General features: G+C 43.7%; 2 protein-coding genes and 3 long non-coding RNA genes across 8 annotated transcripts; 2 read left to right on the top strand and 3 right to left on the bottom strand.

The window, feature by feature from the left end:
- Window positions 1-2,553: 2,553 nt before the first annotated feature.
- On the bottom strand, window positions 2,554-11,093 carry LOC308474132. Its single transcript, XR_013984522.1, has 3 exons — window positions 10,695-11,093; window positions 10,028-10,204; window positions 2,554-2,947 (listed from the first exon to the last, which is right to left on the bottom strand). It is a non-coding gene; the product is annotated as an uncharacterized lncRNA (long non-coding RNA).
- On the bottom strand, window positions 6,301-9,630 carry LOC308474318. Its single transcript, XR_013984653.1, has 3 exons — window positions 9,457-9,630; window positions 7,681-7,790; window positions 6,301-6,465 (listed from the first exon to the last, which is right to left on the bottom strand). It is a non-coding gene; the product is annotated as an uncharacterized lncRNA (long non-coding RNA).
- Window positions 11,094-19,106: 8,013 nt separating the features above from the next.
- CCDC177 (coiled-coil domain containing 177) lies at window positions 19,107-23,254 on the bottom strand. The gene is made up of 2 exons (XM_080992090.1): window positions 22,939-23,254; window positions 19,107-21,839 (listed from the first exon to the last, which is right to left on the bottom strand). Exon 2 carries the CDS (start codon window positions 21,818-21,820, stop codon window positions 19,733-19,735), a length of 2,088 nt encoding a protein of 695 aa, XP_080848216.1. The 5' UTR covers window positions 21,821-21,839; window positions 22,939-23,254; the 3' UTR covers window positions 19,107-19,732.
- Window positions 23,255-23,413: 159 nt separating this feature from the next.
- LOC308473985 lies at window positions 23,414-26,586 on the top strand. Its single transcript, XR_013984431.1, has 3 exons — window positions 23,414-23,603; window positions 24,230-24,284; window positions 24,995-26,586. It is a non-coding gene; the product is annotated as an uncharacterized lncRNA (long non-coding RNA).
- A 9,763-nt stretch (window positions 26,587-36,349) lies between these two features.
- On the top strand, window positions 36,350-92,456 carry SUSD6 (sushi domain containing 6). Of its 4 annotated transcripts, none has more exons than XM_080995625.1 (6): window positions 36,350-37,076; window positions 63,336-63,527; window positions 78,932-79,129; window positions 80,409-80,547; window positions 84,038-84,462; window positions 86,185-92,456. In XM_080995625.1, the coding sequence occupies exons 2-6, from the start codon at window positions 63,407-63,409 to the stop codon at window positions 86,208-86,210; spliced, it is 909 nt and encodes a 302-aa protein (XP_080851751.1). In that variant the 5' UTR covers window positions 36,350-37,076; window positions 63,336-63,406; the 3' UTR covers window positions 86,211-92,456. The 4 variants fall into 4 exon arrangements, with proteins under 4 accessions (XP_080851751.1, XP_080851749.1, XP_080851752.1 ...); XM_080995623.1 differs by having other exon boundaries at window positions 36,351-37,076; window positions 63,332-63,527; XM_080995626.1 differs by lacking the exon at window positions 36,350-37,076 and adding an exon at window positions 56,223-56,432 and having other exon boundaries at window positions 63,332-63,527.
- Window positions 92,457-117,757: the final 25,301 nt, after the last annotated feature.

The following is a 117,757-nucleotide window of genomic DNA, read 5'->3' as shown; positions in this document are numbered from 1 at the left end:
CTTTTCCTCCCAAGAGCTCATGGTTCTTCCCCTCTACTCGTTTAATCCCCACAACAGCCCCTAAGGTAGGCAGGGACTGGTCCAGGCCCTAGTCTGACCACTTTCCCACGCTGTTTCCAGCTGTGAATTAGTAACTAATAAATAACAGGTGGAGTTGTTCCATAAGAACCAAGAAACGCAGTCACCTCAATACCTGTGAGGGATTTCCCTTCCCTTCCATTGTTTCTCACCAGTGTGAGATGTTATTTTCCCCCAAGCTCATCCTTACTTGAAATAGAACGTGTGTCCAGTCTACTAAGGTATTATACATCAGGGGGAGGGCATCTTTTTCAACCTGAGAGCTGCATTAGTGGTAGCCGGGGCCAGAGGCAAAAGTAGGAGGAGCAATAAATGCAAATTTACCTTTGTACTCTCATACGCCCCATATCCTTTTGTCTGTCTGTCCAACATTTGGGTCCTGAGCCCCAGGCCTGCTTGAATGCTGTTTGTCCCTCCTTGCTCCTCCCTCTACCCACAGCCATTCCCTCTTACGTCTCCTGGTTTGCAGTAACTGTGATTACCGCTAACCCTAATTAGAAAGCAACTGGGTTCTGGTTTGAAGGTCAGCTGTGGTCCATGATGACCCGTTTACTTAGTTTATTTATTTTATATTTATTCATTGGTTTTTGTAGGCTGCCCCTTTGTCACAATATCTCAGGGCAGTTCACAAAACACAAAGTAGTTTCAAGGTCATGCCAAAGTGCAGTTACTGTGAACAAGGAAGTGAAGGTGGGAGTTGCTGCATATAAAGTGAAGGAGGAGGAGGAGGAGTTTGGATTTGATATCCCGCTTTATCACTACCCAAAGGAGTCTCAAAGCGGTTAACATTCTCCTTTCCCTTCCTCCCCCACAACAAACACTCTGTGAACTGAGTGGGGCTGAGAGACTTCAAAGAAGTGTGACTGGCCCAAGATCACCCAGCAGCTGCATGTGGAGGAGCGGAGACGCGAACCCGGTTCACCAGATTACGAGTCTACCGCTCTTAACCACTACACCACACTGGCTCCCTACACCACACATGGTCCTGAAATCTAACCTGGACCATTAATATTTGAGACATTCTTTGTTTGGTCTGGTTTAGTTTTCAGATTACATGAATGACATGCGCACGCACACACACACCTCTATTTGGGAACTTAGGTTCTGCAACAGTTTCACCGTTTTGATTCCACTTTCCTTTGGCTTATTGCCTAATGGCAAAGGAAACCAAGTGATGTAACCGTCTCCCGAATTGCGGCACTTATGAAAAGACATGCATTCATTTTCAGTTTTAACATCTGGAATGGGGGACATGGGCAAATCATTAATAGCATCTAAGAGGGGAATAAAGAGTCATGGCTCCATGGTATAGCACAGGGGTCAGCAAACCTTTTCAGCAGGGGGCCAGTCCACTGTCCCTCAGACCTTGTGGGGGGCCGGACTAAAATTTGGAGGAGGGGAAATGAACAAATTCCTATGCCCCACAAATAACCCAGAGGTGCATTTTAAATAAAAGGACACATTCTACTCATGTAAAAATATGCTGACTCCCAGACTGTCTGCGGGCTGAATTTAGAAGTTTGCCTACCCATGGTGTAGCACATGTTTTCCCCAGGATAGGTCCAAGTAGGGCTGCCTGGAGATTCACTGCCATCTACTGAGTAAGATGGATGAAAGCCGGCTGGACTCAGCTAGATTGGTAAAGAAAAAGTGTTATATAACCCTGTGACACCAGATGGCACTGTGGAGTCCCATCTTTCCCTCCCAGATTCCCCTGTATGAGTTTGCAACGCGTTTAACTGAATCTCTTCTTTGACATGTCTAGATCCAGCCTCAGTATAAGACAACTTCCTCTGTTTCTAGAGTAAATGTGGAATTATTTAATATCAGCCCAACCAAGGTATACTCAGGAGCATAGGTTTTTACCGTACAGTGTTTATTTTGTGACAAATGAAGTAACAGTATTGTCAAGAACAGAGTGGCTCAGTTGATCCTGGTGTGATATTGCCGTATGTAAAGCTAATAATCTCACCAAGTATTTGGAAATGAATTAAAAGTTGTCTGATTTATCCATGAAAAATGGTGCTGTGTTGTTTTCGTGCAGTGTTTCCCCTAAGCTTTCCTTTCCCTAATGCTATTTTCAGATGGAAAATACAGTCATGTTGGAATTCTGGTAATCCCCCATTATTCACTTGAATACGGTATATCTGAAATTGTTGGCCCAATACACTTGGACTCCCATCTCACCTGTTGGACTTTGATGGCAAGGTAATCAGGGGTCAGCAAACTTTTTCAACTGTCCACTGTCCCTCAGACCTTGTGGTGGGCCGGACTATATTTTGAAAAAAAATATGAACAAATTCCTATGCCCCACAAATAATCCAGAGATGCATTTTAAATAAAAGTACACATTCTACTCATGTAAAAACACCAGGCAGGCCCCACAAATAACCCAGAGATGCATTTTAAATAAAAGGACACATTCTACTCATGTAAAAACACGCTGATTCCCAGACCGTCCGTGGGCCAGATTGGGCCGCATCCGGCCCATAGGCCTTAGTTTGCCTACCCATGTAATATATGAAGCAAGGTAATGCATCATTGTTAGAAAAGACCGGATCAAGACTCATTATCTGAACAGAGACCCATAACTGTGGGATTTATTTGAGCCTCGAATAAGAGACTGGCTCCAGATTTCAAGGTAGTAGAAAGTTGGATTTTTAATTTTTATTTTAGTATCTCTTCAGTTCATAGGATGGCCTAAAAGTTCCAAGGTCTGTGTCTTCATGGAGCTTCTAGTTGACCTGTGAGGCTTTTATTGGCTTGTAAGTAGGGTGTGGGTCTATCCCAAAGAAACCAGAGTCATGAACGGCAGCTCTGTAGACGGTTGACTTCTGCCTTCTGGTTCCAGATGCTTCCACGTCTTCTCCTTGGTACATAAAAGACAACAACACATGCATGTTTACAAAGCAAATGTTTAGAACATGAAGAGCTGCATAGACTGCCTTCCTAGCTGCTACAAAAGAACTAGTGGAGAAGAAGAAGCTGCCTTTAGGCCTGGGAGTCAATAGGGGAGCAATTGGCAATAAGAAAGAAGCCTTTTCCTATTCATTGTGTTTCCTTAAGAGTCTTGGCTGTGCACTTGCCACAGGGAAGAGAAGTACTGTGTGAGTGATGGCAAATGGGAATGGAGGGGTTGGGTTGCTGAATGCTTTAGAAAGCCGGGAGTTGATGGGGCAAATCAAAATATCTTTGAAAGCTGTCAGATAGAAATACCTCTGCTGGGAGCAAACAGGGTCATTTTGCCAAAGTCCTTTCAGGGGAAAAACGCATGAGATTTTAATGGTGCTGTGATGCAGCAACAGTCCAAATGAAAAGCTATACGCTGTGGTTTGTTGTAAAAATCATAGCCCAAGAACACCCTGCTGGCAATGTTACTATTGCACCTCCCTACCCAAAATAATTCATAATGAGGGCCCTAGTCACAGAACCAGATCTGGAAGGGATCCCAGTGGATCAGCCAGGCCAGCCAGGCCATGTATTTCATAGACGCTGACAGAAACACAACTAATTGTTACCTATTCTCAGCAAGATTTGTTTTTAGCATATGCCAGCGCGCAAACACATTTAAAAATGAACGTGCCTTTTAATTAGTGATTGTCACAGGATACTGGTGTTACTCCTTGCCATGTGTTTGGCAGCATAAAGTCATAAAACTAAATTGGTGCAATCCAGCATTTATTTCAGTTGGTGCCAGGACCATTTGGGAAGATCTGTAAGTATGTAACATACTAATGGCATTGGACTCTTCTTAGATCTGGACTTAATTTTGCTTTTGCTTTTACAGAGAAGTCCATCAACCTGCCCATGGAGTTACAATGAGAATAACCCCTTGGTGTCAAGGCTGCAATTCCATGCAAATGAATGTAATGCTCAAAGGCCCTTAATGAGATCTTGCAAATGGCACTTGCTGACTCCTCCACCCCAATTTTAGCCTCTTCCACCCCCTGCAGGCCTTTTATAGGGCTGTTACAAAAAGTAATGGAACTGTTCCCTGTTGTAATCTGTTTGTTGCACCGCATGCATAGGGTTCAGGCTGCAAAAGTAGCGTGAGATACTTTTGCACACTGAGGCTAGTGATATTTATGAGTCGGTGTTTTAGTGCTCTGTTGGTAGTGCTGAAAGCATCCCAGTCCTACAGGCTGCACTCTCTGTTCAGGTCATACAGTGGCCCCATTCTGTCTGTTGAAGTTCCTCTTCTTTAAGTTGAACTCTTCACTAGTCAGCTGTGACTTAATTCACTTTATGTAACCAATTATTTCAGTTACTGCTTTGAAAGGCCAGGGCATTCTGAGTCTCAGCTACTTCAGGAACTTGCGCTGGAGAGGAAAGGAAGAGACAAACTTAAGGAAATAACAAATGAAGCAATGGAGGCTGAATTTAAACTATGGTGGTCAGATAGAATCATAGAATTGTTGAGTCAAAAGGGACCCCAAGGGTCATCTAGTCCAACCCCCTGCAATGCAGGAATCTCAGCTAAAGCATCCAGGACAGATGACCATCCAACCTCTGCTTAAAAACCTCCAGTGAAGGAGAGTCCACAACCTATCAAGGGACATTGGAGGTATACCTGACCTTTTCTAGGTCCTCAAATGGCTCTGCTTTTGGTAAAGGTAAAGGGACCCCTGACAATTAAGTCCAGTTGCGAACGACTCTGGGGTTGTGGTGCTCATCTCGCTTTACAGGCCGAGGGAGCTGCCATTTGTCCACTCCGCAGACAGTTTTTCCAGGTCATAGTTGCCATCAATAATAAATATTTACCAGGTTTTTACCTTGACATTATTCCGCTGCATTACATTTTGTTGAAGTAGACCCCCTTGACTTCAATGGGGGCTTACTTCTATGAATCATCATAGCTGTCAGCTATTTTAGTATACACACCTGCCTTTGGTAAGCTTGGACAGTGTTAAGTAGTGTCTACTTGCACCACGGTGCAGTGACCTGATGCAAAGTGAAAATCAAAGTTGCTGCAATTTATTTATTTTAAAAAACCCTACACAATGCCCAGCATTCATGTCTGTGAGCTGAAAAGTCCCTTCTGATGAACTACCAGTAAACTCAAGAAGCTGCAAATTTTTGGAGAATCTTTAAGCTGCTCCCTGAGGTTTCCTACCATTCATTCGGCCTGGGTGGAAGGGACTTCAAAAAGTCTGCTAGAATTGAGTGGCAACAGAGCCCCAGAAGCTTCTCTTTGTGTGGACGTCCTACCAGCTGTTACCGTGTTTACTCATAAGAATGTGGTGGCAATGATATTGAAACATCACTTTAAAAGCTGTATGCAAAGAATGTGCATTTCTTTCAGAGATTTGTTTTCTGCTCTCGTTAATAGTTTAAAATGTATCTCTCTTGATTTTCACAAGGAAGAATGTGCCAGGCTCATTATCAGTCAGAGAGCAGAAAGACTGTGCTGTTCCTCTCACTATTCTAAATCAGGACTCCTCTTTCATTCAGCCCAGGGTTCCAAGCCTGGTAAAGGACAGAGAAGAGCTCTTGGAGGCGACGCTGGCTCCATGTTTGTCACTAGACAGACTGGTGATGTGGCCTTCGGTAAGGGGACTGGAATTTTCCAAAATAGACTGTGCTGGCTACATCATAAAAATGTGTGTCTAAAGCCTCAGAAGAATTTTGAGGAATAAAGTTACAAGTCAGAATGGATGTAAGTCAGATTTTTAAAACTGGCCTTGTCATTTTTTTGTCTCTGGACAAAAAATTATATATATATATTTGTCTCCCTCCAATATTTCTCTGATGAAAATAGAGAGGAAAAGTGAGACATTCCAGGATCATATAAAAAAAACCAGGCCAGACTCTATAAATCTGGGACTATCCCTGGTGGGTCTGCTGTACAGGGCTCTTAGCTTCCTTGCAAACCAGAGGTTCCCAAGTCCTAAAACTGTCACAGAGACTAGAATATATTCTTGCTAGTGCACATCAGTTAGCATAGAAATTAAGACATTCCTGAAACAGTAATGCAGACAAGTACAGAATTTGAATAGGCACGTCCATCTAAGGCACAATTTCAATCAGCATGGAAATGGAGGAACTTTAATCCTGGCACTACCAGCATGGTGCCTGTGGGTGCCAGGATACCCTGAGGGCTCTGCTTTTCTCTGCAGCATAGTTCCCAGAACATCCAACTAAAATGGCCTTCCTGTGCTGCTGCTTCTCCAGCTGCTTGCAGTTCCTTGTTATGTCCTTACTGCAAATGCCCACTTACGTTCTGACTGGATGGCAGCAAGCCTTGGGGTTGATTGGATTAAGAGAGATGGTCTGGCAATTACAAGATGGTAATGATCCATCCTGGTGCCTCACCACCTTGCTGGAGGGGCTATACCATACCCAGTACATATCTCCACATGGGATGGAAATGTACAAAAATCCAGCTTTCTGGAATTAGATAATCCAATAAATTAATAAAGCAACAAAGCAACAATTAGAAGACAAATGCTGCTATGTAGCCCACTTGTTACAGCATTGCCGAAACATCTCAATACACACAGCCAAACTATACAAAGTTGTTCTTGTCCCTGTGACCCTTTCCTTACCTATCGTTTGACACAATTGCGTGTCATTAGATATGATGGTATTAGATATAATTTTGTCTGAAATCAGATTTCATATTTGCTTTTAGGTGCGTTCCTTTCTTATAATTTAAAGAAGATGATATATTCACAATTTATTATTTGTTTGCATTGGGACCTGAGACTTTTTTGGCCATTCAGGTGTATCCCACTCCCCATTTTTGACATTGTTGTAACAAATCCCACCCCCACCCCCGCAACCCAGCAGAGGCTGTTGGAATGATCATTTTTAGCAGAATGCTTTTCAGTTCATGAGAGAATGTGGAATCTCTGGGGAAGTTCCTTCAGTGTGTTTTGTGTGTGTGCGCGCCTTCGTGTGTGTGTGTGTGTGTGTGTGTGTGTGTGTGTGTGTTAAAAGCACTCATTTATCCATGCATTGCTGTCTGTCATACTTAATGGGTCTCATCTGTGGCCTGGAGCTCAGCTCTCTATTTATCTCTTGTTCTCTAGAATCTTGTATTGATTCCATGCATAGATTCTCCTCCGTTGCTATTCTGTCCTCAATTTTTAGCTGTGAAGGAAACATTAGCTGGGAAAACCAAACCCCAAAGGTCATCATTACCTTGCTACTGTTTCCAGCTGTCTAGCTCTCTGAACTCTTTTTCCATGTTAAATCAATACCTTAGTATATTTAGTCCTATAACAACATTTAAGGAGCCTTAGATATATTTCCAATGTTTTTTCCCCACCTAACAGCTTGTCAGGTGGCTCCTGGTGCTACCCAACCATTGCTCTTCTGCTGTAAGCTACAAATAAAATTTGAAACGGACTTTCCACAGGTTTGTGAGCATCACATATTCTCTGTTCTGTGTGTAGATCCCACTATCTTCCATTCACACCAATGAGCATGACACAGGTGCTGTGTCATTTGAAGTTCTGTACCCAGTTCAGTGTATGCCTTCTGGTGGTGCCTTTTCATGACCTGAGCAGAATGCAACCAAAAGGACCTCTTTCTTTTTTAGCATAAAGAACATAAAAGTGAAGTGTACCTGATGTAACAGGCAGGTAAGTTGCATCTTACCTGGTGATATCAGATGCAGATATAGGTTTGTGGTCAAAGTTCCTTCTTGCTGCCTTCCTGTCTAAAGAGGCAACATACAATCTCTGGAGAAAAGCTTCTCTTCACTCCATCTGAAGATCCGAAACACAAAACTCAGCTGAATGGGGCTTTGTCAGTAAAACTATCTCAATGCCATGCCTGGAAATAGGAATGGGCATTGGGTTTCAGATTAAGGACAGGGTAAGTCCATGGTAAATTCCAAGGACACCCAATAATAGCAATATGCACTTAGAAATTGAGACATAAGGATACATACACTTTTTATTATTTTACATGTTGGGTTCTTAACTGTGGCATGGGTGTAGATGTTAACAAACATGTATAAAGTATGTTGGTTGGTTTAATTTGTATACTGTCCTATAGATTCTCGGAGCGGTTCACAAATAAAAAAAAGACAAAATGCATGATAAAAACAAACAAATAATGCCACAAAACATTTAAAAGGTCATCAGATGTCAACCAGCCAAAATGCTGTCCCATATGTGTACCTCTTGTACAATATAAAAATATAGGTCTCAGAATGGCAGAGCTTTCGGATGTGCTCCTATGCAGTCGAGGGAGAGGATCGGTCACATAGGGGTATGTGGGGGGCCAACCATGGACTTGTGATCAAAATGGGCTGCTCAGCACCAGGACACTGACTACTCCTGTAGGCCGAGGTCAGTGAACCACTTGCACCCATATATTCCTATTGATCAGACAGTTCCATAAAGTACCACTACGAATTCATATACAGTTGTCACCTCTATGCCAAGAGCTTTGTTGCTTTAATCCTTCCAAGCACAGAGTGGAGCTCTCTGATGGCAATGCCTTGTCAAATCAGGTTTTTGCTTGTTTACTTGTTTTAGTTTTGGTACGGTTCCTTTTCGTTTCAGGTGTTTGTGTTTTGTTTTTACCCTGCTTAATATTTAACTGCCAATAAGTGACATTTCTACGTTTTATGATAGCAAATTCAAACTATCCTGTCTGATGGGAGCACTAGAAAATATACTGCGGAGACTGACATCCCCAGTTAAGGCAGGATCCTGAACGTGTACTTTGTCAAAGTCATACAGGGAAGGAATCCTACTGGGGTGCCTGTTTTATGGATTGAAAGAGATGCTGGGAATTTGAGTCTGCAAGGCCAGCAGCTTTCAGCAGTATTGCATTTTACCCAACTAAGCCAAAAACAAAACAGCCTGGTATCAGGTTCTTACCAGAAAACAGCTTCTTTCTTGCATGTTCAAAGGCACAGAATATATATGTGCATGTGGCGCTAACAGTATTATAAAAATAATCATTTACACACGTGTTATGGGTGTTTATGCTGCTCTGAATTTGATTTAGAATTAATGCAAGATAATTGGATTCCAATAGAGAATTGCAAGGGAGGGGGGAGTGTTTAACAAGAACTGTGCGAATATATTTGGAAGTGAGGGATAAACTGTTGGGTTACCATAGCAACAATACCAAAGAGCACAGTTAAGCCTTAACAGTGAGGCATCAGGCTTTAGAAGAGCTGAGCACAAAGGCTGGTTTTTTGTTTTGTTTGGGGGTTGGACTTTTATGCTACAAAGGCTACAATCCCAAGCATAGTTACCTGAGAGTAAATCCCACTGGAATCAAACTGAGATGTACTCCTGAATAAACGTGGTTAGGATAAGGGTGAACGGCCACAGCAAGATTTTTTATCAAAGGAGAGGAAAATCTTAACGTTTGAAGGAAAACAGTTAAGGACATGAATTATAGAGAACTCACTAAGTCATATTCGGGGTCAGGCGTGGAAAGAGTATGTAAGGCCATCTGCTCATTCTTACTATCTTGCCAGAATATTTGAAAGCAGCTCAGGCCAGCTGCTCCCTGGGTCCTGTAGTACCCCGAGGGAGAATAAAATGAGACAAGTTTCCAGTTGTGTGGGGCAGAGAATCAGGATTTTGTATTGGTGCACTCCTGGTTCATCCCCATTCTTCCCCTCCCCTCCCCACCCACCAACCAACCAACCAACCAACCCCATAATGGCAACATTGGCTTCCTCTTCCTTCTGAGCAAAATACTTTCATTTGCTGTTGCTTGAAGTCTCACACCTCTGCTGGGAATAATACAGGCACGAATTTGTGAGAAAACAGCGTGGTGCAAGCCATCATTTGCTGGATGTGAATAATGAACATGCTGCTTTTGACCAACCCCAAATCTGCCTTAAATAATATATAATCCTTCAGCACCAGGGCTAGATCATAAATATCCAGCTAACGACTTGCAGCTAAAGCTGTGATTAATTGAATAATTGAATAAGTGAAATGCAGTCTCCTACTTTACACTCAACACTTACGTATGTCTCCTCTTGGCTCTAATTCTGACTATCCCAGTTTTCAAAGCTCCCTTTGCTTGCAAACAGCACCTGCTTTTTATAAATCTTGTGGGTGCCCATTGAACAACGGGCTTCTCTTTTTCAAGGCCTCTGCTTCTTCTACCTTTCCTCTGCTATTCCACTTCAGACCTTTTCACCCTGCCGTCAGACAAGTTATATTCTGTAACTCCTCATCAGCCCACAGAAGCCAATCCTCACACACAGCATGGGGCAAACATCTCTTTCTGCTCCTGAGTCCCAACACCCAATTATACACACCAGGAGCATAGGGGCTGCAGAAGAAGCCCCAGCTGGGATTCTGCCAATGTAGTGGAACTTCTACAGAATCCTGTATCCCTTCACCCCACAGATATAGATTTAGGGGTGTAAGAAGGCATCAGTTTCCATTCTGCCCCATATTCTTTGCAAGCACCTCTGTTTCATTTCACCTACAGTTTGGCTTCTGACAAAAACAATGTTATTTGTCTAGCCGTCCGCTCGGGTGAAAAGTTATGTACAGTTATATTATACAACACCATGCATTTCAATACAAAAGAAACACAATGTAAATTGGTAAAAAGGAACAACATAAACCATATTGTTGCACGCCACCTCAGTCTCCAAGCTGTGTGATATTCCAGACACTTACCCAGGGTTCATGTTTCTTTTGGAAATGAGGCCCAGTGGAGACTGTGGGGTCTTTATGGTATATGGCTTATTCACACATATATGCAACCCGAACCTAAGATGGAAGGGCTCACAGGAGGGTCTTGCTTCTCCCATAGACACAGCCTTGGATTACAGCAGAAATCACTCCCATAGACATAGCCTTGGATTACAGCAGAAATCAATCACATCTCTCTCACAGTCCTCTGCCTGCAGCCGGCTTCTAGCTCCTTGCTCTCTCACACAGGTCTACACTGGATTTTGTCCTAACTACCAGCCAGTTCAGTTGGGAGAGCCCACTCATTTGATTTATGGTACCAAGCCACTTCCTTAACAACCCACACTTAGGGGGCTATTGCCTCACCAAGAAGCTGCTCTGACTCTTCCAGTAATTTAATCTTTGCTGGATCCAGGAATTAGAAGGGGACTCAGGCATACAACCCAGTCTCCGTCCCCCCACTCCCCAACAATATCATTTGCGGAGATGAAAATAACAACAACAGCAAATATCAATATATAGATTGTTGGCTGGGTTGATTTTGGTTATGGGACAAATAAGTGAATATCTGGAATTTCTGCTCCCATCTCCATTTGCATCAGAATTCTCTGACATCCCTAATAGGGTTACGTCCTAAATGTCTCACTTTCTCCTGCTAGCTGGAAATAGCCACTTAACCTTTGCTCCTGTTTCCCCTCCTATTAGGAAGCCTTACTTTCTCCTTTGAGCCAGACGTATTGCTCAGTTAATAACCTCCTGCACTATTAAAAGCTCCCTCCCCCCCCCGCCGTGAAGTATTATTTCTTGGCACACACTACTAAATACACTTGGCTGCCCAAAATAGTGATGGAGATGCATGTGTGGAATGGTGTGTGCTTTCTAGGTATCACGTCAATGGAGGACGCGGAAGGCAGGAGGCTACAACCCCATTCACCCATCCCACTCTCTGCATATCCAGGGCAAGCTTCTCTTGAAGCATGAACTGCTTCCAGAAGCCGTGATGAAGCCAGAGACCACAGGACAAAGCCGCTTCCCTGATGGCGAGAGTTTAGCCTCTTGAGCATCTTCCACGTGCTGGCTGTGTTATCTGCCAGAGGCAAATCCTTAAACTCAGGATCAAGAGATAAACGCTTTGTAATTAAACTGCTGCATTAGGCAATATTTTCCATATCTTTGCTGCATGGCTTGGGTATGGCGGGTTTCCAGACTTCCACCCACCCATTCCCAGTAACCCACCAGTAAAGTCTGCTACCGTGAGATCTTCAGAAAGGGTTACATTATTAACCCTTTCAGAAATTGCCATTATCGCTTTTATTAACAGCCTGGAGGATGCTGTAGCCTAAGTGGGGCATTTCGATGGTGAGTGTATGGAGCCATATGGCACAGACATTTACGCTGTGTGAAGAAGACATAGGAGCATCAGCACCCAGCAGCATTTTTGTGTGACGTCCAAATATAGCTGATGCATGCAGTTAACGTTTGGAAAAGCGGTTCTTTTCCTCTTTTCAGAGGCTATGTGCTGCTAAATGAATGTAATTGGAGTGAAATGGAGCAAAAAGGATCAGGACTGAGGCTAAGCCCTAACCCAGGATTTTTTGAAACTTTCATTTGTTTTGTTTTTTAAATGTATTTTTACTAAATATTTTCTTGGTTTACAAAAGTATGTGCAATGTCTCTCTCTTTCTCTCTCTCTTTTTCCCCTCCAGGTAACATTTTTTACAGATCAGTTTCATTTGTTGAGACATTAGGAAGAAAAGGGAGAAAGAGGTGGAGGGGGGGAAAGGTGAGTGGGGGTGGGGTGGCGATGTTTCTATTTTACTTAATATATGTGGCGTTTTGTGTCAGCGTCGCTTCTGCAGGTTCTCTGCTATTCACTTGTGTTCCTTTGGTGGTGAGAGAGTGAAACTTTCATTTGTCAAGTTTCTGTTGGACTTCCAGCCCATCTCCCTTCAACCACATCAACTAATTGAGCCCTCCGCTGCTCCCCTAAAAGAGCTGCTCTAAAAGAACATTCCCTGGAAATTCAGGTTCTGGCCAGTGGCATAGGAAGGGAGGTGTGGTGGGTGCGGTCTGCCCCAGGTGTAATCTCTGAGGGGGTGACAAAATGGCAAAAATATGTGTTCTCAAAATAATTTTTGAAAAATTGGGCTCACTACACTTTATAAAAAAACTCCTGCACCCCCCTTCCTATGCCACTGGTAGCTAGGTGAGGCGGGGGGGCACGCGTCTCTCCTGGGGGGGGAGCGGGCGGACTGGCTGCAAGCTCCGCGCTGCTTTTTCGAGCAGTATAGGGGGAGGCTGCGAAGAGGCTCCATGCAGCGTGCCCTGCCTTGGCTCGCTCTGCCCCCATGGGCAGCTTGCCCTGCCCCCATGGGCGGCTCTCTCCGCTCCCAGCTGCAGGGCTCATGCACCGCCCCAGGCACTTGAGCGGCTAGCTACGCCACTGATTCTGGCCTCTATTTAGCTCAGCGTCCCAGTCTGTAGACACCTTTCTTCCCCAGTGCACTGCACATTTACAGGCTTCTATGAGAAGTACTTCTATGGTCATAATGAATTTCTGGCGAACATGGACACTGCGGCTTCAATCCCAAACCAGCTTCTCTTCCCACCCCAACCCTGCACCTCCACCCTCCTTCTTTGTTTAACATCCATGCTGATGAAGCATTCGGATGGACTGAAAAGTTAGCTTGCTAATTCACGACATTTTGATTGGTACATTTGGTAGATTTGATACAGAATCATTGGAAATATAGCTGGCAAATTAACTTTCAGCTATGCTTGCTAATATATCTTTCCCATTTCTCTGATTAGTTTATTTGGCAAGTTTCCTTTCTGAGAAAAGCTTATTTATTTTGCACGCAGAAAATTGGCAAATAGCACCCCAGGAGATAACATCATAATCCCTGCTGTGATATATGTGGCAGTACTTCTATGGGGAGTACCAAAGCCAGTTAGATTAGCAATTCATAGGGGGAAAACCTGAAGACCTAAGTGATTTTGAACATGGTTTTGCATACGTACAATAACAAAAATTTGGGTGGAAGGTGGCCATTTCTAAACTGTCCTAGCCTCTGTTAAGCTGCTATCCTGGTAACCAGGATGATCATTACAGCAATTTAGGGTTCATCCACCCTTCCATTTATCCCATGCCTAGAAAGAACAGATCTGAGCAGTTCCCCTCTTGCCTCACTTTTCCCCCAGTGAAAACCTGCTCTTTAGCTTTAAATCAGAGCAAACTGCAATCCACAGAGCTAAAGAGTGGTTTCTCCCAGGGGAAAGCTGCAAGACAGGAGGAAGTGTGGATAAGGGCACTTCCAGATCGTTGCTATTTTGCGGGTGAGATTCAATTACATACTAGCAAATTTAGGTTACGCAGTTAAAATGGATTTGGTGCTTGTGCACCACAAACTTGCTCTCCCCACCCTGGACGTTTAATTTACGGCATGAAACATGACTGGAAAGTGTGGCATAACAATTGTTTGGTGTGATACTGCTCACACCTCCCTGCAAACTTTGTGCTAGCCAATCTGGATGGACGCTCGATAAACAAGTCATCTGCAAGTGACCCGAGTAAAAAAATTGGAGCGCCGCTTGCAATTTCAACAAAACAGCCTTTAAAAGTTCGGATTGGTGCCGTAAGTTGTTGCAGTTTCTTCAAATGCAGAGCAGTATGTAGATTTTGAGTCGTGTCATTGACAGGGTATAAATTTGCTGATAAATCAATTATTAAAAGTGTGACCCGCAAGGGAGGCATCCGAGTGGAGCATCCAGATTCTCCCCTTCTCTCCATTTCACCATCTGCTTTGTGCAGTTGTGCCTGGCCAATGAATGCTGAAGGTTTTTGCAGTACTGAGCCTTGCATCTTTCCCTTATCTGCATCCACAGGGCATCCTTTAGTATTTGTATTCATAAAGGTTGACCACTGCTACTTACTGCTGTGGCGGAGGATAAATGCACAGGGCAAAATCCCTGAAGAAAAATGCTCATGTAGTAGGTAGAAGAACAGGCACACTAATTAGTAGCAAGTCTATACAATGATACGAAGAACGTGAGACAGAAAGGCCTTAACAACATCTCGTCACAGGGAGAGCCTAATTGATTTTTGTCTCGGTGAAAAGCACCTTCCTGTAGGCAGAATGAAGCTGTCATTATCTGTGTGTCAATATCCTAAATCAATCTTCCAAGGGCCAAACTGTTTGGCTCACATATCTGCAGGTATCTTTTCTCTAGCAATTCCTTTCGTTTTGAAGCAAAACTGGCTGCAAGTTTCAGCAGAGGGCTGGCTGGGGTGCTGGTGGTGATTACCCTCCCATGCACACAACCTACTTTTCACTCTGCAGGGAAAGATACAGGCACTTATCTCTCTTCCCACTGTGCCTTCCCCCCAGAGAAAAAGCAATTGGGGAGCAATCTTGAGTAGGAAAATATCCCAAGGGGGGGCGGGGGACAGGAGACAAGCCATTGCTCTCCTTCCTGCTGATCCTCCACTCAAGATCGCAGCCTCCTCCTCCTGCTGCTGCTTTAAATTTAAGTCAGAGAAGATGTCATGTGCTGCCTATAGTGTGCAGTTTGACCTCAAGTGTGCCACTAAGACTGCATAATAATGGGCAAGGATCCAGGAGACAGGTGGTTGGCTTCACTCGTCCAAGCAGCCTGTCCACATCCTCGGAGGTAACAGATTGGAACTGATCCCACACAACTTGACTAGACAGGACTCTAGCACTCTCCCGCCCTGGCCCTGCTCCCACGGTGGAGTCTACTTCTTCCCGAATCTGAGCGATTTTATCTGCAAAAAACTTTGCAAAATCATTGCAGGAGATCATGTGGCCCGTACTGGGCCCCGATGTCGCAGGTGGTTCCGCTAAATTGTGAACCACCTGAAAAAGTCTCCTGCTGCTGTTTTCTGCAGATGCAATAGAGGCGGTGAAGAAGGTCTTCTTCGCCGTCGCTATCGCCACTTGGTAGGCTCGACGTTGAGCTCTAACCTGTGTCCGGTCAGATTCGGAATGAGTTATCCGCCACCGGCGCTCTAGCCGTCTCAACGATTGTTTCATTGCCCTCAGATCCGTGGAAGACCACGGGGCTGTCCGGGCTTCATGCAATCGGAGAGGGCGCTTCAGAGCCAAACAGTCCCCTGGTTAACTCCACATTCCAGCGGGCCACCAGGGAATCGGCTGAAAGGCCATCAACATGGGATAAAGCATCCCCTACCACTCTCAGGAAACCATTTGGATCCATTAAGTGGCGGGGGCGGACCATCCGAATTGGTCCCACCTCCCTGCAGAGGGGATGGGTTGCAGAGAAGTCCAGTTGCACCAGGAAGTGATCTGACCATGGCACTTCTTTTGTTTCGCTTTTACTTAGTGTCAGATCACCAACATCCATAGAGGTAAACACCAGGTCCAAGGCATGTCTGCGGCTATGAGTTGGGCCAGACTTATTCAGGGACAGCCCCATGGAGGCCATGCTTTCCACGAAGTCCCGAGCGGCCCCTTGTAAGGTCGTGTCGGCATGGATGTTAAAATCCCCTAGGACGACCAAGCTAGGTGTCTCCAGGAGAACATCATTGGCATAGAGGAGCAGGGACAGGCAAGGATGTAGCACTGCCACTTATTTCACAGCAGGGATTATCTCCTGGGCTGCTATTTGCCAATTATCTGTGTGCAAAATAAATATTATTGTTGTTTTTATTATTGAATTGATATACCGCTCTATACCCGCAGGTCTCAGGGCAGTTTTCAGAATAAAATGAAAATATAAAACCATAAAATACATGATCAAAATAAAACAACAACCCAATAGCCAGCCCCACCCCACCCCACCCCCAAACCCCCACCCCACATTTTAAAAAGGTGGTTTTAAAGCTTTTCTCAGAAAGAAACTCACCAATGGGAGAAATAGGAAGGATAAATTGGCAAGCATAGCTGAGAGTTGATTTGCCATTTCCAAAGACCCTGTATCATGACCAGTTCAAATGTCATGAATTAGCAAGCTAACTTTTCAGTCCATCCAAATGCTTCATCAGCATGGATTTTAAACAAAGCAGAAGGATGGAGGTGCAGGGTTGAAGTGGAGAGAGAAGCTGGCTTGGTATTGAAATCGCAATGTCTGTGTTAGCCAGAAATTCATTTCTGTTATGTAATCTTAGAACGCGATGTGGATTGTCATGTAAAGTGCCTGGACTTTAGAATTTATCACTATACATCTAAGCTTTTTGGCTTCTCCCACTTGTCCTTAACCATATCCTATAGCCAATAAATAAATAAATAAATAATGTATGTATTCATTTACAAGTTTACACATTCTGTTACTCCCAGGTTTTATATTGTTATTATCATAGAATTGTATAATTGTAGAGCTGAAAGGGACCCTAGAGTCATCTAGTCTGACCCGCTGCAATTTAGGAAACCACAGCTAAAGAATCTCTGGCAGATCATGGCCACCCAACCTCTTAATGATACAGGTTAGATTATGCATAGCCAATGGGGTGTCCTCCAGAGGCTGTAGTCTACAACTCCCACAATCGCTAAGCACTGGCCATGCTGGCTGAAACCAACAGAAGTTGGGAGTCTAAAACATCTGAAGGACATCAGGTTAGCTACCTATGTGCTACTAGGCTGACAGGTACCTGAAACAGGGCTTTTTTGGTGGTTGCCTCAAACCTATGTAGCTCTCTCCTCCCAAAGATGTGTGGCTGCATCATTATCAGGTTGTGCTTTTTTTTTAAAAAAAAAAGAAAACTCTGAAGACCGTTCTTTTTCAATCTCATTTTATTAACTGCTGTGCTTGGATTGATTTGTACTGTTCCATTTTTAACTGGATGTTTTTATATATCATGATACTTTATTCCGGAATTTTATACACCACCTTGTGAGGGCCATTACGCCTCGAAAGGTGCTCTGAAATATTTTAATAAATAAGCAAATTAATTTTTTTTAAAAACCTACCTGGCATATATGCTCATGGTGTTGTATAATTTATGTAAAAACAGAATTGTAAAGCCAGTCCTGATGCGTCGCCAACATTTAGCAATTCTGTTCTGTTTGGGGACATTACCATTCCTATATTAGCCCCTTCCAATACTGCAGAAGATCTCGCTTGCTAAGTTAAGTTGTTACAATATTTATAACCAACCAAATAATGAACATGACAACTTATTTCTGCATAGTGCAATTTTCGGGGGGACAATCGTGCTTCCTTAAGAGACTTGTTCTACGATACTCAGAGAGAGAAATTTAGTGTTGCACTATTACGATGGTTCTGCGGGTGCAAATATTTCTGCTTGCCAGGTGAAATAATTTCCCTTTTCCTCCCCCTGCTCCCCATTCTTGGGGTTCTCCTGACCCCCCCCCCACAGTGCTAATTTGGAGGGAGATGGAGGGGGGGAGCTCCATTCTGCTAGTGGGACTCATTCTGCTGCTAACACAACTGTTTAGTTCAAAGTTGTAGAAATGTCTTAGAATCAGAGACTTGGAAGGGACCCTGAGGATCATCTAGTCCAGGCATGGCCAAACTCTGCCCTCCAGCTGTTTCAGGACTACAACCCCCATCAAACAGCTGAAGGGCCAGGTTTGGCCACCACTGATCTAGTCCAGCCCCCTGCAATTCAGGAGCTGTGCCATAAGAGGATTGAACCTGCAACCTTGGCATAATCAGCACCACACTCTAACCAACTGAGCTATCCAAGCTGATATGATCCCATGCTGAGCAGAGATATTACAAAACTCATTTGGTTACAAGATATGTCTCCATACACCATTATTAGCTTCACTTGACAAACAAATGAAATAATTTGAGTAGACCTTGTTTCATACTGTGAAGGAATTAAATTACCATCCAATATGTAGGTGGTTCATAAGCTTTCGCCTGCAGCTAGTTGCACTTGTGTATACACTTAGCTGCTATTAATGTTTTGGATAAGGGGAGATGTTACGTTCAGCATACAGCTCTCTGATCAGGCACGATACTTTCTTCTTATATTGGGCACATTAGTCAAAACAGGTTTTATCCAATAATCTAGGTATGGTACTACAGAAACGCACCTGGAATGCAACAATATAACCGAGCTTCAAGGTGGTTTTAAACACTTTTGGTGCAATTATTCCTACAGGTCAATATTTGCAGCATTTGCCTGTTCTTTCTGCTACGTTTCTTGTAAAAAGTGGGTGGCATCCATTGGTGTCTGCCCATTGATGGAAGGCATTCAGCAGCAGAATGAGGGAGGCAAGCATTTTTTGTGATTCCTACTACAGCTTCAGCTCTAGAGAAACCATGGGAGGCTGCATGAGTTGGGGGGGGGGGACTGCTGAAAATTGCCTCCCTTTCCTGTTCCACTGAGGATCCCTTTGTTCAGCAATGGACACAGCTGGATACCACCCAATAACTCTCAGCAAAAAGTTAATGAAAAGAGCTTTAAAACACCTCCCATATGTTTTTAGTTTTATTTGCACCAGAGTTTCTGCATATTGCTTAATGCCATAGATCAGGCCTAATCAGAATTTTACTTGCATTTTTTGTCTAGAAATGTCCATTACAAGCTCCAGTGTTTCCATTCCAAGAGCATGGATAAAGTGCACCATATGAGCCAAAACACTGTAAAATACACTCGTCTTTATATATTAAAGGGAGCGCAAGTCCCAGCATGCAAATGCTGCAGCCTGATCCAAAGCGAATGGCGTCCAAATTAAGTGTGAGGTGTATAAAAAAAGGAAGTAGCTGCTTGTTTGGTAATTTATGCAGGAGGAATTGAAATGGCCCGTGATTTTCTGAGGAGCTTTTACTGCAGCACTAGGTTGTAGAAAATTTATTTGTCCCTGTTTTGAGCCTTGTAAACAACATTTTCTTCAGTGGAGGGTAAGATATACCTTTTCCTCTGCAGGAATGGCAGAAACAGGTGTCTGAACAAATGCAGTTTGAAAAAGTTCTGTGAAGTAGCTGCCAAAGTTTCTGTGCTCCTCTGAAACAATAAATAAGGTTTTAAAAAAAAGGTTTTGCCACTTAACTGAAATAGAAAAAAAGACTGTTTATTTCTTAACCAGGCTGGCCTGCAATTCCGCCTCAAAGGCCATCCTGTCAAAGGTACGTATGTTCATCTCTTCCCGGACTTTTTCCCGGACATGGAACGATGCCCGAGCAACAGACCGGGCGTTTTCCAAGACATTTTTTTTCTCCTTGCAGATCTGTTCGCTCCGCTCCAGCTTCTTCTCAATGGACTGCAAGATCTCCCTGCGACGGATGTCTTCGTTCTCTTCCACCTTCCTCTTGTTCACTTTCTGCACCTTCTCCTTCTCCAGCCGGCTCTGCACCACCTTCTGGGCCTTCTGCTGCACCACTTCCTCGGCCACCTGAGCCGCATGCTGCAGCTTCCGCTCGGAAGCCCTGGCCAAGGCCTTCAAGTACTCCTTCTGCTCCCGGTCCCTCCTCTCCGCTGCCTTCTTGGCCCTCTGGCTGTGCATCTCCTCCCGCTTGGCTCTCTCCCTCAGCTCCTGGTTCCTCTTCTCCACCAGCTGCTCGTACTTCTCCTGGGCCTTGTTGAGGCTCCCTTCCACAGAAGCCCTCAGCACCGCCTTCTCCTCGGCCTCCTGCTTGGCCTTCTCCTTGAGGATGATCTCGTGCTTCCGCTTCTCAGCCTGGTTGAGCAGCCGCTTCTCCCTCTGCAGCAGCTGCTCCTTCTTCAGCTTCTTCTGGGCGGCCAAGGACAGCTTCTCTTGCAGCAGCTGCACCTCTCGCTCCATGGCCTCTTTCTTGACCTCCTCCTGAGCCTTCAGGTTGTGCTCTTGGTGGCGCTTCTTCTTCTTGTCATCCAGGAGGGCCTTCTCCTGCCTCTCCCGCCTCATCTTCTCCTGCTTCTCCAGGTGCTCCCGCCACTTCTCCTCCTGCTGCCAGCTCTGCTTCTGCTTCAGCAGGGTGGCCGCCTGCTCCTCCTGGCTCACCTTGCTGCGCCGCCTCTCCAGCCGCGACTCCCACAGCTGGTGGCACTGCAGCAAGGCCCTCTGCTTCTGCCTCTCCTCCCGCTCCCTCCTCTGCTCCGCCTGCCTCCGCTGGATGTCCCACTGCAGGTGGGCACTGTACCTCTGCTCCTTCAAGATGCTCTCCTCCTGCTGCTTGGCAATCATCAGCGCCGCGATCTTCCGGTCCCTCTCCGACACCTCCTTGAGGCCCTTCTTCCTCTTCACCTCCTTGACGATCCTCTCCACCTTCTTGGCCGTCTGGGGCGAATGGCTCAGGTCGCCCAAGCTGAAGCTGCGGCCTACTAGGGCTGTCATGGTTGCCACCGTCTTAGTCCTGGGCAGCTCCTTGGGCCACTTGTCCCGGAAACTGTCTCCGCTGTAGGAGGAGGAGGCCCCGGAGTCGGAGGAGGTTTTGGTGGAGTGGCCATCCCTCCTCTTCTGCAAGGAGTCCAGGGAGTGGCTCTTCTTGGTCCTGGCGCCCGTGGGAGCAGCAGAAGCAGCAGCAGCAGGAGGAGGCGGCGGCAAGCAGCCGGTCCTGGTCTGCCCTACTGGGGTGCAGCTGCCGCTGGTGCTTTTGAAGGCGATCCTGGGCGCCGGCGAGGAAGGCAGGCTGGCGGTGAGGAGCGGCGTGAAGAGCCTCCTCTTCTCCTCGCGGATAATCCTTTCCCTTTCCTCCCGGCACTGCTGCAGCTTCCTCTGCCGGTCCATCTCGTAGACCTCGTAGAGGCCGGCGGCCACGCGCATGGAGCGCCCGGGCGCCTCTTTGACCAGCTCGCCCAGCGAGCGCGGCAGCAGCTCCACCGGCTTGACGGCGCAGCGGGCGCACGCCTCCAGCGAGCGCGGGCTCGTGAGCACATAGCGGCTGCCCTCGGCCTCGGCGCAGTCGAAGTTGTACAGGTCCAGGTGAAGCAGCGGCGATTCCTCGCGCAGCTGCCCCGCGTCTCCGCCAGGAGGAGCCGCCGCTTCCGCCGCCGCGCCCGAGGCGGACGCCGGAGAGGCACCATCCGCCGCCGAGGAGGAGGAACTGGCTGCTGCTGCTGCTGCTGTTGCTGCCGGGGCCGGGGCCGCCGCCGCCGAGGCCTCGTCTCCACCTGCTGCTGCTGCTGCGCTGCCGGGCTCTGCGTCTTTCTCCTCGCCCGCATCCGCCACCGGATCCACCATGCCTGGCTTCCTGCAGGATCTGCGAGGGAACGAAAGCAAAAACAGAAGCAGCGAAATCAGGAGGATCAATCGTAAAAATAACCTCGCCGGGATTTAATCTGCTGCCATCGAGGGATTAGCCGGCATCTGCGTCTCCATGGCCTGGGGGGGGGGGGCTCAGTGGGAAGCAGCGGAACCCACAACCTTTCTCCACCCCCCATAGCACCCGGGCAAGATCCATCCGGGGAGACTCCCCGCACCGTGGCAGGGGTGCCAACTTGAATAAAATATTGGGGGGGGGGGCACCCCGCATAAGCGATCACAAGACATGGTGCAGAGAGGCACACTATTTGAATGGCAATGATTGGGTGTGTGTGTGTGTCAAATATTTTATTGAGGGGGCCGAAGGGACATCGGCCCCTAGGAGTTGGCTTCTATGCACCGTGGCTCTTGCCCCAGTGACTGAAAGGAGAAAGAGTGCGGAGTTTTGCGAGAAGTTGCAAAGTCGTCCTGAGTAACGGGAGATCAAGGAGTGGGGAACCTAACGGCGGTGTGTGTGTGAATGGGCGGGATCCCAACCGAAGCTCCGCCGCCCCAAACGCTTCTCCCTCCGCCCTGGGCAACGTGGGTTAGCCTCCCCCATATAATGAGATGGGAGAGAGGGGCGCTGAAGAGGTCCCCCTCCCTTCCGTCTCCCCAGCCCCCTCGCACCTGCCCTGCTGTCTATCTAGCAGCCCTGAAGTCCCACCGGAGAAAGGGGAGGGCGGGTAGGTGCGGAGACGACAGAGGGGATCAGGATCCCAAAGCGCCTCTTTCTAACGCAAGCTTGCTTTTCCTCCGGGTCCCGTGAGACAGACCTCTCCGCGGTTTCCCCGGTTCTGGACAAGCCTCCGCTTCGTCTCCCTGCCGCTGGGATGCAGCGCCGCTCCCCAGAAAACACCCTGATGGGGAACAGCCATCCTTGGGAAGCCTCGGACACTCTCCTCCAGCGACAGCGGTGAGCTGCCTGCCCCTCCCGGCGACCCTTCCATTCCCACCCCCCGCCCCATAGCAAAACGTGCATCAATCGATCAGTCCCCTCGCCGCAGACAAAAACATCTGGGGTGGGCGAAGAGGGGGAGGGGGTGCCGATCACTCACCGTTTGGGCTTTCGGGGGCTCCGCGGGCTTTCGATGATGTAGCACCAAACGGGTATTGGTGTGTGCGAGTGTGAGTGAGTGTGTCGTGTGGGGGCAGATCAGGTTACGGGCGGCAGCAGCAGCAGTGGCGGCTGCGGCGGCCTCTCCATGGCGCCCGGCAACCCCCGCGCAGAGCCTCTGCCCACGGCCGGGAGGAGGCAGCTGGCAGGTGCCTTGGGCTGCGCAACCCCTAGCATGTTGTGGCTCCTAAGCTGAAGGTGGAAGAGGACAGCGACTGCCCATCTCCGCCGCCACCGGCCTCGCTTGCGGGGCTCCTGCCTGCCTGCCTCCCTCCCTCCCTCCGCCGCCGCCGCCGCCTTCGGAGCTCCGCCTGCGAGGATGCGATGGAGCCTCCGCTGCTGCTGCTCCGCGGGAAGGAGAGACGCGCGAGGAACGCTGATCCGCGCCACTTGCCGCGAGACGGGGGACGCGGGGAGGAGGAGGAAGGAGGGGTCTGAATAAGAGAGGAGGGGATGGAGCGTACTGCGAGTTTTCTTGCCCTTGCAGTATTTCCCCATGTGCCTTTTGAATAACCCTCACGCCTGCCTCTACAGCTCAATGCGAGTGATAGCCAACAGTGGGTCTCTGAGTATGACTAAGGTTGGACGTCAGTAGGATTTTAGTAGGTAAGAACTTATACCTGAGTTTGTTTATTTCCTCCTCTCTCCCAATCTGTTTTCCTTTTGTGTCCTGTACGCAGGGACAGGGACTGTCTTATTTGTAGCCATGCACTTTGAGAACCTTTCTTGGAGAAAAGCTATTAAAATAAATAAATGTGAAAAATCCCTTTTGTGAAAACCTTCATACGTGGTATCTCCATAATCCTTACAACAGCTTTGTAAGGTTGGCCAGCAGCACTATCTCCACATTGCAGATGATGGTAGGGGTGGGGAGACCACAGCTCAGATGATGGGGCATGTAGCACGTGGACTGTATCTTTGTGGCCTGGTGCTGTGCACACTTAGAATTTGTGCAGGGAGCGGGGGGACTTGGTGATGGGGAAAAGTGAGAAAGGTCACTTTGCACACGAAGGGATTGTTGTGTGTGAAACCCCAAATACCCAATACAAAACTCAATTCAAGCAACTGGGGGTTCTAGGATAGGCCACCCCATACAATTAAGCAAGGGAAGGGGCAAACATGCTGGAATATATAACTGTTGTTCTCATGTCTCACTCCCTTTCTCCATTCTCCTACATACAGCAAGACTACATCTTGTTTGACCATATTGCTGTAACATTTGCTCCCAACAGACTCCCTCTGTTGGCAAAAGACACTCTAACCAATGTCACAACTGGATAAATACAGGTAAGCACCTCACAGCAGTGGACAACTTTGGGCTTTAAAATTTGGTGCAACACCAAAATTCAGTTCACTCCCCCTTCCCCGCCTCTTGCTTTGTTTGCCATTGTTGCTGGCAAACAACAAGGGTCCCTGCGAGACCCCTTTGGCTCTGTGCCCAGTGCAGGCTAACTGGTCGCTCTCCCCTAAATCTGCCTCTGCTCACAGCTTGAATGCACAAAACAGACAACCACTTTGCACACAGTTTCACTACAACCCCAAACGGGAGCGGGGGGAGGAGGACTATAATCACAGTTTCTCTGGTTTCTCCCCAAGCCCCAATACTGGTACAGTGGTACCTCGGGTTACATACGCTTCAGGTTACATACTCCGCTAACCCAGAAATAGTGCTTCAGGTTAAGAACTTTGCTTCAAGATGAGAACAGAAATCGTGCTCTGGCGGCGCGGCAGCAGCAGGAGGCCCCATTAGCTAAAGTAGTGCTTCAGGTTAAGAACAGTTTCAGGTTAAAAACGGACCTCCGGAACGAATTAAGTACTTAACCCGAGGTACCACTGTACTGACAGAGCACCCATTTGGTACCATTCCCTCTTCCCTCTCACCTCCTCACAACACCTTCTATGTTTCTAAGTCCAGGAACCATCTGCTCCAGCTGCTGACTATTGTTCATCGCTCTCTGTGAGTCTGTCTCTGCTCATCATAGACTGCTCTCCCCCAGGTACAGGATCCATCCCACCACTTGTTCTGTGATAACGTGAAGAGTGGCCCAGCAACAGTCACCTGGGTGCACCCAGCTGTTCCTTCAAGGAGTGGTTAACCTGCTTGCTCTGGGCAGTTTCCTCTATTCTTGCAAGGTTCGTGAGAGAAGGTGCAAAAGTTGATGGTGCTCCGAACATAAAGCAACAGTATCTCCCCTCTGATCCGACTCGCAGGCAATAAAACAGTCTGGGTTTTATTGTTACAGGATGCAGTAGAGAACATTCAATAATAACCTCAAACTGATCAGAGAAATATTGAGCATGATTTTTCCTACATACAGAGGCTGCCCTTGGCTTCATGAAGATCTGCCCTGCAACATGCCCACTCTCTGTGCTGCCAGAAACACCTGGGCAACACAAGTTTGGGCAACGCAACTTTGAGCCATTTCTTGTTCTCAACTGGATCTACATAACTACCCCATAACAAGTTCTCTGGGCAGCCTGCAAACCACATATAACAATTAAAATGCAATATGAAACAGCATTGGGAAAGCTTTGGCCCTCCAGATTTTGTTGGAAAAGAAGTCCTGACATCCCTGACCATCGGTCGTACTGCCTGGGGCTGATGGGAGCTGGAGTCCAACAACTTTTCAGGACCTTGGGTCTGATGATGGGCCCCATAACATCGCAGCCGAAAAATGTGGTTCCAATTAGGGAACTGGCCATGTGTCTCCTTGAGATGAGTGAAATGTATCTGGTTGGCCCCTGTGAGAACAGCATGCTAGACTAGATGGGCTATTGGCCTGTTCCAGCAGGCGGTTCTTGTGTTCTTATCCCCAGCTCTCTTCATTCACACATGATGAAATCCTAAGCATATTTACTATGAATAAGTCTCAGTGAGCACAGCTGCACTTTCAAGGAAACATAAGTAGGATCTGGCTGTTAGTTAAAGCAGTGGTTCCCAATTAGGGGTCCGGAGAACACACCCAGGGGGTCCGCGGCCCCATCCCTTGCCTCCCCACAACTAATTTTTTTTGTCATTTTTGCATGGTAACATCACAGATTCAATGGTCTTGTTTCAGCACTGTGCAATTTTTTTCAATATATTGACCAAACTCGCTTTTTAAATCACACTGTGATAACGATTTTGACCTGGCAATATGTGGCAATATATTGCTCCTTGCGTGAGGTAGAGCAGGGCAGCCGATTTCAAGGCACCTCCGATCTCGGCTGATAAACGCTGCTGATCTGAGCTGCCTTCCTTCAAGCTGAGGGAAAACAGAGCTGATTACCCTCACTTCAAGACACCATGGCACTACCTTCGATCTCTGAGGCTACTTCTTCCCTCATCCCCACACCTGATCTCAAATTTAAGACATCGTGATATATCGGAATATCGCAATGTATACCTGCTGATATCTGTTTTCCAACATCATGATATATCACTCAGCCCTAGTCTGTTTTTTAGTATGCCTAAAATCCTTTGCTTATTAGGGGCTACCCCACATTTTTTTCAAAAAAATTGCTTTGCACAGGTAACCACCATAGAGTTATCAAAATTTTCAAAGGTAGGGGGTCTGTGGATTGGCTTTTGAAAAATTGAGGGTCCTCAGTATTTAGCTAATTGGGAACCACGGAGTTAAAGGATAAAACAAAATTGCCTGCTGCTGATTTTGTCATTCACATGCTAAGAACAAGAGGCACATGCTGAGCTTGCCATGGGGAAGCTTCCAAAATCTAATATTTTCCTGAAATGTTAGATATTTTAAAGTCACAAGAAAGTCAATTTTGACTTGTCAGCATTTGCATAGAACAGGCTTCCTCAACTTCGGCCCTCCAGATGTTTTGAGACTACAATTCCCATCATCCCTGACCACTGGTCCTGCTAGCTAGGAATCATGGGAGTTGTAGGCCAAAAACATCTGGAGGGCCGAGGCTGAGGAAGCCTGGCATAGTATCTGTTAGCTCCAGCATGGTTTGTGTAGGACGGTTTGTGGGATCACTTACTTTAGCTGGCATGCTTGTCTGTGTGCACACGCATGCGTATACCACATCGATGCTTCATTTTCATTCCACATATCTGGGATTGCTGCCAGCATTGGAGATTGCTAGAAGAAAAGCTTTTGAACTATGATAATGTTTGGAAGAAGCCTCGGTGCCAGATGTTGAAGAGTTAATCCTGTAGAAATACAGAAATCAGCTGACCGTGGTTTAAATGAGCTGCCCTTGAAATTAGCATGCATTAAGGTTTGCATTGATGTTAATTGGAGATTTCCTCTTTCCTGGGTCCTTTCAATTGCTATATGTGGGTTAACCAGACCAAAAAAACAAAAACAGCCCCACAGCAAACCCCTGAACATAGAGCATATAGTTTATACCAACAGAAAAAAATGTTGTCTTGACACATACTTTTAAAGCGTTCTCTTCTAATTACAAGGCAAAGTAAACAAACAGAAACATCTGCCTTATTAACATAATTTCAAAAATGGCTGGAAGTGAAAGACTTTACAGTTCGAATTGAAACTGACAGTTTCTGCAGCAGTGTGTAAAATCATAGAGCGCAGAAAATATAGTTGCCATGTGAAGAAAGGAGTGTCACAGTTTAGGAGCTGGAGGGCCACACATTCCCCATTCTTGGATTAGACAACAGTAAAAGCTACTCTGAAAGCTCACGTTCAATGTTGACAGGAAGGAAGTAATTTGCAGAGCAACTCATAACTATAATTATGCTTTGAGAGAAGATAGCGCTGTTGGCTGAATGGCTACAATATCCTGGACAAACTTATCATAGGAAGGAAGGGCAAAGTACACAACCAGAAAATACAGAAATGGTATAAAAAGGGACAGACATGCCCCTGGCAACCCACAATACACCACTAGTGGCAACCCACCATAGACTCAGCTGATGATAATGCTCATATGTTGTCCATAGAGAAAGAGCCTATGAACTCAGGGTGATGAGGACACCGTCAGGGACTGGCTGAATGGTGAGGAATGGTGGGGAGCTCCAGCCCGAAGACCCCAGGGAAGCCTCAGAAGAGAAGAGCTCTGAGCTGGGAGAGTGGTAGTGGGACAATGAAGACAGAGGAGGAATGGGGGGGATGCTGAACAATAAACAGGCTTGAGTGAGAGAGAGAAGGAAAACACTGCAGACATAGAACAGGAAGCTGAGGAGGAGGTGGGGGCTGAAGCTGAGACAGATTCACAGGAGCAGGCAGGTCCTACTGTATTTAGCTCTCCTCCCCGCTTGTCTCTGAGGAGGACTCAGAGGGTGTTGCATGTTACAGAGCAGAGAGCTCAGAGGGCCCCTCTCCAGCGGAGTTTAAGACTGCTGGGAAGACACATGGGTGGGGAGGAGGCTTAGCAGGAAGTGGGAGATCCAGAACTCTAGTTCTGTGAATGTCTTTACCAGGGCCAGTCATACCCTAGCATACCCTCCAACATCCCTCCAAATAGGGATGTCCTATTCCATGATAATAATCATAATCATAATTTTACTATTTATATCCCACCCATCTGACTGGGTTGCCCAGCCACTCTGGGTGGCTTCCAACATGTATAAAAATAATAATAAAAATTACATATTAAACATTTTATAAAAACCTTTCCTATACAGGGCTGCCTTCAGGTGGCTTGGGGTCAGATAACTCCTTACTCTCCAACATTTTTCTGATGAAAATCCTACCATACCCTCCAATATTTCTCGGATGAGAATACGGACATTCTAAGGAAAAGCGGGACATTTCAGGATCAAATCAGAAATTGGGATGGCTTCTGTAAATCTGGGACTGTCCCTGCAAAATAGAGACACTTGGAGGGTCTGCCGTAAGTTTGTGTGTGTTCTATTGCCTTGAATAAAGAATTAACTTTATTATTCATCCCTGAGTCTTCATGCTGAACCAGCCCTGACAGACACCAGCACCTCAGCACATGCAACAGCCACTAGTCATGCTATGTTCTGATTGTCATGAGTTCATTGTCTGTCCCTGCATAGGCAGCTTGTGGGCATTATTGCCAGTATAGTTCCTGATTGGCTACTGCATTTTCTGCTAGGGTGTTATCCTGTTGCCCTGGTCTGAGCATGGATTGGATATAGAGGCCGTTCTACCAGTGCAGTGGTGGCATATCTCCTGTGCTGGGTTAATATGAATATAGGATTGCTCAGCCCAGCTTGCATTGTGCTTAATTCTGGAGGAAGAAACACAGATTTTACACTGAGTCAGATCCAGATAAGATTTCACATTTGGGTTTAAAGGGCGGTGCTTAGAAACTGTAAACAGGCAGATGTCATAGGGGATTTCCAATCTATAGGCAGAGGATTTAAATATTTTTCATCACTAGAGGGCACTCACTGATCAGATATTAGTTACTATATTTTTAATTTTTCAATCAACCAACTTTCAAACAATTGAACAAGGGCTGAAAGGCGAATAGGTTTGCCACCTGAAGCGCTCCAAAATAAAAAACTCATGGTGGTACCTTGAACAAATGGCATTATTGTGTGTGTCACCACATTAGTACTTTGTTAGAACGCACTGTCATTGTCATGCATTACATTAAAGTTCCTTTTGGTTGTTATGAATGGCAATACCATTCATCTAGGAGGAAAGCTCAAGAGCCAACCATAGCAATTACTTCCAAGGCTTTGAGAACACTCCCCAAGCAGTGTGCCTTTTCCCACACCGAGATCTGAAAAGGCTAAATGTTTATATTAGTCTATATTTGCTAAAAATAGAAGGTGTATTGACAAAGCGGGATTGGCATGGTTGGTAGAACTTTTGAGCAGTTGACGCCCATGAAATTGCTTCCTGGATCAGGTTAAGCAGTTGGGGGTGGGGGGAAACCTCAGATTTTAATCTGATTTCCATCTGAAACACTGACTACAACTTCAGGGATGTCTCCGAATACCAGTTTCTGGGAGGAGTGCTGTTGCATTCAATTCCTGTTTGTGGGATTCCCCGAGGCCACGGGGAGAATGGCATGCTGGATTCAATAGACCTCAGCAAGGCTCTTCTTATTTTCTCATATTCTTCTGTACATATAGCATGTGTTTTGCCTTTTGGCATTTTTTTTTATCTTGCCACTGCTTATTGAGAAGATAGGAGTGGTGAGTTACTCAGAATCCCTCAGAGCCAAAGGCTCTCTTTTGTTCCTCTGAAGGCCTTGGGGCATTGTGAAAACTTTCAGGAACCTTTTGGGTAGGGTGGGCCAGATCATGGGCCAACTTTGTCAGGTGGCCAGGACAACACACCTGCCAATCAACTGGTAAAAAGGTAAAGCTAAAGGACCCCTAGACGGTTATTGTTATTATCAAAAGCAACTATGGGGTGCAGTGCTCATATCACTTTTCAGGCCAAGGGAGTCAGCATTTGTCCACAGAGAGTTTTCTGGGTCATATGGCCAGCATGACTAAACCATTTCTGGCACAGAGGGACATCATGACGAGTGCCAGAGCACACAGAAACGCTGTTTACCTTCCCGCTGCAGCAGTACCCATTTATCTACTTGCATTAGTATGCTTTCAAACTGCTAGGTTGGCAGAACCTGGGACAGAGCAACAGGAGCTGACTCCGTCACGCAGATTCGAACTGCTGACCTTCCAATTGGCAAGCCCAAGAGGCTCAGTGGTTTAGACCACATCACCACTCACATCTTGCCAATCAACTGACATCATTATTGACAGGTTGTTCTGAATGTGAATCTTCAAGCATTCCCTCCATGACCAATTTCCCCACCCCACTGCACCTCACCGCACCCCCATGAACCTTTAAACTCTAAAATTGCTGGCCTCATTTCACAGCTTAAAGCATTGATCTCCGGCAGGTGTGTTGCGAGCCAGTACAGGGTTGTGGCCTGAGCTAAGATGGGTCAAAACAGCGGCACTACCAGCATTCAAATATATGGTGTACACACACACACACAGAGAGAGAGAGAGAGAGAGAGAGAGAGAGAGAGAGAGAGAATGGGCCCCCAAATGTATGTTTGAATTACAGTTGGGTTCCAGGTCTGAAAACATTGATGAACACTGACTTAAAGGGTCTGTTTGGGTGGGAATTTAGGCTTGGAAGATAGGAAGCTGTTTATTTTCCACAGCCAGGTCCTTTCTTCCCCATTAGGCCCCAAGCTAGAGGGAAGCAAGTGCTTGTCTGCTTCATTGCCTTCCTTCAGCCAAACTCCCAGTGCCAGCTGGCTGACAGCTTCTGCCTGTGCATCTCTCCGCTGCCATGGTTCCCTTCCTGGCAGCATGAGGGCGGCACGCACATCCAGCCGTCAGCCTTGGATGGTTTTGGATGTGAGGCAGGAGGTAGTTTTGACACCCCCGTTTTCCCTGCAAAACCTAGGGAGTCTCTACATGTGGTAGAGAGACCCCCTGCAGTCCTCTCCTCTGCATTTTTGCTTCTTGTTGCAGAACGAAGACACAAATCAAACTAAAGCATATACAGTGGTACCTTGAGTTAAGTACTTAATTCGTTCTAGAGGTCCATTCTTAACCTGAAACTGTTCTTAACCTGAAGCACCACTTTAGCTAATGGGGCCTCCTGCTGCTGCCATGCCGCTGGAGCACGATTTCTGTTCTCATCCTGAAGCAAAGTTCTCAACCCGAGGTAATATTTCTGGGTTAGTGGAGTCTGTAACCTGAAGCATATGTAACCCGAGGTACCACTGTACTGCTTACAACAGACCCTCCAAGTGTCCCTATTTTCCAGGGACGTCCCTGATTTAGAGAAGCTGCCCCGATTTCTGATTTGATTCCAGAATGTCCTACTTTTCCTTAGGATGTCCCTATTTTCATTGGAGAAATGTTGGAGGGTATGGAGTTATCTTACCCCCCAAACCGTCTGAAGGCAATCCTGTATAGCAGGGTTGTCCAATCAGTTGACCGTGATCAACAGGTCGACCCCCAGGTGATTGTGATTGCGGTGAATCACTGGCTCATTTTCCTCCACGGTGGAAAAAGAGCATCCGTGTGCATGCCATCCTGACCTGGCGTGAGTCGGTTGTTGCTAGGCCGCTGGAACCCTGGTACATTGGTGTTTAGGAAGTCCCTGCCAGCAGGCTGCCACAAGTTCACTCCATCAGGAGGCTTCTTGGATCCCCAACAGTGCCGGTCTACCCATGGCATTGGCCGTCCTTAGGCTGTTCTTGGAACAGTCCTTAGGCTGTTCTCCTGCTTCCCTGCGATGGCCCCAGTGGGCATGAAGCCGTGTCGTAGGTGAGAGCTACCGAGCGTATATTGGTTTGTGAGCGATTTATGGCGTGCCCCCCCAAAGCAGGAAAACTATGTTGCTCCCCCTTTTAAAAAAAAGCAACTTTGGCCTGCCCCCCCAAAAGCTCAACAACTTTGGATCCTCCACCCCAAAAATGGGTAGATCACTGCCAGTTTTTTTATTCCAGGAGTAGACTGCAATCTCTTGGGAGTTGGACATCCTTGATGTATAGGGAAGTGGGTTTTAAAAAAAATGTTTAATGTTTCATTATGTTTTTATATATGTTGGAAGCTGCCCAGAGTGGCTGGGACAACCCAGTGAGATGTGTGGGGTATAAATAGTAAAATTATCATTATGGAATGGGACGTCCTTATTTTCATTGGAGAAATGCTGGAGGGTATGCTACAAACAGCAAGGGAAATCTTGTGCAGCTCTTTCACCTTTTGCTTTCCTGTCTCAGTAGAAATCATCTAGTAAGTGGATAATACAGCTGTTTCCTGCCTCTGAATAGATGATGTTTATACACAGAGCATTTAGAATAGGTAATGTGTTGTTGACAGCAAGCATGTAGTCATGTCCTTGGAACAAATTCAAGCAAGCTTTCTTTTTTTATATATCGTATTTTTTGCTCTATAAGACTCACTTTTTCCCTCCCAAAAAGTAAGGGGAAATCTGTGTGCGTCTTATGGTGTGAATGCAGGCTGTGCAGCTATCCCAGAAGCCAGAACAGCAAGAGCGATTGCTGCTTTCACTGCGCAGCAATCCCTCTTGCTGTTCTGGCTTCTGAGATTCAGAATATTTTTTTTCTTGTTTTCCTCCTCCAAAAACTAGGTGCGTCTTGTGGTCTGGTGCGTCTTATAGAGCGAAAAATACGGTAATTTTTTTAAAATTAAAGATTTTATTGGTTTACAAAAGTATGTGCATTGTCTCTTTTTTCAGACAAGCAAGCTTCCTGTGTGTTACATTAGCCTTCCTTGTCATTGCTATTTATACTTCAGTCAGGAATAATAATAATAATAATAATAATAATAATAATAATAATACCCTGCCCATCTGGCTGGGTTGCCCCAGCCACTCTGGACGACATACACAACCAAAATGTTTCCTGCCATTTTGTGCATACTTATACATTGTGTGTTTTCTCCACACACACACACACACACACACTCTCACTCTCTCTCTCTCTTTTTCATTTTATTTATAAAGGCTCAGGGTGTTTTTTAAGCAGGAACCTGTGAATTTAATGCTATCCTAGAAGGTGCACAGGCTGACATTGTGTCATCAAGGCTGCTAAAAGGGCAGCACTTACAGGCAACCTGTCCTCTCCCTCCCTGGCCCCTGGTCATTTTTAGCATATGTTTTTATGTTTGCAATACACACGTGTAAAATGCAGGAAATGACTGGTTTCTAAAGGGCTGCTGAATTGCATTTGGAGTATGTTTATTATTAAGGAACAAGCAAAGTGCCTGTCAGGAAGCCAAATGGGAGGAGTCCTCTTAGCTTTCACTGAACCATATGAATCAAACTTGCACTTTGTGTGCACCTACTGTTCTTGAAAGTTTGAAATACATGAAATGCAGGTGTATGTTCTTTATGGGTATTCTTGCACAGTCTGCTTATTACAAGCAACCCTGAGTATGCTTAGTTGTTAGGATGTAAAATATTAGCCTCATGCACACCATACATTTAAAGCACTATACCACTTTAAACAGTCATAGCGTCTCCCCAATTTCCCGCCCAGAGCTGTAGTTTATTAAGGATGCTGAAGGTCCCTGGGTTCAATTCCTGGCATCTCCTGGTTGAGCTAGGAAAAACCCCTGCCTGCAACTCTGGAGAGCTGCTGGCAACCATTATAGACAAATACTGAGCCAGATGATGCAGTCGTCTGACTTTCATCTAACACTTCCCATCTTCCTTAAGAGATTGATGCAGCAGGACTTGAAAGATTTCATGGCCTTTTGGGGTATATTTGGCATGTGGTATCACATGTCTCCTTTGTGCTGTCTATGTATTTGGTTTTTCCTTGCTGTTATTTTCCATTTCTTTGGAATCGGTTCTTTTTTACACTGTCATTCTTAGCTCATTAAAAACTATGTTTTAGGAGAGACAAGAAAAGACAAAAGGAGAAAGAATGAGGATATATTAAAAAAGAAAACCTAGTTCATGCCATGTCATAATCATATGGGGCTTTCCAAATGAATAATTTTTCTCGTGGTAGGACGTGGCCAGTTACCCAATGGATTCTTGCCTGCCCATGGGGAATTTCCAGTAGACAGGGCAGGTGACACGGTCAGGCAGTAGGAACAGCGAGACACATCAGGCTCTTGACATGGTTGACTTGAAGTGCCACACTGTTGTTGACACTGTGATTCTACATCAGCTCAAACCTGATGTAATAGGAGGGATTTAAAACATTTTTTTACAGACATCCCTGAATTGACAACCGTCCCACCCATGTTGCAACACAAGATCACAGGATATGGTGTACACAGGACACTACCATGAGGGAGAATTTGCTCAGATGAAAGGCCGCTTGGCAGGGAACTACATCTCTGTAGCCTTATGTTTGCACACTTAGACTTCAGAGGAGGGATAGTCCTTGCCTTGGGACTCCAGACACAAATACCCAATATGAAACCCAAACAATTGTGGGTGCTAAGAAACAGTGTCTTGCATAGGTAAACAAAGAAAGATTTCAAAACCCAGGTATTTGCATATGAGCCAAAACATTCTTTCAGATAGCTTGGACCTAAGCTGTGTAGCTAATTTTAAATATGGTGATACCATCATAATCGCCTTGCCACTAAGGAAATTTATTTACCTTTTATTATGAACACACAGAATAATATACATAAATGTATCAAATATTACACCCCTCCCCTAATGAATACAAAACAGGCCTTCATAAAAGATACATCTTTCTGACAGTTTTTTCCCCCAGTTTCACCTTGGTTGATTTGAGCACTGGAAAAAAGAGTGTGATCAAAGTGTAATTTAACTCATGAACACACCAGATGAGCAAGAATATAGAGCAGAACCTGTGGCTTTGAGGTGGTATCCAGTGCTGGTCCTACTCAGAACAGACCGAATGAAGTTAATAGACATGACTAATTTAGGTTCATTAATTTTGAGTCTACTCTTGGGATGGACTTACGGTAATTGGATACAGCCCCAGGATGGCCAGTGGCCAGAAAAGATGGGAGCTGTAGTTTGGGAGAATCTGGAGACCACAAGTTCCTCATTCCTGGTACAAAGAATCTGTGGGCTTCTGATTCTGCAAAGGCTTGTGTACTTTCAGATTGTCAAGCCTTAAGCACTTCTTTTGAGTTTGAGATAACAGGAAAACAAAGCGGAAGAACAAATGTGTAGTCTTTCAAAACCAGTGACAAAGATATCAGATTAAAAGCTGTATGAAAAGCACCTCAGAGGGCCTCTTGCTGCACCTGTTTGGGAAATTAGTGACAAAAGCAGCAATTATTAGTGTTGGCGGTTTCTCTCACAAAAGTGTGTTTCTGGATGCTAAATAGTGTTTTATTTAGATAGGGGACTCGGAATTTTCATTTGATAAAGCGAGGGAAATAACTTATCCAGAAATTTGACTTTCTACAGCAGAAGTCCAGTCAGGCACTGGGTGAGGATGGGTTGCGAGCAAAGAATGGGGGGAAATGGACATGGAATGGATATGCAGGTTGATCCGATAAAAGGGACGAATACAAAGTGGCAAAAGAGAAAATGGAGGACAGAAAGGATAGGGCAATATTGTGGAAAGGGTGGGGTTGGCGACAGAAACCACAACTGCCAACTTGTTCTCTAGCGTATATAACATTTTGCATTCGGAAGCTTGACTCCTCTGACAACCCTGGCCCATTTAACGCTGAAGAGGAGAAATAAATAAAGCGGGGGAGGGGGAGAGAAGTCAAGTCCCCCTGCGCTCAGAGTTAAGGCACAATATGAGAAGAGACGAAAATACCCCAAAGCCACAGGGCGCAAAGTGGGCAACCTGGCACATGGGAAGAGAACGGAGCCACCCCGCTTCCTCCTGCCTGTTTCCCTTCCTCCCATATTCCCCGCCCCGGAGGAGGGAGCTGCTCCTCCTGCTCCTCCTCTCCTTCCCACAGCCGCCGAGGCCGCGCGAAGAGAGCGGGGAGGCGGCAGTCCACGTGCGGGAAGGCGCTGGCTGATCTCCCGCGTTGTTAAGGCCGGCCGGCGAGGCTCCTCCCTTTCCTTGTATTCCTCCGGTCTGGGGAGCCTCGCCCCGATCAATCCTTTCCCTCCCGCCGGGGTTCTAACTTCGACCCTGCAGGCGGCAGGAGCAGCTGCTCTGCCTCTGCCCCTTTAAACCCTCGCCGAGGGAGGGAAGGCCGCCCTGTTTTCCCCGCCTCCCTCCCCTCCCACTCGCCAGGCCCGGCGCGTGAGGCGAGCTCGCGCTAGAGCGCAGGCGGAGCAACGACCGAGAGCGGCTGTTGCTTGTGGCGGCGGCGGCGGCGGCGGCGGCGAAGAAGGAAGCGGGACTCGGCAGCGGAGTCAGAGCGAAGAAGAAGGGTCGGACTGAGGAGACGAGAGGAGGAAGGGGGGGGAAGTGCCCTCGCCTTCGCCGCCGCCCTCGCGACGTTGCCCCGGAGCTACTTTAGCCTTGGCATTTCTATCTATTTAAAACCCCTCGCTTGTTTGTTTATTTCCCCTGGCGGCCGCGAATGTTGCATTGGCCGAGCCCTGCGCCAAGAGGAGACGGGTCCCTCCCCTGCCGTAACCAGGGCCAGGCAGACGAGGGCACGCGGGCCTTGCAGCGGCAGCGGCAGCGGCGGCAGCCCAGCCTCTCAGTGCCTTGGAGCGAAGAGGAGGAGGTAGAAGAAGAAGAAGGGGCCGCCTTCTTCCCGGAACCAGCCGCGGCTGGGTGAGCGAGCCGCTGCCGGGAAAGGGGGTGGGGAGGGGAGGGCGGGCGAGGAAAGTGTGGGGTGTGGGGAGGGGGCTGGCGGTGGGGCTGAAGGCGCGTCCTTCTCTCCACCCCTCCCCACCTCCTTTGGTTCTTTGTTAGCCAAGCGCGGAAGGCAGGCAGGCATGGGGGGGGGGGCTGTCAAGAGTTCCTGGGCTTTCCCCTTTCCAGACACGCACACCTGCTCTGCGGAGCCCGGGGGGTGGGTGGGGTGGGGGGCGGCTTCTGGAAAATAATAAAAGAGCCGCCGAGTACAGACGGCGACGGTTTGGGTGGATTTGGGGCAAAAGGGCGGAGGGCGAAGATGCTTGAGCCCTGTTTTCTGCGGGAGCATCTGTGGATGGAGACTGACAGCCACTCTCTTCGTCTCTCTCTCCCCCCCCCCCCGAAAAAAATTCCTGCAGAGGATTAGATTCCCAAGGGTGACGGTGGGGGGAGAAATCCTGGGAAGAAATCCCATCATCGCCTGGGAAACTTGTCAGGACAAAGCTGTGGTGGAGATGCCAGAACGCTCAAAGTTGCTGGAGGATGGGCTAGTTGCAGCAGTTTTTGGTGATCTGTGACCCTCTTTTAACTCACACAAACATTCAGCGACCCTATTGTTATTATTATTTTACCTTTTGTTTCTGCAGTCATTGCACTGCTGTGCTAACCTGTCTTAGTCCAGGCTATGTCCCAAACCACTAGTTGAAGACCAGTGGGGAACATGGATTCTCAAATGCAGATGTGCCTGTCCTGTGTCTGCATTGGGGGCAGCTACTAAAGAGAATTCTGGGGCTTGATGATATAACGGAACACAATCTTTATTTATGCCATGTCTCTGAAACCTCCTTTTAGCGGGTGGTGTGGGTGGTGAAATGACTCTTAGGCTCTGGTAATGTCTAGTTTCTTTGTGTCTGAATCTGTACTTTGGGCGCTGCTCTACGAATGCTGAATTTCCTGGGGAAAGTTGTGTGGCTGTAAGTAACTACCTCACTCTTTTAAAAAAGAGGAATAGGGGAAGAAAGAAGACTTTTAACAAAATAATAAAAATTTGTATCTCTTTAGAAATTTGTGCTATTTTACAAAAGCCTTTTGGGCTTTAGAAGATGAAATATTGCACTCATATGCTTATCTCTGTTTTAAAATAAGTGGTGAGGTGTAATAAGAAAATAGTTGTGCCTATGAATAAGAATAAAAGTCCATTATTGGATTTAAGAGAGAGTGAATGCATTGCTTTCCAGTAATGTGCTCCTCTTCCACGAAACTTTACGTAAGAATTGCTAATCGTATATACGGTAATCGTGGCTGGTGTGCTGATCCTGTTTGAGCCTAATGTTAGTTGCTAGGATGTATTCTATAATTAACTTAAAGTAGAAAAAACCAGCACAGCCTTCTGCTGACAAAAGGTCTTCTCATGTATTACCGTAGTTCTCCTTTCCTATAAAATGTATATGCAAGACCAGCTTGAGTGGTACATTGACACTTTCTATTGAATATTTCATTCAAAGTGGTGGTTTCCCCCTGAATATTAGCATATTAGTGCTGAGGAGCTGAATTTTTATACAAGGCCTCTGTCTGGTTTAAATTTTGTTCAATATTTGGACATACTTTTTTAAAAAAAATCTTTATATTAAAGGGTGGGGGATTGATGAGATTCTCAGTTTTTAATTGTTGTCCTATGCTGAAGAATTGCATCATAGAGTTGACATTCACTTTTCGGGTACATGTGTGTGAATGTACACCTGTCCATGTTAGGTCTGCCCCCCATTGGCTTTGTAGAATTTTGTAAGCTCTGCTACTATACAGATAATACAAACAATTGAATCTATTTAGTACATAGCTTTTTTTGTTTACTAAATTCCGTGTTTCAGTATCAGTATACCTATACTTATTTGTTATTTGAAATAACATTTTTATTCTAGGCCTGTAAGCAAGAGTCACCACTCTAGTATCAAAAGTCCAGGGACTGAAAAAAGCAAAAATGGTTGAGATATGTTGGTCTTTAGATTCTTCCTGAATGGCTATACTCAACTTACAGTACACGGTAATTTAAAATGTAATAGTGTCTGATGAGCAGAGCTCCACACATTTGGATCCCCAAATTTCCAAGCCTTAGCTAACCAAAAACGTTTTGAAACTGCTAGGATTTTCTTTGTGTGCTGTACAATCATAACCTCCTGCTCCTTTCCCCAGCTCATAGTGTAGAAGTAGGGAAGGGATCAGTTTTCCCTTCAACCATAGCTGCCTTCTCCACCTTGGAGCTAGAGAGTGGAGTGAAGATCTTCCCTGAATTCGGCTGCATTTCTGAGGCACTCTGGTGTCCCGAAAGTATAGTGCATCCACAGGAAAAATCACTCCCCCATCTGACAGGTTCAGAGGAAGACACCAGCTGATGGTCTCATCAGAAAGTGTGGTAGACGAATTTGTGGGTCCCTGCTGAGGAGTAATTTAAGAGACACTAGTTTGGCAAGCTTCAGTTCTTAGGAAATGTGGGGTTTTTTTTAAAGTTTTTGAATGTCATCACAATTTATTGTAACCTTGTGTCATACATTTGTCTGAACTGGGAAGGAAGTGAAGATGTTGAAATGTCTTGATGATGCTTGAAGTTGTTTGTATCTCAAGTACTGCCAATTTATTTTATTGTGCTTTCTTTATGTTCCTGTAAATGCTATTGTGTACCAAGACTTCACTTGGCAGGCTCTCTTCTAGCATGGTAGATATTTAGGGTTTTTCTTTCTTTCTTTTTTTAAATGAAGTGAGTTTCTTAAGGAAAGTGAAGAAGTGTTTTTAACAAAAGAGAATGTTGTTTTCCTAATACAAGTTAAGATTTTTCTAAACTCTGCTCAGGGTTGTTGAAATAGTCTTGGAACTATAGTATCGAAAGCCTGATGCTTGGGTGCGGAAGCAGGAGGAGGATGCCACTTTGTCTCCTTCTGTAATAAAATGTACTTGCCTGTCCCAGAACTACGGCAAGAGAGAAACGGAAATGCTCGCATAGGCCTAAGAAATTTTTCAGACAGGGTACTGTCCCCACCAGAGAATGACAAAACAGTGTTGTGAGTGATGTTCTTTTTTGAATGCTAAACATTGAAGCCCATTTATGTGGATTTATGGACAATGTGTGGATAACTTATACCTGGCAACTAGGGCTACAGTGGCACATCCACCCCCCACCCACCCCCGTACTACTTCACAACATATAAAAACAGCAGTTCCCTTTCAAGCTATGCCTGCACATGAAATTCAAGAGATGGTAGCAACTGAAATTTCTTAAATTCTTCTTACCTTTACCTTAAAAACAGAGTATATTTTCCCTTTTTTGTTAACTAATGGTTTGGCTTCGTTTATACAAGTTTGTGTAAAATAACATGGATATTTGTATTTAGCGTTATCTGAATTATTGGCTAGGACTTACGCTTGCAGGAACAAAAGAGAGCGTACTTTGCAGTCATACTTGGGGCATCCTCTTGGTTGGCTTCACTACATGGGAACTGCTGCAAACTGTGCAGCTTCTTCCCATGCCACTTGCATAATATAAGAAGTCTAGACTTGAACTGCAGTGTTCTTGCTCCCACTCTACAAAGATAACATCCGGAGGAGCCCTCTGACTCAGTGAATGTAATTTGATTGACTTACAAAATCAAACATGCATTGGATTAAATTACATGCCCACAGTGCCATATAGGTAACTGGGCAGTTTTCTCTCTCTTGCAGGTAGCAGCAGCAAGTGCAAAGCAGCAGCTCCATAAGTGGCCTCTGTAGCAAGAGCTGGAGCCTGCTTAGTCTGTGTGCCTGTCTGCAAGGAGGAAAACCTATGTCATTGCATATGTTTTATTTACAATGTCTTCTGGGGAACTTTGATCCTTAGAATCTTATGAGGGGTTTTCAGTGAGAAATCAGAAAGAGCAAAGAAACTTAGAAGATAGCTACCTAGCATTCCTTCTCTTCACAAACAGTGAGTACAGTCATACTTCGGGTTGAGCGTTTTCAGGTTGCACTCTGCGGCGACCTGGAAGTAATGGAACCCGTTACTTCCGGGTTTCGCTGCTTGCACATGCGCAGACGCTCAAAATGACGTCGTGCGCGGAAGCGGTGAATCGCGACCCATGCAGACGCGGGTTGCGTTCGCTTCAGGATGCGTACAGGGCTCCGGAACGGTTCCCGTTCGCATCCAAAGGTACCACAGTAGTTGAAGGAGTGTTGGGTGTGTCCTGAGTCACATTATGTTCGGGGGGGGCAAGAGTGAAGCCCAACAGGGCTGGTGCATGCCTCATATGAATGGTACCCAAGAACATGTTCCAGAATCCTTTGCATAGTACAGTGGTTTTTGATTGGCAGTTGAAAGTTATGAAAACCAGTTTTCCCCCTCATAAATAACTGAGTTGTCAGGGCTAAGTTTGGTTTAATTTTCAGTTTGTGGTTAAGGCTCAGAAATACATTTGTTGTCAGGTAAGCTAAACTCTATTGCATGTGTGCCGTTGTTGTTGTTGTTGTTTATGAATCACCCTTCCTTTAGTATCACCCCAGGCAGTGTCCAACAAATGATAATAAAATTACTTTAATGAGTAAAGCAACTAGAGAACTAAAATAATATGGTCAGGCTTGTGGCTGGGTTAGTATTATTAGTAGTAGTAGAATTTATTAAATTTGTATACTGACCTTCATCCATAGATCTCAGGGTGGTTCACAGCATAAAAATACAAGATAAAAACACAACATGCATAATAAAAACAATTCAAAGATACAGTATAATATGCAATAAAAGTCCTTATGTATTGAGCACAGTCAGCATAAAGACCCACAAATATGAAAATTACTTGTTGTGTACTCCAAAGCATAAAAAGAACAATGGACAATGAACAATAACACAGTTAGGACAATAATACTTTGGAACAAACAGTTATAGATATATTTTGACAATTACCAGTAAGTCTTTTTCAAATTTGTCCCAATCAATCCTAAGTGTGGGTGCCAGGGGAGCCTCTCTAAGAAGACATTGTACAGCTAGGGTGCCACCACTGAAAAGTCTTATTATTGATACTATTACGATTAATAAGGGGCTTTCCATTCAAAAGTGACCCAGGCACAATATAAACACTAAAACCAATTATAGCAAACAACCAATAAAAACTTCAATCGGATTGCTGCCTGCTGGATCTCGTTTGGTGGAACACCTGAAAAAGGTCCTTGATGTCCTTAATGTGGCAGGTGTTACGTGAAAGGAGACTATTGTTCAGATAACATGTCTGCAACCTTTTAGGGCTTTAAAAGCTTAATATTGGAACTTTGAGTTGGGCCCAGAACAATACTTGAAGCTAGTGCAAAAGAAAGAAAGAGCGGGATGGAGGGAAGCAAGCAAGTACTGGTGTATTATGGTCATAAGGTCCAGTCCTAGTTGACCATCTTATTTTGGATCAACTGAAATTTCTGCAAGGTTTTCAAAGACTCCCCCATGTATTGTGTGTTTCAGTAACAGAAAGAAGAGGTTACCAGAGCATGAATCACTGCAGCTGCTTCCCTGTGCTGTTGCTGTTCTAGCTACCCAATGACTTTGATGTTAAAATTGCTCAAGGCTTTGGCTTCTAATCTAGACAGTATTAAGTAAACTGCAGAAGAAAAAAATGTTTTCTTTCCATTACCTTTTCCAAGTGCTTCTAGTGAAGCAATTAAAAGGAAGAAACATGTATAAACCCCAGCAAAGGTTAAGAATGGCCCGCATACAAATCTGATCAGACTAAAAAATTAGCCCCCTTTACTTAAGCTACGCTTTCAAGACTGATTTGACATCTGCTTTACTACCGGGGAGCATACAAAAAAAGTGACAAAATGTTTCCTAATTTGTTAGCAGGTCAGGGATTGTTATGAGTTAGATTAGACATGAGAAAGTTGAAGTAAGGAGTGTTGGTTGTGCTTTTGTGCACTTTCCAGTTTCCTTGAATATCCCTTGTTTTCTAGTAGTATAATGATATCAGAACATTTATGAGTGCCAATACTCTGCTTCGTTAATTCATTAGATCCAGGGCTGAAAAAATCCCAGGCGCCTAACATTTAAGTATCAGCATTAACTCTTTCACTTGGATGTTCTCCATACTGAGATGAGGACTGACATTTGCAGGGGGTGGGGGCACTGGTGGAGATCACAATGCTTCTGCTGCAGTGGTTTAATGATTTGCATTAATTACTATTTTAAGGTGATTTCACTGTGTTGGGGGAAGTTTCAAAGAAGTGGTAAACATGGGTGTGATTATTTGGCAGTGACTATGGAGAACACTGCCCTTTTGAAGTCTATAACATTTAATTTGATATCAAGATGCTTGCCACCTGACAATGTATTCTTTTGTTATTGTCAGTTTTTGGAGAGAGGAAGGAAAATGTCACTGTTACTACATTGAGTTTTTTAAAATTATTGATGAAGATCTGTGCACAAATCAAATGGAATATAGTCATAGTGACTACAGTTCCAACTTAGAAACTATACTGAATGTCTAATTCTTCCTGATGTGAATTCATATCAAAAAATAGAAGGACGGCATTTAACTTTCAACATTGATTGCAGCACAAAGAGAGAGTGCAAACAGGAAACTTGTTCTGTAGTGAAGTTTGCAAACAGGAAATTTTCACAGAACAAACATAGCTCAAGTATAACCTAAGAGAGATAATAAAAAATGTTTTTCTGTAATGTCATGATATTTTTTACCAAGTATTACTTGTAATTCCTCATGCCAAATTTTATTGAATTTTTTGTGGTATTTGCCCTGCTTTTACTGGAAAGGGGCAGAGGAGTGCTTCTCTTTCCTTATTTGAATTGAGTCAGTTCAGCATTCACCAACAGAGAGCTAGGGATGAGGGACAAAACTGAACAATGGAAGAATGTCAATTGCAATACCTACATTAATATCACATTGGGACCTTAAAGGTTCACAAAAATGGAAGATTGGAGTAGGAGGCAGATATACTCTAAAATCAGATGTACATATTGAGATCCATCTTCACTGAAGAAAGGATCGTTTTGTCTCCTGTCACTTAAATACCTGCAAGGAATTAGCAGTCTTGGAAACAACCCAACCTTCCTTTAAATCTGCTTCACACACCCAGAGTGGAATGTAGTGGTATTCTTTCTTGGCAGTCTGAAGCTACTTCAATGTTTCTGTTGTTTTAGCTTTATTGTAATGCTTCAGTAGCTAATGAAGCACAAGAGGAAGCAAAATCGGTTTCTACAAATACTCAAGCATGAAAATTCTGTTGTTTAACTCTCTGCCTGTACCGCTTTTTAAACTGATGAATGATACACAGGCTGAAAGCTATTTTAATATATAGAAAATCCTCTTTTCAAAACTTATTAATCAGTGTGGTGCAACTTTTTTTCCTTAGTAACTAATGTATACTTACAGATATTGTATGTGTCTTGGATGTCTGATTCTAAATACAATTATCTAAAACTAAGCTAGCATTAGAAAAATCAGGAAGCTTGATGGCTGAATTGGAATTTTGAACCTGTGTTTGCAACATTCAGCCTTGGACTTCTGGCACTGCACTGGATCTTGGGAACAGTGAAATTGTACAGGAGACCTAAAATAATTATGCAACTGGCTACTGACGATCCATGGGGCTTTTGCCTGGAATACTGAAACACAGCTCAGTGCATATGATTACAATATATAAAGACAAACTGGACACATAACTCTGAAACTTTGGTGCCTCTAGCATGCTGCAGCATGTAACCATGAAGAATGTGTGTAAGGTGATAGAACAAAACAAAGGCAACTTCCTCCTTTCTTTTTCCTAGCCATAAAGAACAGCAATGTGGCTGTTCAGATTTATTTGTTATCTTTCACTAGCCTTAGTTCTTTTGGCACATTCAAGATAGTTCTTTGGACAGTGGATGGCCACAGAAGGGATTTAGAAGTTCCTGCTGTGGTTGAATGACAAAAATCAGTGAGGACAGAGAAACCTGCAGGCAAAAAGTGTAATGAGGAAAATGTTAATTACAAGGTTTTGGTTTTCAAGTTAGTTCCCTAAAGCAAATCTCTTGGGGGCCAACTACACAGATGCATAAAACAGAGCTGTGATTCTGAAAAGCAGCTTCAGAAGAAAGCAAAGTGGCAGGGAAGGAGGTACATAATCCTCTTCCTACTTGCTGTTTCTTGGCTTCACATGGCACCCCAAGCATTTTCTCCCCTACATGGGGGTCCAGATGCATGAATCCTGCTTAAAACGAAGAAAGAAGATAAACTTGAGCAGCGAGAGGTGATATTTCAAAGGAAGTCTGAGATTCCCTTTAAGCATTGCTTTTATGATAGCTGTTTCACATTTTGAGTATTATTAGCAAGCATATTCTATATGCTATGTGTACCTTTCAGAGTTTACCATAGCAGATATGGAGTAAGTTATTTTCTCATTATGTGTATTACGGAGGGAATCTGGGCTGTGTTTTCCAAGCTTGCTTGTGGGGTGTAAGGGAGGATGAATTTGTCTTGGGCATTACTGGGAACATTGCTCACAATTTCAGTAGACAGATGAGTACTCAGTTTTCTTGTAAAGTGTGAAGTTTGTAAGTTGTTGAGCTAATGGAAAGCAAAAGGAGCACAGTGGCTTGAAGTACAAAGGTGGATGTAGGGATTAATGTGTGCATGTTATCCTACTGCTAATGCAATGTAATGAGCTGCTTGACACACAAATGTAATCTTTGGTCATATTGGTGGAATATGGATGTGACTGCAGGTGAATGAGCAGTTTAGAAGCAGAGGAGCTGGCTAATTTCCCATCTGCTGTCTGTGCTAATATTTCTATTATCTGAATCTGCGTTGAGATTTGCTGTTACTCATTGTATTTGAAATCCAACACATTGCTTCAGCTAAAATTCACTCCTGTCTTTGTGAAATGGTCGTGCAAGAATTTTATTTTAAATGAAGCACAACGTGAAAGGCTGATGTAGATTATATTTAAGACTGCTTCTGTTAGTTCACAATATAATAAATGCAAGAGCAAAGATTGGAGGGAGTTAAGCAGTAATAATTTGTGTTTGTTTCCTGAGTGTCTAATGGTATTTCAGTATGTGCATTTGGTTACTTGTTCCTGAATAATTTGGTCAGGGTGCCTCTTCCTGTGCTATGTTTGTAAGTGAGCTTGTGTACCCTGGAAAGGTTTCCTAATATGGTTCAGCCAACAAAGCTAGCTTATGGTGAGGAGGTGGGAACTTAAGAGCAATGCTAAAAAGAGCATGTTAACTCACATTTATTTTCATCTTGTCCTTGTCTGACACCTCACTAGTTCCTGTTTGTTACTCTGTTGTTAATCACAGAAGACCATTGCATTTAATATTGATTAATTGTAGACTACATTTTACAGCCTTCACCTCAGATAATCAACTTGGGTGGTGATTAACAAATGCCTATACTAGGGGTCAGCAAACTTTTACAGCAAGGGGCTATAACATTGAGTTACAGCCCCTTGTCCCTCAGACCTTGTGGGGCGACTGGACTATATGGGGGGGGGGGGGAGAACGAATTCCTATGCCCCACAAATAACCCAGAGATGCATTTTAAATAAAGGCACACAATCTACTCATGTAAAAACACCAGGCAGGCCCCACAAATAGCCCAGAGATGCATTTTAAATAAAAGGACACATTCTACTCATGTAAAAACATGCTGATTCCTGGACCGTCCACGGGCTGGATTTAGAAGGCAATTGGGCCAGATCCGGCCCCTGGGCCTTGGTTTGCCTACCCAGGGCCTATACTAAGAGAAGTCATTGTTCCTGATCACAGAAACTAAGAGTATTCTAGGTATAGCGATGAATTATCTTTTCAGATGTCAACTGGGAATTATGCAGCATGCCGCTACTAGTAAATTAATGTCCTTGAATCCAGGTGTTTCAGTGTAAGCGTCTCAATGTTACTGTATGCTTTTATAATTTGAAACTGTTCTTTTACTTGCCTTTTCTGTATATAATTATGAGGTAGGCTTAAATAAGAAACAATAGGCGGAGACATGTGGGGAGGAAGACTTCTTCACCAGAAATCCTATGGCATAAAAGCCTGAATTCTTCAGGTAGAAATAATAGTCTGAATTTTTTTGGGGGGGAGGAAGAGACTATATATGATCTTTCAGATGATGCTCTTACACATTCTGTAGTCACATTCAGTAGTGTGTTATTTGTCAGTCTTCTGTAACCACATCTGCTTAAATTAGAAAATGACAGACTTTATTTTAGGGCAAAATCTGTTACTCTTCTTAAATGTATAGGCCTTTTGTTTTTCTTGGCACTATAAGATGCTTTAAGATAAAAGTGCTGATGCAGGCTGTGGATAAGAAATGGCCAGGGCTGCTTTTGAGGCAAGGCAATGTTTTAATATGGGCTGCTTTTAAATAGTGTGCTTTTAAGCCTCGGTATTTGCAGTTTTTGAAGTGGCTTCTCAGCATTGAAATGGTTCTGTATTGCACAGGCTACCAGTTTGATAAAAATATAGTCCCAAATTAGTTAAAATAAAGCCCCTCCCTCCTTGCAACATTACTTTTGTTTTTGGAGTGTGTTTGTTTAATTAATGTAAAGAATGGGCAATTGGGAATGGAGAAATGGTGTGTGTGGGAGAGAGAGAGAGAGAGAGAGAGAGAGAAAGAAACCCTTTCCTTACCTGTTGTTTTCTGCTTTAAATTACTCAATCCCCCATCCCCACTTTCTGGAGTTATAGAGACATGTTGAAGAACAAGCATCCATTTGGAAATTTGTGGGAGGATACTTTGAATGGGAGGCTGTTCAACCTTCCTTGCCGAAAGGTGTAAAACATTTTTCTGGGAAACCCTTAATTTTGTAGCTGTAACACAAGGGCAGTAAAAACTGACTCTGTAAACTTCAATCATCATTTTCTTTTAGACATTATCATTGTGTAGGAATAAAAATTTCAAACTTCTAAGAGGTAGCATAAGAATTTCAAGCGACTGGAATTTTTCCAGTTTACTTTTCATGCACTGTTCCATAATTTTGCAGTAGATGCCAGGCAGCGGAATAGGAGAAGGCTGAGTGCAGAATATAGGCTGTGAGCCGTGCTTTCAGTTCAGTTAGAAGCTTGAGAATCCAAACTGTGAAAAAGAAAAGTATTGCCGATAAATTTCTGCAAACGCATAGGTCAGGGGATTAAAAAGGGGGCAGGGGGGGGAAAGAAAACAAGAGTATGGGTTCCATTGATCAGAAACTAGGACCTTCTCACTCTGTAGCAGTGTTAGAAATTCCCCAAGTTCCAGGCACGTTTTGCAGCTGGTGTGAGATCTCTGGATACCAGGTTGGCAACTGATATCTCCACCTGGCTGCCCCCCCAGCTTTTTAAAGCCAGTATACAGAAAGCTTATTTGTTGTATTTATATCCCACCTTTTTCTTCAAGGAGCCCCCCCCCCCCCAGTTAATCCCTACAATGACCTTGTGAGGTAGACTTAAGAGGCTGTTACTGGCCCAGGCTCACCCAATGAGCTTCATGACTGAGTGGGAATTTGAACCATGATTTCCCAGGTCCTAATCCAACACACTAACCACTACACCACACTGCCTTCCTAGAGTATGTCTGTTACGGGGCAGCTATATAATTTAAGTAGGTAAATAAATGTGAGGAAAGCAAAATGTCACTTAGAGAAGGATCTGAAATATTTTCCTTGAAGCTTGAATTTGTCTTATTCTGGATTGTTTTATTTGATGTTTTAATGTGCTGTAAACTGCTTTGAGAATTTTTTTTCTTTAAATATAAAGCAGTGTAGAAATGAAAATAATAATGAATTCCACTGCAAAAAAAAACCCCCACCTCTGTTGTGTGCCTAGAAATTCTGTTGTGGCAACTGTAACCTAGGTTTAAGGTGCCACTTGGCAATTAGCTTATATATCTGAGTTTCTAACACTGCTCTGCAGACTTGTGTAACTTGTTTAGGGATTTCAAATGATACTCTTAGAAGCATTCTGTAAAAGTGTCCCATCCTGTTCTATCCTAGTCCCGAACAAATCCCCAAATTTGCAGGAATTATGTTAATAACCTCTCTCTCACACACCCAAATATCTGTGTAGTTCCCATATTTGGAGTTTCTGGCCATTCAGTGCTTTACATTAAGTGTAGACTTCTAGATTCAATTGTATCATGTTTAGGCCCAATTTTCTTCTTTGTTTGTGATTTAGGAGGCCTGCCGTCCTTGAAAAGCTGAGTTTGACTGAGGTGTGTAAGCCAGGAGTCTAATTTTTCTGTTCATAAAAACTGTATATGTAACAACAGGATCTTAAACATAACAGTAGTTTCATTTTTGCTTGAATTGAGTTTTTGCATTCACCATTTCCACTTCTTGTTTGTGATAGTTGACTCAGCATTTAAATCTTTATTGGGTTAGTTTTGATCTCTGGCCAACTCTGTTGGTTAATTTGATTTAACTGTTTTGTGTAGCAAACTGTAACAATTCAGCACTGTTGAGTTTGATTTCTCCTTCTCAGTGAAATATCTTAAAATTTGAACTTTTGGCAGTTTGTCTTGTGTTGCTGAATCATTTTTTAAAACCACTGCAGAAGGAGGGACAAATAGACTCTTTTGTTTATATTTAAAGGATTAAAATGCTGCATTCAAGCCAGGCCCACAACCTTAGTTGGCATCTGTCTGTCTCAGGAGACAATGGAGGAGGGCGTCATTGGAGGTAAAGTCAAACTGTTGAAGAGTTACAGTGCCTGTTGTGTTGTTGGACCTCAACACTTTTCATCTATCCTCTCTAAAGACCCAGATTGTCCTATGTCAGCTCGCTCGTTCCTCCCATTCCTTCAAGGAGTAGCACTTCTCTCCCTGTCTGTGCGACATAAATTCCCCACCTGGAATCTGCATACTGTCTTATCATCTCTATAATGTCCTCCTTTTGAGCTACTCAAGTTGGTCCCTCCTACTATCCTTTAAAGTCCTGTGCCTCATAGTCACTACCTCCACCAGAGGCATTTCAGAACCAAATTCATTGTCAGTTGAGAGACATCGTTGTGTTTTCCACAGAGAGAGATAGTAATTCCTTCCAAAGGTACTTTCATAATTCCACTGCTAACAAGACCTGATTCTTCCATCATTCTGCCATTTTCTGGTACATCTGTCAGAAAAGGCAGGGCACTCCCTTGATGTTCGTTGAGAAGTGAAGGTATACATTCATCGTACACGGTTCATACAACAGACCAGCTTGCTCTTCAGCTCCTTTCATCCTCTCCTGAGGAGGAAAAGAGTTGAATTCACTACTCTAGCTGGATGGCAGAAACAATGCATTTTGTTGGCTTGTGTTTCTCTTAACCTGCCTCCACCTACTTGACTAGGACAGCAGCACTCTTGCAGCCTTCTCCCTAAATGCCCATCTACAAACAAGAGTTTTGCAGAGTGGTCACATGGTCAGCATCTTCCACATTCCTTTAGCATTACAAAACTGACACTTTGGCTTCAGCTTCAGCTGCCTTTGGAAGGAGGGTGTTGCAGCATCTTCTTCCATTCACTGTTTGTCCCTCCCTTCATGGGTCTGTAGGCTTTTGTACATCCCAATCTGGCCGCATTTGTTTCTGTGAAAGGTTTTTCTGGATCCCATAAAAGCTACTGCCAGAGCCCACCCAGGCTGTCAGCAGCTGTTTATTCCATTGCACCTCATCACTTGTCTCCCCCTTCCCCCAATAGTTCCTCCATCATACTTCTCTACCTTTCCTACCAGAGTCTCAGTGAATTTTAAAGGCAACCTTTCTGTTAAAGCTGTCTTCCATGCTATACTGCTACCGAATCTCCTTGCTTTCTGGCTTGTTATTTAAAAACTGAAGAAGGAAGGGGAGGGGAGGAGCTGTAACAGCAACTTCCTGTTTGAATTCTTTATTTTTTGCAAGCTTGCGTTGTTACCTACTGACCGCTTGGTGGTGCCTATCCTAAATCCCAATCTGGCAACAGTTTTTACAGGATCCAGAAATACCTTTCATAGTAAGTATAATGGATTTGCTTTTTCCCTTGAAGAAATATGCAGAATCCTGGTAGTTGCGTGAATTGGGCTAGGCAATCTCCCTGCATTCTAGAGAGGAAAGGCAAGAAACTGTTCTGAAAGGTCGAGTCAATGGCCCTCCATGGTTTTCCATGGGCCCTCAAAATATGAAGAGATAGGAGGCAAAGGTGGATCTGGTGAGCTGATTAGAAGGTAGATAATAATCCCAGGGGCATATGTGTGCTGTGCTACAGGAGACCTCTGATTTCTGTTGCTGTCTCTCTCTGGGTGCAGCTGCTATAGAGTAACCTTTGCTAGCCCCCTCTGCCTTGCATGTGTATGTAGAGGTGTTCTAACATAATCTTGTATTGTTTTGCTGAACTGAAAACTCAAATTGGTGTGACTGAAATTTGTTGATTGTTGTCCCTTTTGATTTGCAAGCTGTCAGTTGCCAGGTTTTCTCTTCCACAGCTACCTGTATAGCCCTATGCTCCTCAGCATCCTGTAGCTAATACATCATGTTTTTAACCTAAGGGCATGATGTCCAGCTGCACCATGATGATGTTTTTGGACAATCCCTTCAAAGCAGTGCCCTTATCATGCCCTTATCATGTCAGGGTTTGCAGAAAGCAGAAATGTCTTATAAGAAACAGATGAGTGGTGATCATGATCTGCTGGTATTTTATTACAGCTCAGTGGACACTTGAGACTGCCTTGGCCTTATCCACTTAGTGCTTCCTTGACTAGCAATGATCTTTGTGATAGATTCCCTTTTCTCCCTTCTTCCTTCCAAAGTGGAAAATCTATATGTCCTTGGGTACAGGGCACAATACTTCCTTGCCAGCTTTGTTGTCTGGCTCAAGTAACAAGGCATTCCATATTCATGTTGCTGTGCTACTTTTTCCTAGACATCAGTTAACTGAGTGGTTTCAAGTTGGCCTTCTCAAAAGCACGAATATTTTTTTCCTGAGGGTGCTTGGTTTATGTGTACTGTTCTCTTAAAAGTCTGGCCATTGGGTGGATGTGACTGTAAGGAATGAATGCCTCTGTTGTCTTCTAGAACATAAAGGCTACTACTGTCAGTAACAATCTGAAGATTCATGGAGATTGTTGGGTTTATAGCATTAGTCCCTTTCTCTCTGGCCCTTAGTATTCATTTCTGCTTCAATTAATGGTATATTCAGAAAGAAGTTACACTCTTGCTTAGTTCCCAACCCACTGTTTATTTTAGAATATAATGTTGAAGACAATTCATTGGATAGTTCATACACTGATACTATCAAAAACAGTGCCATTTCTAGGTCTGGAAGAGACTGGTTCACTTTAAACTATTGGTGCAGATGCACGTGTATGAGACTAGTGGTGGACTTTCTGGTTTTAGACCTGGTTGCCCAGTGTCTTTAGTTTTGTATGGGCCATTTGCAGAAGAGTAAATTGTTTAAAAGGCATGCCAATAGCAGGTGAATCAAGATTTGGAGAATCTCAAAGAATCTGATACTGGCACTATCAATCAACTTTTATTGTATATAACCAAAGGCCTTTACAATGGATGACAGAGAATTAAATGAAACTTTAATCTAAAATCATGTACATAACCTGTAGCAGTTTACAACATAAAAGGAATTTACCACATTAAGACTTAAGATGGGAGTGCATTCACATAGCTGGAACAGAGCTTCTTGGCTGCCAGCGCAAATTTGACTACCTGGTATGTAATATATAGATGTTTATCTGCTAGATGTTCAGCTGTCACTTCCTGTATGGATCAACCTGGAAGCCAATTAAGAATTGGTGATATAAATTTTCCTCTGGGCGTTGTATACAGGGGAACAAGTCAGCAGGTAGTGTGTGGTGTCTTCTACCTGATTGTATCCATTTGCGATCCGTATGGGGAATTCCCCGGTATCTCCCCTCTAAATATGCCAAGGGCATGTGTTGAAATCTTAGTTCTACAAAGACCCTGCATAGTTGTGGGAAGGTCAGAGTCTCAAGGTAATGGGGCCTTGATTGGTCTTAATTTGGGGGTACCAAGTAGAGTAGCATGGAGCAAAGATGGATACTCTGTCTTGGTTGGCATCCTGATCAAAAATCCAATTTCTAAGGTCATGTGGGCTAAGTAATTCTCTATTTGGATAAGCCCTAAGCTTATCTTGGCACTATTGTGCCCAGCCCCTGTCCTTAGTTGCTCTAACCAGCAGAGCTTAGTAAGAGTATGATCTTCAAAGGCATTTAGCCTGCACCAGTATCTCAGATAGGCTAGATCAATTCTGGCTGCTAGCGAGGGAAGGCCCAACTCGGCTCTGAGGTGGCTGCCAGTGTCCCACACGGAAACCCCAAAATCTGCCTCATAAATTTGTTTTGTAGGACCTCTATTCCAGATTTGACATGAGTTCCCCATATCTTAGCCCCATAGAGCATTTGTCCAATGATTTTAGAGACAAGTATCTTAATAGCTGGATTGATTAACTGTCTGCCCTTTGAATGGAAGAACGTATATCTGCCCAGTAGAATGGTCAGTATTAGCTCAATTGCTTCCAGATGGGGTTTCCATGATGACTTCTTATCAATAAGTAATCCTAGATATTTAAATCTGGGTACATTCAGCCCCCATCCTGCTAGATTTAATAATCCAGGGGGTACAAAGCTCAAGGGGGCATATGGTTACATGCAAAGTTTCAAAGTTGCCGCTTTTAAAGGTTGACATTCTGACTGGCTCTCCCCTTGCTTGCTGTCTCAATAATCAACCCTTTAAAAAAAGCATTTAAAAATATTTTATGTATGGGTTCCACTGAAGTTTTGTTTAAAGTAAAGGGTTCCACCACTGCAAAAAGTTTGAGAACCTCTGTCTTGGATCATAGCTCACTTGCTGCTGCTGACATTGATTGATTCCCATCTAACGTAAGTTCAGCTATTTTAGCCTGGGTCCATCCCATTGTAAAATGGCAAAAAGGGATTAACTACATTTTTAATGTGTTTGCTGCAGGTCTACATTAGTAAGAAAGAGGTTGCTTTTCCCAAGCAAGCTGTATTTAGTAATGGGTCCATTTTTTAAAATGCAGCTGTTTAAAGTGCAGGCTTCAGGGGTGGTCTGGTGTTCCAAATTTGGATGCAAAACACTGCAAACTCAAATCATTGAACTCTACTGCACAGCTGCTAGATTTCTGAATTTCTGTAGGAGCCACAGTCTGATTTGAAAGAGGAAAAATAGCTTTGTTTTTCTTGAGTCATCTCTCTAGCTTATTCTGAATAACTGCATGGCATCTAATTGTGCTGGTGAAGCAGATGATAAGCTTCCAGTCTGTCCTGAAGGTTTGCATGAGTGGTTTAAAAAAAGGATAGAGAAGGGTATTATAGTTAGTAGTAACAAGAGAGCCTGTGAAGCCAATCTCAAAAATTTATGGGCCCTTAGCATACTTTAAGGGCCCCCAAGGAATGTTGGTAATGAACTGCAAACTGATTGGCCCTGTGTGCCATCAATCAATCCAACAAGTTAAAAAGCTTGTAAAGAGGCTAAATGCACTTGCCACAACTGCAGTAAAGCTCACAGTTTCTGGCATAGTAGATGAAAGGCAAGGTGGTGGGTGGGAGAGAAGAGCTCATTGCATACACAAAGATGGACTTTATTGGGTGGTGGGACATCAGATACAGTGTTATAAACTGGGATAGAAAAGCTAGGAACCAAATGGCTCCTGGGATCTGGGTTGTGGGTGCCAAAACATAATGTCTAATCGCCATTTAGTCGGCAACAGTTTTTATTTATTATTTTGATGCGCATGAACTAATATGCAATTCACATAAGTGACTCATTGCTAATATGTGTGTTTTTAAAAAAATTGTTAATACTTTTTTAATTTGATGTTTACAATAAAAATATTGGTACCATACTTCAATTTTCAAAACACTCTACTCTTTATTGTTAAACTCCTTAACATACTGTCTGTCCTTAACATATACTTTGAGGCTTCAAAGACATAAAAAGGTAAAGGTAAAGGGACCCCTGAACGTTAGGTCTGGTTGTGGATGACTCTGGGGTTGTGCACTCATCTCACTTTACTGGCCGAGGGAGCCAGCGTACAGCTTCTGGGTCATGTGGCCAGCATGACTAAGCCGCTTCTGGCAAACCAGAGCAGCGCATGGAAACGCCATTTACCTCCCCGTCGGAGCGGTACCTATTTATCTACTTGCACTTTGACATGCTTTCGAACTGCTAGGTTGGCAGGAGCAGGGACTGAGCAACAGGAGCTCACCCTGTCGCGGGGATTCGAACCGCCGACCTTCTGATCGGCAAGCCCTAGGCTTTGTGGTTTAGACCACAGCACCACCCGCATCAAAGCACATACATTTCAGCAAGCACATACATTTCAGCAATTCTTGAGTGTCAGCCAGGTGCAAAAAATGGCACCCAGACCTTTTGAGGAGCTCGCAAATGGAGAATATTTAGGTGCGAAATGCGCCTGGTGCCATGCTAATTTTGAACCCTGAGCATATATGCTTCTCCCTTTGGAAGACCTTCCTTCTTCGCAAAGGACAAGAACTCAAAATTCTTGTTGTTACTCCCTAAAGAGTGGACTAGTTTGGAATATACATTGTCACATGAAAATGGTGGGTTTATTTCTTCATTTTAGCAAATGGGGAAAATCTTGGATGTTTCAAATTCTGCCCAAGTTTGGTAACACTTTCTGCTCTGAACTGTTCTCTTGACCTCTTAAAGAATTTGCAACTGTGGAAAGAGTTGCTTCCTGGCTGGGTCTGGCCAGTCAATCCCATACTTGTTTGCCAAAGGTGGAGCCAACAGAATGAGTCTGCCTTTATAGAGAAAAGTATTTTTAGATACCACAGTCTTGGTTCTGAGCAGCATTTCTCATTTCTGACAGCTACTTCGCATACTTTCAGACACCATGACGTCATATGGTCAGCGTGAGTTGAGGAAAGAACTGATTTTTTAAATTTCTAAATAAAAGATGGGGTTTGTGTTTGCTCTAAATGAGTTAAGGCAGGCTCTCAGTATTCTGTATCTGATACAGGCCATATGGCATTTCTAGTGAAACCAACAGATGTTTCTCTCACTGTGTCCTTTTCCTCGGCTGCTGCCTGATCTCTTCTTTTGTTCCCACATGTCCTGTCTGCAGAGGGCCGTCAGCAGTAACGCAGGCAGCAATTGTTGCTGTGTGTCAAGTTATTGGTGTGGATTTTATAATACAAAAATTCATGGACAAAGGAGCTGCTCACCATGTAGAAATAAAGCCTGTCTTTTCAAAGAGTTCAGTAACTGGATCCTGGCTTCTCGGTCATCATCTTTACTGAATATCCTCTCCTTTGTGTTGTGCCTGCTGCTGTTCAGAGCCAATTTAATATAAAGCTGAATTTGCTCAGTGGCTTGCATTTGTGGTGAGTGAGCCTACCCTCTATACAGCTTTTCACTGCTTTTGTTTCTGTTTGTGTGTGTGTGTGTGTGTGTGAGAGAGAGAGAGAGAGAGAGAGAGAGAGAGAGAAGAAGAAGAAGAAGAATCTATGTAAGAATAAATTGTGTGGGTTTTTTCTGCCAGTCCCACTGACTGACTTGTATGTACTGAAGAGGTGCTGTTGGGTTCCTGTTCTAAGTGTAGAAGAAAAAAGCTTGGCATACAATAGGCTGTTCTGAAGAAGTATTTGCAGATATCCATATATATGGAGCAACTTCTCCCACAACTAACACAGAGGGAATAAATCATAGAGGCTAAGAGAGCCATTGTTCTCAGAAATGGGTTTCTTGAATAGCTGTTACGTTCTTAAGCTGATTATGTACTAACTGAAATTCATACAATATTTAAACTGTTGTGAACAAAGGGAACTCTAGACATTTTTAGATGCTTGCAAATTCACATACCATGTGTTGCATTTGGACGTACCATATCAAATATTTGGTTTTAGTTTCTGTCATTTTCGCAGGGCAAAACAGTATCCTTCAATGTTGTCATCTGCCCCTATACTGTAATAGAGGCGGGCTGCAATTACCTCCCTGCATAGATTCTCACATGTAGAAAATTAACATTTCCCCCCCCCAAAAAAAAAGTGTGCTCAAAGCTTCCTAGAAATAAACACAACAGCAAATAGGGTAAAATAGCAATGTGGTGCTGAGCCCCAAAGACTGAGCAGATGCTGGAAACTGAGACTTGTAACATTTTGGGGAACTTGTATCCTTCTCCAAAACTTTCCCCACCCACAGGTAGTTAAAACAGAGTATTAATGTTTATTTGCTCTTGAATGCCAGTTTACTGAAACATCTATAATTTGCAGCATTATATTATATTTAAATGGTTAGCTTTGTTGTGGACTTCCTTTGTTTTGATGCAACTACCAACTTCATTATTTTATTTATATGCACAGAGTTTCTGCTTCTTGGCTCACAGCGCTTTAATACACAGTGTAACTGCTGCATTTGACCAATAAGACGTCATTATGTAAAAAGCCTAGTAATTATAGTATTGGGCACAATTCTGTGGGTACAAATAAATCAATATAAGGAGTAGTCATACAGGAATTTCAGAGAATCAACAAAGTATCTTCATTCAATAAGCGTAGAATACTACCCTTTTTGGCCTGGATGGTTCATTTGGAAAACTAAAACTGCTGTGGGCAGCACAAGATAATAAGAAAAACTGGTGATGCTGAGACCTCCAAAGAACAATAGGCAAACCACGTGCACACACCAAATCAAAAAAGCAGATACCATCAATTCCAAAGCAGGCAATCTCCCACCAGCAAAACATCCCCCCAAAGTCAAAGAACATCATTTTAAAAATTAATAAGCGAAAGGTGGGTACTCTTGGCAGGTACCATTGGCAGGTGCTATGGAGGGTGTCTGAGGGTGCCATGGGCCCCGCATCTGCATCATTAAGAACCCCAGCTACAGATTGTTCACATAAATTAACAGAATGATACAGTCAGATGCACAGTTTGCATCTATTGGTATCTCAAGGACCATGTAGTTGGTTTGAATCAAGGGGCGTACATGCTCATAGTCCGGACTTCAGTTTCACATCAGATCACTTGATGAGAGGGAAATCAATGGGGAGGAATTCAGTGCCATGCTCCTCTGATTAGTTTATTTCAATGATTAAAACTGATTATCCATGGCAAACAAAAGTTACTCTTTAAAATTTATACTTGTTGGTACACTGGTTCTCAGATTGTCACTTCTTTATTCCTCTTCCTTGTTCCAGGGTCCCCTTTCCTTCCCAAGAAAAGCAATTTGTAAACTCAGGATTTTTCTCTTAGACACAGAAAAATGATATTTTGGCCCCAATTCCCCTTGCTCAGCAAATTAGTGGAAGTCAACGCAAGGGCTTCCACTAGTGCCCCTGCCCCACACCACCACCAAATCCACTCTGGATGGCCAGGAAAACCCCCAGAACAATGCACAGAGGGAGGATAAGGAAGCTTATTCTTTCTGGCAAGCAGGGACAAAATAAAGGACAAAAGCTACAATTATAATAGCTCCCCCAGAAAAGGTGTCAATTGAACACACTGTCATATATTTGATTGTTTTCCGGATGCTTGGTATGTATGAAAATAGGGTATTTCTTAGCTTGCATCCTTTTGCTTGGACTGTTTTATTGGGGCCAGGAGGTTTCCTGATATTTTATAGAGAAGAACATTTGGGTGTTTGAGTTAGTGGTGCGTACTTCTCTCTCTGTGTGTGTGTTTGTTCTTTCCCATTCCTGTTAATAGCTAAACTCAGGTTTGTTTCAAGCTAGTTTTCTGCTGTGGTTTATAAGTATCTATGTGTTCATTCAGAAATCTTCCACCCACTGACATGGCAATTACATTTCCCACAGAATGTTGTCTGCAGGGGTTTCCTTTATAAAATCTGTATAATGTGATCCTTTTAAGCAGATGAAGGGCGGGGAATCCAGCATAAAATTGTTGAGTTTTCCTTTCAAATGTAGATTAGAGGCCTTGTTAAAGATGGGCTTTTACCTTTTGAACTTGGTCTCCTGCTGCTCTCCTCTTCCTCCCCTTTTATGGCCTGTGCCCCTCTTGGCTTTAGAGTGACAAAAAACCCTTGGTGCACACATGTTTGGCCAGAGCTTCATATCTATTGAAACTGATTTTTTTTTTTTTTTTTTGGTTGGGGCAACCCTTTATTTCCAAGCAGGGGAAAAATTTTTTAGCAGCAATTCCCATGGGACCACATAGGCCACCAAGCCCATCAGTCCACGCAGTGCACAGAAGTCTGACTGTCCATCCAAGCACAGAATGTTGAAATCTCTTGCACCAAGGAAGGGAATGGCTGGCAGGCCACTTGCCGCTGAATGATTCAAGAGGGGCTGTGGCCAGGAAAGACCACACAAGTCAGAGAAGCCTTACTAAAAAAGGGTGCTTCCTGGTAGGTGCTTAGATTTTGGGAAGCAGTCCGCTTTTGTAGATAAATTGTTGACAAATTCAAAATGCATTATGTTGGAGAATTAGTGCAAGCAAAGAAGTTATCCAGTAGTGAGAGTGACCAGTCATTATGTGGAATCCAGTTGCTGAGCACTTTACAAGCTTCTGACACCTTGGGTTGAGAGAGGTGAAGAATGAAAGAGAAAAAACAGGAGTATCAGCCCTTTAGGTCAAAGGCAATTAAATACAGGCAATTAAATACAGCCTATCTTGTGACTTGTTGATCAAAGGTAGGCTTCCACCCTAGCTTTTGAAATCAGCCCAGGTAGAATTTGCCTTCAAGCTGCTGCTGAGATTTATGCAGCTGGTGGCTGAATGTTTGACACTTGAGATTGTTCCCAGCAGCTTTTTCAAACCTAGACCTGCTTTGACTCTGTTCAGCAGAATTTTATTGCCTGTAGGTAGGAAGCGTGTGAGCCTTAAATTTAATTTGAATAGACCCTTTTCTTTCCCTCTCCCCCTTAAAAATACAGCCTAGGCAAACATTATCCAGCAAAGTAAAGGTGCTTTTGTAAACAATTTATCTCTGTATAATTCTGATGAGTGTGCATCTACCAGGGTTATTTACTATCAAAAACTGAGATACATTATTGAGTAAGAAGGAAAATTTGAGTAACAATAGCTGCTTAAGGAGACATGCTCACATGAATTTGAGAGTAGAAAGCTTCAGTATTTTCAAACAAAGGAATGTGTTGATCTCTTGCTACTTCAAAAGGCAATGATGGAATGACTGGAGTGGTCTGTGGATTAATTCACAAAGGCAGCAGCTTCAAAGTAAGTTTTCCTGGCTGCATATTAAGAGAGAACAACAATAAAAGCTTCGAATAGTGCCTGTCTTATGTGTATTGGTTTGATAGGAGATAAATATTAAAATACTTAGAACCTGAAACTCCTGGGACTAGGAAACATCTCCCCATAAACAACCCACCCTAGCTGCTTGGTTTTTGTTGCTTAGTGACCTTTAGAGGATCAGGGTAAGGGTTGGGAATTGTCCGCAAGAGGTGTAGACCTAGACATAGCATTAAAGTGTCATGTGCCTAGTGCTTCATAGGACTAGGAAATAGATGTGCTTCTGTTCCATTGTTAGTGTTTTGGGTGTGTAAAGGCTTTCACCTTCCTTAAGCTATTCATCCTTGCAGCAGCCAATAGTCACACTTGTCCCCACTTAATGGTTGATGAATGCTGGCTGAGTTGAGATGTTTAAGCAGACCCTTTTACATTGGTTCTCTTTCATTTTCTCATTTCCCCTGTAACTTCTTCCAGTGGTTTTGAGGTACTGCCCTCTGTAGGAGCTCTGTGCCGGAGGATTTTTTTTAAAAAAAAAACTGTGAGAGGAGAGATATAGCTACAGTGGTACCTCGGTTTACAAACTTAATCCGTTCCGGAAGTCTGTTCTTAAACTGAAACTGTTCTTAAACCGAAGCGCGCTTTCCCTAATGAGGCCTCCCGCCGCCGATGCCCTTCCACCATTCAGCTTCCGTTCTTAGACCAATGTAAAGTTTGCAAACCGGGACACTACTTCCAGTTTTGCGGAGTTTGTAAACCAAATAGTTCATAAACAGGGCTGTTCTTAAACCGAGGTACCACTGTATTTCAAAGGCATTTCTTAAATTATCCACATAATTTAAAGAGTTAACAATTAAAACTATAAGTTCTGAAACAACTGTGTTCTCAAAAAGCTTTGAACTTAACTTAAAACCACAATAAAATAAAATAATAAAATAAAATAAACCACAAAAAAGCAGATAGAATTTTTGCAGACTAGACTTTAAACCAGTCTTTCTCCTATTGGTTTACAAAGAGATTTTTTAAAAAGACTTTCCCCCTTGAGATTACTGGGGTTTTTTTATCCTGTTTGGGATGAGTTCTTTTTAAATTAATCCAAAGTTTGGTATTAATTTTATTAAAATATTTATTGAATGCCCTCCTGGACAAATAAGGGTTGCCAACCTTTTTAGCCCCAGGGAGACATTTGCGTTTTTGATCAAGTACCATGGACACCAACCTCTCTGGTCGCTTCCCTCCTCCACCAAGACAGAAAAAGAGAGTGTGTGCATACAAACACAAACTTTGCTTTTCCAAGGGATCTAGGTAAAAGTCAGATACAATGCAATAAATATGAGCCTGGAAATGTGTGTCATTCTTCCAAATTCAGTTAACGTAAGAGTTTGAGTGCTGTGTGAAGCCTTTTCTGACATGGAAATGAATACTATAGTCTTTGGAATTATTGTTTGCATACAGTGACTAAACTGTAAATACAGTAGTACCTCAGGTTAAGTACTTAATTCATTCTTGAGGTCTGTTCTTAACCTGAAACTGTTCTTAACCTGAAGCACCACTTTAGCTAATGGGGCCTCCTGCTGCCGCCGCGCCGCCAGAGCACAATTTCTGTTCTCATCCTGAAGCAAAGTTCTTAACCTGAAGCACTATTTCTGGGTTAGCGGAGTCTGTAACCTGAAGCGTATGTAACCTGAAGCGTATGTAACCCGAGGTACCACTGTATCTGTGTACAGAATTCTCACAAATGCCTAAGATCTGGGAGGTTCTTCTTGACTGGAATCTTGGAGTTTGGCTTATGTGAGCTGCTGAGATGAATAAATGAGAAGTCAGTTGGAAAAGGAGCCCTTTTGGGAGGGAACTTCAAAAGGTGGAGGCGTGCTATATTTTTTATTACAGTTGTTTATACTGCTCCCCCCCTTTCAGGATATAAATTCTGCCAATATGACTCACAAGTAACTTTTCAGTTACATATTTCACCCCGTGAACTTGGGGTGGGAGAATCAAGTACTTCAGCTCCAGCCGATAACTTGGTTTAATTGGCAAATAGTGTTGATTTGAAGGCCATGAGATCACTGGTACTGAATAGCAAAGGTGTGTGTTCTTCTTCCTCCCACTCGGATGAATAAATAGCATAGGTTTAGTTGTTCCTGTATGCAAGTGCATGTTCATTGAAGGGTTTCATAGAATCAGAGAATTGTCGAGTTGGAAGGGACCCCGAGAGTCATCTTGTCCAACCCCCTGCAGTGCAGATACGGTATTTTGAAATCCAGTTCCAGGAAATTTTTGTACTGATTTGGGATTGAATGTTTGAGAGTTATAACAGCTGTAAACTGCGTTTGAATACATTATTAACCCCCTGAAGCTACTTGCCAGAGGACAGGTTTTTGTTTATTCATTTGGCTTCCGTTCTGAATATAGAAGGTGACATACACCATTGGCTTGAATCTAATAGTCCACAGGTAGGAATGATGTCACTTCCCTGCATTTAAATAGCTGCACTCTTTTGTAATTCAGAGGTCTGACATTTCTGCTTAGCAGCTTGTTTTTCTCGCTGGCTTCCACTTATACGGCAGTTCCTTTCAGGTAGTGTATATATTCTGACTATTTTTCTCCCTTGGGGGTTTGGTTTCTGTCTCCTTCCAGGTGGCTAATGAAGGATTTTGGTTTATTTATCGTAGCTGTCTAGTCTGACTGTCATTTCTGTGTGAGTGGTTCCTTTTAAAGACCGATGCCTCTGTCTAGTAAAACTGGTTTACCTGAGGTCTCTTGAGTGATATCATCAGATGAGGCAGTTTGCCAGGCGGCTTGTATCTTTAAAACAAAAACAAGTCACCCTCGTAACATATATCATCTTCCTTAACAACAGTCAAGAAAGGTGTCCCTTTTCTATAGACTCCAGGCATCTTTATATTTCCTGGATTTTTTCAAAAGGCTTCTTGAATTTTGTTTCATACACAGACACACACCCATATGGAAGTCAATTTAGTCAGGAGTGTATTTATTTGGAGATGTCTAATATTCTTTTTCCATTTTAGAAGTTTAGCTGACCTCTCTCTCTCTCTCTCTCCTCCCCCTTTTTGTAGGTAGAATTGACCTCTGCCAAGAAAACATTAAACGTTGGAGGGGGGAAATAATCAAAAGCAGTTGGCGTCTAAAAGATGTGCCATGGAATGGTATCAACAACGAGCACCACCACATCGCTGCTTACCTTGATCAGTCATGGGATATTTTTTCCATTGGCTCTCTTCAGTACACTCACGGTGGAAGGACTGGACTCATGTAAGTAAAGCTCTCCCTACTTAACTTTTGTTAGGTTTCTAGCTCTCTCTGCGATGGCTCAAAGCAAGTAACAATAAATGCATTAAAAAATGGCCTCTTGTCACTTAAAAATTCAGAAACAGAACAGAGAACAAAAATGGCTTAAGGCAGCTTCCTTATCCTTTAAGGATCTTGGTAGGAGCTAGGTAGGGGGTTAGATTGCCTCCAGTGCATGCTTGTGAATGAAGTGGAGATTCTAATCACACCACATGAAGTATGGAACTGATACACAGAGAACTATTTTGACTGGTTAGTGCAGATACAATCTTGTGAGAGTTGCATTAGTTACGTCCTGTTGTCTAAATGACAGGTTACTCTATATATTAAAAGGCAGCTTGTGGTTTTCTCCATTGTACGTTTTAGTTTAACCATGAGTTAAAACCTAGAACTGACTTGTGTAGATAGAACCAGTGGACTGCAGTTATGTGGTGCAGTGGTTAGAGTGTCAGACTAGGACCTGGGGGACCCCACGCAGCATAAACAAAGCTCACTGGGTGACCTTAGGCCAGTCACTGCCTCTCAGGCTAACCTACCCCACAGGGTTGTTGTGGGGATTAATTGAGGACAGGGGAGAATCATGTAGACCACCTTGAGTCCTTGGAGAAAAACGGTGGGGAATAAAAATAATAAATAATAATTGTGGAGAGGTAACACCTGCCCTCCCCTGCCTTGGATAGCACTGTGCACTGAAACCCCTCTTTGAAGGAGCAAAGCAAATTTTATTATAGGAAATACATGTTAGACAGGAAATATTCTATTTCTCGCCATGTCTCTGGGGGACAATTTCTTATATGAATTGCTAACATTCAGTAAAGGTAATCACTGTTGTTGAGGACACTGGCTTGGTCTTTATTTTGAGTTTACACCCCTTTATTCTAGCTCCCATTGAGAAGGGAACCCTGATAGGGCAAGTGCATCTATGCAATATACAGTACTTGTAATAAAAACTTAGCAAAATATTAAGTATGGTTCTGGAGGGCAGAAGAGAGGTTGGAACAGAGAGACTCACTAGCTGCTGTCCAGGTGTGGCAGAATGGGCAATATTAGTCTCTCCCCCTCTCCCCGGTGTGGATGGTCAGGTAGATTATGGCTGAATTATAAGTTTTAGAAGACATTTGAAGGCAGCCCTGTTTAGGGAAGCTTTTAATGTTTAATAGACTATTGTATTTTAATATTTTTTGGAAGCCGCCCAGAGTGGCTGGGGAAGCCCAGCTAGATGGGTGGGGTATGATAGATAAATAAATAGATAGATAGATAGATTATAAAAACTAGAGAATGGGGAAGGCCTGTTTTTAAAATGCATGCATCCTTATTTTTGAATTCTCCATAGCTTCTTTGGCCATAAGCCTATGGGATGCTTGATTGTAATGTCTCATTCCTGAAACTCTCAATTATTTTCTGAAATATCTGTTTATTTTCAATACTTGTAATGGCAACTCATCTGACTATAGATATGGAATTTAAGATACTTTTTAGAGCTCTTCAGTGTAGTTTTCCAATTGTGTCTGAGAAAGTTGCTTGAAGCAGCTGTAGCTTGCATTGGTTCAAAGGTTTGTGCCTTGTGTTAGAAATGGGCTGCTTGTCTCCTACAGTACATCACATTCTTTCCTTTCTTTGGAGTTTGAAATGGGTAAAGAGATTGTATCATACAAGCAGGTGGCTGGACCACAGCATTTAAAAGTATTTGTGGGGAAGAAAGGTTTTAGTTTAGGAGTATTCCTTGACACACTAGAGCAGGCATAGGCAAACTTGGCCCTTCAGATGTTTTGGGACTACAGCTCCCACCATCCCTGACCACTGGTCCTGTTAGCTAGGGATGATGGGAGTTGTAGTCCCAAAACATCTGGAGGGCCAAGTTTGCCTAAACCTGCACTAGAGCCTTCTCCTTAAGGATGTGACTGTTTCCAGATACAGCTATTTTGTGTTAGTTGGAAGTTAACTGATAGCTTCAGGGAGAGGTGGAAGACTGTAGACATGCAACAAAGTTCACCGGCAGCAGAGTTAGGTCTTTTGTGTACTGTAACCTAAAGTCCGCTAAGGATTTGATATATTGATAAGGACCCAGTTCTGCTTTCAGTAGGCATACCTGCCTATTTTTGAGCAGTTTAGTCCTCTGCTTGCTTTCTGGGATTCCTTGCTATTTAGACATTTATACAAAAGAATGCAAAGGTCATAACATGAGTGCACTTGGTAGTGGAAAAGGTAAAGTTCCTTAATTGCCTTCATTCCTAAAATTTGATGCTGATGCAAAGGGATGGGGAAATGCTAAAAGTTTGACAGCAGATGTCCCCCAGATGAAGCTGACACACATCAATTTAAATTATTCCTACCCCACACTGAGTATACTCCTCTGTGAGGGCTAAAGTCTCATAAAGCAGGCATGAATATTGTAAAAGAATTTCCTCTAATTTTACCATCCATGTAAAGCAGATGTAGCTCCTGAAGAGAGGGGCAAACTACATAATATGTGAGGAAATAGAAATCTATGTACTGGTTAGTTGCCTATAGCACTAAATTAATTTTGAGATAGCCAAGTGAAGGTGTACAGTGATACTGACAGATTTTTATAAGAAATGAAGTAAGCATAATGGAACAGAATCTGAAGCATATGGAATATATATCTTGAATGACAATATTAACTTTAATTGTATGTAACGGTCCTAAATGATGTGCAGCTAGATTCAAAGCTTAGGATTTCAGATATTGCCAAAAGATCCCCATGGCCCATTTCTTGGCAGCAGTATCCAGCAAAAAATAAAGGTGACATGAGAAATTTTAATTTAATCTGCTTCTGGCTAACTCTACCACTTACTAGAATTTCAGAACTTATCAAGACCACTGTTGTGATAAGGGAAACTGATTTGTTTGAATATGATTTGGAAGATGACTAATAGTTCTTACTTTCTTAGTAGAACGTTTAAGTGACTATGTGTCCTTTAAATGGGTAAGAGAAAGGTAGAGGTCCTTGTTCAGGAGAGCCAGACAAAGGTGTAAACAGACCTTGGAAGTGTAACTGAGCACTTCACGTGAGCACTTCTAACGTTGCACATTTTAGGGATAGTCACCACACCAAACCACTTTATAAATCACAACTTTTGACAAGACTCGGTTGTAGGTAAGATTTTCTGTATGCAAAAGGTCCTGGGTTCAGTCTTTAGTAATCTCCAGTTTAAAAGGATCAGGTAGAAGTTTGTGTGAAAGCCCTCTGTCAGGGTCTAGGATAGCTGCTGCCAGGCAAACTAGACAATCCTTTGCTATATGCGCAAGCAGCCTGACCTGGCATAAGGCAGCTTACTAATAATTTTAGGCCCTCGCTCTGACCCAGGAGATCTTTGCATGCATGAGTTCTGGTGCAGTTTCCAGCTCAGTTGTAAGGATTTCACTATCAACTGCTGTCGGGAGCAGCCCTGTTGCACATCTTTGGTGCAGGCATGGAGGTGCCACTAGATGAGGGTGGTTGTTGTGCTCTAGCAGCTTTGAGTGCTTATCATGGTGTGGAAGGGGCCCTGCATTGAGCTGACATCCATTCAGTAGAGAGCACACTGGTTTAAACTGCTGGTGCTATCAAACCTTATTCCTGCTGAACCGTAGCAAGCAAATCACTGACTTTGTGCTTGTAATAGTATATTCATTCAGAATGCTGATCTGTTCTCGTAACAGCAAGCGTTGACATGTTCCAGTGTCTGCTGTTTAATTAATACAGAGTTGTTCAGAGAAAGGGCTGTGGGGGAAAGCTTTGGTAAGAACTTGAGGTATTTCTTCTCCAACTCTTACTTCCCAAGTTTCTTGTTGGAAGCATTTTCCATTGTGTATGACCACTTTCTTTTCCATTGTTCTAGTGGGGTATTTCATGACACCACATTTAGGTTTATGTAGGACTTCTTTCTAGAAAAAGAGGTGTCGGAACTTGTTAACCTTCTTGGAGAGGGAGCACCCAAATTTCAACTTTCACCACCCACCTCTGCCACCGCAATCGCTCTGCCACCTCCCGCCTCTGCAGCGCAACAAAGAGATGCCGGAACTCAGTTCCCATGAGTTCTGGCTGGGGAAAAAAACTTTTCCTTGAAGGCTTGTCCATGCATTCATGCTACAATGTATAGTACCCAGTAATTTTAAAACATGGGCAATTTTTGAGTTACTCAAAGTGCAAGCCATTGGATTTCCTTATGTTTCTCTGTTAAAAAATGGATGCACATTTACATGCAAAAGGATTTCTAAACACTTAAATGGTTCAAAAGATCCCATGTCCCACAGATGAAACAGAATTGGAATGTAATCCTTCAGATTTTGTGTTTCTCCAAAACCTAGGATATAGTCCTCTGCTCAGAAAAAGTACCAAAATAAAATTTAAACACATGTTTTAAAAAGAAATGCATTTAGAAATGCACATATTTTGATAAAATAAATACTTAAAAATGAATTTTCATTCAGATATTTTTCACAGATTAATACCAGAAACAGGATGGGGCAGAATTATTTAATTTGCCAGATTTCTATACTGCTCAATCAAAAATAATAAAAAAAATAAACTCCAAGTGGTTTGCATAAAAATGAACTATTTTACAAACATATGATATTGATACAGACTGGAAATGGACTGATCTGTCCATCCCTACCGAGCAGCTTATATGATCCCAATATGTGAATATGACCTTGCATTTGCATTTCTGTCTGTTAGTTCATCCAGCTGAGGATTTGTGGATGCTTCCTTGGTTTGGAATTGCAGATGGCTGAATGTTCTGCTTGGTAAATTCGTCTCTTACATTTTGGGAAAGAAAAAGCACAGTGTCTCAGCTGTCTTTTGGGAGACTGCATTGGACATTTATGATGCTTTGTTTTTGAAGTCAATATTTTGTCAAGTTGTGACGATCTTTTATTGACTTGAGCAAATAAAATTCATTCTTGCATATGGATCGTTGGAAGAAACAGCACTTTCCCAGATATGTCTGTGTGATATACATAATGAATACTTATAGATAGAGGAAATTTGGCTAATTTGGTTTTTCTGCACATTTTAGACAGTTGATTCTTTATAAAATGGGATGACTTTTGTAGTGTCTTGAATTACCCACACAAAACATGCATTTTATAAAGATGTTCAGAACCAGCAAAGCTTGAAATACCCCCCAAAACTCCCAACCCTATCTCATAAACTTTAGCCATAAAAAATATAATATCGGCCAGAGCTATGAAAGGTGCCTATGCATTGACAATGAGAATGTACACACTTGTACAGGACTGCAGACATACGCTTTAGTCAGTAGATAGGAGTTCTGAGGAACATTTAGACAAAGGGAAACTAGCTTACTGATTGCAGGAGGAAAGCTTGTTGGTTGTTGCCATCCATCTGTTTCAGGAGACAATGGAGGAGTGCACCTTTAGGGATGAAGTCAAACCGTTGGGAGAGTTACAGGGCCTGCCTGCCATAGCTATAGAGACCAATATGGGAGAGGCATGTTTTTTGCAGCTGGGGCAGATGAAGGCATCTGGTTGTGCTGCTGCAGATGCACCATGGCATTTCTTCTCTCTGCACTCATCCCAGTGGTCATTACTTCTCTAGTCACTGCTGTAGATACACAACCTGTCTCCAGGCACTATGGTTTTCTGTAAGTGATCCCCACACAGCAGGGTTGATGTTCTTAGTCTTCATGTCTTGTTTGCAGACAAGTACACACAGTTTTCAGTTGAGCTGAAGGTATAGGAAAGCACGAGGGAGAAGAATATGCCAAAGAGAGTTGGGGTGAGCACACAGCGCTGTTTCACACTGCTTTTAATAGGGAAGTTGTCTGAGCATGAGCCATCACACTGGGTGGTGCTGAGCATGTTCTCGTGGAATTGCATAGTAATCTTGTGGAGCTTAGGTGGGCATCCTGTCTTGTTGATCACTATATAGTCCTTTTTGGCAAAATACTAATATTAATTCTATTACTAATACTAATATTACTACTAATAATAATAAATGGCTTACCTCCAGGCAAAAGTGAATGGATTTTAGGCGTGGGCACAGCAAAGAAGAGACAAAACTTGGAGCAGCTCAAGAGCAATGTTGACATCATTAGTGTGGGATGGCATGGCATAGAATGGTGTATTGTCATTCCTTCCAGGAGCTGAGAACAGTATTAGCTTTACAACAGCCCTGAGGAATGATGTGCGTGGGCTAGGCTGAGCAATTGGCATGCTCCAGGCAAGGGTGATCTTTGCAGGCAAGTGGGAATTTGAACTTGAAATTCCCACATCCATACATTCCTGCCAGTTGGCCACCTGGCTGGTAAACACTTCACATGGCAAGTCTCTCTATGGTTCATAACCATGCCTCCCTTGGAATGCTTGGAATACAAATTCTTTGTACGTTGGGGAATTAATGGCCACACACACTGGCATGGGTCCATTGTGTGCCTGCAGATCCGTATTTCCTTCTTGAAATATTACTGTACTCATCAGTGGGCCTAGTATGATGAAGCTTGTCTGTCATTTAAGGTTAGAATTGTCCCATTCTGGCATACACGTTATATATGAAGCTGAACAAGATGGTAATTCTTAACACACTTTCACACAAATGCACTATTGAAATAATCCCAACAGGTTGGTTACCATGTACTGCTAGCAGTTTCTATTTAACACTTTACCTGAATGTTTTATTCCCTCTTTACCTCCCCGCCCCCTTGCTGTGGCAGTTTGTGCAAGGTGATAAAATGGTTTCTTTATATGAATCTTCAGCTTACTGCTTCTGCTTTTGGCAAGATGTCTTAAAAACAATCATCTCTAAATCCAGCCAGGGAACAAGCAGTGGAATGGAAACAACTTTTGAACACTGGAATATTCATTCACTGGATACAGTAGCTTGATCAGCAGTGTACGCCGCCAGTTAATGTGTTTTTTCACCTGTTTAAATGTTAGCCTAGTTTCCACTTGACTGAAGGCTCAGCTTGAAGCTCTGTGTGTGGTCTGCTTAGAGACTCATTGAAATCCCTACAAATTGGAGGTGGGAAAACAGCAACATATGAAGAGTTCTTGCTTCATGTCAATGTAAATATTATCTTCCGGTAGTCCTGGGTTGGTTGGTGACAGTTCTGCCTATTGCAGGTTTTCGGGTGGTCAGCTAAAATTCTAACTTGCCTTGTATGTAAATAATTCCGTCCATTTGAAAATGTGGTTCCTGTTTATGTTTGGTCAGGGAAAAGGTTACAACCTGAAGCATGTCTTCTCTGAAATTTCTCTAATGTAAGAATTCATGGCTTTGGGATATGCAAAAAATAATAATCATATTCTTCTGTCCTACATTTTGAAGGAAGGAAAATGGCAATGAGTACTTTCATGATGTTTCACACGCAACTGCATCCTAAGCTTCATCTTGATTTGAGAGTAGACTTTTGAAGAACAATTCGTGATGTAGTGGTTTGAGCGAAATTCTCATTTCAAATGTTGCCTCCACTGAATGTAAAGTAGCTTTAGGCAAGTTGTAAGCATGGCTGAGAATGAAGCTTCACACTGCAGACGGTTGGCACACTTATTCCTCATTTCACTGTTCCCCATTACTTGTTACCAAAACTTTATTTATCTGGACCACAGCTGTCAAATATTCCACAGAGGAGGGGAATAGCTATTGAGAGTGGGAGTTTAGGTAGCTTACAATAGACCCTGATTAAACCATCTGTAAAAGGGCACAGCCAGAACGGCTTGTCACCCAGGCTCTGCCACTTGTCTTCTGGTGCTGTGCTTGTAATAATATTAGCATTTCAAAAGGGGAATTACCATAACCCCCAGGTTCTAAGAGGTAGATGGTTTGCCTCCTAATTGAAAAGCTGCTTTGTAGCTATTCTACTCCTGATTGACATGCATAGCAGATAATAAAAGTGAGACTTGGAGAGGCTTTAAAAGTGAAGGTTGTCACAAACCTTAACATTTCAAGGGTCTACAAATGGCACTACTTCTATCCTTTTTAACGGGTCTGAGGGATTTTAACAGTAGTTCATGTAACTACAGGAATGATCTGCTATAGAGGATCATTGGAGAGACTGAGAAAAACTAATCATAATCACAGTGTTCTAAAGAATATTAAGTGTGCTCTTCCTTTGCCTTTATTTTCTATTATTTGGATTATATTTATAATACACTGAAATAATGGATGTTTTCTATATATTAAAAAAAAATCTAAAAACTTCACAACGAAGTCTTTAGCTTTCATGACAATACTTGGTACTGTTAAGAGCACCATTAAATAGAAGAAGAGTTTCCAATAACTATTTTAAAGGAGATTCAGGTAGAGCATAAGGTCACAACTTTCGAGGAGTTGGAGATGGTGTTTATAAGTGGTCCATGTTTCACAAGCGTACAGTAAGGTTGTAGTACAATACACCATGATGATCTCATGCCCAGAAACCTATGTCCCCACTGTGGAAGGACGTGTGGATCCAGAATGGGCCTCCACAGTCACATACGGACTCACTGTTAAGACAGTGTTCATGGAAGACACTTGGCTACGAGTGATCACCGAAGACGAAGAAGAAGAAGGTCACAACTATTAAAATAGACCTGTTCTTAAGAATTGGGCTTTCATTAAGAGTAACAAACTCTTCTCCCTTAGATTGGCTTGCATTTATCTTGCTTTCAGACAAATTCCAGATGTACATGGATGTTAAGATTTATTTGCATATTCCATGTTATCTAAACACTTGCTCAAATTGATGGATTCTAAGGATGCTATAATAAACTCGCTTATAAAAATTATAAAATGATCCAGTAATAAAGTGTTCCCAAATAATAAACACAAAATAAGCCAAATGTTAAATGTAGTTTAATACAATAAAATACTCCTAGCATTAATTTTTTAATTACTCCTAATTAAAGATTCCTAATCTGTAAAAAGGGGCTCGGACCATTCTAGCATTGCATAGTGTTGGGATACCACCAAGAAGTCCCTTCTGTGTATTTAAGGAAGCCACTGCTACCTCATTTCAAAAGAGCAATTATAAATAATAAATTCTCTATTTTAGTAGTCTGGATTCATATGGAGAAATGGGAATTTCCTGTGCTCACAGGTTTTATGAGGAGAAGAAGGAACCCCAGTCTCTAGCTATGTTTAGTTTGGACTGACTTAAACCACCTTTCCAAAATATCTGAGCTACAGTACACAGCAGACCATAGCATTATTTCCAACACTTATAAAGAAACTTCCCCAGAGTCATACCAGTGAATCTGAGTCACTCTGTTGTGCTCTGGTTTTTTTCAAATGGGTTGGTTTAATTGTGTATATCCTGTGCTCTGACACATGGGGGGGTCAGAAAAGTAGGTTCTGAGAGGTGTGCAATTTGTAAGGCCTTTGCTAATGTACATATGTTGTACACATGCATGGACAAAGAATGGTAGAGCTTCTATTTCCTGTGATCTCCATGATTCATGTAGGTTTGACTAAACTTTCATGTGGCATTGATTTTTAGGAGCCTAAAATAACTAGCACAGAGAACCACACATAGTCAAATGCACTTTTTATTTTAAAGCAATTTTCTATAGCTCTTGTGGATGTAGAGGGAGGATGAAATATGAACTGCATCTGTTTAATAAACCAAAGAGATTCAAACATGGTCAAATGAACTCTGAAAACCTAATGCTCAAGAATTTTTTCCATTGGAGAAGATGGATTTCTATGGATGTTTATGGCTAGTTAGAGCAAACCAGGATCAATAAAACCATGGCTTCGGATCTTGGCTTTTGTTCTCAAATGGTAGTTTTAAACAATTTACAGTTCAGTGTGTGCAAGGTGATCTACCAGGTTGTGTACACTGTTATATTGCAAGATGCAGCAGTTTTGGCATGTTTCATCATGTAATGGAATAGGTTAAGCTCTGGAGTTCATAGGACTGGTCTTGGGACATGAACCTTGAAAACCTCTGCGTTTCTATTGTGCCAATAGTCTATGGGATCCCTTAATGAATAAATATGATCTAAAATTGCTCCTGTGGAATCCTGAGAATCTGAGGTATGATTTAAGTTAGAAAAGCACCCAGTTCTTATGCCTGCAAAGAGCAGCATAAAATAAAGTGTGAAGAAGTTCACTGAATCTTAAATAAGAATGCTCTAAGTCAGATATCTATTGATTGGGGAAACTATGATTTAATTTGATGGATCTGAGAGTTCAACAGTGCTTTGCATCATAAGGAATCCATTCAAAGCTCTGTCATGACTAAAACTTCAGTATAACCATTACTCATAAATGTCAGAAGTTACACAAAGGTTGTATAAACCTTCCATTTCTACAGTGTCTCAGCATCGATCTGGTTTCTTAAAGTTCGTTTCTTGTGTCATCTTGAGAAATGGAACACAATATGCTTTGTCTTTTTGTTCAGTGGCTTAGCTCACTTTGGGGACAGGTTTCAGGGGGAAATCACAGATTTTGAGGAAGATTTTCTGATGTTAGTGTTGCATAAATTGGTAATATACAGTGGTACCTCAGGTTAAGAACTTAATTCGTTCTGGAGGTCCGTTCTTAACCTGAAACTGTTCTTAACCTGAAGCACCACTTTAGCTAATGCCACCGCCGCACAATTTCTGTTCTCATCCTGAAGCAAAGTTCTTAACCTGAGATACTATTTCTGGGTTAGCGGAGTCTGTAACCTGAAGCGTATGTAACCTGAAGCATCTGTAACCCAAGGTACCACTGTACCTTAAAATGATTTCAAAGTGGAAGGCGGGCGTGGGGGTTCTGTGCAGTCTGTTATTGGGAATGTACCTGCATCCAGCCATAGAGCATTTGGGAAATTTTTGAAACCCCCATCCCCAGGTTGAGTTGGCGTCGAACACATGGGGCAAGAAGGTTGAACCAGTGCTATTTTGTTCAGTTTATTTCTGACTGGCATCTAGCAGAACCAGAAAGTGGCCTCTCTTTAAGAACTCTCTGAGGGGTTTTCCCCCTGAGAACTTTCTTCTTTGCACTTTCACTCTATTTTGGTGAGTAGAGCACTTTCCGAGAATTGTTACACTCTACTGTTGCAGCAAAACCCCTGAATATGACTGTCATAAACTTGGCCTCATTTGTCTTCGTGAAGGTTGTTGAGACCTGCAAACGTTGCCCAAGGCTTACAGAGAAAGCTAGGGAACCACAGGTGCAACAGTTCCCATCCATTAATGTGCAAATGTGCTTTGAAAGCTATTTGACATAATATTTCAGGGTGTGCACCCTTTATTCGCCTCTCTGTCTGAGGGATCCCATGTCTATTGGGGCTCCACCTGTGACTCATCACTTCATTCTGTTCTTTCAGCTGTCTCCATGGAGAAATTCCATATCTCCTCCAGCTTCTCCACTGAGCTTATTCTCCTTCTGCTACCTCATCAACTTATTAGATCACAACTTCATTGTAATCATCAGCATTTAAATCTCTCACTTCTGAGTCTTCAGTTTCAGAGATTGTGATATCCACTCCAACTTTCTTCAAGACCCCTTCAGTAGCTCGAGTCTTTGTTTGCCTTATTAAAGGTAAAGTAAAGGGACCCCTGACCATTAGGTCCAGTCGTGACCGACTCTGGGGTTCCAGCGCTCATCTCGCTTTATTGGCTGAGGGAGCCGGCGTACAACTTCTGGGTCATGTGGCCAGCATGACTAAGCCGCTTCTGGCGAACCAGAGCAGCGCACGGAAATGCCGTTTACCTTCCCGCCGGAGCGGTACCTATTTATCTACTTACACTTTGACGTGCTTTCGAACTGCTAGGTTGGCAGGAGCAGGGACTGAGCAATGGGAGCTCACCCCATCGCGGGGATTCGAACTGCCAACCTTCTGATCAGCAAGCCCTAGGCTCTGTGGTGTAACCCACAGTGCTACCCGCGTCCCTTTGCCTTATTAAGAGAACCATTAAAACATTTGGCTACCTATCGCTTCTGGTTAGAGTTCTATTTTAGTGATGCTTATCTTGCCTTGTGGGTGATTGAAATTGAAGCCTTCATACTATCTGTTAGTGACTTTTCAGCTTGTGTTTGACTTGGAACACTGAAGCTTTTAGGTGTCCTAGTAGTGGACACAAATGTATTAATTGTGACAGAAGTACTTGGAGAGCCAGCAGACACTTAGTATACAGACTGCATACAATGTTGGTTTTGTTGTTGGTTTTGTTCTGTTGAAGTAAAGCAGATTAATGATAAATGGCCTTTGTTTGCTTGCTTCTGGAATGCTGTAATGAATTATGCTAACCCTGGGAATGGATTGTCTTTTTCTATGCAATTTCCCCCTGTTACATTTGTTGCTGTTTTTGTTAGAAATATATTACAAATTAGAATATAGATTTGACAAGTTTAGTGTCACAAAAATAAAGTACACCTTTTCCCCAGTGAAATGTCTGGAAAACTATGAAATATGTGTGTTTTTGAAGGTCTGTCAACATAAGCAAACACACTCTAAATCCAGTTCATAAGTAATACTTTTGCTGGTGTGTAATATTTTTAAAGCCCAATTTTATATTAACACAGAAACCAAATTAAGGCAGCTTATGGGATACAAATAGTTACTATGTTCCATAATCATTGGCTAAGATTTGATACACCATTATTTGACTCTTTAAATTTCTCAAAGCATTCTTAGGAACATGGCCTACTGATGAGATGGTTTTAACTGCACAGTTAGAGCACGCTACAGGACATAGGGCAGGATTAACCAAATGAGTCCCATCAGCATGAACCCTCAAAATTGGCTTGGGGAGGTGTCCAGAGAACCCCCAGAACAGTGTGCAGAGGGGGGATCATTCCATCTGGGAAGCGCAAATGCTTTTGCGAATGGAGCATTTGTCATGGCACGGCATTAAAGTCCAACTAATATTTTTAATAGAAAGCTGTACTCTGGCAGGTTTCCTCCCTGGTTTGCTAATCATGGTAGAGGGTTAATGAGGATGCGGTATTTCTAGTGTTGCCGCATGTTAATTAAGAATTCAACTCTGCTGCTTGTGAATCACCAGCTGGTGACTGCATTGGTATAAGACTGTAATTAGTCTTTATTTCTCTTTTGGGGATCTTTTATTAAAAAGCTTTGGGGAAGTCTGAAATGACTGGGCATATTTTACACTGTATAAGTGTTTGTGTCTAATTACATAAATGCACAGCTATGATTACACAGACAAATCCCTTCTCTTGAGCGTGCTCTCATTTATCAACATTAGCTTACAAAAGTAGACTCTTCTTCAAAATACAGGCTTGACAGGGAAACAGTAATTTCCCAATAATGATTTGATATGAAGAAACCAGGAGCAACAAACGTTGAAGTTTTTTCTGCTGTGAATTCAGTAAAGTTCATAGTGAAATAAACAATTGGGTGGGAGTAAGAAGTACACTAAAATGTTCATTTTAAAAATCTTGTACTGTGTTCCTATTGCATTATACATTACATCTTACGTGGTATAGAGACAGGTTTTTTAACAGCCATCAACATAGTCTGAGCTTGATGTCAGCTGCAACCCCCAACTATTGTGGCAGATTTTGAGAGAAGCTCCTTCTGGAACCTGCCCTTTTCTTGACATAACCATCTGCTCTCATGCTGAAGATGCCTGATCTTCAACACCTCAAAGACAAAAAATGAAGATGTCTAGTCAGTAAAAGTCCATATTGTTCAAGGTCTGGGCTGTTGAACTTGCATTCCTGTGCTGAACTTCAGCTTCAGCTAACATTTTACATATTGTGGGAAATGAAACGAGAGCTCACTAATTTATAACAGATGCTTTTGAACACGGCGTGGCACCATCTATTTTCTACACCCCAGTACCAAGTTACCTTGATGAGCACATTTACAAGGGAAATAATGAGAAAAGCCGAGACAGAAGACCAGTGCATGTATCTTTTATTTATTTGAGGCTGTTGTTTCTGCATTTCTGGAAGAGTGAAAGATCTGACACTCATAAAGTAATCTATTCATGAATAATTATTGCATGTTTTTATAGACCTAGTCCCGCCCCCGTCCCGCCCCCACTGCCGAAAGTAATCAGTAGTGCAATTGTACCATTGTGTGAATGGATTATCCACAGTCAGAGTCATCAGTGCTTCTGAATACCAGTTGCTGGAAGCCACAGGAAGAGACAGTGCTCTTGTTTGGCTCCTGCTTGCGGGTTTCCCACAGGTATCTGGTCGACCACTGAGAACAGGAAGCTGGACTAGATGGGCCATTGGCCTGATCCAGCAGGCTTTTTTGTTCTTATCCCAGTGCTTTTCTAAGTTAAATTGTTTTTCCAAGTCCTTAAACTGAAAAGTTGTAATTGGAACAAATTATTTGATTTGATTTATTATATCTCTATGCCGCTTTTCATTCAAATGAATCCCAAAACCGTTTGCAAACAATAAATAAAAATAACATGACGGAACATAATAGAACCTCACAAATAGTGCATAATTTGTTGTTGCTGGCATCCATCTGTCTCGGGAGACAATGGAGGAGTGCACTTTTGGGGCTGAAGTCAAAAGAACATAATGGAACATCACAAATGCATCATACATAATATAGGATAATTAACAAATAATCAGTAAAACAGTTACAATTTGTAAAACACTGTTAACAAAACAACTAAAAAAAAGCTAAAAATCACCATTAAAGCAAAAGGCATATTATATGATTAGCAATACAACAATACAACATTTATCATACATAAAACAAAATAAACAACATCAGTTCATACATACTCTCTCCACACCCTCATGACTCATATTCTTTCACTCTATACAGCTCATTAAAATACACAGTCTTATAATGCCCGTGGCAGCAACTCACTTGGGCTGAAGGTGGGGCAGCACAGGTGAGACCAACCACCCTCTGATGGCAAACAGGTCTCTCTCCCTCGCCCCTCCCCTTCTCCTCACAGTTCTTCTTCTGGAAACAGTTCCCTTATGAAGGCTCCTACGGCTGGGGTGGGAGGGGGGCGGGTGAGGCAAGGCAGGTGGAAAAAGCCATTACCTGCTGGCCAACACAGAGTCTTTCTCCCCTCACATTGGAATTAAAATAGGTTGAGATTATGGCTGTGATGATCAGAAGCAACCGAAGGACCTTTAGGGATGCCGCCTGGCTTTTCAGCTGCCAACCTAGAAGCAACAGAATATGGTGCCTGTGGCAGTGGCAGAGTGCTAGTGGAGGAGTTGAGGTGCTCAGTCAGCTCAGTCAGCATCCATTGCATATGTTCCTCTCATCTGCCATGAGCAAAAAACGGACCCTGATTATTATGCAGCATTTTTCATTAACAGTTGAAATTCAGAAAATATTTGTGCTATATGTCTCAGTAGCACTTATAAGAATTAAGCTGGTAGAGGGAGGGCATCCGGTTTATTTCCTGTTGTTTCCTGCTTCTTTTCTTGCTCTCTCCCCTTGTTCAGTTTGTTATCATAACTGCTCTTTCCCCTCCCTTTTCAGTCTGTCCACAGCCACCCGAGCCTGAGAATGGAGGCTACATATGCCACCCGTCACCCTGCAAAGAGCCATTGACATCTGACAGTGTCATAGAGTATTTATGTGAGGAAGGCTATCTGCTGAAGGGAGACTACAAATATTTGACTTGCAAGAATGGAAAGTGGAACCCAGACATGGAAGTTACCTGTAGGCTCAGTCAAGGTCAGTAATGCTTCACTGTGAATATACTCACTCTCATTTTGTTGAATGCCTTTCAAGTACTAGCACATAAATCAGCGCCTGTCTAGACCTCAGAAAATGCATTGGGTTAACCTTATTATCTAAGGTCACATTGCCACTGCAAACTTGTAATCATGTCTTTCCTGAAGTGTAAGTTGCTGTGTGAGAGACAGTTCTGCCAAAAATCTCTAGCCCATTCCTACCCAAATTCACGACATTCTCACACACCAGTTTTGGTTGGTAAAAAGGTTTCATGCATAACTCTGAATGATTCCCCTTGATCTTCTTTTAAAATAGCAAGCTTATGGTTTAAGAGCAGCCCTGTAGAGGTTGTTTGATTTCAGATCCCATCAGCTTCAGTGAACCTGGTCAAGTTGAGGGAGAGGGGTCTAATTTGGACACTGCTTGATTGTACCCTGCTGCAGCACAGAATGTTCTCTCTGCCTAGTCCTGCCTGTCTCAAAAAGAAAAGAACTTTCCCAAAGTAACTTGACAGTTGTGTCTTGCAAGGTTTTTACCAGTTGGATAGGAATTCCTTTCCCATGACAGAAAGCCAAGAAGTCTGCAGGAAAATGTTTGTCATTTAATTGACCATGAGGTATTGGAGCAGAGAGAGAGAGAGAGAGAGAGAGAGGAGTGTGTGTAATTGAATAAAATGTTGTGGAAAGGAGAAATTCCCTGCAAGCTGGATGATGTGCTGAAAATCATGCATGTTTTTAAAGATTGTTGGGGTGAGTGGAGGAAGGATTGGTGCTTTCTGCACAACAGGAAGACAGGCTATTAAACAGATAAGATGAAGCAGTCTCACAGTTCACCAGTATGCTCGATGAGATGTTGACTTAGTCATCCAGACATAAATAAGGAGAAAATTTCAACTCCTTGTTCCCTTGATATAAAATGCAATTTAGATGAGAGGTAGGGGTAGGTGGGTGCTAGCTAGTAGGGTTAGCTTGCATTCATGTAACCAAATAGCCTTAACACTTGAAAGGGGCACTGGCTTTCAAATGGTTAAGGTAGCTTGGGAATTGTGTTGGAGTAAGTGTCACTTGACAACCCAATGAATGCATTTGGGACAGGTCTCTCCCCAGGACAATTCCACATGGTATTGACTTGAGGACAAAGCTGGCCTTGTGAAGACCAGAGCACCCTTATAATCCTACTTTCTATCCTAGCCCAGTTTATTAGGACTCATTTGGTGGTGGGAAACAGCTGCTTCATAAGAAGAAACCATTAAAAAACAACTTTTTCTTTTGCTCTACAGATAAAGGTTCACCTCCAAGTGTAGGAGTGCCCACCCTGTCCATAGTGGCTTCCACAGCAAGCTCTGTAGCTCTCATCCTCCTCTTAGTTGTGTTGTTTGTTTTGCTGCAGCCAAAGCTGAAGTCCTTTCATCACAGCAGGTGAGCTTCTGGGAGTTGGTGGAGATGACCTGTAACTAGAGGGCAGATGTTTGTGCATGCAGATGCTTAGAGAAGAGAAATGGTGTCTCTCTCGTTGCTGCTGTTGTCCTGCCTACAACCATGCTTATTGCCTGCTCCTTTTTTATTATTCTTTTTGTGTTATTTTCACTCTTGTGGATTTCTTCTCTAGGTTGAGTTCTAGTAGGCAGAGTATCTGCATTCTTTGGCAAAAAGTTGCTATCAGGCTGCTGATCCTCCTGCAAGTCTGCACAACTAAGACTGATCACTAAGCTTAATGCAGTCTAGCAGCTCCATGTTGCGACCTGCAAAGGCTTGATAAGCCTCTTGTTCTTATTGCCTCCAGGGGATTGTAGAAAAGGGGGCGGGGGCTGTGAAGACTGCATTGGGCTTGATGGTTCTCAAGTTGTGCAGGCCTCTAATGACGCAGTCTCATAAGCTGTAGAGAAGATTTAGCCTTGGTAGTTCCTTGGGAAGCATTCCTTAGGCCCAGCTTTTACTGATGATTTTTGGCAGAGGTCCAAAACAGCCTGCTAAAAGCTGTGGCTGCCAAGATCCTACAATTTCCCTTGCTGGTTTGGCCACTCCATGGCCCAAAGAGCCTTCTTACCCTTACCTGCAGGAAAAGGGAGAGTGGGGGGCTTGCAGACTTGACCTTTGTGCAGCTGAGGTGCTCTTGGCACTTCAGTTACACAGTAGCTAAACAACCCCTATCCAGCCTCCCACTTTTGGAGCTGTGGGGAGGGATTGCAGTGCAACTATGTCCACCACCATAGTTCAAAGGTTGGGGGCTGCTCATGCTCACCTGATGGTGGCGTTGCACTTGCTGAGTGGAAGCTTTGCTTTGGTCTTCACTTAGAGGGATAGGGGAGGGCTTAGTATAGAGGGTTAGTGAGCCTTCCAAGTCTCTGCTGCAGAGGCTGTTAAATGGCAGCAGTTAAGTAGCTATTGCTGTAATACAGGCATTAGTATGTGGGTTCTGGGTCATATAGAATCATAGAATTGTACAGTCAGAAGGGACTCTGAGGATCATCTAGTCCAACCCCCTGCAATGCAGGAATATGCAGTTGCACCATACAGGGATTGAACTTGCAACCTTGACATTATCAGCACCATGCTCCAACCAACTGAACTATCCAGGCTTATTCACACAGAGCATATTTTGCAGCGAGGTAGAAGAAAGGGACTTTCCATCTTACTAGTTTTTATATTGGAGCAAACAGCGAGCTTCACAGATGCAGAATGAGGCATAATTTTCCTTTCTAAGCCCAGTATCTGAAGTAGCAGGAGGCTTGGTGGTTGGGGAGAGAAAGTCTGCCTCTTAACAAGATAATGAACTCAGGGCAGCAATCACACAACACAGAAATTATTCATTGAGGAGAGCGCCAGAAACATCTGTGGTGCTCTTTTGCAATGTATGTAGGCGATGAGGCCCACAGTAACAGGCACTGCTTTGTTGCTTCATGGCTAATTTCTGCGGCAGTCCTGTCTGCTGTTCTGCTTTTACACTCTCCAATTTTGCATGGAAACAGATCTGAAGCTTAGTCTCAAACCATATAGACATGTTGTCTTTCCTATACCACTCTCTTGGATAATGGACACCCCCTTCCCCCAAAAGAAGAAAACATATGTGCATTCTTTTTTAAGGTGTGTTGTTCTTTGCAGCAGCAGCTGTGAAATGGAACACCCATTTTAGGGGGCGGGCAAACAGAGACCAATAATACGTGTCCATTTCACAGTTGTAAAACTGAGCAAAAGCCTATTTCACAGTAGGGAGAGTGGTGATGTTAGTTGTTTCTCTATTAAAGGTAAAGTGTAAAGGGACCCCTGACCATTAGGTCCAGTTGCGGACGACTCTGGGGTTGCGGCACTCATCTCCCTTTACTGGCCAAGAGAGCCCGTGTACAGCTTCCGGGTCATGTGGCCAGCATGACTAAGCCACTTCTGGCAAACCAGAGCAGTGCACGGAAACGCCGTTTACCTTCCCGCCGGAGCGGTACCTATTTATCTACTTGCACTTTGACGTGCTTTTGAACTGCTAGGTCGGCAGGAGCAGGGACCGAGCAATGGGAGCTCACCCTGTCATGGGGATTTGAAATGCCGACCTACCAATCGGCAAACCCTAGGCTCAGTGGTTTAGACCGCAGTGCAACTCGCGTCCCTGCTGCTATCAATTCCATTGTCTCAGAAGCTGAAACTCTTGCTTGAATTGGACATTCGAAATCTTACTCAGTTCTGGAGACTTGATGAGGGTTTGTTAAAACAAACACACACATATGTGGTGGGAGGAACCCCAGACATTTCCCTGGAAATGCTGAGAATTTCCCCTCCTGCTATGTTCTGACACATGCTGTTCTTAGTCACATTATTCCCAGTCAGTCCAGCTGTTCTTAACCTGGATATAGGGTTCAGTGCCGAAGCATTCCTGGTTGAGGAGTCTCATTGAGCAGTTAATTCTCCTGACAGACAACTTTTGCTGCTGTGTAGACCATTTCTCTGGCTTCGGAGGCAGAGAGCTGTTCCACAGAAGCCCAGCAATATTGCGATACCAGCCCAGGAAGTTAAATGCCATAATTTTTTTTTATCAGGGCGCAGATTCCAGAGCTGTGGCTCCTCTCCTTGATTATGGGGTTATGGTATAAGGTGTTTGCTAATAGTTAATAAATTCACCTCAGTTTTCTGTCTGTTGCTTAACACTCATATGATACCGTTTGCTGATGAGGTGTATTGTCCCACCATGTCCCACCACTCTTCAGCAGCTTCTATAGTAATTTGTGTCCAATATTTCATGTGTGTGAGTCTTAGTCCCCCCTCCCTCAGTGTATAACTTACAGAGTTAGTATCGCCCAGTGCTCAGTTATGAACTGGGAGTGTCCAAGTTCAAATCTCAGTTCAGCCATGAACACACAGGGTGGTCTTAACATTGTTCCTTAGTCTCTTCCCTGCCCATCTGCAATGCACAGAGGGATGGTCATATTGCCTGCCTTACATGCTTGTAAGGGCTGAGGTGTAAAGAGCTTAGAAACCTTAAGTGTATTTCCTTTTTCAACCCAAAAGGGAAGCATGGAGTTTGGCTGCCACATGGCTGGTGTGCCCTGGGTGCCATGACAGGCTAGGAAGCTCCTTGTTTCCTTTTCCTGCTCCAGCATTCCAGTTGCTAAATTGTCCCCAGCTTTCCTCCCAGGCTAGGAGCTGGGATGGGGATTAGATTGCCAAACAGTTGCTGGGATGAACCCTGCTCACCCACCCCCTGCACCTCCAAGGCCAGGAATCATGCTTCTTGCTTGCCATTGCCAGTGAAAGTGTTGAAGTCCAGTTATGCTGGCTGATTTCAAGTATAAAGTGTAATGAAACAGCATGTCAAGAAGAACTGAATCTAGGAGTTCTGCAGATACAGTATTGCACAAATGCTTTTGTATTCTTGGGCATCACAGACCATAATGTGGATTCTTTCTCTAAAATTCTAATGCAGGCGTGATCAAGGTGTTTCTGGGGACCAGGTTTCCATCGTGGTGGATGGAGTCCAGGTGGCACTGCCATCCTATGAAGAAGCTGTCTATGGCAGTGCTGGGAACTGCATACCTCCTTCGGATTCACGGGTACAGATTGTCCTTTCAGAGGGAGCTGGGCAAAGTGGAGCGAGGGAGATGCAGCAGCCACCAGACCAAGTGGGTCACAACTGCTTTGCTGGGGAGGATGAAATCCCTGGACGTTCTGGACTGTGTGAAGCTAGCAGCTCTCACCACTCGGAGGCTGTTCTAGTTCATCAGGCGACCACCTCCTCTTGGGTTGCTGGTGCATCTTGTAGCAGACCTGGGCACAAAGAAGCTCCAGACTCAGAAAGCAGTGATGTACAAAGCCTTCTATCACTTGCTTCCTCAGAGGAGTACACGGATGGTAAGCAAACTGAAAAATAAGTCTTTCACCTAAACTCCTGCTAATTGGAATTTTAAAAGTTCATATATCCTAGTGTTTCCAAAGTGCCTTTCACCTTACAGTGGAACATTTACAAGGAGAAATACTTTATTAAAAGTACTAGGATCCTCCTCCCTTCTCTTCCCCCTTTCTCCAACGCACAATCCCTAACAGCGTTCTGGTATAAGTCATTCAGTAATGGACTGAGTAATGATGTTGCTTCTGGTGTGGATCTACAATGGTGGCTATTCATTGGACATAAAAACTGGCAATCACAATTGTACTGCACATTCTGGGGGGGGGGGAACCCCCTGCACATTACAGTTTTTTTCTTTGTGAGTGGAAAGAAGTGGATCATAGCTGCTAACTAGCAGCACCTAGACTGGTGTCTGGGAGTGGCCGCTGGGACCATTTAACCCCGGTCCTAAAGGATCTTCATTGCAGAGGCAGAGCTAGCTGGTCTGGCACCTGGAGTGGCATGCACCGGGGGGGGGGCTAGTGTCCCGGGGGTGAGGCAAGCGTCCCAGGGGGACACTGCCCACGGTGAGCATCCCGGGGGGTGCGCCGCCCACCGCAAGCATCCCGGGGGGCGGGGCAGCAATGCTACGCCCCCTCAGGGATGACACCCGGGGCGGGCTGCACCCATCTTGCTCTGCCTCTGCTTCATTGGTTCCCAGTGTGTTTCCAAGCACAATTCAAAGTGTTGGTGCTGACCTTTAAAGTCTTAAACAGCCTCGGCCCAGTATACCTGAAGGAGCATCTCCTTCCTCATCATTCAGCCTGGACACTGAGGTCCACCTCCGAGGGTCTTCTGCTAGTTTCTTCACTGTGAGAAGCGAGGTTACAGGGAACCAGGCAAGAGGGCCTTCTCGGTAGCGGAGCCCTCCCTGTGGAATGCCCTCCCATCAGATGTCAAGGAAATAAACAACTATCTGACTTTTAGAAGATATCTGAAGGCAGCCCTGTATCAGGAAGTTTTTAATGTTTGATGTTTTAGTATGTTCTGATGTATGCTGTGAGCTGCCCAGAGTGGCTGGGAAAACCCAGCCAGATTTGTGGGGTATAAATAATAACTTTAAATAAATAAATAAATATCAAAAACTTGTGCCCACCAGATAGCCTTCTATGAGACCCAATTTTTGCTTCCCATCACAAATAAAATTGTCCGTGTTTGAAACAAGCCAAGAACAACAACAAAAGCACATCCTTATCTTGTAATCTGAATAAACTCTACCAAATTAGTAAAGTGTTCTAAATGTGCATAATTAGTTCCAGCTGCTGAACTCCGGACTTTGTATTTTCATGTGGATGACAGAAAGTGCAGGATGTTGTGTGTGGAGGGGAAGAGAGAAGTTGATCCTTTCTGCTGTGATTATTTTGCAGTCCTTTGACACCTGCTGAAGAAAGCAGCTTTAGTCAGTAAGCCTTAGTCTCTCATCCCAAGAAAATCCTCAATAGTTAAGAGACTTTGGGGCTTTGCTAGGGGAAAGTCCTTGAAGAAGCATGACTGACAAGGGTTTTAAAGGGTGGCTCATTTTTATAGAAGCTTGACATGGTCAAATAAGAACTTGATAAACGGAAAGGGCTTTATGGACAGCCGAGACTTATATCAAGACTGTGCTGTGTGGTATTTCAGATATGGAACGTAAACACAAAAGATTGTTTAACTTGTCTTTTTTTCTCTCTTCCTCTCTCCCAATCCAGATATTCCATTGTTGAAAGAAGCATGAGGCTTGCTGCGTTTGTCTAGCCTTTTCTCTCCATTTTCCTTCTTCCGGGATGGTGAGCACTCCTCGCAGACTTTCCCCACCTTCATGCGCTGTGCCCTGAATACCTCCAGACACATACCCCATAGCTGAAGATCCAAAGGATGCCGCCAGGATGCCTCCTCGATGCATCAGTGGGGTGTACAGGGTGCCAGCTATTCCTCCCCACATTTTATCTACATTAAGGGGGGGCTTCAGTGACATCAGTGGACTTAAGCTCCTCATACCTCTCCCCTACCCCACCAAATGTTTGAGTGTGGTCCCTGGAGAGCTGCTATTTACTTGTGCCTTGCTCCTTCTCACACTGGCTTGTTGCAGCTTCTCGTGGGCTTTACTAGCTTCTGGATTTCTGCTCAGAAAGCAGGGCCAAAAAACAACAACTAAGCTTGCTTTTCTGGGTGCAAAGAGTTTCCTTCCATTTATTCACTGTCTTATGAAGGCAAGTCAGAACACCTCTGGATGGGCTGTGAGGAGGGGTGGGTCAGAGTCCAGTTGTAGTGACATACACATACTGTTGCCCTCAACATAGACTACTTAACGTAGCTGCACTTGAACTTGGGCAGTGTTGGCTATGTTAAAGGCCACTGCAACTTGCCGACCTTTTTTCTTTTTTCTTTTAAAGAAAAACAAGATCATTAATGGCAAGCTTAGGCGGCCACTTGCTTTTCTTTGTTTCCCAAAGAGAGGGAGAAAGCGAACACTTGCTGGGGTGAAATGTCTGTACCTCTGCAAGCTTCCATTTAAACAAAACAAAACTGTCCCGCCCTCTATCTTGGTTCATCAAAGACGATTCTCTAAACTTGGTGTGAGCTGAAGTCTAGGGTTGTCTTGAGACAAACAGCTTAGAGCAGTTCAATCTATGACCAGATTTAAGAGCACTTGCATTGAGAAGCCCACATGGAAAATGACTGCCCTCTTCCTAGAACAGCCAGCCTGCCAGCAATACAACAGCTGTACCATAGTTGATCCAAAGCCTTTCATCTTGGAGTGTGTTGAGCTCGTTTTCTGTGGAATGACTGTAGGATGTCAGTGTGTGTGCACATTGTGCTGTTCCCCGAGTAGGGTTCATCACCTATGCCTTTACTTTGACCCACCTTAATGAGAGAGCAATTTTGGCCTCACCACTTTATTTTTGTTGCTGTTGTTGGGTCCCATCCTTGCAAAAGCAATGCCAGGGGTTTTAGTGTTTAGCCTGCATTGCTTATGTCTTCCTCCTGGTTCTGTTAGAACCTAGTCATTGGAAAATGGATCACCATTAGCAAGTACCTAGCTTTTTGTATCTGGCATGTCCTGTTTGCCTTGAATGAATAACAGTGATAGTCTGCCTTAAAACAAAATAGAATGGAAAGAGCCATGCTGCTGTCTTTACCCTTTTGGAAGACCCCTTGCCCCAGTTTCTTCCTCCACCCACTCCCATTGCACACTGCTTCTTTCTATGCAGGGACTATGTTCACTTACCTCCACCTTTTTCCATATAAATATACTTATTGCTCTTGTTTATCTAGCCCTCTGTGGTCAGTGCATTGCAGTTTGATGGCATCATGGAAGTATAAATTCCCAGATTTTCTCCAGTGAGCCTTCCTTAATTGAACAGTTCCGTGACCTTTCCTAAAGATTCCTACAACAAAAGTGGAACGGCTTGGTTGCCAGTTCTCACACTTGGCCCTGTCTTAAAGCCAGGGTGAGCACACAGAACCACAGTGTGCTTTAAAATATCAAGGGAACTAGAAAGCCCATCCTTTGAAAAATGGAAGTGGCAGAGGTCAACCCCGTTTACTGTCTCATAACAATGCATTAACATGGGAGACAGCTGTGGAAAAAGGCAGCACTTTGCCTCCCCCCCCCCAACCTGCCTACCACCAACAAATCTGAATGGGAAGCAGCACGATTCCCTGGGCCACTGTCCGTGTTCTCCAGCATCAGATGGGCATTGCACACTGTGCACATTCCACACGAAAGCACACAGATTGGTACTGAATATAGACCCAAGCATTCAGATAATTACAGGTTGCAGCTTTAATTCAAAGCTGTTTAGCTCCTTTGTGAAAATTGCCTTGCAGATCTGTGGGCGATGTATCTGATTGAAATCAGACCATTGTCTTTTCATTGCCGGCTTATTTGTATGCTGCTTTCTCACAGGATTTTGCTCAGATTGGTTCACAGCGTATCTAGGGACTGGCAACCGCAATTAAAAGAACGTAAGAAAAAATAATTATAATGATAATTAGAAAAACACATCATTTAAAAATCAGTATGTACAATGCCATGGAAAACAATATACACATGCTAACGTAACAGTTTAAAATTAAGCAGAAGAGAGAATAAAGTCTCAGGGCTGTGCATAGTTCCTCATGCTTCATCCTGATTAGCAGAAGCAAACTAAATTGCCCAAGAGTAGCCCAATGGATGGCAATTAGGTTGCTTTTTATAATGTATACAGGCCACAGAAATGTGGATTGCCTTGATGCCCAATATTGGCTGTTATCACAGAATACATATATGGCCCTAACCTTAGGCTTTCCAGGCTTGCTCTTTGAGACCCCCAGTGGTAGAGCAGGTTCTCTCACCTTGTTCAGAGAGTGCTGCTCTTCTTCAATGTGGTGTTTAGATCAGCCTTCACTAACTGGATGCCCTCCAGATGATTTGGAGTACAGTTCCCATCAGCCCCAGCCAACACAGCCATGCTGTGGCTTAGATTCCTCTGCTGTTTATAAAAGAAAGCCTCCCCCCCACACCCTGCCTGATATATTTGGGATGTTGTTGCATGGGGAGGTTATATCAGCAATTAAAGAGCACCATTTATGCAGAAGGATTTAGCTGTGCCCATATCTATCATCTTGAGTTGCAGTGACAGAACTGCTAAATGTTTTGGACGGTGTGAAAGAGTGGCAGAATTTTGGGTGACACCTAGCCCAAAGAAAAGTATCTAGTTTCTTCCTTTTTTGTTTAACAACAGAATGAAGCAATAACACCACTCTTAATTTCCATCCCCCATTCACCTGTGGATGGTTCATATTTTTTGTGCAGGTACATGAAGAGTCAGATATCAACTTGGGTCTTAAATCTGGAATAGGCATTTCACCTGAGTAATTTAAATGAGGGACACAAAAGAACTTTATGGTTGAAATCTTATGGGAGACAACAGAAGAGCAGTTTTTCTCTTTCATAAAATTTGGTTTTTGAAAAATGAAATACAAATGTTACGGTCTTCAGGCTAAGAATGTAGGTGCCCCCCCCTTTTTTAAGATTTTCTATTCTCAGGTTCTTAAATACAAATTTATGAAGGGCAAGAATAGCAATAGCTATTATCTATAATGCTCAGGGCATCTATTCTAATGCTCAGGCTGGAAATGAAAGGGGTCCTCTGTTTTAAAACCATGACACATTTTTTAAGAATTCTGAGACATCAGTTGAAACAACCACTGGCCCAATGCTGTGTAGCTGTTAGGTGCCTAATAAGTCAACTAATTTAATTAAATTCTTTCAGTCTTGTGTACAGAATGCCAGATGCTGCAAGGACACACTTTGTGCCTGGCAAGAATAAAACTCCTCTAAGGTTGTATTTGTCTACTTTTGAAAATTGTAGGCATCTAGAATTTGATTCTGCAGGCTCACCTTGCCCTTTGAATGCTGGAACATAACACCTCTGATAAATGAGTGGTTCCCATGCCATGTAACCCTCCATTTAGAATATTGGTTGATCATATGAAACTGCCTTATACTGAGTTAATGCTGGTCCAGAAAAGTCTACTCTGACTGGCAGAGGTCTTTCCCAGCTGAAGTGGGGTGTGTGTGTGTTTGTGTGTGTGTGAAGAGCTGAGGAATTGAATGTGGGACCTCTTGTGTACACTGCATGTACTCTACCACTGAGCAATAGCTCTTCCCTTATACTTCCATGCACCTACTGCTAAAAGCAAGATAACACTTGTTTAAACTAAAATGCAGCACTTCTCCAGTGGTTAGATACCTACTGTGGTAAGCTGCCAGAATATTTGTGCATCCAGTTTATGTATGGCACATACAGCAAGTGTCTCTTAAAACAGCTGCTGCTGACACTGGAGACCTGCTGGAGAGAGGGCAGGAGTCAAGACTGTCTGTTTGAGGTATGATGAGGCCCATTAACTACCGATGACCCAAGAAGCTTTAGCATTTACAGGAAGCCTGATGTCCTTGCCATGGTGTCACTCCTGTTGTAGGAAAATCTGAAACCTGGGAGCCCATGCAAGTTGAGGCAAATAGGATTACCATTTAGGTTGCAATACCATACACATTTACCTGGAAGTAAGTCCCACTTAACTTAGTGAGGCTTACTTTTCAGCAAACACTTGTAGGATTGTGCATTCAGGTTTTTCAGGTGCTTAGCTTTGAAACTTGCTCTCACGTAAAATAAGTTGGAGCAAGAGGTGAAGTAAGACATTGGATTGGCTTTCCATTTTTAATGGCATGAATACAGTAGGCTTTGATGCACCCTACAGATTGAGAAAAAACTGGCAGGACAATGGATGAAGGGGAACTGGAGGGGCTGGACACTTGGGTGCAGGCTTCTCTTGCATCAACTCTTTTCTAGGGCCACTTCTGGTACACATTTTTTCTCACTGGAGCGCTTTTGTATGATAATTCCTTGCAGCATTTTTAGGCAGAGTGTTAAATGCATGTTACTAACTCTGAGAGAGAAAGGTGCCGCCCAGCTCCTCATTGCCTTTTAGAAGTAAGTGGAGATTGAAAGGGCTTCTTTGTACACTCCATACTTAATTTTTACCACTTTCTCGTTGAGAGATTTTCTTTTGGATACCACAGGGGCTTTTTGCACATGAGAATGCATACTCATGTCTACCAAATAAATGAGTAAATACCACATTAGTTGGCTTCTGTGGCGCATGGGGAGAGCATTTCCAAAATGAAGATGCTCGTGGTACCTGCACTAGGGTAATATAGCACATGCACAAACTGAAACTGTTAGTGTACTGTTTCTTAATCCTTGTGAGGAAGTCTGTGACATCCTTGACCAACCTGCTGCCCACCAGAGGTTTCTTACTACAGTGTTTTCAGGTGGTTTAAGCAGTACTGGATGCATTGTATTACAGCTCTACCATCATTTCCAAATATGGTCCACCCGTACACGTTGTTCAGAAAAACAAAGTTGGCCGCAAGTTAAGATCAGTTCACAATTTACACGTCTATGGAGTGACTACTGTCTAGTGTCTGTAAACACGTCAATACGTGCATTTCTGTCACACTTTATTATTGGTATGGGGAAACCTGTGGACCTCCAGATGTTGTGGGACTACACCTCCAATTATCCCTGACCATTATCCATCCTGGTTGGGGCTGATGTGTGTTCCCACCCCTGCATCTACAATAGATGTTGTGCCCACAGCAGAAAGAACTGCTGTTTTGATGTGTGAATCAGCCCTCTGTTTCCCTTACTGCTTTTATAGTAGCGTAGTGAGCATACAAACAAAGGACTGAGTATGGGGGGGTTTTTTGGGTAGGAAACCTTCCATTGGCTTGATTCATGTTAGGTAGTATCCTATGGAGATCTCTCTCTCTCTCTCTCTCTCTCTCTCTCTCTCTCTCTCTCTCTCTCATGCTTCAGTCCTGGGCTTCTTTCCTGCAGATTTTTTAAAAATTGCTTTTGGAGTTGACCACCTCTGTCACTTTATTAAGATTTCAATGCTTGCACCAGAGGAGATGTGTGTTGAATGGTGAACACTTCTATGTTGATATATATCTTGAGATACTGGCTTCTGCTAATACTGGTTGTCCATTTCTACTGGAGATAGCACTGCTGCATTTGCTTTTACATGGAAGCTCACACAGTTCAGACCAAATGTTCCATCAGAACAAGCACTTGCACACCTTCTGTTACCCAGTGGGCAGGCTGCAGGTAGTTGGAGATGCAAACACACAGGGAGAACCTGGTTGCCTTCAGTGCTTCTTATTTGTTTGTAATCTGAGTTGCACCACTATGAAACTATTTGCAGAATGGTACTCGTATATATGTGGGATTTAAAAATACCATAACGCTGTGCAGGATGTCAATCAGTTTTTATTTTGCTTTATTCTATATATATATATTTTTCTGGTATCCTGTACATTGAAGTGGGTGTGAAGATAGTATTTTAATATTTGTACAAAGTTTAATTTAATTTCAATTATTCTATGTATATAACTGCATTTCTAAATTAAAAAAAAATCTTTTGAAGTTAATTGCTTGAGGGTTATTTTTGTCTGTACAAGAAGTATTCTGATGTAATCCTGCTTCCTTCCTTCCTGATACCATATAGCTGAATAATGGCCCATTTATCAAGCTCATCGAACAGAAGGCTCATCAATTTGGAAAGCGAATTTCTCTGCTGACAGAGAAATTGCTAGCACGCCTCCTTCATAGAATCAGAGAATTGTAGAGTTGGAAGGGACCACAAGCGTCATCTAGTCAAACCACCTGCAAAATCTTTTGCCCAATGTGGGGCTCCAACCCATAACTCTGAGATTAAGAGTCTCAATGCTGTACCGAATGAGCTGTTCAGCAACTGGCTCACCTGGGCAGAGGGACACCCCTATTCAATCTCTAACCCCTTCCCCCCAAACAGCCCAGCATAAGTGCTGTTTGGATTGCTCTGTTGCTAAGGATCTTTTGTGTTTCTCCAGCCTGGCAGTTTTCTTATACGGCAAGCTTGAGGCAAAGTTTTTCCATTTTGGGAGACATGGTGCAGGGTTTTTTGTTTTGTTTTTTAAAACTGAATAGTCAAAAGTGGCCAAAAAAACCACTTGAGATCCCCACCAGTTCATTCTGCATCAGGGAGATCCTACTTTCGTTCTGACAAGTTCCAAATTTATCTGAAACAGCCCCACTTTGGTTTGGGAGTCGTCTCTTTTTTTACACCCATGCTACTTGGTGATAGTTTAAATACTGATTGTTCTTTCCATTTTGGTGGAGAGTGGGTGGCCACGGGTGAGAAGCCAGATGGCTGAGAACTGAGCTGTGAAAGGAAACATATATTTGGACACTCAGGTTTGGAGGGACCTAAAAAGAAAGTTCAGGAACTAGCCGGGGTATCCACTTTATTTGCTGAGAGGCAGAGATAAGGAAAAAGGAAAGGACCCCTGCTAGGCCTTTTCTGAGAGGGAAAGGCAAGAATGAAATTCACACGCTACTCAAGATGAGATTTCCTGTGTACTTGTGGTTAATAAAGTCAAAGATTGAGTTTTACAAAACATTAATGTTTACTGGAAGCTTAAAATGTTGGATTGGTCTCTAGGTTCAAAACATCTTTGGTTTCACAGATTACAGGTGAAACTCGGAAAATTAGAATATCGTGGAAAAGTTCATTTATTTCAGTAATTCAACTTAAAAGGTGAAAATAATATATGAGATAGACTCATGACATGCAAAGCGAGATATGTCAAGCCTTTATTTGTTATAATTGTGATGATCATGGCGTACAGCTGATGAAAACCCCAAATTAACAATCTCAGAAAGTTACAATATTAAATGAAATCAGCAAAACAAGGACTGCAAATAGAGCAATATTGGACCTATAAGAAGTAGAAGCATGCATATGTACTCAGTACTTGGTTTGGGCCCCTGTAGGTGCTTATAAATTCACTACTACACCAAAAGACAAAGAGGGATTAAGTGAGGGATTCACAGCACCCTTATACTCATTCTTGCTCTCCCATCCACGCAGAAACACAAATACTTAAGTTGCTGAACATCATAGGACTGTACTCTTAACATGGCTTCCCATAAGCTGAAGAATTTGGTTAAGATGCACAGTTGTAACATTCTGATGCAACATTAGAAGAAGAAGAGTTTTGGATTTGATATCCCGCCTTTCACTCCCCTTCAGGAGTCTCAAAGCGGCTAACATTCTCCTTTCCCTTCCTCCCCCACAACAAACACTCTGTGAGGTGAGTGGGGCTGAGAGACTTCAAAGAAGTGTGACTGGCCCAAGGTCACCCAGCAGCTGCATGTGGAGGAGCGGAGACGCGAACCCGGTTCCCCAGATTAGGAGACTACCGCTCTTAACCACTACACCACACTGGCTCTTTAGGTCAATGGAATATCAGTGTCCTGCTCTTAGCAGAGGAAAAGGATTGGGAAACAAGACCAAGGGAAAGTATAGAATGAGTGCCAATGCTGGAGAACATGGTTGCTACATCCATAGCACATATGTTAAAGAATGAAGAGTCCTGCTGGATCCGACCAAAAGTCCATCTAGTTCAGCATCCTTTTCTCGTAGTAGCCAATCAGATGACAATGGGAAGCCCGCAAAGTGGACCTGAGTGCAACAGAACCACCCCTACCTCCAGGTCATTTATGGACAAGTTAAAAATCACAATCATGGAGATTTTCAAGTTCTGTCACTTCCTGCTTACAAAACACTGATACGGCATTAGCCCAGGTGGTTTCTTCAATCTGGAGGGGGATAGAGGACTAGATGAAAAGATCTAGTCAAGCAGGCAATACAGCAACAGGAAAGTGAGATACCAGGAGGAGGAACCCAAAACTGGAATGACAAGCTACATCTATCAGCCCTTGATAAGGAGAGGTGATAAAGGTAAACTCGCCATTCCAGTTTTGGTTTCATCTCCCTGGTATCTCACTTTCCTCACCTATATCAATAAAGGTTGTGTCTGGGATTATAGTTGCTTCTTATTTATTGTTCTTCACACTTTTTATGATTTTATAACCTCCATGTATATCTTCAATTACCATAACTTCTTCCAAAGAATCCTTTACAAAGTGGCTGTAATGGCTTTGGAATCATTCACCCTTTCTCCTCTTATTATATTTATTATAAAAGTATTTATATACTGCTATTCATTTAAAAAACAAATCAGTGGCTTACAACAGTCTGTGTGTGTGTGTGTGTGTGTGTGTGTGTGTGTGTGTGTAAAAAACAGTAACTAAGTTGGTCTGTGTGGCAGAGTCTACAAAAAGCTTAAAATTGTTAGCTTTTAATTGCCACAAGACTCATCACCACTTGTAAAGATGCCCAATGTTTCTTAAAGGTATAGAGGTCATCATTACAGTGGTCCATATGGTGATACTATAGTCTTGCGTGCAGCATTATGATTGCTTTATTTTCCACCTTACTGTAACAACCCCTTTAGGTTTCCAGTTTTGTAAGCATGCATTTGCATGTATTTTTAAATGGTCTTATTTCAGTATAAGTGATTACTTTTGCTTGAAAAACAGCACTTAGACAGTAACTTCCAAAGCAGCCCTGACCTGCAACTAGTCTTCTCAACTCTGACTGCAAAAACCTATTGCAGGAGTTAGCTGAGGCTGAATTCGTTCCTATCTTTCATTCTGCTTTCCTTACCTTAACCCCCAAAGCCATTGAAGGTGGGTGTGATTTGTCTATCACACAGCTAAGTTTATAAACTAAGTCAAACCACAGGCTGTAAGTGGGGAAATGAACACCAGGCTTTTAAAACGCTCTTTCCTGTGTAGGCGGGTTTCGTGTAAGGTGTGTGGGTGGTGACCGCAGCTTCAGGGAAACTGGCTTTTTTATTATTATTATTTGTTCATTGTTTTGCGCAAGGTCAGGCTTTCCTGCAACACTTGCAGCTGGGATTATTTTTCCCCTTCCAGTGTTTATCTGACAAATCGTGTACTGGAAAGAATTTGTCTCTATGGTTTCATGCCTGTAATAGTGAGGTGGGGTATATGCGACATGACTGAGCTAGTCAGAGGGTGAGGAAGGAAGTATTTGTGTCTCAGATAAGGAATTGTGGTTATGCTTCTGTAAACCAGAATGGGGCATTCCAAGCATCCAAAGGCCTGAACCAGGCAAAGAGAAGTGTCTGCCTCTGTCCTTCAAGCCTGCCCAACAGAAAGCAGCCAAAGAATAAGAATAACGCTGCTGTCTCGCTCAGCCAGCCAGCACTTTGTCAATCAGTTCAGCTTATTGCAGAAATTGCTTCCAAGCCATTCAAATCCATGGGGTTTGTTTGCCTGCACGATCCAATCAGCACTCATTATATGCACTTCTTTGGCCTGTAAACAACGTTAAGGATGATTTGCGGTGCCTTTGGTTCACTGCTCATGCTCTCTCCAGCTCAGCCTCCCTTCATTAAAGCCTTAATTTCCATCTAGCGAGAGCGTTCTCAAAAGGGCAAAATACAAATTAACAAACCCTTCATTGAGGGATTTGAGATTAAGGGTTATCGGATTTTAGAATTGCGTAACATGCTGGGACATTAAACGCAGAATAGCCTTTTGCCCTCATCCCTGACTCAAATGTGTCAGTATTTGCAAATGCACTTCCTTGCATTCATCCTGGCTCCTCCTGTTCCTGTTTCCCTCCAGCTGTTGATGCTTGAGCTCTAAACACCTTGCGGTGACGCGGGGTGAGTTTCAGAGAAAGGGGTAGTGAGTTTGCAGCCCTATTGTGCTGGAGAGAGGCTGCTCATAACAGGGAAAGTCTGAGACCCCGTCTGCACTGTACATTCAGAGTGGCATCATACTGCTTTGAACAGTCATGGCTTCCCCCAAATAATCATGTAGTTCCTTAAGGCTGCTGAGAGGTGTGAGGAGATCCCTTTCCGCCTCTTTGGGAAGAGGGATTCATTGTTAAACAACTGTGACAATTGCAGCTCTGTGAGGGGAACAGGGGCCTGTTCACAACTCTTAGTACCCTTTACAAATGACAATTTCCAGAATTCTTGGGGGGGGGGGAGGGAAGGCGTGACTGATTAAAGTGATATGATACTGCTTTAAATGTATAGTGTCAATGCGGCCTAAGAGGTGTGAGCAAGGAAGAGCCGGTACTGTTCCATTTGCCTTGCTCTTACATGTGCAGTGCTATTTTTCTAGAAAAAGAGGTGCCAGAATGCACCATGGACGCCTTCCTTGTTCTCTTAAAATGGCAATTGTGCCCACCTGAGAGGCGTCCGAACTGAGTTCCAGCTGAAAAAAAAGCCCTGTATGTAAGACAGTTGCAATAGAGAAAGCCCATTCACCACACTTGTCTCCCTCCGACCCACCCCTCCAAAGACCCTGTGGTTTTGACAGAACTGATAGTTCAGCTTTTCAAACGGCTTAAAAGGAAGAATGCAGGGATCTACTAAGAATAAAGGGAAGTATGAGCCAGAAGGGGGAAAGTGTGCTTATCGGTGGAGAACAGGCCCTGGTTTTGTCATTGAAATTCAGTCATCCGTCAGTCCCAGCTGTAGATTGTTTGCCTCAAAATAGTCTGCTAGTAGGAACCCTCCCATGCAGCCTTAACAATCTCCTCCTGCGCCGGTCAATGTGCTTTGCTGTGGGGCCACACAGTGCTCTTTTATCTCCCTTATTTTACTCTGTGATTATCCTTTTATGTGCAGCTCCGCTTTTAATCGTGAACCCTTAAAAGCGCAAGGGAGGAAAGGAGGCAAGAATAGAGAGAGGGAGCCCCAAGAGAGCTTCTGACATGGAAGGCGTCTGCACACAAAAGAGAGGATTCCATCCTGCTGCCTCTGGGGCCTGGCTGCCAGCTGCTCTGCCATAAAGGACAGGCATGACATCACAACTTCCACATCTCCCCATGAAAAGTGCTGAGTTGCTCTGTCCTGCAACAATACAGATAGCACATTGTGAATCACAAAAGGGCCATATTCCATCTGCGCTGAGGGAGATGAGGAGTGACTGCGGAAACACAGAAGTGCTGTATTCAGTGATTGTTTACAAGATGACTAAAATCTTCACATGCCTTACGATACCACACGCATTCCCTTCAACTGGGCCTGCAGTCACTGCAAGACACACGTGCTGGAGGGGGAGAATTTGGTTGGCTTTCTCTCCCATTGGGTGTACCGTAGACCGCCTTCATTAACGTCTAAGTTTCTTGATCTGGACAAGAAACTTGGCCAAGATCTGGACAGTAAATCCAATGGGGTGCCATTGGATAACAACAACAACAACAACAACAAATTATTTATACAACAACAACAACAAATTATTTATACCCCACCCTCTCCTGTCAAGGCCGGGCTCAGGGTGGCTAACACCAAATGTAAAATACAGTAAAAAACAACAACACAAAACACATTTGATTAAAATACAGCTTAAAATAGAACCTCGTTTTACTGGCAGCCCATAAATCAAGACCATAAGTGGAGGAAACATCAAATCATAGAATCATAGAGTTGGAAGAGACCACAAGGGCCATCTAGTCCAACCCCCTGCCAAGCAGGAAACACCATCAGAGCACTCCTGACATATGGTTGTCAAGCCTCTGCTTAAAGACCTCCAAATATTAACCAGGGCCAGTTATCCATGCTGGTCCTACATGGGCCAGCAAAAGGGCCAAGGGAAAATTTATATACAGGATCCCATATAAGGGATCCCATATAAAGGGTTCCATCAAAAGAAGAAGAAGAAGAAGAAGAAGAAGAAGAAGAAGAAGAAGAAGAAGAAGAAGAAGAAGAAAGGGGGGTCAGATTGGGTCCAGACCAAAGGCCTGGCGGAACAGCTCAGTCTTGCAGGCCCTGTGGAAAGATGTCAAATCCCTCAAGGCCCTGGTCTCCCGTGACAGAGCATTCCACCAGTTCAGGGCCAGTGCTGAAAAGGCCTTGGCCCTGGCTGAGGTAAATCTAACCTCCTTGAGGCCCGGTACCTCCAAAGTGTTGTTATTTATGGACCGTAAGGTCCTCCACGGGGCATACCAGGAGAGGTGGTCCCAGATGGTGGAGGTCAAGGCCTGGGTTTTCTGTGATGGCTCCTGCATCTCCTACCCTCCCCCTTTAAAAACTCCATATATAACTTTGCTTATATATGGGGACGACAGAGGACGAGATGGTTGGACAGTGTTTTCAAAGCTACCAACGTGAGTTTGACCAAACTGCGGGAGGCAGTGGAAGACAGGAGTGCCTGGCGTGCTCTGGTCCATGGGGTCACGAAGAGTCGGACACGACTAAATGACTAAACAACAACAACTTTGCCTGTAGGGCAGCTCCATGCAGTGCTTTTTTGGGACAAAGTTGTTGAGCTTTTTTTTTAGTTTTGCACAAAGTTGTTGAGCTTTCTTTGCAAAATCTAAAGTAAGAGAGAGAGAGAAGAATTTTTGAGCTATTTTTAAGGAAATTCATCCAAATATACACTTCTGACATGTGTTGCCATACGTCCAGCTTTTCCCGGACACCATCTTTATTTCCCTTTGGCATCTATACATCTCAATGGACAAATGCTAATTTTATGGAAATGTGTGTCATGGGCCTAAGTTCGCATCTTTAAAATGCCCAACAATGCTCCTAGGCATATCTACATTACCTACAACTTCTACCAAGTAACTTTAGGCTTCTAGCTATCTTTTTTTTTTTTAATGCACTGTGCTAGCTGCAGTACGACTTCATTGTCTTTTTATTTATTCTTTTGTTACTTATACATTGTATTCTATAGGTTTCAAATTGCAATACAATCAAATATAAGAAATAAAAGAAGAAAGAAAAATGAAAGAAAAAGCCAATAGTCTGATGGATCGCTGCCTTCCATCTTCCATGATGCATTCACAGATACGCCATGGACCAAATGAATTTTTCATGCCACTGTTTGGGAAACCCTGACCTAGAGCAAAACGCTGGCACTGGGAGCATATCCAATCCATTCTGCAACTGTTTCACTTGCTGTTGGTTAGCTTCCAGACTGAGTTCAAGGTGCTGGTTTTAACCTTCAAAGCCCTTTATGGGCTGAGATGCTTCTAGCTATCTAAAAAGGCGCCGGACTCTGTATTCAGTTGGAACAACAATTCCCAGAGTAATCATAACAGTTATAGATTAAAACTTGTTACTTACTGAAGACTGAGATACTGAAGACACACGTGGCCGGGTCTTACTGCATCACTGGCACAAGCTATATGCCTAATAAAGAGTGATAATCATCCTGGGCTCCTTGAACTTTGGGTCTGCTCTCTGGCCTTATCCCAGCTGTACTGTTCTTGTTCGTAATGATACTCAATTAATTATTAAACATTTATGCCATTTTCCCATAAAAAAATAAGAAGCTCTGCCTGACATGGCCGCCCGATAAATCATATACTGCTTGAGACTTGCCTTGAGAGTTGGCTGTTTGGGTGTGCCTGTCTGTCTTTGTGCCAAGAAGATACTGAGAAATCTATGCCCTACCCCATAATTCCTTCTTTCCTAAGCTTCCTAGTCTATGTCCTTCACCTATCTTCACTTTTGCCCTAGTCAGATAAAATACATCCACACACTGAACTTCCAGAGTAGCAGAGGAAATTTTCCACACACTTAGCTTTTGCAAAGAACATGTGTCTGTATAACTGGATACATTAGGTCTTTTGCCTCCTAATAGGAACATTACTTTTTGGGACTTCTAGTTACACAGAAAGCCTAACACTTGCATGCTTTATGCAGCCATTTATGTGAATCCATGTGCATTGGAGGTGGGGGCTGCTGCCACACTCAGTGGCGTAGCGTGGGTTGTCAGCACCCGGGGCAAGGCAAGTAATTTGCGCCCTCTAACCCGTGGATTTGCACCCCTAACCCGTGAATTAGCGCACCCTAACCCTAACCCCCAGATGTTGCACCCGGTGCGGCCGGCCCCCCCTGCACCCCCCACGCTACGCCACTGGCCACACTCCCTTTCCTCTCTCACAAACACTTTCAACTTGGATATGTGTCATCTGAATGGGGCTCTTAGCACCCTGCTTTCAGGAATCTATGGAGACATGCAAGTATTTGGGCACCTAGGTTAGTTCACATCCTATCGATGGACAGATGAACCTTTCTGGTTGCCATAGGAGCCAAAATGAAAATATTACAGCTGCCAGGAGAATTGCTCCTCCACTATCCCTGCCATGAGCTAGACCCAGCCTAATGAAACCTTAAAAGCTCATACAAGGATCAGGGATGGTTGGCATGCATTTAGTTTCAAAAGTATGGGGCAAACCTCCCTAAGGAGACAAGAACAGAAAGCACCTACTACATATTCCCCTGTTAGGAGAGCATGTGAGCACTAGTTGATGTAACATAACACTTTGTGAAGTGCTCCAGACACTTCACAAATGTTATTTCAGTCAGAGGAACTCCAGGACTGAAGGAATTCTTCACAAAGTGCTATCTACTGAGCATCCTGGCCCCCACAATGTTGCCTCCGCCATGGGTTCATGAGGCTTAGCTTGGTGACACAAGCTGTTTAAGGAGCGGCCATCCCCCCCCCCCCCCGCAATGACCCAGAAGTTAAGTTTTCTTCATGTGTTTTTTTTAAAAAATAATATTTATTAAAAGTTTCAGAATTACAGGAAAAAAAGAAAAAATAGGAAACAACACTACAATACATAAAAAAGAAGAAGGAAGAAAAAAACAAAGCATAGAAACCAATACAACAATACAGCAAAAAAACAAAAAAAGACACAAATCCCATGTTACATATCTTTAACTTCCATTTGCTTGTTTCATTGACCTCCTCACACCTCCCTTTTTGTATTCTAGTTTAATTAGTTATTTCAGCAACTTCTTTCCATCTTTCTCAATTTTTATTGAATAATTTATCTTAACAATTTAACCTATTAATTAACTCAACAAATCCTTTCCATCTTTGCCCATATTCTGTTATTCAAATTGCCTTAATTTATTTAACCTTATCTTACCGTAAAATACCTTAGAGCTTGAAACTTAATACTCAATTATACATAACTCCTTATATCATTTCTACTAAAGCCATATAGTTTCATTCCAACATTTTCCCTAATATTCATTAATTTTAGGCTAATTCCCTAAATAAAAATTTTTCTTTATAAATTTTCTTCCAGTCTTCATCCAGCGTCTCTTCTTCCTGGTCTTGGGTCATGTCAGTCCTTACTGTCCATTCCATCTAGTCCATCAACCCGGTAATCTTATATCCGAGGCTCTTAAGTCTCTTCCATGTCCCTTCTGCAGATGATCTTCTTCTTGTTTATACCTGCACTTTTCCTTGTCTTTTGTTGGTCTCTTTCTTAATTTCTTTCCTTTCTCACTGAGGAGTAGGTCTCTGGGAAGTTCCAGCCCAAGATTATCTCCATCTCCCTTCATCAAACCAGCCCATTCCCCACAGTCCCACTCCCCACAGTCATCAATATAATCCAAAAAATATTTAAGAGCATATTTCAAAGTCCCTTCGAAGTTAAGAACCTCCTCAGCTCCAGACTCCCCCTGGCCCACTGCAACTTCAGTCTTCAAAGACAGCGGCTTACGCTGCTGCAGGGCCTCAGATCTCTCCATTTGTATTATTTGAGGTGCAACCGCAACCTCCTCCATTATCTTCTGCACTTGCCCCATCAATACAGGTTCCTGAGTTGGTCCCTGAATGGTTTCTGTATCAATATTCCCTGTTTGTCCACAGTTATTGACCACAACAGTCATCAAATCCGTTTTCTCATTCATCAGATCCATCTTCTCATGCATCTGTTCCAACAAAGCACTTGTCTTGCATAAAGCAAGCACCAAAACTTCCTCCCAGCTCATTTTTATTCGAGGTCAAAAGGACTGGTCCCACGATCTTAATCTCACAGCTGTAGAGTCCTCAAGTAGACTGCAGCAACAATTTAACAAGCTCCCTCTAGAGGAGACAATTTCTATTTGTATCCATCTTTTTAAGGCAAGTCCAACAAAGGAAAATTACTTTCATTTTTCAGATATTTTGTTTCTTTAGACTGCAAAAGGCAACATTGGAATCAGTTTATTTCTCTTCTTTAGCTATCTGTCAAAGTATTCCATTCACAGTCAGTGAACCTCTCCAACAATTTCTGTCTCTGACCCCCTGTTCCCAGGTTTGAGACGGTGGAAACTTATCTTTCTTCACTCCCTCTCCTGCAGGCTTAAACAAAGATTCCCCCCCCCCCTTTTCTCCTGCTTCCAAGAGGGTTTTAGTGGTTATAAATGAAGGAAATTTAGACTTTTTAAATGACTTTCCGGACTTTAGCTTACAAGGTTTTTGCTTCAGTCTATGTACAAAAAGCGGAAGGTGGACTTCCTGTTTGAACCTTCCCGCTTCGGTGCCAAATTAGGGTATTTCTTGATCCAATTTTCCGTTTCTACTCACGGGTACTTGTTTTAAATCCAATTGTCCACAGGAAAAAGTCAGCGCTCTCCGGCAATGGCTGTGCGGCTTCACTCTGTGAAAGTAGCAATCAGTTTGCAGCACCACGCCCCTCACCCCACTTCACTCCGGAACCCTGAAATGGGGTTCCCCGTGAGTAGGGGAGGCGCTCCTGGTGCCCTGCCGAACCCCACGTTCCCAGGCTTCCTCCGCCTGGGATTTCTAGCGGGTCCCCACCTTCGCCACAGCGGGAAGACCCAGTTTCCACGGAGCCAGTTCCTCCGGTCGGAGGAACTCTGCCATTCGCCGATGGCGCTAACCCGGAAGTCCCTAGTTTTCTTCATGTGTATTGTCAAAAACAAAGATGGCAGCCACGTGAAGCTGACAGAAGTGTGGTTTTCTTAAGGAGCCCTGTGCAGGCATCAGCAATGGGCTGTAGTGGGATGTCATCTGCTGCTGCCAGGCCTCATTTCAGTATTTCTCACAAAAGCCGTCTAAGAAAGGTCAGTATGATTGTGGTCTTCCTTAAAGCATCCTTGTATGTCCTCCTTTATAAATGTTTTTGAAGAGGCAGAACTCCCAGATAAGTTTGGAGTAAGTATTTGAGTATCAAATCCAATAGCTTGGCATCAACGAGCCCAAGATTAACCCAACCCTCTAAATAATAACTTTTTTTTAAAAATCAGGGTAATGTACATGGTACTGTATGTTTGAGGGTACTGGAACAATTGATTAAAGCTCTTCAGATGGTGGCAGCATCCTATCATATACAGCAAGAGACATCATTCTCCTGGGATCTGGGACATCACAGATGGTATGGCTCTGCGTTGAAGAAATCCTTGTGACAGTGAGCCTGTTTTAACAAATGTGTAAGGTTAATTGTGATGTGAGAAGGCTAAATGGAGTGGGATAATTTGTCCTTAAACTCTGCTCCTTGCTTTGCCACATGTTGTTCCCACCGAGATCAGCTCAGTTTTGGAGGTAGGTAAGTTTCAGTCAAATTGCTTTAGAAAATAGTAGCTTGCTGGGGTGGATCAGTAGGCAAAAGGGTGGATGAAGAAGATTTTGAGACCCAGCATATAGAAAAGGGGCTCAGAGAGAGTAAGAGCAGAAGAGAGCTGAGGGAAAAGAGTCTGAACTAATTGGTTATGAGACTTTAAGGATTCACAAGGAAAATAAAAGTTGGCCACGGCAACACAGATACCAGGAATATAAGAAAGCTACTAATGGAATCTGTCCTAGGCACCCAAAGGGCTGAAATGAAAGCTCTGACTTCTGGAATGACTTTAAAAACTGTGTGAAGGAGGCAATGAGCTTGCTGTAATTTTTCTTTCATGTGCAAATTGGAGATTATGAAAGTGCCTGGCAGGGAACAGTTGTGTTTAGGACAGAAAGGGTCACCCTCAGCTTGTTTTTCCTGTTCTTCAGGTATGCTGTTGCTTAAGGAGAGCTGCAAACGCTCGTTCCCCCAAGGACAAGTCACTTCCTTGAAAAGCTGCTCTTCCTCTCAGCAGTATTTGATGTTTTTGCATGGGGCGGTTTTAGAGAAACACCTTACAAGGGATTTTTAAAGATGCATGCCGTACATACGTAGGCAAAACAAAAAATGCATACCACCACCAGAACATACGGAAGCATGCAGCTAAAGATAAAATGTTGAAACCCATGGTATGTTGTAATCACTGTTTTGCGCAGGATAGAGGCAATGACTCAGCCGGTATTTTTATCACCTGTCTGTCTGTTTGTCTGTGCTTCCAGATGGCATTTATTGTGGAATCAGTGCTGCTTGTGCACAGGAGGTTCTTTGCAGCATCCACATTATACCGTCCTCAACCAGCCTGTGTGGAAGCTAGTTAGTGCAGCTGGAGTGGGGGGGGGGAGGGGTCAGTTTGTAACATGTGCGATGACCTTTCAGCAGGTAGTCTCTCATACCACACCCCTGCTCCACACCTGAGCACAAGCTAGCCATTTTGTTTCCTGCAACAAGCCTGGTGTGTGTTTGAATTTCAACAACCCAGTTAGCAGAAGCTGTACTCTCAAGATCGCCACAGTGGGGGACTGCTTTGGAGACTGTAATCACAGTACATACATAGAGGCGGTGGTTGTTTTTGGTTCTTCTTTTAAAAGAGATCTTCAACAAAACCAAAAATCACTCTTCTTAGTAACAATAACATCACTCTTGCTCAATACCTCAGCATTGATTTTTTAAAACCCAAATGGAAATTGATATCCCACCCACTCCAAAAACCGCACAAGCATTCATTTTACTCATTGTGAAACATGGCAACATTTGTTCTTGTTCACCTCCTAGGGAAAGGGAATTTCCTGAGATACAGAAATTCCTGTGTACATGCTGAGAATAGGGAAAAATGGAGGGCAAGAGAAGAGTGATTGAGTAAAGGGATGCAACACACACACAATTCTGTCCAGCTCTGCCCATGAGTGTGAATGGCAAGTGGCAGTATGGCAATGAATATCCACAACTGAAAAACAACAGCAGGCAGGTGTGAAAGCTAACAAGCCAAGAATGCTCTGACCAACCTGTTTGCAATATGAGGCCTGGTTTGGAAGTGCCTTCTGCCTGAATCATGAGAGTGTGCTTACTCTTCTATCTCAGTTATAATAAATAATTATAAAAAACAAATGAAACTTCCTGGGTTGCAATGAAGTTCAGCCAGTGTACGTCACTCATTGATTGAAGCTGTTGGCATTCCTAGATCCTGCAGCAGAAATAGTGTAATTACTGTGACACACAGAGCTTGGATACTTGCCAAATGAAAGTCATGGTCAAATGGGATGTAAACAACAATTTGTAAGAAGGCCACTATAGGGGCCCAGTCTAATTTGACGCTATTAGAAGAATCGGTAAGCCCACAAAGCTATAAAAATTAATTTTCCTCCCTGTTGATAGTGTTTGTGGGAGGGAAATTGATCACAGATTTGTAGTGTTGGAAGGGACCCCAGGGTCATCTAGTCCAACCCCCTGCAATGCAGGAGTCTCAAATAGATCACACATGACAGATGGCCATCCAACATCTGCTTAAATTCAGGATGTAGAAATGGCAGAGAGGGTTGGTGATGGGATGCAAGCCCATTCAAGCTCAGGAATTATATACCGTATTTGCCTTCTCAAGAGAAGACAACAGTAACCTTACAATCAAATATTTGTTTGGTTGGTTTGTTGAAATCATTAAGGACTCTGCTATACAGCTACAAATAAAACCACTTTAAGTGTGCTGTCAAGTGCAATATACAAATGTGACACTAGATGGTGATGGTGAGCTATGACAAATTCAATATATTTTTCCAAACTTTTTTTTAAAAAAATAAAAATTTCAGAGCTTTTTTATGTGTGTGTAGATTCCACCTAAGTGGAATGTAGTTTATGGACTCTTTAACAGTGGTGACCCACCTTGGAGAATTCTTCCTCTGCATAACTGTTAAAAATTGTGCTGGGCTAAAGTTGCCACACATCATAAATGCTGCTCATTGCTTTAGCAGCAAAGAATCAGGCCATGCCGACTGTTCCAATGGCCGCTATATGACCTTCTTTTGAAAAATGTTTTGCACCCTACCAACCAGTCAACTTGAGAAGTATTGTAATAACTTTTGAATAAACATACACAAATTTATTGATAACATAATAGATAGATAATTTAAGGATCTTTACAGTTTTACAATATGCAGAGAATAACATGTGCTGAAAAATCAGAGAGAGGAGCTGAGGGAAGTCTTGGGGGGAAGGAGGGGGGTTTTGTCTCAAGGAGGGGGAGGGGAAAAAACTGGGGGGGACGACAACAAAGATGATATGTTTTGATAATTTGTTATGTGAAATTCTTAATAAAAACTATTATATATAAAAAAGAGAGAAGGATTGTAACAACTGGCCAGAACCATAGTGTGTTGCTGCTGCTGTTTTTTTTTAAAAAAAATAACAACACCAAACTTAAACTGATTTTTAAATCTGCAAGACATTTCCCCAAAGCTTCACATAATTACATTGAACAAGAATAAAATGAATGTAAGGATTTAAGATGAGACTGCTGGATCAGGCCAATGGTCCACCATCCTGTTCTCACAGTGACTGACCAGATGCCTATGGGAAGCCTTGTGCAAGCAGGATCCAAGCACAAGAGCACTCTCTTCTGCAGTCTTCAGCAAGTGGCATTCAGAAGCATGCTGCCTGAACATGGAGGCGGAGCTAGAAGCCACTTAATAACCTGCTCCTCCATCAATTTGTCTAATCCTCTGTTAAAGTCATCCAAGTTGGTGGCCATTGCTGCCTCTTGTGGGAAAGAGTTCCATAGTTTAACTATGTGCTGCATGTGGAAGTTTGATGTCCACATCTCTAAACCAACACCCAATGCTTGGTGCCCTTAATGGCAAGCTTAGGAGAGAGGCTAGCAACTTCCTGCTGGGAAGACCCAGTTTTCTGAGTGCATGTTCTGGAAGTTGGGCAACAGGGGCAATACAGGATTCCTTTTGGTGTACCGACCTCCCCGCTGCACCAAGGATTCCCTGTCTGAGCTGCTTCAGGTCATGGCGGATGTTCTCCTGGAGACACCTAGTTTGGTTGTCCTAGGTGATTTTAACATCCATGCTGACACGACCTTACAAGGGGCCGCTCGGGACTTTGTGGAAAGCATGGCCTCCATGGGGCTGTCCCTGAATAAGTTGGGCCCAACTCATAGTCATGGACACGCCTTAGACCTGGTATTCACCTCTAGTGACGTGGGTGATCTGACACTAAGTAAAAGTGAAACAAAAGAAGTGCCATGGTCAGATCACTTCCTGGTACAACTGGACTTCTCCGCGACCCTTCCCCTCTGCAGGGAGGTGGGACCAATTCAGATGGTCCGCCCCCGCCACTTAATGGATCCAAATGGTTTCCAGAGAGTGGTGGGGGATGCTTTATCCCATGTTGATGGCCTTTCAGCTGATTCCCTGGTGGCCCGCTGGAATGCGGAGTTAACCAGGGCTATCAACTGTCTGGCTCCGAAGCGCCCTCTCCGATTGCATGGAGCCCGGACAGCCCCGTGGTTTTCTTCAGAGCTGAGGGCGATGAAACAATTGCTGAGACGGCTAGAGCGTCGGTGGCAGAAAACTCACTCCGAATCTGACCGGACACAGGTTAGAGCTCAACGTCGAGCCTACCAAGTGGCGATAGTGACGGCGAAGAAGACTTTCTTCACCGCCTCTACTGCATCTGCAGAAAATAGTAGCAGGAGACTCTTTCAGGTGGTCCGCAATTTAACGGAACCACCTTTACCACTGGGGCCTTGTAAAGACCCCAAGATCTCCTGCAACGATTTTGCAAAGTTTTTTGCAGATAACATCACTCATATTCGGAAGGAGCTAGACACCACCGTGGGAGCAGGGCTGGGGCAGGAAGTGCTAGTTGCATGGGGCAGGAGAGTGGTCAAGTTGCATGGAATCAATTTCAATCCGTTACCCCCGAGGATGTGGACAGGCTGTTTGGACGCGTGAAACCAACTACCTGTCTCCTTGCCCATCCTGGCTAATAAAAGCAAGCTGGGAAGGGTTGGGTGATGGGCTCTGCGGGGTGGTGAATGCTTCCCTCTGTGAGGGAACATTCCCAGATCCGCTGAAAGAGGCGGTCATTAAACCGCTTCTTAAAAAACCATCTTTAGACCCGGCCAGTATGGCCAACTATCGCCCAGTCTCAAATCTTCCATTCTTGGGCAAGGTGATTGAGCGCATGGTTGCTGAACAACTCCAGGCACGCCTGGAGGATGCGGACCATTTGGATCCCTTCCAATCGGGGTTCAGGCCTCATCATGGGACTGAAACTGCCTTGGTCGCACTGGTTGATGATCTCCAGCGAGCTAGGGACAAAGGTGAGAGTTGTTTCCTAGTTCTGCTGGATCTCTCAGCGGCCTTTGATACAATCGACCATAACATCCTTCTGGACCGTCTAGAGGGGTTGGGAGCTGGGGGCACTGTTATACAGTGGTTTCGCTCCTTCCTCCTGGGCCGTGTTCAGAAAGTGGTGGGGGGGGATGAGTGTTCAGACCCTTGGGCCCTCACTTGTGGGGTGCCTCAGGGTTCTGTCCTCTCCCCCATGCTTTTTAACATCTATATGAAGCCGCTGGGAGAGATCATCAGGGGGTTTGGACTGGGTGTCCATCAATATGCAGATGATACCCAGCTCTACCTCTCCTTCAAATCAGAACCAGTGAAGGCGGTGAAGGTCCTGTGTGAGTGCCTGGAGGCGGTTGGAGGATGGATGGCGGCTAATGGATTGAAGTTGAATCCTGACAAGACAGAAGTACTGTTTTGGGGGGACAGGGGGCGGGCTGGTGTGGAGGACTCCCTGGTCCTGAATAGGGTAACTGTGCCCCTGAAGGACCAGGTGTGCAGCCTGGGAGTCATTTTGGACTCACAGCTGTCCATGGAGGCGCAGGTCAATTCTGTATCCAGGGCAGCTGTCTACCAACTTCACCTGGTACGCAGGCTGAGACCCTACCTGCCCGCGGACTGTCTCACCAGAGTGGTGCATGCTCTAGTTATCTCCCGCTTGGACTACTGCAATGCGCTCTACGTGGGGCTACCTTTGAAGGTGACCCGGAAACTACAACTAATCCAGAATGCGGCAGCTAGACTGGTGACTGGGGGCGGCCACTGAGACCACATAACACCGGTCTTGAAAGACCTACATTGGCTCCCAGTACGTTTCCGAGCACAATTCAAAGTGCTGGTGTTGACCTTTAAAGCCCTAAACGGCCTCGGCCCAGTATACCTGAAGGAGCGTCTCCACCCCCATCGTTCTGCCCGGACGCTGAGGTCCAGCGCCGAGGGCCTTCTGGCGGTTCCTTCATTGCGAGAAGCAAAGCTACAGGGAACCAGGCAGAGGGCCTTCTCGGTAGTGGCGCCCGCCCTGTGGAACGCCCTCCCATCAGATGTCAAAACAATAAACAACTACCTGACATTCAGAAGACATCTGAAGGCAGCCTTGTTCAGGGAAGTTTTTAATGTATGTTATTTTAGTGTTTTTTTGTTTCTATGGCCGCCCAGAGTGGCTGGGGAAACCCAGCCAGATGGGCGGGGTACAAATAATAAATTATTATTATTATTATTATTATTATTATTATTATTATTATGAGTATCCCATGCAGACTTGGGAAAGAGCCATTGTGCTCTGTTAGAGCACATGCTGTCATGCAGAAGGTCCCAGGTTCAGTCTGTGACATCTCCACATGTGGCTGGGAAAGGCTCCTATCTGAAATCCTGGAGAACGGCTGCCGGTCATTGTAGTGACAACACTGAGCTAGATGGAGCAGTGGTCTTAACTTAGCTTGGTTAGACCACTTGTCTATCTAACTCAGCATTGTAAAAAGGCAACAGCTGGAGTATTTGCGGTGAGCAAGACTTGCCTCCAGGCCAGCAGTGCGGAACCTAGTGGCCCTCCAGAAGTTGTTGGACTCCAGCTCCCATCAGCAACCCACTGGTGGTCAAAGGATGATGGGAGTTGTAGTCCAGCAGCATGTAGTGGGCGGGGGCACACTAGATTCCCAATCCCCATTCAAGTCAAACAAGCACTGACTGCAAGTGAGTTCTGAGCACAGATGGAATAGCAACAGCAGTGCAGTGGTACCTCGGGTTACAGACGCTTCAGGTTACAGACTCCGCTAACCCAGAAATAGCACCTCAGGTTAAGAACTTTGTTTCAGGATGAGAACAGAAATCGTGCTCTGGCGGCGTGGTCCCATTAGCTAAAGTGGTGCCTCAGGTGAATAACAGTTTCAGGTTAAGAACGGACCTCCAGTTCTTAACCCGAGGTACCACTGTACTTGAAATAACAATAAGTAGGAAAACTGCAGCACACTGCGGATGACGCATCTATGAAAGTATATATGAACACATAAGGAAAGATATAGACATCAGGCAACTGCGATTAAATGTCACCATCTAGTGCTGAAAATGAATATTACCTGTGCGAAAAAAGGAAGCGACAGAGGGCTTGCTCAGACCTGAAAACCCACATTTTCAAATCCGTTTTGTTCTCCATAGCCCTCTACATTTCCATACCTATCCCATTTGTTAACAATTCACACAGCTCTTCATTTATTGATTTAACAGGACGACAACTGCAGACCGTTAAACATGCTGATAGTTGATAGGAAACCCCTATTCCCCCACAGCTACAATTCCCAGAGTGGTTTAACAACCAATCCCTCTTTTCCAAGACCTTCCAGAACTGTAGCCCTCTTAGCATCCTCCACGACAGTTTTCAGGATCCTTTGGGGAAAGCCATGACTGTTGAAAGTGGTATGATACTGCCTTAATAGTGCAGATGGGACCCCAGTTAAGTAACCTAGAAGCGGCATTCTGCACTAACCAAAGTTTCTAAACAATCTTCAAAGTCAGGCCCACACATATAGCACATTACAGCCGTGCATGTTAATGATGCATAGAGGCTTTATGTGGTTTTTGTCCCCTTATAATACGGAAGAAACCGTTTACTGGAAACTCTAGAGATTAACCATTGCCAATCAATTTATCCATGCCTGGAACACAGAAATATTAAGGGCATGTTGTGGCCTCCCTACGAGAATGGTGCAGATCACACATGTCCTTATTCCTGAAATTCAAAGCATCATTGTTCAGTCATTTGGCACATGGCTGAGATGGCAACAGATGGCCGCCCGCCCTGCCGACATGGAATTCCCAAGGCACTCTGCTCAGGGGCTCTTGCTTACAGCACTACTCTTGATATTTTTCATTTTCAAAAGCTGGATTTAAAGAGAGAGAGAGAGGGAGGGAGGGAGGGAGAGAGAGAGAGAGTGGTCATACAGAAAAATAAAAAAGCAAGCTGTGGTGAAAGGTAGAAAGACCCCTACATTAATTTTACATGTGTGTAACTGTGGTTACATGTAACTCTTAAAAAGCAGAGACATCACCTTGCCAACAAAGGTCTGTATGGTTAAAGCTATGGTTTTCCCAGTAGTGATATATGGAAGTGAGAGCTGGACCATAAAGAAGGCTGATCACCAAAGAATTGATGATTTTGAATTATGGTGCTGGAGGAGACTCTTGAGAGTCCCATGGACTGCAAGAAGATCAAACCTCTCCATTCTTAAGGAAATCAGCCCTGAGTGCTCACTGGAAGGACAGATCGTGAAGCTGAGGCTCCAATACTTTGGCCACCAATACTTTGATGGTGTTTCCTGCTTGGCAGGGGTTTGGACTCGATGGCCCTTGTGGTCTCTTCCAACTCTATAATTCTATGATTCTACCTCATGAGAAGAGAAGACTCCTTGGAAAAGACCCTGATGTTGGGAAAGATTGAGGGCACAAGAAGAAGGGGACGACAGAAGACGAGATGGTTGGACAGTGTTCTCGAAGCTGCAAACATGAGTCTGACCAAACTGTGGGAGGCAGTGGAAGACAGGAGTGCCTGGCGTGCTCTGGTCCAGGGGGTCACGAAGAGTCGGACACGACTAAACGACTAAACAACGACAACTGTGGTCTGCAAAAAAATGTTGCCGTTTGGTATGGTGCTGTTCCAGGATCGCTTCCACTCCAATCCACACACCCCTCTTCTCCGGGTTTAGCTTCACCCACCCTAAAATAGTCCACATTCTGTGGCCACTGAGCATGCTCAATCCTCATGGGGCTACCTCTTATGTGTGGCTTTGACTACATAAGCAGCAGCCCTCACAGCCTGGATGTACAGATTATGGTATCTGAATCCAGCCCATTTCATTACTCCCTGGAATTAGTCCAAGCATTTTTGCATTTTTAATTGGGATATTTAAATGCTTTGTAAGCTGTAATGAGACCATGTGTGCTGTGTTCAGAATTTTCTTTCTTTGTAATAATGATTTTAAACAGTCCTTCCCCCCCCGGGGGGTACTCAAGGTTACGCAGTACCGGCACCTTGTCTTCTAGAAGAAAAGCACTGATTTAAGAAATTGCTTTTGGTTCTATGGATGGTGTTGTTTTGCATTGCATTACTGTTTTTGATGTTGTAGGCTACTTTGAGCCAATGAAGAAGCCAGATTTTTTTTTTTTAAATGGTATTATAAAAACAAAGGTTGAAAAATAGCCTCATAGTGGCTACTAAATGAACTGGAATAAAATCCAAATAATTAATGAAATAGTGATTAAGCATACCTGCCAAAGGTCCCTATATGTGTCCTGGGATGCCACTTTTACAGAACTTTATTAAGTTCCATTTTGCATAGCAGAACAAGTCCTACCCTGTTTGATTTGCAAAATACCTGCCAAAGCTCATAATAAGAGCCAGTCCTGTCAAACAGGTCACAATATTGCTTCTCTGCTTCTTAGTTTCCATACCTACGTTTTAATTTTGTAATAGCCTTTAGTTGAAAAACATGTGCATTGCGGTTGATGTCAATGATTTCAGGGATAAACTGCAGATGCTAGGGAAAACACTGCATGAAATATACTTCGCTCCTGGCCCCACTATAATTAGTAAGGACAAAGGCTCATTCAGAAAAAAGGAACTTACTATGATTAACTTGTTTGAATGACATTTGCAATGCACTCTGAAACATGCCTACCCACTGAGTTCAATAGGGCTTACTCCCAGGTAAGTGGGCATAGGATTGCAGTTTTCATCACAACTAACTTGAGTTGGATCGGTGCTTTCCTCACCCCAACTTCTTAAATTAGGTGGAATATAAAACCTGTAGTTTAGCTTGAACATCACATTGTACTTGATAGAGTCACCAAGTAGGTAAGCTCTCTTTGAAAAGCCAAACAAAGGATAGTTCAGTCTGATCTTCAGGTCAGCTTAATCTTGTCCCAATTGCTATCCTTTTGTTTTGTTGTGTTTATTTTGGAAATAAAACACTATAAAAGCCAGGAGATTTCTATATGCTTAGTTGCATTTAAAATATTGTATTTTGGGGCACCTCTGCCACTTTAAAGTGGTATTATATGTTTTTGATTATTACAGTAGTGACATATAAACTCGCCTTATACTGAGTCTGACCAGGGGTTCTGAAACTGTACTCTGTGAACCAAAGGCAGTGGTTTGAGAGCTCCATTCAGGTGGTCTGTGGAAAGGCTGCAGAATGGTCAAGGAAATCTGTAGTTTGCCCCCCCCCCCATTCCCCTCTCCTCCGCTGTCAATTGATATAAAGCCCATTTTGACAAGAGCCAGATTATTAACAAGGTCCTGGCTTAGGGCCCATGATTTTCATAACATGGTACTGGTTTTGGCAATGATGCTTATGATGCAGCAAGACATGGTGCTTTATTTTTCTTTATAGTAATCCAGAAGTGAAAGGAATATTTGTTCTACAATGTACCAATGAACACCCCCCCCCCCATATACAATTTTTATTCAGTGGTCTGCTGAGACTCTAGCAGTTGTCAAGTGGTTGTGCTGCTGAGTCAGACTATTGGCTCATCCAACCTAAGTATTGCCTTCTCTGTCAGGTGGCAGATCCTTTTAACTAGAGATGATCAGGGGTTGGACCTGGGACCTTCTGCATGCAAAACATGAGCTTTGCCATGGAGCTGTGACTTCTCCCCAAATAAGAGAGCCCCCCTAGCATGTGTGAAATGGATTTGAGAATACAGAATGGCCTTTAGTCCACCTATCCCAGTCCTGTCTCCAGTGACTTGCAGTATGTCTCTAGGATGAGGTCCTTTTAACTGGAGATGCTAAGAGCAGGGCATGGGACCTTAATTGTGCAAAGCATGGAATGATGTGGAAAGACTGGTAGTGCAGGTTTGTTGCACCTGGTGGAATTTTGGTGTATGAAACTTCATTACACCTACAATGATTTGAGGTTCTTCTACTCTTGCCGTTACAAAATTTCAGACTACCCCTCCATGTGTAGTGTTATGTACTGAGCTGAATCCAAGAACAATAGGATCCAGAATGCAGCAGTCTGATTGGTCCGCAGGAGCCACCCAATCCAGCTCCAGGTGGAAGTGAATCAGCAACCTGATTGGCCTGCAGGAGCAGCCAATCAGGCTTCTGGAGGAGGTGAATCCGCAACCTGATTGGCCTACAGGAGCAGCCCAGAATTAGCCAATCACGCAGGGCCCATTGTGTAACTAATGTATATGTAGCTAGACGTTTTGGGGAAAGTTTCATTCACTGCTACTATGAGCTGAATAAAGAGCATGAAATTCACACTCGACTCTGAGTATATTTCACGTAGGTAAGCTGTTGTTAGCTGGCAAGTACTCTCCTCAAGTTTTTGCTGTGTGAAGCCTCTCAGCTCTGAGTCGGCTTAGCCTAGCGGTTTGATTGATCCTGCCTCTTAGCTCTGCTTCAAGGGAAAAATGCATGGTGCAGATTGACTGATCTTAAAGCCAATTGCTGGAGAAGATATGGGGTGGAAAAAAGAGTCATAGCAACCTGGTTTTTCAAAAGACTGAAAAGGCTAATTTTTATGTTCACTTTCTTGGAAGAACAATGATGATCTATAAAATGACAACAAAAGGCAGATAGATTAATAAGAGAGAAGTGCTTAACCTTCGGCAACAATCCCTAAAGATGTATAGATAACTGGTTGAATGGGAGAGGTATGGAAAGTCACAGCACTCCTTTCAAACACACAACCAAATACCATCAGTACAATATGGTGCCAGCATGCTTGCCCCAATGCACTGCTGGCACAAAGGTACTCATGGAGCACTGTGTAAACAGAGGCAGCCCAGTTCTGTTCAGTGGTAGGAATGCTCCAGGCATGCACAAGGAGTAAGGTGTTAAAAGGCATTCTGTCAACACTGCAAGCAAAGAATGGGCGCATTGTTTGATCCATTTTGCTCAGAGCGGATATTTTTATGATAGTGATTGCTGGTGGCACAGCAATGTTTAAGAGCAAAAAAAGGAAATCAAAGTTCTTTAACGATGGGGTTGTATCCCACAAAGGAATCCCATTTTTATAAGGACTTCCACTTGGCAGGAGAACGTCTCCTCCCCCTGCTCCCCCAGTTCTGTTCCAGGTTTCTCCCCAACCCTCTGAAACTGATTGGGGGAGTTGGTAGGGGTGTGGAGTTGGTAGGGAGAGGGAGGAAAAGCTCTGCTGTGCAAGCAGAGGTCCTTGCATGAATGGAGCAACTTTGCTGGATATAGCCCCAGTGTCTGTATGATGTTAACTGGTGAAACAGCTAATTCTGCTTCGCTCACAATGCAGAGAGGGAGGTGGCTTGCTTGCTTAATCCCAGGAAAACAGGAGTCCTAATTCATGTGGGGTGCTACAGTCATAGCACCCTAACCCTTCAAATGTGCTGTTCAAGTGGGAGATATCAAAAGAGGGGGTGGGGTTAGAGCAGTGGACACTGAGTATATCTTTAGATAGAAGTGGGAAACCTCCAGCCCGCAGGCCAAATTTGGACTGCCAGTCTGTTTTTCCCAAACCATGCCTACTTGCCCCACACCTGGTCCTGGTGTCAGCTGGAATTGCTGCTCAAGCAGCTGATCCCTGAGGAAAGCAGGGGGTGGAAGTTCAGTTCTGTCTGATGGCTATTTTCCCACCCCCCTGGGTCAACTTGGACAGGTGGACTCCATCAGATTCACCTGTCTTTACGTGCACCTTCCCCCTGTTTTGATGTCTAGAGAGAGATAGAGATGCAGAGATCTCTTCCCTTTCGCAGCCTGGCCTTCGGGGGTAAACTGTCCCATTTCACCACCTGAAGTGAAGTGGGATGGTTTCATCTGCTGAAGAAGCCTCACTTACCGGGATTGTGTGGTAAGAGCTCTTCTGGCAAGAGCTCGTGAGATCTTGCGGAACTCTCATGAGATTTTACCGGAAGCTACAGTCACTTCTCCTCGCTGGTGATGGCAGCAGGGCACCTGCTAGGACACCACCACACAAGCTTCTACCTTGTGGGTGGGCCAGCCCTGCTGACCTTCCTGTGTCCCATGCATCAACCGTGCATGCCTATATCTTAACTAGATAACTCAAAAGGCTTTGAAGCCTTATGAGGAAATAATGTTTTTCTACAGGGCTCCAGCTAAAAAGAGAAAGATGAATGTTGTAAGGGCTAGTTAAACAGAAACCTGTCAAATACTCAAACAGTCTGACAAAGAACAGCTGTGGAGGCAGGACTGGCTCAGGAACTTGAAACAGGGCTGAAAAATATACTGGCATGCTTATGCAATAGCTTCCAAGTAACTGGCTAAATGACAGAGGCCTTTTCAGACTTTGTATAATCCAAGTAAACCACTCCCTTCCCTTACTTAACAGAATTAAACTGCATTATTCTAGAGGCAGCGGGGTGGGGGCAGGGAGCTTTTCATTTGCTCAGAATCTGCAAGTCAAATTGGTCGCAGCTGAATTGTTGGCATTGAAATTCCTTCTGTTGAATGTAGTTCCACTTTCTCTCCTCACGTTTTAAAAGCACATGCGAAGCCCATCCCTATGCGTGTTCACTTGCATGCATGTCCCATGCAGTTCAACAGAGTTTACTCCCTAGAAAGTGGGTTTAGGCTTTCAGGCTGAACTCCAGTTGTACCCTCACTCTAAAAGAACAC

The sequence above is a fragment of the Podarcis pityusensis genome (assembly GCF_964106645.2).
Source record: "Podarcis pityusensis genome assembly, chromosome: 1".
NCBI classification, from domain to species: Eukaryota; Metazoa; Chordata; class Lepidosauria; order Squamata; family Lacertidae; genus Podarcis; species Podarcis pityusensis.
Note: the sequence above shows the minus strand (reverse complement) of the source record. Positions and strands in the feature narration are given on the sequence as shown.

What these genes read in the sequence shown, in the direction of transcription:
- CCDC177 (XM_080992090.1), bottom strand. Translation starts at nt 21,820, where the DNA reads ATGGTGGATCCGGTGGCGGATGCGGGCGAGGAGAAAGACGCAGAGCCC.
- SUSD6 (XM_080995625.1), top strand. Translation starts at nt 63,407, where the DNA reads ATGTGCCATGGAATGGTATCAACAACGAGCACCACCACATCGCTGCTT. An exon ending in AAGTCCTTTCATCACAGCAG is followed by an intron (nt 80,548 to 84,037) that starts GTGAGCTTCTGG and finishes ATTCTAATGCAG; the next exon opens with GCGTGATCAAGGTGTTTCTG. An exon ending in CTCAGAGGAGTACACGGATG is followed by an intron (nt 84,463 to 86,184) that starts GTAAGCAAACTG and finishes CTCCCAATCCAG; the next exon opens with ATATTCCATTGTTGAAAGAA.